This window comes from Rhipicephalus microplus, chromosome 8, assembly GCF_043290135.1.
Source record: "Rhipicephalus microplus isolate Deutch F79 chromosome 8, USDA_Rmic, whole genome shotgun sequence".
In the NCBI taxonomy this organism is placed as follows: Eukaryota; Metazoa; Arthropoda; class Arachnida; order Ixodida; family Ixodidae; genus Rhipicephalus; species Rhipicephalus microplus.
In genome coordinates, this window is record NC_134707.1 from 85,322,625 (window position 1) to 85,436,370 (window position 113,746).

At 46.3% G+C, this 113,746-nt stretch overlaps 1 protein-coding gene across 3 annotated transcripts; it reads left to right on the forward strand.

The window, feature by feature from the left end:
* The first annotated feature begins 21,817 nt into the window (after window positions 1–21,817).
* Window positions 21,818–87,815, forward strand: LOC119163893 (uncharacterized). 3 transcript variants are annotated; one of them, XM_075872242.1, is made up of 11 exons: window positions 21,818–21,966; window positions 27,569–27,694; window positions 56,809–57,010; window positions 65,864–65,967; window positions 68,060–68,206; window positions 70,623–70,819; window positions 72,192–72,360; window positions 75,056–75,328; window positions 77,104–77,248; window positions 84,468–84,710; window positions 87,633–87,815. In XM_075872242.1, the coding sequence occupies exons 2-11, from the start codon at window positions 27,569–27,571 to the stop codon at window positions 87,794–87,796; spliced, it is 1,770 nt and encodes a 589-aa protein (XP_075728357.1). In that variant the 5' UTR covers window positions 21,818–21,966; the 3' UTR covers window positions 87,797–87,815. The 3 variants fall into 3 exon arrangements, with proteins under 3 accessions (XP_075728357.1, XP_075728356.1, XP_075728358.1); XM_075872241.1 differs by lacking the exon at window positions 21,818–21,966 and adding an exon at window positions 25,331–25,460; XM_075872243.1 differs by lacking the exons at window positions 21,818–21,966; window positions 68,060–68,206 and adding an exon at window positions 25,331–25,460.
* Window positions 87,816–113,746: the final 25,931 nt, after the last annotated feature.

Sequence of the window (113,746 nt, forward strand, 5' to 3'; positions counted from 1 at the left end):
TAAAGGTGGAAAGGGGAGTACACGGGGGCTGTGCAGCAAGTACTGGAACGAATTGTCCGACTATGCCCTTTATTGAGGGTGCTATGGTCCAATTTTTAGAGATACTGCAGCCACATATTGGCTATGAACACTCCTGAAAGTGGCCGAAAATCATGCCTGGTCAGTATGAGACATTGGCGAAAACTTTGGCAGACCTCCGCGAAGGTGAAGGTGTAACTATTGTCCTTCCGGCTCCTACCGGCGAGCTATTTTAACAATATAGAGTCGTTTGTAACATCACCACTGCTATTAGAGAACAGAAGACTTTAATCGAAAAGGGTTGCTGCTATGGTGCATTGGCATGTATACCTTAAGCAGAGTTCATTCTAGACACTTTATATCAGGAATGCTCTCGCGTAGGAGACCAGAAGTCGCAGTGTGGGTGAAGATATCTTTACCTTGATAGGTGCTTTTTAATATTTTTGAAAATATGAGCTTTTTTAACCAATATAAAATGACTATTGTTGCTGTGTCTCAGTTACCACTTCGCTGTAGTGAGAGTAGAGGAAGAAGACGATGTGTTCGGGTGAAAGCATTAGGCGAATTCAGCTCCCTAGTAGTGAATCACTTAACCCACGTGCGATTAGCTTGGGTGCTGGGGCATAGAGGCATAACTCTAAATGAAACAGCTGATGCACTAGCGAAAGAGGCGTTAGACGGACGAGCTATCAATATTACCCCTACAACAGCCTTTATAGTAGCTTCTAGGTTTTTGAGGCAAATGATGATGCGAGAATTCTCTACACTATCTTTAAAAATTCTCTAGATTTCAAACATCTGATGACACCCTGGAAAACTTCCTCGTGTCATAACTGATGGAAGGAAGTTTTAATCACTCGATTTCGCTGTCGTATTCCTTCATTACAATTTTTTTTGTTTAAAGCAGGCTTGACTCCCTCTCAACTTGGTTCTTTTTGTGGAGAAGAGGAAACTGTGGAGCACTTTTTCATCTCTTGTAGAAAGTTTTCAACATTAAGAAAGGTATCACTAGAAATACCATTATGAATCCTTGGCTTAGCTTCGACAACGTCAAATTTACTATCATTAGGTGCACATACCCTAGGGCACAGCAACGGGAAAGTGTGCAAGGTCGTGCAAGGTTTTATTGTACATACGAAGAGATTTACCTAATAACCTCAATACCAAAATGTTCTCAGTTAACCCACGTAGGCTATTGAAAAAATTTTTTATATCAATCATTTATTGCACAGTCAGTAGGAAATAATTCATCAATAAATTTTTCTCAAGAATAAGTTACAAAAAACAATATTTCTGTTAATTTTAATTTGCCCAGTATTATATACATTCGTTTTTTTTTATAATCTACTCGATTTTTGGCCGATCCTCCAGAATTGGTGTGAGCCACGAGTGTAGGATCTACATCTACATCTACAAAGCGATCAACGCCAACACAAGTTCATGATCTACATCTACCATATCGACTGTTGGACTGTTTCCATGTGTGAATATATTGTAAATAACCTCGAAACAATTTAGTGAACGTGCTGGGTACCACGCTAGACGCAACTCCACAGCGTTCTTGTCATGGACAGCCCGACAATGCCAATGGAAAAAAAATTCTACCACTTCTACTTTGACTGCGGCTTCTGTCCAGCCGGTACAGCCGATCGTACTGATTCAGCCACGCGACCCGTGTAACTTCTACTCTAAGACAACGTTTACGTCGATGACTGGATTATAAAGTAAAAGTTTTTGCAGCGATTTATTGATGAGACCCGACAATGATGCTCGCCAACGTATAGGCTTCTATTTCTGCGGAACGGCAGGCGTGTGGTTTGAGGGCTCATGAAGCATATATAAGAAGTTGCGACGCGTAAGCAAAAGCTCCGTGACCTTTTTGGTAGACCAGCATGGTGGCAGCAAGACGCTTCGAAAGATCTCGCCAGTCGGTCTCAAACTTCGTTTCATTACTATGCGTCGTACATACTTGGTGTTCTCGCTCTTTGCCGTCATGTCGGCAACGACATGGCTGAAAAGTACGAAGTCAGCCATGTGCTCAAGGACATCGCAGATGATGCTCTCAATCTGCTGGTGTCCAAGGACTGCTCGACCATGGAGGACATCACCAAAGAGTGTCGGCGTTTTGAAGAAATCAAGAGTCTCTGCGTAGCACAGCATTTCATGCGGCTTCTGAATACTGCAGCTAAGTGATCCGGTGAGGACCTTCACCTGACATGCCGTCCACTACCCACAACCGAGAGTGTAGTCCGCACCATGCGTCGCAATATTGAGGAGGCGTCTACATCATCTTTCCTGACACGACCATCTGAAGATCCTCGATCAACGATCTCCCTGACTGAGAAGGTTGCGCAAGAAGAACTCGCGAATGTCGGACTGCAGCCCGTATCTTCGCTCACGCCACCTCGTCTAGGTGGCATGACGCCACCTTACACGTACTAGGCGTACATATATACCGAGCAGGTTTACACATACTTTATTTATAGTTGCGTGCCTTTTTGCCACGTCAAGTTCATTCTACTTCAAAAGCAAATATAAGATGAAATTAAAAAAAGATTAAGTTAAATTACAGAAATGGTCAGAACAATTAATAACCATGAATTTATCTATAATTATTCTCTAGCGAGAATATACATGCAGAAAGGTACTTTCACGCATTCGACAGCATACACACAGAGAATATTAAAGCTTCTGCGCATGCGCCGTCGACTATTAGAGGGGCTTGACGTCTGCGCCTACTATAGAATAGCATCAAATTTACCGGCTATAGGCAGCCAGTTTGCAGGGTAGCAAATCGGCTGCCTATAGGCTGGTTAACCTCCCTGTCGTTCTTTTCCTCCTATTTTCCTTCCTTACCGGCTATAGCAGCCATGAAATTTAGAGAAATGATACATGATTTTCGCCGAGTACTTTGTATTTTACTGTTTGCACATATAGCGTGTTTTTTAAAAAAGTGTGTCCGCTATTATTAAACATTATAGAAATGAGGTACCGGCGTTTTACCAGTGGCGTTCCCTTTACTGTGGCAGAAGACATCTTCAGATGCATACAAACATTAAATATGGCAGTAAATATAGGAACACAATTATTTTTTAACCAGTACAAGTGAGCGGTTGAGTCAAATGGGCGAATTTAAGTTCTTCTTGCAAAAAGTACATAGCTACTTCTGGATATATATATATATATATATATATATATATATATATATATATATATATATATATATATATATATATATATATATATATATATATATATATATATATATATATATATATAAGTTCACGTGATACGTGACGCCAAACAGGCTCATAGGAGTGTGACACACTCTCTGCTATGGCTACAGGTGGCGCTGACTGTCACTACCACGCTTAAATTCATGTGTAAACCCAATAAAGTGGCTGGGGGGATATCCGCCGTGGTAGCTCAGTGGGAGAGCATCGGACGCGTTATTGGAAGGTGGCAGGTTCGGTTCCTGCTCACGGCAAGTTATCTCTTCGCCCACTTTTACAATGAAATTGGGTATAATAACTTCTCCTTTACATTCTGTGGCATTATTGTCTGTTAGATCTCAATAATATTTCAATATATATATATATATATATATATATATATATATATATATATATATATATAAATATATATATATATATATATATATATATATATATATATATACTTCTCTTTCTGTTCACCTATATCAAGCAATGTATGTTGTGCCATTCAGTGCTATTTTAAGAATCTACTGGAAAGTGATATTCAGATTGTCATGTTGAAGCGTAAAGCACTGTAATTTTTTTGATACTGAGAGTAAATGACTGAGTCTGACTTAATGCTAGGTTATCATTTATCATTATGTATTTACCGGTGCATCATTAAGCAAAATAAATGTCGCTGCTTTACCTGCAAAAACAAATAGAAAGCCATCTACGTGGGGCTGTCCTCATTCACAGAGACGTCCTTATGCCAAATATTTCCGCGATAGGCAACGCCCAGCACTGGTAGTGCAGAAAACAATAGAAAATGTGGCAGCAAACTGAGAAACAGATATCACGATTTGACAGGTGCGAAAGTCAGTCATTCAATATTGAGCAAGTGGATACGGAGTTCGAACAGGCGTTCCTCAAATGCATTTAGGTTGGTGCTACTAAGCAGTATGAGGCGCTTCCTAGCAATAGAAAAAAAAGTTCTGATGACCTTCCTGCTCGCACAGTTTTCGTAATTGAATGGAAAATACCTGACGTAGTTGACAGGCAATTAAAGAAGGTGGCATGAATGCAGCGTCAAAAGTGGGCTATGTCCAATGCAGGTATGGTGTGTTGTATACAATAATAATTATCGCGGTTCTACGTTTCAAAACTACGATATCGTCACGATGAACTCCGTAGTGGAGGGCTCCAGGAATTTTACCATCGGTGTTTTTAAACGTCTACCTGAATATAGGTACAGGAAGCTCTGGAATTCCGCCTACATCGAATGCTGCCGCTGAATCCAGGCTTTCACCTGTAACCTTCCAGTCGGCAGGCGAGACCTATAACCACTAGACTACCCCGGTGGCTGTGTGTATGATAGATATTCGATAATTAGTACTCACTTTAAATAAGCATACGGAGGTATATTATACACAGTATAGAATACAGCATAGTAAACATACAGTATACAGCATACTGCATACCATACGGCATACTATACTGCAGAAAAATTCTTTCATAACGCTCAATTTTCATTTGCATCTATGTTTGTACTATTTGTACGACTTCCATGCGGTTTGCGGCAAAATATTAAGGAAGAATTAGAATGCAATGAGCTTTCCAATTAGCTATTAAGCAATGCCAAAAGTACAGATGAAAATTAACCACAACTATCACATTTCACGAAATTCCATACAAGAGAGACGGCATAACGTTGAATTCAGAACAGTTGAACGCAGAAAACCTGTCGTAGCCTAATTGGTTATAAACATTTATAATATTTACAACGTTCGCGAACAATTTTAGTCACGTTTGGCGGCCGCAAGGCAAACAGCGTTTTAACAACGAATTGTAACCGCAAGCTATCACTCTTTCTGTAAAACTGTATGTTCTTTTATTTTTGTATCTTCAGCGTGGGCGGTCTTAAGGTGGTAATCGCCACCATGCTCTTGGAAGGGAAGAACATAGCAGACGCGGTCGGAACAAACCAAACACGCATTTCTTAAACTGCTTTTTGATCAACGATATCGTCACCCGAATTATTATAACATCAACTATGATCGACACGCTAAACCACCTTACACATTTACACAACTATAAACAATATAACAAACGCAAGGTGGCGTCGCTAACGCCTGACTCACCACAGTGGCCCCGGATAGAAGGCCCACGGTGACGTGCACCGGGGACACACCACGAGAAGCAACCGTTCGCTCCAAACGCCACAAGAGAAAGAAACTCGCTCAATTATCTCGTGCCACCACTAAGGCTTGCCGCCAGGGGTTCCCGCCAACGCTCATACGGTTCTAACCATGATGATGATAGTGGCGATCAACGCCCGCGAACACAACGCCACCTGCCACTCAATAGTTGGGACCCCAAAAGACGGCTTACGTGAGAGACACAAACGCCACGCGGCACAAACAACCTTACAAGGAGGTGTCAGCACTATCACATCCTCTCAACATTTTTTCAAACCATATCCTGAAAAGAAAGAACATGAAAGAAATCAGCTACACAAGCTCCAACAAAATAATGACTACACATGCCCCTACATGATGTCCGTGCACCACGGCACCGCCACCGGTCCACACTGCTGCACTGTCCGGCTCGATGTCTTCACCTCAGTACGTCTTCCGGTTGCGACCAGCACTCATGAGAGCGCCGGACTGCAGGCAGTGGCACAGGTCCCAGGCATGTTCATCGCCCGATGACACGACCGCATTCCTGGCCAGCGGCGAAGACGATGTGCAGAAGACAGCCAGCCGCAGGTTACTTCATTACCGCTGCGTACATTCCAAAACACTCAACAGAATAATGCCATAGTACAGAGGGAAGGGAGCTTCGAGCTCCTCGCCCACGTGGTACGATGGTCAGTACTGGTAGCTAATACATCGGCGGTGGCCGAAACGCCTAGCTAAAAAAACAACAAAGCTCATTTTCCCAACTCGTGCATCGCAAGATAAAAAAAATATTAGAAAAGAGGGCACGCGTCCTTTTTCGCAACCTCTTTCAGCCTGCGGTAGTCTACACAAAGGCGATATGTATCATCTTCCTTTGGTACTAGAACTACCGGAAAACGCCATGGGCTGTTTGAGCTCTCAACTACGCCTGAGGCGATGAGTTCGTCCAAGGCGGCGTCAACTGCTTTCCGCTTGGCCAAGCTGATCGGTCGAGGATTGCATTTCTATGGTCGCGCATCACCCGTGTCAATCCTGTGCTTGACCAGCGTAGAGCGGCCGCGATGGTCAGTGAACACCGCGTCATACACGTACAACAGCGATGACAGCTATGCTCGTTCCCCTTCTGGCAGGCTCTGTGCCTCCACCAAAAGCGGGTGCACTGACCTTTCGTGCAAAGCAGCACATTATTCCGGCTCAGGATTTCGTGTTAAACGGTTGTGCCCCCGCGATCTCCGACGACAGTGCAGCTCTGGCCGACTGGCTCGCCTACGCCATCTCCTGCCGCCAACAAGAGCTCTCGCTGAGTGGTGCCCCGTCTTCGGCTCCTGCGACCATGTCCATCTTTCCTATCTTTTCCTTACTTCCGTCGTTTTCTGTCGTTCGCTGTTCCTGCGCCTCGCTCTCTCCTTCTTCTCTCTATCTATATACCTTTTACTCCTATTCTTTTAAACCCTCCTTACCCTACCCTTCATGAGCTACTGTTGATATGTCGCACTCTGATGCGGACAGCTACGGGGCTCACTTTTCTCTTCTTTTCTCTTTAAGAATCACGTAAGGGTGGTTACTCGCTTTCTCGGCGCGCTTTCTTTCTCGCGCCTTTCCCTGCGATTGGCCTGCTTGTCAATGTGGCGGCCTTCGAGAAAAGCCTGAGCGCATCTCTGTCCCGCTCTCAGTAACTGCCATTTGCAATGCCAATGAAAATACCCGACTTGGCGAGGAAGTCTCAGCCCAGGATTACAGATATTGACGGCCGAGGAAGATGCACGAAACGATGTCACCTCTCGCGTCTGTCCCAGCGGATCTCTCGCCTATCCACATCGCTCAATTTTGCTGTACCTTTGGCAAGGCGGAAAATGGTGCTGCTTTGTCTCAAGCGGACATTGCTCTCACGGAGATGGTGCAACACATCGGCACCGAATAAAGAAGTGCTTGCCCCAGCATCCAAAAGTACTACGAACCTCTTTTGAGCTATCATTAACTCGATGAGCGGTGCGGGTGCCGGCATCACTTGCGCGACAGACTGAGGGTGCCAGTGATCCGAATGCATCAGTAGAATTACTCATCGCTGCGCGAGGTCCAATGTGGATCACCGGCGGTGCCGTTCATTTCCCGAACCGCGCATCTGATGCTGACCCGGTCTGCGGTCGCATTCACGGGTGATGTGCCCCGGCACGCCGCACCATTGAAAGGACCGCGGAAACCATGCCAGCTCGATCGTAAGCCGCCTCGATCAGGTGGGCCTCACTCCGGGTTGTGCCGCTCGTTAGGCCTCTTGTCAACCGCGCACTCCTGCCGTGGAGTATCACGTGCGGGGGTGGCGTGGGCCGTACGGAGCTCGTAAGCGTAGGTGTCCAAAGCGCGGTCTGAGAGCTCCCCACCGCGTGGTACGTGCTCATCAGTGAACGATGCTGATGCGTTACACCTAAACGTTTTGATCCACCTACTTGTGTCACGTGCGACAGGCGGCTGCGCAGAGCCTTAGGCCTAATGAGTGACTCGACAACAACCGGCATCCACCCAGCACCCAGCCTAGGCGCAGAAGAGGCAGCCGCAAGGAGACATCCACTCTGTAAGGTGGCCCTATTGCTCGCTGCACAGAGCAGCTTACCGAGCGATCGGCGTTCACCATACCGGATGGTGTCATCACGCCCCGGCGTCGAGCCTCCATAAGGACAGCAATGACAGCCGGCTCCCTGAGCCCAATGAGATAGAAGAAGCTATCTACAGAAAATTGGACCACGCACGAGGCTTCCGTACTCACTCGCTTCGGGCCTGGCCTACAATCCACGAGCTCTAGGCTTTGCTCACGCCAGGATGCAGACCGCATGGCTCTTGTACCAACTGAACAACATTCTTGAAAACCAACTACAACAAAACTTTAAAAACACCTGCGAGCAGAAAAAAATACTCAACATACCGAAAAGTTCAAACACGTAACAATAACCGATCTGCTCACTCTCAACAAAGCACACCACTGACGCTATAGCAATGAAAAGTACCCTCCCCCCCCCCCCAGCCTACTCTACCTAAGTCGCCTTTGGCCTACCCCAGCTCAAACAAAAGGTTGTACCAAACCACAAAAACTGTCATTCGGTGCTCCAAGAGGTCCACATTGCGCAGCCAGTATGGGGTCTAAAGGTGATAATCGCCACCACGTTCTTGGAATGAACGAGTGCAGCAGACGCCGTCGGAACAAGCCAAACACATATTCATTTAACTACTTTTTGATCGACGATATCGGCACCCGAATTATTATAACATCCACACGCTAAACAACCTTACACATAATAGCACAACTCTCAACAACACAACAAACGCAAGGCGGCGTCGCGAACGCCTGGCTCACCACAGTGGCCCCCGGCAGCACCGGGGACACACCGCGAGAATCAACCATTCGCACCAAACGTCACCACAGAAAGAGACTCGCGCAAATCTTTCATGCCACCACTAAGGCTTGCCGCCAGGGGTCATCAACGGCGCTCATACCGATCTAGCCATGATGATGATAGTGGTGATCGTTGAATAGATGGATGGATGGATGGATGGATGGATGGATGGATGGATGGATGGATGGATGGATGGATGGATGGATGGATGGATGGATGGATGGATGGATGGATGGATGGATGGATGGGTGGATGGATGGATGGATGGATGGATGGATAGATGGATGGATGGATGGATGGATGGATGGACGCGGCTGCACCCTTTAGATCGGGCGGCGGCTAACACCACCTAGCCGTATACTTAGTGAGCTAACCACTAGATTTATCTTTTTTTCCCCTTTAAATAGTGAAGTTGAGAACTGGTACTTTGTGGTGAAGGATTTGATTTTCACTTGTGCCTTGCCTTTAGCCACCAATCAGAGAACCTTGTTGAAGCAATACTTTTTTGCAGACTAGTTGGTTCATACTTGAAAAATTGAATTGCTTCACAAACTTGAAGAAAAAAACAAGAAAGATAGGAAAGAGCGCAGTTTCAGGAAAGAGCGCAGGAAAGAGCGCACTGCGCTCTTTCCTGTCTCTCTTGTTTTTTTCTTCAAGTTTGTGCAGCAATTCAATTTTTCAAGCAGAGAACCTTCTTTTAGTTAATTCTACCCACTTAATGTCTATTTTCCCTCCTTGTCCCTAAACCCCAGTGCTTTGAAAAACTCTGCACCATCATCCTGAACTATAGAGTGAAACCCTTCACAGAACATTATCAAGTGTTTGACAGTTTCCTCCTCCTCTCCACATGCACTGCATATTGTGTCTACCCCTTCGTATTTGGCCCGATCTGTCTTGGTTCAAAATACTCCCGTCCTGGCCTCAAACAGTAGAAAACTACCCCGAGTATTTTCATAGATTCTTTCCTTGGCAATTTCCTGCTTAAAAGTTTGATAGATCTCCAGTGCGGATTTCTTAATCATGCCAATTCTCCACATGCCAGTCTCCGTTTCCTTCACTTTCTTCTTGACCGATAGTTCTTTTTGGTTTGGCCACCTGCTGTTTATTTAAGTATTTACCAGTCAATTTCCTAGTTCGCTTCCTCCATTTTGTATCGACATTCTTCATGTACAAGTAGCTGAAAACCTTCCTAGCCCAACGCTCTTCCTCCATTTTTCTCAATCACTTCTCAAATTATATCTTGCTGCTAGCTTCCCTGCCCTCAAATGATGTCCAACCCATATCACCTTGTGCTCCCTGATTTGGTGTATTCCCGTGAGCTCCTAAAGCAAGCCTACCTATTCCATGTTGCTTAATTTCTAATCTTGCTTGAACTTCTGATCTCATGCACAAGACCGCATTGCCGAACGTTAGGCCAGCACCCATGACTCCTTTCTATATTCCTCTCACAACATCATACTTATTGTAATTCCACAGTGCCCTATTTTTTATCACCGCTGCATTTCTGTTACCTTTAGTGTTCACGTATATTTCGTGTTCCCTTAGGGACTCGGCCCCATTGCTTTTCAATACGCCCAGATATTTGTATTTATCTGTTATCTATAGCGTGACTTCCTGCATCCTAAGCTCACAACCTTAATTATCATTAAAAATCATGACTGCTGATTTTTCTTTACTGAATCTGAAACCTAACCTATCTCCCTCACTACCGCAAATGTTCATCAATTTCTGCAAAACTTCCTTATTGTGTCGGCCATTAGCACTATATCATCTGCATACATTAATGCTGGTAGTGCCTGATCAATGAGTTTTCCTTGTTTGACGAAAGAGAGGTTGAAGCCAAATCCCCTTCCCTCTAATTTGGCCTCTAATTCTTGTAGGTACGTCATGAATAACAAGGGTGACAAAGGACACCCCTGTCTAAGCCCCCGTTTCACCTCTGGGGGCTTGGATACCTGTTTTTTTTCATTTTATAACTACCTTGTTACTTTTATAGATTTCCTTTAAAATATTAGAGTCTCCATCTTCCACACCTAGTGTGCGCATTATTCCCCACAAGTCCTCTTGAACCACGCTATCGTACGCTCCCTTGATATCCAAAAACGCTAGCCACAGCGGCCTGTGTTCCTTTTCTGTTATTTCGATGCACTGCGTCAGTGAGAACAGATTGTCTTCCAACATCCTGTGTTTTCGAAACCCATTCTGCAGTTCCCCCAGCACCCCCTCATCCTCTATTCATGCCTGCAGTCTTTTCTTTATAATCTACATAGCCAACCTGTAGACCACTGATGTCGCTGTTGTAGGACGGTAGTTGTTTATGTCAGCTTTGTCCCCCTTTCTTTTATAGATCATGCTCATCCTGCTAAGTTTCCATCCGTCGGGGACTTCACCGTCGATTATTGTTTTGTTCACTGCCTCTCACAAAGTTGGACTTCGGAACCAGTGTCTTTATTGGCACAATGGGAATGTCATTTGGGCCTGCTGATGTACTACTAGGAACACTCTTCTCAGCCCTTTCCCACTCTCGTTGTGAAAATGGAGCCATTGTGCCACTTGATCCATCCTTGTCTATTCTGGTGCATAAGGCACTTTGTTGAAATTTATCTGTCACCCTTGTTCTTATAAATTTAATAGCTTCACCCCCTTCTAGCCTAGCACCTTGAGCTGTAGTTATAAAACTCTTTTCTAGGCTTGTCAAATTTCTTAGGGAGTTTAGATCGTTCCAAAATTTCGCAGCTGCCTTTCTATCCTTTTTATGTACTTCTGCCAGCCACTGAGCCCATTTTCTTCTAATATTTTTGTTGATCAGGAGGGATGCTTCCCTTCTAGAGCTTAGAAAGATGTCCCATTTTCATTCAACATTGTCTGTCGGTTCACCCCGCTGCTTAGCATGTCTGTGTTCTCTAGAGGCTTCCTGACGTTTTGCTATGGCTCTCTTAACTTCCTCATCCCACCAACTCTTGGGCTTGTGTCTTCTTTTCCGGGGTGACTTGTCACGTTCCTTAGCAAGCTCTAGCTCAAACAGTCTATTTAGATTTGTGTATGTCCACACTGTTTTATTATCCTCAGTGATTACTTTCTCAATTCGTTTACTAGCAATCGCTATTTGCCTTTCTGAATGAAAATTTTCCTGTAGTTGCTCATCTTGTCTCCTTCCCACTTTCACTGCTCTTCCAAAACTTAGCTTGATACGTTTGTGATCACTGCCCAGACTTCTGGAGTCACCTTCATCTATGTGCACTCCCCTGAGCTTATCGTACATCCTATGTGACATCAGTGGGTAATCTATCGTCGACTGTAGCCTTCCTATCTTCCATGTTATTTGCCCTTCACACTTCTCAGTACTGTTGCAAATGATCGAATCATGTCTTTCACACATATCTATGATCATTTTGCCGGTTGAGTCAGTATACCCATTCATATCTTCTATGTGCGCATTCATATCTCCTTGTATATTTATCTCACACTCTCCTCCTAATTCCTCAACGTCCTTTGATATACACTAGACCATTGCCTGGTTTTCCTCTTTGGCCTTTGCCCCGTCCACAAGTACACCAAACCAAGGAGTGTCATTTGCCCTGCCATTTTTTCTTTTAGCCATAAATGTCCCTTGCACTCCTGCTTGACCCTTTACCAGTCTTTACTTTTATGAATGAATCCCCAATACCACCCCCCTTTCTGCTGCCTTTTGTTCTATTACAATATTCCCATACGTAGTCCGGATTGCAAGGTGGTTGCTTCATGTCCCGAAGATGAATCTCCACTACCCCATATAACATTAGTTCCTCCTGCCTCAACTGCTCTACTATCTCTTCCCACTTTAACCTATTCCTGCCACCCTGTATGTTAATATAGTCTATGCCTGACTTAGCTCGGCCCTTGTGCTTACGTCGATTTCTTCTCCCACGGGCTCCGTGTGGCTCAAATATTTGTACCCCTTTAGAACCGTCTTCAGCTACACTGTTGGCGTCAGAGCTGTGAGCCCCCCTAAAAAAGCTGTGGCTTGACGACCCATCCCATTACCAAACCTCCTGCCCATTGCACCACTATAATGAATGCCATCTTGTGCAAAGGGGCGAGCGCCGGGCTCGTACACGTATTGGTTCACCCCCATTACACTGTATCTGAGTTGCCGGCCAATACCCTTGATCACACAGTTGGCCTCCACTACCCTCCTTTTGATCCCACGAGTCTGCACCCAGGCCTCTGGGACTGTGCATATGGTCACATGCAGACTCCCAGAGGCTTCTCAGAGCTTACGCATCCCATCTTTTAAATGTCTTTGAAGGTTCTGAACCTTGCCCTTCAACACATCATTGAGCCCAGCATGAATAATGACGAGATTTTCGCCCTACATGCTGTCCTCTACAACCTCCTGAGCTTTGGCCAGTGGATCCACCATGCCCTTCCCTGACTGGGCCTCCACTCTCATTCTCCCATCTTCCTTCACTGTCTTGAAGACGCCATCCCTAACTCTGGCCATGTTAGAGTCCTCCACCACACGGACCTTTCTACAGTCCAATTGCTGGCTTCCTGTTTGCTTCACCTGTTTCTCTCTCTGTCGTTTGTCCTTTGTTCCTGCCCTGCTCGAAGCGGCAGCTTCTAACAGTTGTTGAGGTTTTCTGGTTCGCTTCCTCCATTTTGTATCGACATTCTTCATGTACAAGTAGCTGAATACCCTCTTAGCCCAATGCTCCTCCCCCACTTCTCTCAATCGTTTCTCAAATTTTATCTTCCTGCTAGCTTCCCTGCCCTCAAATAATGTCCATCCCATATCACCTTGTACTCCCTGATTTGGTGTATTCCCGTGAGCCCCTGAGGCAAGCCTACCTACTCCAATACCCGCGAACACAACGCCACCTGCCGCTCAATAGTTGTGACCCCGAAGTACGGCTTCTGTGCAAGACACAATCGCCACACGGCGCAATCAACTTTTCAGTAGGGGTGTCAGCATCATCACAAGCGTTACACATAAAAAAGGGGTTATGGCCATTACATTTTGATCCTTCTGAATCTTTTGCCACGAACCGCATTGAATGGGGTACTTTTTAACAAAGCCTCAATAAATTAGGAGAGTTCTCTAAAAATAACACTACATACGTTGAACTATAATATAAACGAACTATATATGTGATATAATATTGTCCAAAACATCTCCCACTTTTTAGCGCACAAAAGGGCAAGGTTGAAAAGCGACGTTGACACAGTGCTGTCGACGCGGACTCAGTGGTCATGGGCGAAGATTATGCAAGGTCTTGGTAATGCCTTAGGTCCGGCTTCACAGGGACATGCTTTACATGCCCGGCTTTACAGGGGCATGCTCCATGTACGAGTGTTCCTTCACCCTGCGGTCACAAAAACGATGGCGGGAATACGCAGCTCTTATTGACGACATGGTGGAAGATCTCTGGAGGCCTCTCCTAAGGGATCTGCGGTTCAAACGGGACAGGAGTAAAAGAATCCAGCTCAACGCATTGACATCGAGAGTGTGATATCGAGGGCTCATGACATCTTTGCATCAAGGGCTATGACACCAGAGGGTGACACCAGAGGAGTATGTAGGAATACATTGACGCCAGAAGGGTATGACACCAGAGGGGTATGTAGAAATACATTGGAAATTACACCAAAATTTGCTGCTGAGTAAAAAAACGTCTGCTCCGAAACTCTTGAACTTATTAAAAAGTTTCTGAAAATGCGCAGAAGAGAATCCAATTAGAACCTGTATTTCAGCAAGCGTTGATGCTGTCTCGCGAGAGAGGTCACGGAAGCTTACTTTATGCATGCCTTTGAAAGGTGTTAAAGAATTCTTCAGTGAAAATGGCCTGGCACTGCTTGCTGTCGACAAGGAGGAAGGTTTCGTTGTTATCAGTCACAAATCCTTGAAAACAAAGAGAGATAAAGCTTTGGACTTTGTATTTACTAGAATGAACAAACTTCCACTCAGCTATGTGAAGACCAAAGCTGAAAAAATGTGCTTAATTTCGGGACGGTGGGTTTTACAGATAAAAAGCTAAGATGTGTATGCCATTGAAAGGACATTTTTTTGCTGAAAATGCACAAACTTGACTGACCATTACACATTGCAGTTTTAGAACGTGACAACTGGCAAAAATCTGTAGGTCGATTCATAAAAGCGAAATGGAAATGACTAGCTGGGCGTGATCTCTTCGTGACCAAGAGCTCCGTAGCTGTCAGAGGTTTTTTGAAGTTCAATGCAGATAGTAAGTGAAATGCACTTTCTATTGATGTAACGGACCTTTGTTATTGCCTAAAAAATGGCAAGAACGGTAAGGTAGAAGCTTGCGATGTACAAGTCTGTGAACAGTCTGTGAACAGGGGTAAAAAATCTTGGCCCTACACTTGACCTAGAGATCGCGCTGGCGCTATTATTAGCACTCGCCCTTTGGACTCGTTGTGGAACAGGCGCGTATCATTCGCTTGGAGGAAGAAGAGCGGGAATTAAAGGAATGCCAAAGAGCACAAAAGCTCAATTGGGCAGAAAAATGTCGTGAAGCTGCTACCACAGATTGTGCCACCCCAATGGATAGCTCCAATCTTTACATTACGGAGCGTTCGATTGCGCGCGCAAAAGTATACCATTCGTTGTGGTCGCCTGCTATTTTTATTCCTTAACGGGGGACTCCTAGAAGAGAGTGAACTGCGCATACACGGTTGCGACAAATGATAACGCAAAGATTTTTTACGCTAGTGTAAAAGTGCCTGTTATTGAAGAAACCCCAAATCTTTTATAGGCAGGACGCCGAGCGAGTATACCAGTTAATTCGTTAAACGAATCGCACCGATGGTAGCTCCCTACTATGATATGAGAACCAACGTTACTGAAGGTTGCAAAACAAATATGGCTGATGCTGTTATATGTCAATGTCGCTAAATAATATGTCCCGGAATCTAGACTGACTTTTATAGATGAACAAACAATGGCAAAACAAGTTTTCGTGAAATCCTCACGGCAACAAATACGAGCCTTTAATAGCTGAATATAAAGAGTGATGAAAGTCATTGGTTTCATGACGAGAAGCTGGAATTATTCTTGCCTTTATTCTACTTGCTGGGTGCTACGATAATTTCGCAATGGCTTGAGCAACATGGCACAGTATTCGTTTTGAACTTAAACTAATTGAGGAACACTTTTGCGTTTGCTTAGTTAACTTGTCGACCTGGGTAGCCAGTTAGAATGAAGTCACTCTTGAATGGCATGTGCACGGTGGTAAGCGATAGTCGGAAATGACGTGTTTGATTCCTCCGTGAAAGGAATTGGCTGAACACTTAAGTAAAACGTGTCCTTGCAGAAGTAGCTCAATGTACTGTACATTGATACAAGCGAGCTTGAGAAATGTTCATTTATTTTAGACAGCTATAGCACCAAATAATGTAGATGCATCCACGTTGACCCTTAGCCATACATCTTCATCCCGACTACTGCTCTTCACCGTTAATGATTAAACAAGCCCTTGTAGTCAGAGATTCGTGTGGTAGCTGGAGTAGTTAACAGCGACAGCGGAACCAGAGAAAGTGATGGGACAGCCAGGAGCCTGAGCGTGAGTGATTAGACGCCAAACTTTGGCCAAGGTACACTGAAATATATTTAGGTCAATGTCACCTACTCGCGGCATGTAGGAGTTATTTAACATCACTGCCTGACCACAGGGAAAGAAAATGGTATCTTCCCTTTGGCCAGCTGTGAATATTCACGGGGCGTGCGTCGGTGGGGAACACGGAGTCTAAGACAGGCGAAGCCAGCGGGCGTCTCTGATCTACTTTTGGTATGGATGGATGCTATGGGCGATGCCAACGCTTGGTGTAAGGTCGCCACCTGTACGTGTGTAAAGACATTAACGCGCACCGAATGGGATGGACACCTAGCAAAGGCGTGCTGAAGGAACTAATCGCAGATGTCATGGTCGTGATGCACTGCTGCATTTTACCAAAAAAGCTCTGAACGGTCAGTAGTGTGTATAAAAGGCTATTTTTAAAAGCGTGAAAGTATGTGAGCATGGCGTTGTGGGTATCGTGCCCGACATCTGATGTGATGGAACCAAAAGTAATAGGATCGACTCCCGTTTACCAAAGTTTGTGTCTGTGGATTATGAGTATTTTTTGGCGTCAATTCCGTGACGGAAACACGTCATGGAAGGGTTCGTGGGTCATGACACAGAACACTTGCTTTTTAAAGATAAGCTTATTCAAACCCTATAACGAAGCGTTGTTCCTCACACAAAGTTCAAGTGACATGCGTAAACACATTCCGATAGCGACACATTTCTACGTGGAGACAGGAACAAGTGTTCTCCTTCATCATAGAGGATAACTAAGAGCCTCATTGTTTGAAGTATGTTGTACCACATGGCGTTGCAGATGTACAAGCCAAGAAAAAATGAAGTGAAATAGGAATTAACAAACTAAGCATATAGGCAAACAGTAAAAATAAGAATGGTGAATAAAACAAAACACGCAGACTTCTTTCGTTCATCTATTTCGGCTGTACATTAGGAATTTCTATATATATAGCACACGATAGCCTACTTAGTTATTTTCTTAAAACCGCACTGGCATTCACTAAGAGGGGCCACTGAAAAATGCGTGTGTAAATCATTCTAACATTTACTGTAACATAATTAACAAAAAAAATAAAACAAAATTAAGTGGATGTCACGCCGCCTATGTAGGTGAATACCTTTATGCGCAATGGCACTAAACAAGTGAATGTCACCCAGTTCACTGTTAGTCACACGTGCTACTGTGTATGTCCAGGGAGCATGGGGGTCAATGTTGCAAGCTGATTTGTCGCGACGAATGAGTCATGATTCCAAAACCTCCTCCCCCACCCTTTCCAATTTGTACTTGATAGAGCATCATTGCATGTTGAAGTCGAAGGAACCCCCTGTATTTCAACAGTGTTAAGTGAGCTCTATTAGAACTGGGGGGCATGGTTGAACTTATAGACATCCCCTTTGTGTTCCTTGGGTTTCGTGGACTTTTTTCTGCCTAGTTTCGCCGTTCCAAGTACGGTATCAACCCGATTTGTAAATGACATGACTTTGATCGTTAGCAGCTGGGTGGACTTGGGGTTTCGCGAACAGGTGTCCCAAGGTGTAATATGGTTTAAAAACAATTTTTATATAACTAAGACGCTCCAAACGCAGTCATATCTTGAACATAAGGAACAGACAGAACTGAACTCGTCTTTTCTTGTGGTGCATTCCTGGTTCCCTTTCTCGTTCCCTTTTGGGTGTCGTTAATAAAAGCTTTGGGATAACGCCATGCTCCCATGTGCACCAACCACGTTTTCTACTTTATGTAGCCTCAGCTGTTGACTAGAGCACAGCTAATCACAACGTCACAAGAAAGTCTTCACGAAACGCCATTTTTGTTCTTTCGGATGATGAGCATGACGGACCGGAGAAAACGGTTGCCACATTCCTTCCGGTGCATTGCCATTCGCTTCCACTCTGCAAATATCAGGCCTGCGTACAAACACATCCAGAAAAGACAAGACATGATATTTATTTCTTATGTAAATTGTGTCGCGTGGTGTACGCTCATTAGTACCTCGTGAAAAACACCCAGGTTGCCATTTCCAGGACAACAAAGTGTCCTCCATGTATCTACACTACAGTTTCACCTGTGGCGAAGCGCCTCTGTGATAGTTTGTGTAGCAAAATGTCTACAGTGAAATCTCTTTTTACTTTTGTGATACCTTGCTGTGTTAAGACGTAGTAGATGTTTGAGAATAATGAACTCATCCGACTTTAGCAACATTTTCGCATGCATCCATGCCCCCTGTAACATCACATATGATAATATAATACCTCAAAATATATAATACCTCAATAAAGCTGCCGAAACCTACTATCAGTGTCATGATATTACGATATTGCAGATTTCACATGTTATTAGTATATAGGTAAACTGTCTGACATATTGTACGATAGAGAAATGAAGTGATGTTTCATTTCCTTTCACACAAAGGGAGAAGCCGGGGCTAAAGGCTAAGAGCAATTATTATTTCCAGGTATTACTAATTAGGTAATGCCTCCAACTAAATTTCATTTATATTTTCTATGAAATGAACTGTACAAGAAGTGTAAAAACAGTCAGCGTTTTCTCACAATTGTTTTGAAGGCATAACTGTTCGTCGGCATTACAGGGTTCAGTAGCGCTTTGACTCGATTAATGAAGGCCGGAAAACATCACGACCGTGGTCCTATGTTATGATTGTCAAGTTGTAGTGGTGTTAGAGATGTTATTCGGGAGACTCACAGCCATGCCCGAGCGAGTGCGTTTTCAACAGTCGTGTTCGTTGAGACTGTACGGTCTCGCTCGTTCGCCACGACCGTCCTTGTCCTATTTGAGTCCTCGTCCTGATTTCATAGCATGTTTTGCTAAGGACATGGTATTGATGTGAGAGGCACGTGTAAACACAGTACAAAGACAAAGGCCTGCGTCGAATCTATAAAGAAAAATAGAGCACGACGCCAGCGCAACGTGTAATCGAAAGCGAAGGCACACAGAATAGGGCCTCCGAGATCCTCGCCTATAGTTTCGGATGCTACGACGCGTCACTGAAGGCTTGTTTGGACCACTGTGCCTGAGAAATGTTTTTTGGACCATGGTTCTGACGAAATGTCGGCGCGTGCTTGGCTCGGCTTGGTCCGCACGAACTTGGCCCGGCTTGACCCGAAAGTGCTTGGCCCGTCTTCTGCAACAGCGTGAACAGCCTGTGCGAACCTGTGCGATAGCGTACGTTCGGAACAAACCAATGCGGAGTGAAAATCTGTTCGCAACAACAGAAATCCATCACACTGCAGACCAATGGGGCTCGCCCGGGACCAAATAGGATTCCTATCACCCCGAAATTGATACGAGCAGTGATCGTATTAGCGAGGTTTCGCTTCAATAGTCGATTCTATGTATGCAACGTTTGATTTTTTATAGGTAACATATAAAACTAGCAGGCCGCCATAACCTAATTCTGGCCATATCATACCACACTCTAACTGTGAGTGTTTCATGGGCATTAAATTAAATTGTAATCAGACATTTTATGACCACTTTGCTTTCATTACACAATAACTGCTTTCGGTATAAGAGCACTAGTTAGGCCAAGGATACATTTCTCTAAAGACGCGTTATCAGCATTATACTTTGCCTTCATTGACAGTTCAATCCACTATGGCATTGTCTCTTCGGATAACACGTATCATTGGCTTGTGATCTATTGAGCAAATACAAAACCTTCCAGCATATCAGCATAGACACCAACGGGAATTCATGCACCACTGCGTCTCCATTGATTTGTGACAACCATATTTTACATACAATTGACTTACTAAGCTATATTCTAACGGTTATGGTCTCTATTCACAAACCAACCCAATACATTCCTCGTGTTTTCCTTATTGGTCTTAAACGTCATTTGTTACACATGATAAACAAATTAGACTTATATACGTGAACCAGTCTTGTCCTCAGCTTTCGCCCTGTTACCATTTCTGTGTCTTCATAACGCATGTAGAAAGTACAGGAAGTTGAGGAAAACTTGCGGTAAGGCCGAGGTTGGTTTGTGAATGCGGGATTATGTTCCACAAATCACCTAATAAACAGCTTTCACACTAGTATACAGATCTTAAAAATGACATTACTACTAGTTTAGCGCATCGCTCAAGCTTTCTTCTCCCTTTTGTACATTCTAACCATATACCGCGATATGAATTCGACATTCATTTCCTTAAAATGGTAGTAATATCTTCGGTTTTACTCCCTAAACCAAGATATCGTTGGGAGCAATCGCCCATGTGGAGGACTCTAAAAACAGATTCAACCAATCAGTGTTTTTAATGTGCATTCATATTGCACAGTGCATGGTATACTCATCTCGCTTCTATCACCTATGGCCGCGGCAGCAGAGATGCAACCCGTAATCTTCGGGTCAGCAACCGAGAAACGTAACCTCTACATAACCACAGTGGATTGTATTTGAAATTATTTACCCTTAACTACAAAATTTTTTCTTCTTTTGATGAAGGCAGTCGTGTGATAGTGCTGTTATTCACCCAGAAAACTTAATTGACTTACTTCAGCATATCGCCTCTTATATGTATACATAATCCATGCTATAATTTATTGTATTGCTGGTGCACAGAACTTTTACTTTGACACAGCGTCTCAATGTATGTATTTTATCAGTTATTATAATTTTCTCAAGTTTTCATCATTTTTGGTTCGCTTGCTCAGACTTTCTTTTTTTATGCTTCTTTGTTAGCTGTATTATCAATTGATTGTCCCACTGCAGTCCTCGAAAACAGGACTTAGTCTGTATACTTTCCTGGTTTTCATTTCGATGTGACCTAGAACAGTAAACTGAATTCGGCTTTTAAAAAAGCATAAAAATATATTAAAACAGTTTTTAAAGCAATCGGCTGCAGTGACCGCTTTTGCTTCGTTAAGGTGCTGTATAGACTCGTCATATTAATTAGGCATATTTTATTCTGAAATCCCCACCCCACACAAAAACTAGAACAGTCACGTACAAGCATCGCATAAAATGCACCTAAAAGTGCCATATGGTTTTTAGTTGAGCACAGTGATAAATCTCCAACAGACTTCGAACTTGAAAAAAGCTGAGGTTGTTTGACACGTGACTAGAAATAAAATGGCAGAAAATATGCGTTTTATTTTTTTTCCTCAAGTACTTCAGTCTCACAAGAACAATAAAATTAATTATGTTTGTTTGTATTAGTCACTTCTATTTTTCTATCCGGATTCTTTCTTATTGTTTTCTAACATTGTCTGGTGCGGCGCGTAATACGTATCCGCAAATTGCAACCCATGGGTGTAATATAAATAAGAACTTCTCTACCGCTGCTCAATCAAGCGCATCACGTGCGGTTGCCTAAATTTAGAAGAAACAAAGAAAAAAAGAAGCGGAAAATGAAGTACACAAAACGGACAAATTCTCATACAGGTGTTCCCGACCCAACGCATCCGCTGATGTAGCTCGCGGCATGACAGTGTGACTGTACCTCACGGTTTGATTGCTCTGCGGCTCCAGGAGAGCTCATTCGGACCCTGTCAGTCTAACTATCGCCATACCGAAGCCACGCCGAAGCTTTTAGGCGCCAGTGCTCGTCGTCAGATTGGAAGTATCCAGATCTTTGCGCCGTGGTAAGTACTTCAAGATTCCGTCGCCCTGCTTTTTCATGTCTTCTTTCCCGTACAGTATTTCTCAGTATGACTTTCAACAAGGGCGCTCATGTTCTCACGAGTTCAAATATTTCACAAGACTTCCACTAGCCCATATTTCGATTACTAAATGCGTTTTTCTCCCTTAGTTATGATCCCGAAGAAGATAATAATATTTAGTTATTGAAATAAAAACAAGTTAAAGCCATGCGAAACCTTTGAACTCGTCAGGCCACGGGCTCTCGTGTTGCAAGTCATATGGAGGACACCTCTACAGTAGGAAGAGTTTTCCTATTTGTTTAGATGGGAGAACGAGAATGTGGGGGGGGGAGGGGGGGTGCATGTGCTATAGCTTCGGCCTGTGCCCCGCCGCGGTGGTCTAGTGGCTAAGGTATACTCGGCTGCTGACACGCAGGTCGCGGGATCAAATCCCGGCTGCGCCGGCTGCATTTCCGATGAAGGTGGAAGTGTTGTGGGCCCATGTGCTCAGATTTGGGTGCACGTTAAAAAAACGCCATGTGTTGAAATTTTTCGGAGCCCTCCACTACGGTGTCTCTCATAATCATGGTGGTTTTGGGACGTTAAAACCCACATATCGATCAATAGCTTCTGTCTGTCTCCAAAAAACAGTCACACTGCCACACTCGCTTCTTTCGCCCCCCTTTTTTTTAAATGTAACTCGTTCCTTACTCGCATAACCACTAATTCCCGCAAATGGCTCTCATATTTCCGCGGGAACCTTCGAGGTTATGTCACACGATAGGCTTCAGCGTGTGAACACGAACAATGGAATCCCTTCTGAAGCCCACGCGACCACCAGCGATAAGGTTCAAATGTTTGATGCCGCATTTATAAATGCCCATGCACATTACCACAGATCACGTTATCGACGGCTGGCGCTCTGTTCACCGCTATCAGTGTACAACGTGCTGTAGTTTGAAGGAAGCAAGAGGTACAAGCTTCCAGCCCGAATGAATAGTTACATCTTTAAGATCACCGGTAGGTCATACACGTCCCAGTGATATTTGGTAATTTTAGGGTACCATTTTTTTCAGCGACCAAAAAAATATTCACACAATCTATGAATCATTTTCTTCCTAATTTGCTGTTTTTCCAACTAAAGCGGACATAGTAAATTCTGGATAATATTAGGCTTTTTTCAAATTTTTACCTGTAATACCTAACTTTTTAAGTTAATTGGCATTTATGAAAACTGGCAACACAAAACAATTGCGAGATTTCTAAGCTTCGCCTTTCACAGTTGAACGCGATAGCGATATCATGTCCCTTGTGCGTACTTCAAATACTTAGAGCATAAAATCTTTATTACCTTGCTTTGCACCGACGTGGTTTTAAGGATGCAGTAACATGTGTGCCTTGGGTGACCGGCTTTAAACTATAGTGTCGTCAAAATATTCCCATGTTCTTCGCATTATTACTGCTATATACATTTCGTGGTGTATCTTGAAGCATGTATACAAGATACGTGTGTTTGTAAAGTATGATAGTTAGTTTACCTGCGTTTTCAAACAGAGTGTGTGTACATATGACAGGAAAAGACCTTAATAAATTTGCAGCTTTGCCCCCATGGGCAAGAATATGCGCCATAGCACCGGTAACCGCTGACAGCTTACCGCAAAGATAATTGACGTGGGTATCCGAAAGTAAACCAGAAGAAGAGCATACTCGAAGAATTTTCAACTCTTCAACTAACCTAATACGTTAATACGTCAATTCTGAAAGTTAATATCATTATATCTACCACTGCCCTCTCGCAGTACTCTTGGTTAAGTTTAATGATACATCATATGAGGGTGAAATCGGCGATTACTTACTTCAACGCATCGTTTCTACGAGTCCGTCCTATTCGCTGTGCTTGCGATAAAAGAAGTGCAATTTTTTTCAACGCCTTAACACACTGCCGGATGATGACCCTACCAAAAGCGTCGGCATGGCTCATGGCCTACATCTATAGCGAAAATAGTTCTGCAACAATTAGAGCAACGCCCCTGCTTAACCTTCATTCTACTTCGCTTTACTTTGGCGTTCCCCGCTTACGCTCGCCATTCACGTAAAAAATCATGGCCGGCTAACAAAGAAGACACAGCGTGCGTTGGGTTTCCTCCTAATCGGCCAGTGTCGTTCAATAGTTCTGACATGCCGAGAGTAGGCAACCATAGCCCAAGTTTGGCGTACTATCAGTCAAGTTCTTCTGGATATCACATCGGTTTCCTTGGTTCCTCTCTGACCGCTATCCATTACAGCTGCCACAGGCATTCATGACCACAGAAGCATGTTTATTCAAGCACTGATCATGAACGCTAATCGTCGGGATGGAGATGTACCACTAGGTTCAACAACGGGGATACATTTACGAAAAACGGTACTTAAGCCGTATAACACTAAAAGACATTCTCTAAGCTCTCTTATGTCAATGTAGAGTAAGCACTTGACTACTTTTGTAAGGACACGCTCTATTTTTGTGTTATACTGATTCATATGACGAAGAGATCAACCATGTTTTCTTTTATTTTTACTTTAACTCTTTAACAAGTCGTACATCTGTCGCAATGCAACGTAGCCAACGTACACAGGCGGCCACACTTCTCATTCTTATCATCGTGATCGTCGCGTGTCGTAAATTAGGCAAAAAAAAATGTCTTTTTAACAGGCTTCTGCTGTTGCATAATAACTTTTTGGTCATTAAAAGGAAGAACTGAAATGCACAGCCTAATAACTGATTTTCATTCGGATGGACTATTTCTCTTGAAATTTTCTACTAATTGGGCCTTTTTTATTTTTACCACATTGTGCCCCACACGGAATATTGTCTAACTCCGCGCTAAGCCACCGAAGTGGTCTTGTAGTCCTTCACTGCTGAATGTGATTGCAGTAATTAAATCACAACTACGGCGGCCGCATTTGAATGGAAGCAAAATGCAGGAGGTGCGTGTGCTTATCATTCAGATGCACGTTGAAGAACACCGGGTAGTCGAAATTTTCGGACCCTCAGCTACGGCGTCTCGCTTAATCACGTTCTATCTTCACGCTCAAAATAAGATAAAAATCGTTGTATTTATTAATAATACTACGCTACCTTCGTGCTGCTGCTACTAGAGCCGATATCTAGACGACGTACGACACTATTACGGGAATCATGCAAATTATTATTGCTTGATTTTCTACGTAACAACTCGTTTGATCATGTCTAATTGATTAGCTCCTCACAAGAAACAAAAGCAACACTAAAAATTGGGAGAAGGTTTTTTTAGCGACGTTTGCGGCGCAGAACGCGACCGCTCTTTTATCTAGGGGTGGCTTGTCTGGCTGATTACATTGTCAAGGTGTCTCGGTGCTCGCCGCTCCGTCAGCGTCGTCTGTGTTACGCTGACTAGTCACCGCTCCAAGAACGTGCGGCACGCAGTGGACACCTGTTGTTCTTTGCTGGATAGTCGGTACCAGTGTTTCTTAGTGCCGTGAGTACTCCGCGAAGATTATCGCCTCTACATTAATCCTAAACGTGGGAGTGTTTCCGGTCTATACCAAAAGAAAGAAGCCGAAATCTTAAGGGTTTCTTTTACTTTGTTAGACGCGTTATTAACGAGAACTAAGAGACTCTAACGCCAAGGAAACTATATGGAGCGTTATTAGTACTAAACCTAATGTAAACGTGAGTGAAGAAATAAAAGTAGTCGAAAAGATAACTTGCTGTGGATAGAAACCGAACCTGTTTCCTTCGAATGACGCGTCCGATGCTTTGCCAACAGAGCTACCAGAGCAGCTATCCCCACACCCACTGTATGGAGCATATATGTTCACCTTCATCTCTGCGTAATCATAAAACCTGTTCAGCATAAACACCTTAGCGAGTGTCCTCGATGCCTCTAAAGTTAGTTTTATACCCTACCAGAAAATGTGAAACGTGTAGCGATCAAAAAAAAAAGGCAGTGCCTGTTGTTTTGATGACGAGCAAACTTTCAGAGAGAGAGAAAGTCCGAGATGTTAACCAAATATTAGCATCTGGCTTGTTACCGAGCACTAGGGTGTAGAAATAGGGTCAAAAATTATTGTTTAGAGAGACAAAGGTAAAAAGGAGAGTAAAAACACACTCAGGCGCTGGATGAAAATAACACACACAGGAATGGTGTTCGGCTAAAGTCGTTCAAAAAGGCCGGTCGATCGCAAAAAGAGCAGGGGCTAAGGCAGGCCCTTCTTTTACGACGTCACGTTCTGTCGATGGCGCAATATGCTTTTTTCCGACAAGGGTCCGTCCTTCAGCTTCTCAAGCACGTTGCTAAGAGTACAGTGCAACTCCTACAGTACAACTCCTACAGTACAACTCCTACAGTGCAACTCCTACAGTACAACTCCTACAGTGCAACTCCTACAGTGCAACTCCTACAGTGCAACTCCTACAGTGCAACTCCTACAGTGCAACTGTAGGATAAATGTACCTACAGTACAGTGCTACGCACTGTACTGTAGGAGTTGTTACACTGACCTTGAGGCAACCCAAATGTTCATCAAAACGGCGATGCGAGTCTGAATGGTTTTCAATTTATTAGTATATCATTATTGGCAGGCTTCCATACGGCGGGCTTTGATTCTAGACTGGGTTGAAAATTCGCTGTGCAACGCATAGTTTCTTTGTTCCAATGTTGTTTGCGGGACATTTGTTTCAGTAAAAGTTTAAATTCTACTGCCCGTCTTGATTGTACATTTATCTTACTGCTGTCGCGTTCTCTCTCAAAAAATTTCCTCCCAGATCCTTAATAGTTTCGAAACACAAAAAGAGCACTCTAAAAGCTCATATGTTTAGTAGCATCAGGCAACCTCTGCAGGGCAGACAGTTGCCAGCATCCGCAAAGTATTATCAGTTCCCGAGGAGTCGCAAAATCAAAGATCGCTTTAAAATACGTCATTATCTGGACCTTATCGAGGAATACGCAGTGTTTCTATCGTAAATAGTGGTTGAACCAGGTAAGCTACCGGCACGGATGCTTCATAAAGAGCGCATTTCATTTGATCTTGATAGAAGACGACGCCAGATGCAAGGGAGCATTGTCCAGAAAGTTTAACATCTTTGCAATTGCGAAGAAGGGACCAGTCTGATCGCTTGTTTCATTGCAAATTGATCTTAGCCCACCATGCAAAAGAGGAAATGGTGACACTGAACCACTTTTGAACTGACATGTATGCTTTACCTTTCTTGCAGGAGGTATACTGTTAGAAATCAGGCGTCAAAATCGAATGTCTGTCACCTGCTCCGGAATTTTTAGTTTTTAGATCAGTACAGATGATTTTTTCTCATGGGTCAAGCCCCAACCACAGAGAACACTGGATATTCAGCGACACGGCGCCATTAACACTATCGCGTGAGAAGCGCGCTACGTTATACTACAAATAGGTTTGAATAAATAAATAGGTTCCACTGGCATCATGATAGATACACAAACAAACCATATAGGCTAGCATAAATTGTTCGCAGCAGAATTGTGGCAAAAGCATATGTATGTACATATAAGTTTAAAACGCTTTCCTTTCCTATCTGCAGATGTAACTTACATATTAACTGTTATTTCAGATGCGAGCAAAAATAGTAGATGGAATTGTCTATTCGCCGTACCCTGACTTGGAAGACCTTAGAGATGTCTCCTTGTACGCCTTCTTGACGCAAAGACTGCAAAAATATGGACACAAAACGGCAATGGTGAGTGTAACTAGGCAATATTTTTTGCTTTTCTACTTATATGAGTCAGACATTGAATACGTCGCCCAATATGACCCGATAGATACGACTAGTGTGTTGTCACTGAAGGGGGACTTAACATGTTTGCTTCTTCTTCCCCATAAAATCAAACGACGTTTCTACAGCGCAACGCGCAGCAGTTTGACAAAAAACAATTGACGATCGCATTCACAGTGGTTGCATTTTGATGTAGCTGAAAAGCTACACGCCGATGTACTTAGATTTAGGTGCGCAATAAAGAATTCAAATGGGTCAGAAATTTGAGTGCTTCGTATGAGTCGCACCTAAAGAACGTTCTACTGTCAGAAACTAGTCGCGCTTAGAGGGGTAATAAGATTGTGTAGAGATAAAGTGTGATAGCCACTCATTTTAGTGCAAGTCAATAATAAGAAGGCGATGTTAAATTACACGAGTCTCATTTTTTACCATTTTCTTAACCGAGGCCCTCCACTAAAGCATGCATGTTCAAGTTGAGCTCCTTCAAGCAACTCATGTATTAACGAAAATTACGTGATGCGCAGAGCATGGACAATATGTGTAAGTGCAAGAAACCAATGTTTAATGTTTTAATGGGGTTCTATATTATAAATAACTAATCATATATCTGAAAATTATATAGGCGTAACAGTAAACACATATATACAAAATCTAAAATACATTTCTGACAAAAACGCAGCCATTACGCATTACTTGCGAACGTCTGCGACTAATCAGTTTAAGATTCGTTGTCGGGAAATTTCAATAACAACACGTGGGGCTTTACGTGACAGAACTGCCACATGATTTCAAGTGACATTGCCGTGGAGGCTCCGGAAATTTCTACCACTACGGGTTCCTTAACCTGCACCTAAATCTAAGCACACGGCCATCTAGCATTTTCGCTTCTATCGAAATGTCACTGGCGCAGCTGGGATTGCACCCGCAACCTTCTGTTCAGCAGGTGATCACCGTAGTCACTGTGTCCCCTCGGCGAATGAAAAAAGATGATAAGGGAGCTCCGCAACACTTTTTGAGCCTGGTGAGAAAACGCTTGGCGATCGGTAGTTGAGACTCCCGATAAAACGCGACCCAAATAATATAGCGTAGCCCGCTGCCTCTAATGCACAATAAATTCTCAAAGTCAGCTGAACATTGCTTTCCCTTTACTCAATAAATGACGATACAAGCTCAAATATCACTCGCTCCCAGCCATTGCGTCAGCCATTGGTTGATTTAAGCACGGCGCGCTTGGTTGTTACTCGGGACGCCGCGGGAGGCCGTGACTTGTCCATGTGTGCGCGCAATCAAACTGAAAAGCCATGTAATCGAAAAAGAAAAGACAGAAAAGGGCTTAAAGTCACGAGCCGTGATTGACGTATTTTCTTTCCCCGTGCCATCCCTCCCTGCTTAGCTTCAAGCGCTTTCATCGGGATGAGAGAAGAAAGAATGCAATTGCAACGTGCGACAAATATTCTCAACTGCGTTCTTACTACACGGATTATAAAAAAAGATGCGGTGGTGATTTTTGTGAGGCAGTCAGCTCTTTTAGTTAGTCCAATCCATGGCTACTTAAAGAGTGTTCCAAGACCCCTTTCGGCCTGCTGGAAAGAATGAAGAAAAAAAAGCGCAACCAGTAATAAAGGAATTGACTGGCACATGGGGCTTGAGTGCAAAAAGTTGGAATGTGTGACGGAATTGAACGCGGCAACGTAAAAGTGAGTAGTGAAAAGAGGGTGTCGTAACAGCGCAAAACAAAATCGAAGTCGCCTCCTGTTTCGCTCTCGGACACAGCTGCTACGTTCTGACTATACAAGTCACCCTGCCAATGAACTTAGCGGCATGCAGCAATCTCTCCTGACTTTCATACGCTGTTATTGCGTTTACAGTTAATGGAAACAATTGAGTGACACATGCGAGCGAAGTAGTAAGAGATGGAATCTGTGACAGAATTTTAGATGCGGAGCATCTAATACTCGAGGCTTGTAGTGCGGCGCCGTCCGCAAGCTTCCTCCTCCTTCTTCCACCATCTGTGCATCCCTTCCTCCTCTACACACCGCGCACGCTTCACTCCTCCACCATCTGTGCACCCTTCCTCCTCTACACACCGCGTGCGCTTCTCCTCTTCACGAACATTCGCTAGCTGTATAATGTAGCGTGCATGCGCCGTCACGCTTCGAGAACATCGGCAGCTGACGCGCGCGCATGCGCCGTCACGCTTCGAGAACATCGGCAGCTGACGCGCGCGCATGCGCCGTTGCGCTTCTCCCCATTCTCGAACATTCGACAGCTGACAGTGCATGCGCCGTCGCGCTGTATATATACTCAAGGTCGGTGCTCGCTCGCTCAGTTGCCGCTCGTCGGTTGGTTTGTACGGCGCGTCGACGTCCGAGGTCGCAACCCGATCCACTCACTCTTCACTTTACCGACCAAAAAGCCATCGTGCTCAAAGTTCGTCGCAATAAATAAACACCGCCCTTTCGCATACGTGTCGTACGTGTTCACTCATTTAACACCCTTCCTACAACCACGTTAACCAATTTAGCCAGCGACACAAGTAAGTCGCAATTCAACACCCCATTTCACAACCACGTTAACCAATTTAGCCATCGACCCAAGTAAGTCGCACTTTAACACCCCGTTAACCAATTATATGCTCCGCATCCTCCTCAGTGTTGCCCCGAGGGAAGCTGCGGGCAATTTTTTTTCTCCCACATGCTGCCCATGAGAAATGCCATGGCGACCGTCTCAGTCATGGGAGCAAAACACTTCACTGCTCGCTCAACCTTGTTTATGCAGTGTTGACGGTTACACGTTACGATTAATGCTGTCACTGGTACCTCGTTAAGATTTTTAAATGCGAATCATTTCTTAGCGAACTTGAGCGTATCTCTCTATCTATCTATCTATCTATCTATCTATCTATCTATCTATCTATCTATCTACCTATCTATCTATCTACCAGCCGCCAACGACATTTAGCTCTCCTAGCCGTTTCGATAATATTATCGATACCAAACTTGGTATAGTATAACATCACTGTATGAAGAACATATTTCACTAGCCATAACATGAAAATCATGATGTGTATGTCATGAATGTCATGATTTATACTTCATGGCCCTTCAGCTCTTGTGGTGGTTCTGTTCACATGGCACCTTGTAATACTGTTATGGAGTGACATGATTGCATGGCTAGCACAAGCGACAGACCCTAACATGAAAATCATGACATGCGTGTCATGCAACAACATGCATACATGCCCCACTCATGATGCGCTTGGGGCCGTTTCGCTAGCTTCACTTATACCAAATCTGGTATTACGGGACGGGAATGGAAGACGAAGGTATGTGACCTGCGCAAGCATGATAGTCATGAGATGCATGTCATGTAACAACATGACTACATGCTACGCTCATGATGCGCTCGTGGCTGTTTCGCTAGCTTCACATGGACTAAACTCGGTATTACGCAACGCGAACGGATGACATGCACTTTAAGCAAAATTTAACCGAGATGAGAGTTTCTCCAGCACATGAGCCCACAAAACTCCCCTGCTCCAATTATTTACTCCCTGGTAGGGAGTGAACTCGGCACATGTCATCGTAAAACGCCCCCTGGTGAATCACAGAGTTTAAGAACGACATGACTTTGTTAAACTCCCCAGGGAGTTTCAGGTCACGTGGTTACAAACTCCCTATAGGAGCTTTAAAAACCCTCTTTGGGCGTGACGTGTGTGTGTGTGTGTGTGAGTGTGTGTGTGTGTGCGTGAGTGTGTGTGCACGGGCATATGTTTGCACGTCGGTGTGAAACACATGTGCTTAGTGTGGCTAACCGTGTAAGCATCTGTCAACAGGCAACGAAATTATAAGTGCAGCGAAGAATAGCAATGACCAGTTGGTATTCACTGTGAACATTTCAATATATTTCGCACTGTTAAACCACGCTGCACATCGGTCCGATTCCTCAACGAAATGCCGTGAATGCCGAGCTTCAAAGAGGCGAGTAACAAAAAACTTCGAAGAATAAATTAATGGTAGCAAAAGTAAGCTGTTACGATCGTCAGCGGCTGCTCCTGGAGTTTCACCGTCAAAAACTTCGAAGCGGTCTGAAGTAGGCTTCGCTCGACTACGGCAGGCTGGCCGGCAACCGGTCCGAGAGTTGCACCGGCAACGCGCTCGCCCCGTCTCCGCCGATAGTGGCTTCTCGGAGTGTCACTGGTATTTCACCGACTGTAACATCTAAGTGGTAAGAAGGCCTCGCTATGCCGTCGGTATCAAGCCGGCATCGTGTCGAACTCGCACTGCGCGCCGGCCACCGCGGCAAGCGCTACGAGCTAGCACCGACCACCGGCGAGGCAAAGAATGTTTCACAAAAAATGAAGTCTGCTGGGATGTATAACAGTCTTCTGTGCCTTGCGACCGCAGCTGTCAATGACTAACTGCAAGGCGAGCGCCGAACGAGGCGGAGTACGATCGTCAGCGATTGCACCGTAAAACTTCGAAGCGGTTCGAAGTAGGCTTCACTCGACTACGGTAGGCTGGTCAGCAAGCGGTGCGAGAGTTGCGCCGGCGAAGCGCTCGCCCCGTCTCCGCCGATGGTGAGTTTTCGGAGTGTCACCGGTATTTCACCGGCTGCAACATCTAAGCGTTACGAAGGCCTCAATATGGCGTCGGTATCAAGTCGGCATCGTATCGAGCTCGCACTGCGCACCGGCCGCCGTGGCGAGCTCTGCGAGCTATACATGCAATGCATGCGAGCAACGGGAACAGCGACTGCGAACCGTCTCATTCGTTTAAGTCTATCGCTCCGTAGCTTAAACTGCGTGGATAGCGGGCACCTACTTCGGTGCATAGAAAAAACAACAAGACGTAAACTGCACATCAGCAAGCATTTTGTGATCGCCAGCTCTCATTCATCGAATCACCGTGCGTACTCGTGAGTGAGGCCTAGTTGTCGAATGCGGTAGCGGCGGCCTACCTCGCTTCATCGCTGGAGCTGCTAAATGTGCCTCTTTAATGTGTTCATTCAAGGCCGTGCGCACTTTGTGTATGATTCAGTGCATTTTACGGGTCCACATACAGTACTGCTAATGAAAATTCAGCCCGTACGACAGAGCGTCAACTGATAAACCTTTTCCGCTATAGTAAAAAAATATTAAATATTAGGCAGGCGTAAGATAAAAGGCATGTGTGTTGAATTGCTTAGATCAGACCACCGCAAGTTCATACTTACGCCGTGCGTATTTATTGCTTAATTATTAGCGAAAACAGGCTTTCACCGGGGCTACATGGGAGGTAAGAATGTGGTGCCTATATATACCCGGTGACTATATGGTAGGTGTGTACTGCTTGTGGCAAGCTGAGGTGTGTACTGCGTGTGGCACTCTGTGTTCGGCTTCGGTGGGAGACGGACGTGTGATGGCTCGCTCCGTGCGAGGTGCTTCGGCGGCCGCTGCTGGCCGCGGTGTTAGGTTCCCTTCTGCACCATCGGATTACCGGTTTTTGTTGCCTACATTGCCGTCGGGTGACAGTATGGAAGAGTGTGTGTTTCTGCACGGGGATTCGGAAAAAAGACCATACCGGTTGGAAGACTTTCGGGCCCCGTTGGAAGAAGTGGGACTCATCAAGGCGATCACTGGCATTGGAGCCTTCCAGATGAATCACATCTGGCTGGCGAAGATGCGAAGCAAGGATGACAAAGAAGCATTACTCAAAACAGGTGGACTCCGAGTCAAGGGTGGCTTCTGTGCTATCATCGACCCTATCCAACATGATGTAACCGTGAAACTCCACTGGGTTGACTTTGCGGTCTCGAATGAGAGCGTTCGACAAGCGTTGGGTGAGTTTGGTGAAGTTCTGGAGGTTTCCAATGACAACTGGACCGTCGCTGGCTTTGAACAGGCGATATCAACGACGAGGGTGGTGCGACTGAAACTGAAGGAAGGCGTGGTGCTAGAAGACTTGCCGCACCTTTTTAAGATTGGAGGGGGCACCGTCCTTCTTGTGGCCCCGGGTCGGGCACCGCTTTGCCTAAGGTGTCACATGCAAGGACATATACGACGAGACTGCCAGACGCCCCGCTGTGGTGTATGCCGAGCGTTTGGTCATGAAAGTCAAGATTGCGTCAGGAGTTATGCCAGAGTTACGAAGACCGTGCTGCCAACAGATGACGCCCAAGATAATCTAATGGACGCCGAAGAGGCTGAGAAGGTGGCCCCTGGCAGCAACGCCGTGGGACCCGACGCCGCGGTTCAGGCAACAACTGGAGAAGAGACAGCCGACGCGACAACGCAAGATGGCAAAGACTCAACGAAAGAATCCGAGGAGTTGGCCGCAACAGGCGGCCAGCAGGACATCCAAGAATCGATGGAGGAAGATATGGGTACCAGTGGCGAGATCGCTACGCCAGAAGCCGGCACAAAGTCTCCGGAAGCGACCACGGGACGCGGCAAGCGTTACTGAGTGGAGAGCACGGAACGCAACCTGAAACGCCCGGAGCGTCTGTGGCATCGCGTCACGGGCGCTAAGAGTAAAAAATATGCCCTCGAAACCCGGTCGGCGTCATCGTCGCCGGTTCGGGGACACGATCTAGACGCGTAAGATCCCGGTTTTCCCACTGCACGGTATACCAGACACGGTAAGCGCAGCATTGTAGTTTTCATCTTTGTCATCAACATGGCTAGCATGACTGCGCCTTTACGCATTGGTACGCTGAATGTACGTGGTCTAGGAACGCGACGCAAACAGTACCAGTTGAAACGCTTGATGCAAGAAAAAGACCTTGACTTGCTCGCGGTCCAGGAGACTAAAGTTAGTACTGAGGACGCGACTGATAGCTTGGTAGCAGAATTTTCATTGCGGTACAATGCGTGTGTGAGCTATGCAGTGGGAGCATCAGCCGGATGTATTATTTTTGTCAAGAACTCTCTTGGTATTGTAGTGGAAGAGGTCAAAAGTTGCCTACATGGGCGTTTTGTTTTGTGTGACTTTTGTTACGGGATCACTAAATTTAGAGTTATCTGTGTATACGCACCTACAAATTCGAGAGACAGATGTTTGTTTTTTCGGGAAATGCAAGCGTACTTTGAATGTCAGAAATGTGTGGTTCTGTTGGGTGACTTCAATTGTGTTTTGACCCAAGAAGATTGCACGTATACTGCTAAATTAGGTGATGAAAGCGTTGGGTTGCTTAGAGACAGCCTTATTAAGTACTTTTTACATGACGTAGCTCTGTTTGCGATGGGTGGCAGTCGCCAGCACTTCACACATTTTCAAGGTTCGAGTCACGCACGACTAGATCGAGCATATTTTTGTTCTGAGATAGTACCTTTATGTCAGAACTATGACGTTTATGCTGTTTCCTTCAGTGATCATTGCTTAGTTTTGTTTGAGATAGGTAGAAAGTGCAAAAAGAAGGTTGTATGGGAAACATGGAAACTGAATACTAAGATAATTACGCACGAAGGGTTTGTAGATAAGACAAAGAAGGAAATCGGGAATTTTTTCAAAAACGCAGAAAGGAGTGCCACGGAAAGATGGGAATTATTTAAGCAAAAGATAAAAATGAATGCAATAGAGTGTGGTTGCTACATGCAGCACCAAGCTCGAAAACAGGAACGTGAGCTACGGGCAGAGCTAAATGATTTGGTGAATATTGAAGCAGAAAACCCGGGCTTATTCACACATCAACTGCAGGTTGTCAAAAACAAAATTGAATGTCTTGAAGAAGATAAATATAAAGGCGCAATTATACGAGCAAGAGCTGAGAGATACCTCGTAGGTGAAGCCCCGACAAAGCGAGCCTTGTCAGATGAAAAGGCATATGCTCGAGCTCACGACATACTAGAGATAGAATGGAATGGTAAAATATTGAAAGAACATAAAGATATTATGAAAGCTTTTGAAAACTATTATCAGGACTTGTTTGCTTATCGCGAACCAAAGGAGCCGGATTTTGTAGATGAGTTCTTGATAGAAATGCCGACACTTAATGCTGAGGACACAAATTTATTGGAAATGTCTATTAGTATAGGGGAAATTGAGAAGGCTATCGATGATCTCGGCATGGGCAAATCACCTGGTCCAGATGGCATTAATGCCGCCTTTTCGAAGACGTTCAAGGAGGATATGGCCGCCGCATTGCATGAGGTTTTTTCAGAGTCTTTAGATCGCGGAGCTTTGCCTTCATCGTTTAATCGAGCGCACACCGTGCTGATTCCTAAAGGGAAAGAGCAACATGTTTTACGCAAAGTGACAGGATACAGGCCAATCACGCTAACAAACGTAGATTATAAGGTGTTTATGAAAGTTCTGGCTAGGAGGTTGCAAGGACTTATATACAAGTTGGTCGGGTCACATCAGACTTGTGGCATCAAGCGTAGGAGCATATTCACGAATATTCATGTTGCCAGGAGCATTTTGGAGTATTGTGACGCTGCGCTACTAAAAGTAGCTATGTTGCAAATTGATCTAGCCAAGGCTTTCGACATGGTTCCGCACAATATACTCTTCATGCTAGCTGAGTACGTTGGTCTTGGTGCGATCATATGTAAAGGTATTAAATTGGCATATAAAAATTCAACCACAAATTTAATTGTAAATATAGAACTCTCAGAGCGCATACAAGTACTTTCCTCCGTGCGCCAGGAGTGTCCTTTAAGTCCTTTGCTCTTCGCTCTATTTTTGGAACCATTGTGTCAGAAAGTGATTCACCATGCAGGGATTAATGGTTTCAGGTTGCAGTCATGTGAAGTGCGTGTTTTGGCATACGCCGACGATATTGCCTTTTTGCAGTTGATAGAGAGAGTGTCACTTCGTTATTAAAAATCACTCAAAGGTTTTGTGACACGAGTGGAAGTTTAATGAACAAAGAAAAAAGCATTGGTTTATGGCATGGTAATTGGGACCTTACGCCCAGTTCTTTTGGAAATATTCAGTGGCTCACGACGCCTAGTCGTTACCTTGGGGTACCATTGGACAGGTATCAAGACAGTGAAGCTTTTTGGCTTGAAAAGGCTGAAGAACTGCGCGCGACCGCCGAAGGATGGGGCGGTCGTGGCTTATCAATTTTCTCTCGGTCAGCTGTATGCAACGTTTTTCTGGCTGCTAAAATTATGTACCTTTTGCGAGTACTTAGTTGTAAGCGTAAAACCATTCACAAAGTCCACAGGATATTCGCCACGTTCATCTGGAGCTCTACGTGGGAGAGAACATCTAGAACGAACTTGTTTCGGCGAGTTAAGCAAGGAGGGCTGTCTCTTTGCCATCTGTTTCTTAACCAAGTAATATCACGTTTCCTGCTCATTAGAGACCAGAGAGACTCTTTTTTACGTTCTTTATTTCAAACAACGCTGTTACACCACATGCCTGACTTCTTTGTATCTTCAGACAGGCGAGAACGATACACCTTGTCACCGTTCTTGCGCGAAGTTGTGTTCTCATATCGTTTCTTAAGGGCGAGGTTTTCGATAGATTACCTAACTAATGTGAAAAGAAAGCGCCTTATGAAAGACCTAATACAGAATGTTTTTCCTGTGCCCCTGTACCGTTCAAGGTATGAAAAATCATATGGTCATGACGTATTAAAGCGAGTGAAAAACATGTGTATACCACCCAATGTGAAAACCTTCTTTTTTAAACTTCATACGGGAACCTTGCCAGTAAAAACGTGGCTTGAAGAGAGAGGGATGTATGTGCCATGGGGAAGCAGCTGTCTCCTGTGTAACCAACCTGAGACCATTGAACATGTGTTTATTGATTGTAAGAACGCTATTTTCTTTTGGGACATTTTACAGAGAACTTTAAAAAAAGATTTACCTCTTACTTCATATGGAATTCGTTTTTTGCCTTGTGATAGTTCTGTGCAAAATTTGGATGTTATATTTGTACTTGGTCTTCATTCGGTTTGGCGTAGTATGCTATCGTACAGACACTGTGATGTGAGAGTTCTATCCGTTAATGAGTGTTTCGTGGAAGCTGTTATAAAAGTGCGAGATGTGTATAAGACTACCGACTGTAATGAAGATGTAATATCTTTGTTTGACGCGTTGTCACGCATGAAACACGTGTAATAGTGATTGTCGTATTAGCTTGACCTGTAGTCAAGAAGGCAATAAAGAAAAAAAACTGCTTGTGGCAAGCTGTGGTGAGTGCGAGTGTTGTGATATTACGTGAACGTTGTGATAATGTTGGTGTACTGTAATCATTGTTGTGCGCATTAAATGTAAATTAATTGAAGTAACGCTTGCGCAAGGTACGGCTGCTGACGTAATTTTTTTTCTCAATCGATGCAAAAAATTTACTCCCATACTGACCTGAAAAAGTTCCCCAATGAATGTAAATAAAAACCCCCCTGGCACCATGCAAAAACCCCATCTCCCTCCGGACAGTGTTTATAAAACTCCCATCGGGGCGTGAGCTAGAGGACAAGGTCATTTACTCCCATCTCGGCTTATTTCTGTTTACAGAGTAGGTAAATGACACATCCAAACATGACAATCACAACATGAGTGTCATGTAATAACATGGCTACATGCCACACTCATGATGCGCTCGTGGCCGTTTCGCTAGATTCGCATGTACCAAATTTGGTATTCATCATCATCATCATCATTACCATCATCATCAGCCTGACTACGTCCACTGCAGGACAAAGGCCTCTCCCATGTTCCGCCAGTAAACCCGGTCCTGTGCTTGCTGCTGCCAATTTATACCCGCAAACTTCTTAATCTCATCTGCCCACCTAACCTTTTGTCTCCCCCTAACCCGCTTGCCTTCTCTGGGAATCCAGTTAGTTACCCTTAACGACCAGCGGTTATCCTGTCTACGTGCTACATGCCCGGCCCATGTCCATTTCTTCTTCTTGATTTCAGCTATGATATCCTTAACCCCCGTTTGTTCCCTAATCCACTCTGCTCTCTTCTTGTCTCTTAAGGTTACACCTGCCATTTTTCTTTCCATTGCTCGCTGCGTCATCCTCAATTTAAGCTGAACCCTCTTTGTAAGTCTCCAGGTTTCTGTTCCGTAGCTATGTACCGGCAAGATACAGCTATTATATACATTCCTCTTGAGGGATAGTGGCAATCTACCTGTCATAATTTGAGAGTGCTTGCCAAATGTGCTCTATCCCATTCTTATTCTTCGACTCACTTCAATCTCGTGGTTCGGCTCCGCGGTTATTACCTGCCCTAAGTAGACATAGTCTTTTACAACTTCAAGTGCACTATTACCTATCTCAAAGTGCTGCTCTTTTCCGAAGTTGTTGTACATTACTTTCGTTTTCTGCACATTCATTTTAAGACCCACCTTTCTGCTCTCCTTGTCTAACTCCGTAATCATGAGTTGCAATTCATCCCCTGAGTTACTCAGCAATGCAATGGCATCGGCGAAGCGCAGGTTACTAAGGTACTCTCCTTTACCTCTTATCCCTAACTGTTCCCGTTCTAGGCTTCTGAAAACCTCCTGTAAGCACGCGATAAATAGCATTGGGGAGATTGTGTCCCCCTGCCGTACACCCTTCTTGATTGGTATTCTGTTGCTTTCTTTATGAAGCACTATGGTAGCAGTTGATCCCCTGTAGATTTCTTCCAGAATGTTTATATATACTTCATCGACGCCCTGATAGCGCAGTGTCTGCATCACGGCTGATATTTCTACTGAATTAAACGCCTTCTCGCAATTTAGAAAGTTATGTATAGTGGTTGGTTATATTCTGAGCATTTCTCTGTTAACTGATTTATAGTGTGAATGTGGTCGATTGTTGAGTAGCCTGTTCGAAATCCTGCTTGTTCCTTTGGTTGACTGAATTCTAATGTTTTCTTTACTCTGTTAGCAATTACCTTTGTAAATGGCTTGTATACTACAGAGAGCAAGCTAATCGGCTTGTAATTCTTCAAGTTCTTTTCATCTGCTTTCTTATGTATTAAGATGATGTTAACGTTCTTCCAAGACTCTGGTACTCTTCCCGTCAGGAGACACCTCGTAAACAGGGTGGCTAGTTTTTCTAACACAATCTGTTCTCCATCTTTCAGCAGATCTAATGTTACCTGATCCTCAACAGCAGCTTTGCCTCTTTGCATGCTCTCCAAAGCTTTTCTGACTTCTTCTATCATTACTGGTGGGGTGTCATCTGGGTTACTTCTAGTTCTTATAGTATTAAAGTCGTGGTTGTCCTGACTACTGTATAGATCTCTGTAAAACTCCTCCGCTATTTTAACTATCGTATCCATATTGGTAGGTATTTTGCCTTCTTTGTCCCTTAGTGCATACATCCGATTTTTGCCTATCCCAAGTTTCCTCTTCACTGCTTTGAAGCTTCCTCCGCTTTTCAGAGCGCGTTCAATTCTCTCCATGTTATACCTTCTTTGGTATAACATGGAGAAATTTGGTATTACGTTTACGTCAATATATGACGAAGGTATGTGACTGGTGCGAACGTGATAATCATGAGATGCGTGTCATGTGAGGACATGACTATATGCCTCAGTCAAGGCGCCAATACATTTCGACGTGACGTGGTGCACGTGATCACCGGTGTTCATTTCATCGGGTCATGCCGGCGTTGCCATGCAGAGAGCCGGTCCTGCCATATACTCGCAGGCGCCTTTGACGCATGCGCGTTTCAGCGCATCCGGCGTCCCTCTGTCTCAAAAAGAGGGAGACGCAGTTTTGTCTGGGTAACGCATCGGCGCGAAATACAGCATGTCGCGATTCGCGCCTGTTATGAATTTTGCTCTGTCGCGATGGTAGCGGTGGCGAAAAGCGGCAAGCCGTCGAGCGGACTTCGCTGAAGCCTTAGCCCGAAGGCGAAACAGGGAGGCAATCCGTTTTGAAAACAGCAACAAAAGTAGCGTTTACTGTAGCAGGTTGTCGTTTGTATAGAGCCGGCCAGCACGACAACGTCGGCTGGGGCAAAAATCCCCTCTAACATGGGGCCGGCATGGCCTTAAATAGCGTTTTGGGACTCTTCTGCGAGACCAGTTCCCCGGAACAGCACAGTGGCTCGGCTGAGGAGACGCAGCCATACCCGGAACTGCAAAGTGGTTCGGCGGAGGAAGTGACGTTATCCCTGGAACTGCACGGTTCTTCTGCACGGAAGGCGGCGCTGGGAGGGGGGGAGACAGTTCGTCGGAACAGGGCTCGATCTCGTGAAACGTGCTCTCGAACGAGGAACATGTCTGTGGCACAACAGCACCCCCGCCGCGAGACAATGCATCCGGAGTTTTGAGCCGTCAGCGCGGCTCGGAAGGAGGGATGCTGGTTGACTGTCGGTAGCCGTTCCGCTCTCTCCGCCCGTTGAGACTTCCATAGGCCTGCAGAGGTTCACTGGAACGACGAAGTCGAACACAAAGCCGAACCACTTTGACCAAAGCAAGCACCCTCCAAATGCTGATCAAGTCACCAGACCAGCAGAACCCAAATGTTTCCTCGAAATTACGCTGGGCTAACAAATAGCATCACGAGCAACGAATCTCGGGAGGAATACACAATGTGGACACACCTTTAGCTAAGTGTCAGTGCATGACACCACTAAACCAAACAGATTTTTTTTTTGTTTTCAAGCGATTCTCAATTGTGATTTAGGCAGATTCTGGACGATCGAAGCTTCTGAGGATTGCTCAATTTAGCACCGAAACTACAATTTAGTACGCCGAGCAATCCTGAATCACGCACATTGGCGTCGCCTGCAAGCGTCATATTGTCAACTTAACAAAGTTCGTCCTCCTACAAGCTCGCTTTTCAATGCGCGCAGCCAATATGATCAAAACAAGATTAAACACGCTTGAAAAGTAAGACAATAAGAATGAAAATTATTAAATAAGAATGAAATAAGAACGAAAGAATGAAACTTGCGTGTGTTATACAAAACAAAGTTAACCTACACTGACGTGCGCACTAACACGTAATGCCAATCGCAGATGGTATTTTAGTCATGGGCTTTTACGCAACGTTCTACGCAAAATAAAACGCACTAACTGTTGCCTTTCGAAAAGTATGAAAACAAAATTAATCAAACAAGCATATCAATGCCTGCTTCTCCAATTGAAAGGAAAGGAAAACTTACAAAAATTTAGATGCACTCATAGCTCATAGGAGGGCAACCAAATTAGAAAAGGTTATTCTCAAAATTTAAGTACAAAAAATACCCTCTTGGTATCAGCAAGGTGGCACTCTCAGACGAACTCTGGGAAGTCGCGCACTCCATAGCTTTCGTGGGTTGTGGTCTGGACAAAAGGACGACGAATCAACTTGTTCGCCAAACTTAGCAGCACCGACTTTTGACCTACCCCCACTTAACTCGAAGAAAGAGGCATCTGCACTGCTTCGTTTACCCCTCCGGTTCGACCAGTGACCCTCTCGCCACGGTGGGGAATGACAGCCTTTGTTACAGCTCAGGCGTACGCGATGCTTCTCCACGTGGTTGCCTCTACGCGGCATCAAAAAAAATGAGACCACGCGATTATCTCGGCGTCCGAATTTCCCTGAAACTCGGTTTTTCTTGACGCGCTTCCCGCCTAATCTCGATCCTCGTGATGGTCTGAGCTTCAAACATTTCCCAGAGGGCCCTGTCACGATCCTACACCTAGCCGTGAACATGGCGTCTCGACGGATGATGTCATGGCACCTAACAGCAGCTTCAGCACGCTTGGCGCCCATCGTCTTTACCACGTTACGCTTACGCTGACGCCTCTTTCTGTCGGGACTTCTCGCGATACTGGCAGCCTCGACACACTTACTTCCAAGTGTGCTGCCTTTGACAAGTACTCCCGAAACTCCATACTGGTTATCTAGCTTATCATCAGGCCCATTGCTAGCTGCCTCTGCTTGGGACAGAACGGGAGTGCCGATGTCTTTAAATGCAACTAACGCGCCTAAAGAGCTTTCGATCGTTGGGGGTTTATCACTGTCGTGGTTAGTCCTTGTTCTCTGCACTTCTAAGTCAGCTTCGTGCTCTCTTTCAAGAGCTTTATTCTGTAGCGCTTTATCTCACGCATCCCGCTCAATATTTTGTCGACATGCGTCAACCTCTAGCGCCTTGCGATGCGACTCGTCTTCAAGCTCTTTTTCACGCGATGCATCTTGATCATGTGCGCTGCAAATCGGCTCCGTGTCTAGCGCTTTACGATGCGCTTCGGCGTCCTTAGCTGTGCGATGGGCCTCGGCCCCTAACTCCTCGCGATGTACCTCAGCGTCTGGCTCTGTCCGACGCACTTCGGCGTCCTGCATTTTGTGACGGGCCTCAACGTCAGGTACCTGGTGACTTTCCTCAGCGCCCCGTTTTCTCTGGGAGGCGCTGCGAGCGCTCGATGGTGACGGACGCACTCTACATCGCCTCCGTAGATTTTCTGCTATTTCTGCGGACATCCACCTTGGTACCCATGAAACTTGGATGTATCGTCACCGCCAAGTTCTCCGCTTCGCCTAGACAACACCTTCATCCAGGTGGGTCCAGTTTTGACAACTTGAGGGACATCCTTCACTCCCGGCTACAACGCCGCCTCGCTAAGGGCTCTCAGCCCGGCGATGGCGGCCGCCAACGTGGTTACGGGCTATGATCCTACCTCAAGCCAAGTGCTGTCCATGGAGATTTCATCCTCCGTAAATACTATGCCAACAGAAGATGAATACCTCGACGACATGGTGAGGCTGTGGCAACGCAAGCAAGCCAAATCAAAGTCTGCGTCTCAACAACAACGAGACGCCACAGCTGGCCGCCATTCCCCAGCCTTGCAAGGAACGCTGGCGTGCCATCCCTCCGGTGGTGTGCCTACCTCTGCTCCGTCCTCGCAGCCAGCGAAGCAACGCAAGTGGCGTCCGCGTCAGACTCCTCGCCTCTCTCGCAACGACTACATCGTAGTAGTTAAACCTCGCGTTCCCTGCGAGCTACGCACATTTGTCCCGGCCGATCGCGCGGGCGACGCCATCCGCAGCTAAATCGGCGACCGGACTACCACGCAAATTCAAGTGTGGCCAATTTGGGAACAGAACATCTTGGTCTGTAGCATCACCAATTTTCCTATGGCACAGCGACTCCTCGGGGACTTCCAGCTGCAAGTGGGGGATCAGCAGCTGCCCGTTCGAGGCCACGCCAAGGCACCAGGGGATACATGCAAGGGCGTCATCAACGTAAACCCTGCTGAAAGCCCGGAGCAGATAAAGTCTGAACTGTATTGGCCTCGAGGTACTATCCTTGCGGTCCGCAAACTCGGAGATTCCGCGGCGGCGGTGGTGACTTTCGAGGGCACGAAGTTACCCCGCTTCCTCTTCTACCACTGCGTGGCGACGTATATCCGCGCCTACAAGAAAACGGTCCCTGTTTGCACCAAGTGCGGTACCATCGGCCATCGACCACCTCAGTGTCCTCACCCCGCTCCAACGCAGTGTGCCAAATGTGGAACCCCCGCACCTGCAGGTCTCAATTCCCATGACTGCCACCCCAAGTGCCTCCTCTGCCACGGCGCCCATGAGACTGGGACCAGTGGCTGCATGGCAATATATCGAAAATATCGGAAACGCAAGCAGCCCCCAACATCTCCCCGAGGGACCACCTCATGTTCGTCACAGCCAGACAGCAGCACCAACCTGCATCATTCGGCTCCACCACTCCACGCCAACACTCAATCATTCCCACCGCTCGAAGCACCAGCGGCGGTACCTCAGGTGAGCAGTTGGGCAGGGAAAGCTGCTTCTAAGCCTCTCTCACCCCCTTCTGTCGATCCTCCTTCTCCCGAACTTGCGGCCCTTCGCCAGCAAGTTGCGGCACTTCAAAAGCGAAATTCTTTTTTAACTAAACAACTCGAACTCTTAAATAAGCGACTTCAACCCCAACAACAGTGTACTGCAAGGCCATCCGGTATTGCCTCCTCTGTCCAGGCGGCTGCGCCAGCTACGTCCAAGCTTAGTCCTCGCGCTCAGTCCACTCCGATTAAACCGCCGGTTCAAGCAGCCACGTGTACTCTGGCACTCGGAACCGGTGCCGCATCTACTCCAGAAGCTCTTGAGGCTCCTGGGGCACCCCAGGTTCTCTTGCCCGCTAACCAAACTCTCCCTATCGAAGAGCGCACCCCGCGCGTAGAGGAACGCCTCACGCGCGTCGAAGCTTCGAATAATCATCTCCTCACCAGCTTCTCGGTCCAACGCATAATAGTAGAGGTTACCCAGGCAATTCAAGCCTGGGCAATCACCCAGTTTCAACCCAAGGCATCGCGTTCCCGCTCCTGCTCGGTGAGCAGTGAGGGTACAGCTCCACGGCGTCGTCGTAAGGTGGCTACCACCACCCCGCCGTCGGAAAATCCGGCCTCCGTGCCCCTCCCTGCCTCTGAGGATTCCGAGCGGGACATGGAGAACCAAATATAAAACCTAGGACAGTCACGATGGCTACCAATCGTACGTCCCGTTCAATCATTGCGTCTAAATTCGAGATCATGCAGTGGAACCCTGGAAGCTTTGGGAACAGGCGAAAGCGTTCACATCTTTCTCTTTTCCTCAGCTCACTTGGCTCTCAGCCAGCCGTCTTGGCGCTCCAAGAATCTGGCTCTGCTTCATCCCTTTCTGGATACTGCTCCTATGTAGGCGGCACCACCACATGCCTCCTCGCGCATAAACCTTACACGGCGATACAGGTTGACCTCGATCTGGATCTTCCTTACGACTACTGCATGATATCAGTGCTGTCTCAGCAGAGGGGCCAACCATCAATACATATCTTAAACGTGTACTGTCCCCTCGCCTTGCGAGGGCTTCGTTTGCGCATCTCTTCCATGGGGCGCTGGGTATAGCGGCCCGACAACCACTGGTGATTGTCGGGGACTTTAATGCCCCCAGCCCTCACTGGGGTTACCACTACGAGAAGGCCCGGGGCAGAGAGCTCAAGGAGCTCATTTCATCACTGAGCCTGACGCTTTTACCGATCCGGCACAACCCACACGTTCCGGTAACTAGGTCACGCGAGACACATGCCCCGACCTCTCCCTCACCCGTCGCATCCGCGATGCTACATGGGAAAATTTAGGCGAAACCCTAGGCAGCGATCACTTTTTACTCCGCATTTCGTTCACACCGCGGCAGAAAATGCGCCAACACTGGGGCCAAGCCCGTCTCACCGATTGGACTCAGTTCAGAATGCAACAATTCCCCGCCGGCCTCTCCTCGACCGAATATGCAGCGTGGGCATCATACGCTCTACATATGAAACAAGCGAACACTCGCACCGTTGCAACCTCTAATTTGACTCCTGCAATCGATCCACACCTCCTACATCTTTGGCACGCTCGCCGCGGGCTCATAAGGCGCTGGAAACGCAACAAACTTAATCGGAAACTTCGCGCTCGCATTGAGGCGCTCACTGCAGAGGTGGCCGCATACTCCGCACAACTTTCCGATGCTAACTGGGCAGACACCTGTTCGAAGGCTGCAAACCAAATGAGCTCTAAGAGTCCGTGGCGACTCTTTAGAAGCCTTCTCGATCCCTCCACCACCAGGGGAGAAACGCAACGCCAGCTCCACCGTGTTCTGCATGCCTTTCAGGGCACTATGGATGAACTCGCGCGAGAACTTTGTGACTGCTACATCTGCCGCACAATTGATCCCGCAGGCCCAACATATACGTATTCCGGCGCCCCTAACACCGACCTCGACGCCCCGTACACGCTTTCTGATTTACGATTTGCACACACGAAAATGCGACGGGGCACGGCCCCTGGACGCGACGGAATCACAGTATCGCTCCTGGCAAATCTTCCCGACCAAGCACACCTCTCGCTACTCCACCTTATAAATTCGATATGGGACGGCTCTCCGCTTCCAACAGAATGGACCACATCGGTCGTGACATTCATTCCCAAATCGGCAGAGTCCGTTAGTATTGAGGCACTGAGACCCATCTCACTTACGTCTTGCGCAGGCAAACTCATGGAAACCATGGTTCGCGAACGCCTTTCCGCCTACTTGGAGGCCAGGAGGACCTTTGCCGACACGATGTTTGGCTTTCGCCCGCATCTGTCGGCGCAGGACGTCCTGCTCCAGCTTCAACACGATATTATAGAGCCGACTACTATGCGCCATAACGATAAAGCCGTGCTCGCTCTCGATCTCCGCGGGGCGTTCGACAACGTCAAACACAGCACTATACTCACTAACCTGTCTACCACAAACTGCGGGCAGAAGACTTTCAACTACATTAGCGCCTTTCTATCACATCGCACCGCCTTCATTCGCCTTAATTCTACCGAACACGGCCCGTACTTATTAGGCACGCGGGGTACACCTCAAGGGGCAGTCCTGTCTCCTCTGCTTTTTAACCTGGCGATGATGAACCTCCCCTCTCTTCTAAGCGAGGTCGAGGGAATACAACACGCACTATATGCGGACGATATCACAATCTGGACCAACACCGGCTCCTTTGCGCAAATCGAAGAACGCCTGCAAAAGGCTGCCCTTCTGGTGGACACCTACGCAGGTTCATGCGGCCTGGAGTGCTCTCCAGCTAAATCGGCTCTTCTTTCAGTCTCTCCGCTACCGCCGCCTCAAATTTTTTTTCCGTCCGGGCCCGTCCCGTCAGTGCAAAATATTCGGGTTCTTGGCCTACACCTCACATCGTCCTTGGATCCAAAGGGCACAATAGCAGGCATCAGACGCACCAGCGAACAGGTGAGCCGCATAATACGGCGAGTTTCTACCAAGCGCGGCGGCCTCCGCGGGTCTCAGTCCCTCCGATTGGCCCACGCGTTTGTGACCAGTCGCGTCCTCTACGCCTTGCCTTACCTTCGCCTGCGTCGTCGACACGAGCACCAGCTGGACGTCCTTCTTCGTTCAGTATACAAACGCGCTCTGGACCTACCCATTGCAACTTCCAACAGCCGATTCTTGGCTCTGGGGGTACACAACACCTTTGCAGAGATGCGCGAAGCTCATCGCGTTAACCAAATTAATCGACTGTCGCAGACGCCTTCAGGGCGCCGTCTTCTACACAGACTTGGCCTTAACCCGATATCTGACCAAGACCCTCTGCAGCCGGTACCAAAGCTCTGGCGTCAAAAGCTATGGGTGGAACCTTTACCCCGTAATATGAACCCCGACCTCCATCCTGGCCGTAGACTAGCACGCGCCGCGGCCCTTCATACGCGACACTCCGATCGTCCTGGTGTTTTCTACGTGGGCGTCTCGGGTCCCTCCCCTTCGGGTCACTTCACGGCTGCCGTGATTACAGAGAGCAAACACGTAGATGGCCTCTCCTTTCGAGCAGACACAGTAACGCACGCTGAAGAGGTTGCCATAGCTGTGGCCGCCTCTCACCCTGCCTCACGCACCATCCTGACGGACTCGCGCTCGGCCTGTTCTCAGTACCTTCAGGGTTCCATTGCCCCGCTGGCGGCTAGCCTACTACAGGCAGCCTCTTGGCGCTTTAACTCTCATCCCATTCGTATAGTCTGGACCCCAGGCCACTCGGGCCTGCCCGGCAACGAGGCGGCAAATGCCGCTGCCCGCGCTTCTCCTGTCCGGGCCATTGCCCCTCCATGTCCCGAGACGGAATCTGGCAATACGAACCTGACGCGCTTTCGCAAAATTTTGGCTTATTACCGGGCTTCGCGCCGCCTCTACCCGCACCCCGCACGCGGTCTGGAGAAAGCGGACGAACGACTGCTACGCCGCCTGCAGACGAACACCTTTATCAGTCCGGCGGTCGCCAGGCACTTTTTGCCGGAAATCAATGGCACCTGCTCGACCTGTCATGTCCTCGCCGACACATATCACGTCGTAGCATCGTGCCCAGTTAATCCCGTCCCTTTTTCATCCCCTTTTCCTATCCCAACTAGAGAGGCTTGGGAGGAGCACCTGCTCGGCTGCTCTACCTTGGCTGCACAACGCTCCTTGGTGGAGCGCGCACGGGCAGCTTCCAGCTCCACTGGCGTCCTGGAATAGGGTCTTGCCACTCTAGCACGCCGATGGGCCACGTCGGCACTCTCTAGTAGACTTTTTCTGAAATAAATGTTTTTTACCTACCCGCTTTCTCTGACGCACTTCAGCGGCTTGCGCATAGCAACGAGCCTCAGCGTCTTGCGCTTTGCTTCTGTCCTTTTCCTCCAATACTTTCCAGTGAGCGACATCATCAAGCGCCACGTGGCGGGCCTCAGCCTCCATTGTTTCACGCCGCGCCTCATTTTCACGCTCTTTTCGCCAGGCGTCTACCTTTAGCGCCCTTCAACGCGCTTCAGCGCTGTCTCTATCGCTCCGACTTTCCCAGTCAGCAGGACTCGAAAGAAAAAAAATATCTTATCAAGGCATATCTAGCATGACTGAACTCGCCTGCTTCCTCGAAGGGTAAGCAATTCAGAACATGCGCGATCTTGCGCGGCAACAGCGTGGCGAGCTTCTCCACCCAAAGGTCGCGGCTAACACCAACATTACAGCAGACAACTTCAAAATCATCAAGAAAATGCGCGATGTTCTCGCCTGTCTGAAAGTTGTGGAGCTGGTGTTTAGCTCGCTCCAATTTAAGTGCTTGAATTTGAAGATCAAGCTCTTTCATTCTGAGAGCATGCTCTCTCCTTTTTCGGCACTCCTCGGCCTTCCATTGTTCGTGCCTTTGAGCTTCGAGTTCTTCGGCCTTCTGCTGTTCGTGCCTTTGAGCTTCGAGCTCTATGCGGCTTTTCTCGGCCTTCTGCTTTTGCTCACAATTGAGCTCCCAAAACTCGTCAGCTTCCTCGTCCGTCACATTCTCTGCCCACATCACCTCGAGAATCGCTTCCCTTGTTTTAGCGGACCCGGCGAAAATCCCCATGGCTCCACAAATTTCAAGAAGGTCCTGCACCAGGTACTGCTCCATCGCAATCTCGTCCCTCGTGATGCTCTGCTATTGATATTCACCGTACTCTAAAGCTAATCTTCTGGTCTAGAGCACGTGAATAATAAATTACAACCAACAAAACACAAAACGCTCTCCTAACATCTGCCTGTGCTAGAGAGGTCTAGCGAAATGAACAGTAAACGTTGGGCACTCACGCAACCAAAGTAGCCGACGATGGTCCAACTCGTGGCTGCCGTCGAACAGTATCAGGCCTTCAGGGATCCGGTCCAACTTGCCAATGTTGAGATCCGGGGTTGCTTGTCCCAGCTTGCCGAACGATGGAAACAGGGTAGCGTATCGCAGCGTAGCCAAACGCTGATATCAGGTCGGTCGTGCTCGAGCTTCCAGGGGTCCGATCCGGCGTGCCAAACGTAGGATATCGTGTCCCACCGCTGCCACCACTGTTATGAATTTTGCTCTGTCGCAATGGTAGCGGTGGCGAAGAGCGGCAAGCCGTCGAGCGGACTTCGCTGAAGCCTTAGCCCGAAGGCGAAACAGGGAGGCAATCCGTTTTGAAAACAGCAACAAAAGTAGCGTTTACTGTAGCAGGTTGTCGTTTGTACAGAGCCGGCCAGCACGACAACGTCGGCTGGGGCGAAAATCCCCTCTAACATGCGGCCGGCACGGCCTTAAATAGCGTTTTGGGACTCTTCTGCGAGACCAGTTCCCCGGAACAGCACAGTGGCTCGGCTGAGGAGACGCAGCCATACCCGGAACTGCAAAGTGGTTCGGCGGAGGAAGCGACGTTATCCCCGGAACTGCACGGTTCTTCTGCACGCAAGGCGGCGCTGGGAGGGGGGAGACAGTTCGTCGGAACAGGGCTTGATCTCGTGAAACGTGCTCCCGAACGAGGAACATGTCTGTGGCACAACACGCCGCTGGCACTCGGGCCGCGCTGACGGTTGCTCCATGGTCGCGCCGGTCGCGCCGGTCGCGCCTGGCGTCAGACTATAGAGTGCCCGCGTTTTGTTACCGTAGCGTTGCAGTGCCCAGTGCGGAGTATTGGAATATATTTGGTCTTTAATTACGTGCTCGCGGTCGTTTTCCTAGCTTCACATATACCTAATTTGGTGTTACGTGACGTGATTAGATGACGGAATAATGACTGGTGCAAACATGATAATGCTGGCATGCGTGTCATATAAGAACATGACAACATACCACGCTCATAACGCACTCGCGGCCGTTGCGCTAGCTCCACATATACTAATTTTGGTACCACTTGACGTGAATGATTGACGAAGGTAAACGACACATCCAAACATAATAATCATGATACGGAAGTCATGTAAGGCATCGTGTACCTCCACCTCGTAACATTGGGCTGATTTTAAAGTGGCATATATCATGCTTCATCATTCGTGCTTTGCATATCATTTATATCCACTCTACGCGGTATCTGCCAACGTTTCGCCCAATCAGCAACGTACTCGTTACAACACCATAAGTGTAGTTGGTAACGTATTTACGTTGATATTTTGGCACCGAAGCTTGTTAGGACCTAGATATGTCTTCATTGGGGTCAAGCTTCAGAACCCTTGCCCTGGCGGAAACATATGAGCGACAAAAAAAGGGCTTTACGATAGACCTCAACGCAGACATAAGCTATTTATAAAATAAAAAAATCACTGTGCTGGCGATAGTAATATGTCGAGAAGAGTGTCAATGAGTTGATCTCCACTGAAATTTGCCTAGGTGTTGAGGCTTCTCAAGAGACACACATCGAGCCCTATATGTCCTAACAAATAACTTGCAGTAAAATATCGTCGGGTTGGAAAGGAGCACGACCCATACCTCAACCTCATACCTCAACTCCCTTCATTTCGGGCCGCCATAGGGGTCCCGCCTTCGAGAGCCTGGTCAAGTCGCTGGACTTAACAGCGCTGTCATCTACGCTATGAGATGAATCTTTCGACTGCCTCTGCCTCTGCGTTGAAGATGTTCTCCTTCACACCCGGCTGCCCATCGAAGAGAGCCTGACGACCTGCAGCCGGTGCCTTATCACGGTCCTTGCTTCCAAGCCGACCAGAGTGTGCTCGCCTCTCCCTGATACATTCTCCCGCGTACATCATCCCCTCTCTTCTGTCCTAATGGCGCATCTGTTCATAAAGAACCACTTCTTTTTCTCTTCTCGTGACCCTCGCGCCAGCTTTGCGAAGGAAACTGTGGTCAACATGCCACTGTATGCCGTGCTAGGGCGCGGACGCGCCGGACACTCTCCCGACATTCTTTCTGCGTTAGTTGGTGCTGGCCATTGGCAAGTTTGGTATAACCACGGGTGTCTACATGGGCCTAATCTCTTTTTTCTTGTTAAAATGAAAGTTTCGTGGGAGCGTTCAGCTAGACTTTAATGATGTCGCTTCCGTCATGCAAATGACGTAACTAAAGTGAAGACGAGCAGAAGCCAAAGAACAAACACAAAAGTGCCGAACGCCAAATGTCGGATGCCAGATGATTACGTGAATGAGCGTCGTCATAAGAGCATTTTGGTAGTCTTAGAGCAGCGGAGGTTAAGGTAGGCGGTGATTTGATGCTGTCACAACGCAGCTGAGTGCTTTGCATTTCGCGGAGTACTAGCGTGCGACGCCTCGTGGGCCTGCGTACTGCACCTTCAGCATCCTCCAATATTCACCAGCCTTCGCGTGTTTAAAGCCCATGCTGTGCACTGTCTCTCGCATGCGTGAAGCTGAATGCATTGTACCCAAGAGGTTGCCACAGTACGGTCGCACACATTGGCTGAAAGAACCTACCACCAAAACTTTTCGCGGTTTGTTAGCGAGCTATAAGCGTCCTCGTGACTAGACTCATGCCTATGTCACCGCTAAGAAACATTTGAGCGATCTTCTGGTTTCTGGCCACTCACTGTGGAAAAAAGTCAAGTCACCATGATGCGCACCCTATAATACCGTTGTGCATTTTCAGCCGCCGCACCGTTTGCATCTGTCATTTACTAAAAAATAAGGCAATAACCTGGTGCGAGAAATTTTCTGATGCAGTCCCATTGTTTTTTCAATGGCTGATAAATGCAACTGTGTAATTACCAGCTATCACTGGATAATAACCAATCAAGAGATGTTAGAATATCCTGGCTAGAGTGTGTTTTGAGGTCACACTAACGCAGAGCAATATTAGTTTGAAGGCAGTCTCGAAACCAAATACTTCAAATCATGTTTCCGACTGGAATGTTTACGTACGTGTAGTGTACGTCAGAAGGCCTGGAGTACACAAATACGACATTTTTGCAACTATGTACAGTGTAATTTGTTGGGAAACCAAACGTCGTTGAGTCATTCAAACAGCAACGACGCTAAAATAAAGGCTTGTTATAATAATTTTTGTACGCTATACCAGGCATTGTAAACTTCCTTCAAAAGGGCCGTGCTACGCTTTTGCTTTTTTTTTCGAATAGCCATAGATAGATACGCCAAAAAAGCTTATTGTCTAACGATGGGAACACGGGGTACCCCACAGGGAGCAGTGTGGTCACCACTCCTTTTCAACATTGCTATGATGCGCCTTCCAAGCGAATTGGCCAGGGTGGAAGGCACACAACACGCAGTATATGCCGACGATATTACAATCTGGACCACTGAAGGGAGCCTTGGTGAAATGCAGGAACGCCTTCAGCAGGCCGCATCCATAGTCGAGGCGTATGCCAACGATTGTGGACTCCAATGTGCTCCAAACAAATCAGAGCTTCTGCACGTTAGAGCGAAGCCAAGAGATAAGTCAGCCATACACATCTCCCTGTCTGGGGTTCCCATCAGAGAGGTGGAGGAGCTCCGGATTCTGGGCCTGTTCATTCACCACAGACTCAGACCGGACTCCACTATAGCGAAACTCAAGAGAATAGGCGAACAGGTAGGGCGCATGATCCACCGCGTTTCCAACAAGCGGGGTGGTCTGCGGGGCAGGGACGCGCTTCGGCTCGCGCATGCCTTCGTGACTAGCCGGATCCTCTACGCCGTCCCATACCTTCGCACTAACAAGCAAGAAGACGAAAGAATAGATGCCATCATTCGTAAGGCTACTAAACAAGCTCTGGATCTCCCGGTGGCCACTTCCAACGCCAAACTGAAGGCGTTAGGTGTGTTCAACTCCTACCAGGAGTTGCGGGAGGCCCACCTTATGAATCAATATACGCGGCTCGTGCAGACGGCTCCCGGGCGCCGCCTGCTAAACCGCTTACATATACAACACACTTGCACTGCAGAGGAGGCGGAGCGTATTCCGGAACTGTGGCGGCATATGCTCTCGGTCGCTCCACTCCCCAGTAACATGGATAAGCACACGCACGAAAGCAGAAGACAGGCGCGGACTCGGACGCTTGAGAGGCAACACGGCTCCCGACCTGGTGTATTCTACGTAGATATAGCAGGGCCTTCGCCCACGGGATTTTACACGGCCTCTGTAGTTCACCGGGAAAAGCATGTCAATGGGCTCTCGTTCCGAGCACAAAATCCAGAGCGCGCTGAGGAAGTCGCGATAGCGCTTGCTGCTGCGGACCCCAACTCGAAAGTTATCATCACGGACTCCAGGAAAGCATGTACTCATTACTTGGTAGGAGAGATATCCCCCCTAGCCAGCCAAATTCTAAAACGGGCTCTCGCTGATCCAGCCCCGAAACGCATCGTATGGGCTCCTGGCCATCAGGGCCTACGAGGTAATGAGGCCGCTGACGCGGCCGCCCGAGCGCTTACCCACCGGGCTCCTCACCTTGGCTCTTATGACTCGGAGGCCAATACACCGCTGCTGCGGTTCAAAGAAATTCTCACCTATTATCGTGACACTCACCGTCTTTACCCGGCTCCTGCAAAGGGGCTGAGTAAGGCGGAAGAGCGAACTCTAAGGCGCCTGCAGACAGGTACTCTACTCTGTCCTGCAATCCTGAAGCATTTCGATGCGAACACAGATGGGCGGTGCCCACACTGTGGGGAGACGTGTGATATCTTCCACATGGTATGGGCATGTACGAAAAATCCCCACCTACCCCCTTCCCCTACCCCTTCCCGAGAGGCATGGGAGACTGCCCTCCTCAACTGCTCATCACTAGAGTCTCAACGGGCTCTGGTGAGACGGGCGCGAGTAGGGGCCTCGTCATGCGGTGTCCCGGACTAAGGACGCCGACCATGTAGCAGGGTCATGCTTTGGCCCCGTACCTCTCTCTTTTGTATAAATGTTTTTCATCATCATCATCATCCAATATGAGCGGAGTTACATAGATTTCTCGCGCGCTGCAATCACTTTCTGTCTTCTCTCATCCAGACGAGAGCGCTGCAAGTAGAAGCACGAAGGGATGGCATGGGGAAAGAAAACACGTCACGCGCACCTCGTGACCTTGAGAATTTTTTCTCGTTTTTTTATTTCTTGGTTTTCGCAGCTCTTTGTTGCGATCACGCGTGCAGGCGTCGACTTGTCACTGCTTCCCGTGGCGGCCCTGCAGCAACGGCCGAGCGCGGCACACTTAAATCAGCCAATGGCTAATGCAATGACCGTGATGAGTAATTTTTGAGCTTTTACCGTCATTTGTGTAAGGAAAAAAAGGCAATTTTCAGCTACCATAAAAATTTATGGTGAATTCCAGGCCACGTGCTGAGGTTTAATAGTTGGCTCGCGTGTTCCCGTGAGCCTCGACTACGGACCAGCAGTGTTTTTTTACTAGACTTATATATAGTTGCAGGACCCATTGAGGGACTTATGATTCATCGTTCTTGTACATTATTGACGTTAATTTTCCCACCACCTGGATGCGTCGTTTATGAACCAGTTAAGACGAGTCAACTATTTGTTTCATGTATATGCTTCTGAGATAAATGTTTTTAATTCATTCAAGATTGAACTGGAAAGATTGTAAATATCACCTGGTTCTGCTTATTTCGTTTAATCATAGCAATGAGCTGTTATTCTAATTATGGCATCTTCGACTGAGTTTCGCTCACACCACGGCGGTGGAAGGGAAGTTGCGTCAAATATCGCCCGAGTTTCTCGCCTGGCTATGAGACAGGCAAGCGTGTGAGCTACAAAACTCAAATGCGCGACTGTGGCATCGTCTGTAGGGAGAATCCACTCAGCAGATGACAATTTTCACCGTCCTGTTTGTATTGGAAATTAATGCGCGAATGACAGAAAACCAAGCAATGAGAGACGCTTGCGTGACACTACGTGTCCATGGATGCGCGTCTGTTCTCCAGGCGGTGGTGCTGAATCAGTTTTCTGCTGTCTCGACGAGGGTTACGGTAGTTTTCGCATCGGATTTGGTGTCCAGTGACATCCTGGCAGCTAACGTAGCTTTGTGCGAGCACGACCGGAGGATGTAAGCTCACGCAACTTTTCTCTGCCGTCCGACAGTGTTCTGCGATAGCGGCAGCTGTAAATTACGCCGGCACTTGTGAAAGGTCACCGCGACGTATGCAGAGCTTGCACGGGCCGATAAGATTGCACCACACTCCACCGTTCGTCGCCACAGCGGCGTGGTGGCGTGCACTCGTGTCGAGGCCAGCCCGGCCGAACGTGCGACACCGCACGCGTGCACGGTACCCAAATGAACGCATGGCGCCGCTCGAGCACAGAAAAAAAAACAGCCGAAGGTGCCCTTATTTAGATGCACACGCTTGTCTATGTAAGTCCATGATAAGACTTGCTACACTTGAGAGCTTATAAACTAAAGCTTTAGAGGGCTCAAGAAATCCAAAGAGTTACCGTTGGCGGCGTCGACATAACACCAAGTGACGCAAGATATGTCATCGCATCGCCGTGACTTCACGTCGCTTGCTGTGTCGTAAAAAAATGACGTCCCCACGCGACATTCTCAGTTAGTCGAAGGCAGGCTAATCTCAGAGGCACTGCAAAACCACGTGAAGTGCCGAACACTCCAAACACCTTAAACCTCAGAGGCAACGCAAAACCACGCGGAGTGCAGAACGCTGCTAACATCTCCGATCTCGGAGGTAATGCAAAGTCATGTGGACTCCCGAACACTTCTAACGCCTAATGCAGGGTCTTGTTAGACAAAGAAGAGCGGGGAATGCACAAGGAGGGTACTGGGTGGGATAGCCAGAATCAAACCAAAGATAATGAGCAACAGGAAAAGAAAACTATGGCTTCCACATTCAAGTACTCATAGGCAAGCGCCCCCTCATGACATCACACAACAATTTTCCATATCTTTCTACCTGGAACATATTTCCTTTCTAGGGCATTGAACAGGACGCAGATCTGGAGTCACTCATCGTTACTTCGACATATTTACGCAGGTACATGGACAAGACAAAGTGAGTTACTCGGAGTTTCTGGAAAGGCTGAAGGTCATGGCCAGCGGGTTTCACTCGCACGGCATTGGTACGGGAGACAGAGTCCTAGTGCACGTGGAGAATGACATCGACAGTTTTGTAGCCGCCTGCAGTATTCCGCTCACTGGCGCCACACTGGTCACTTCGGACGTCACATTTAACGAAGGTAAGTCATGTGAAGTGCAGGCGGGTGGACAGTTCCTCGGATGATGCTGTCCAGTGGGTGCGCATTACTGGTGGATGGGGCTCGCACTTAGGATTCTGTTGGAAAGCCCATCATAGGCGCTGTGAAAGGGGTACTCACAACATTTTGCGGCCGAAACCACCAACGGGATCGATTTCTGTATGCATGCGTATATCGTCTACAAATTATTAACAAAGCATTAGCTTGGAAGGTATTTTACATGAAGCTTACATTTCGAAGGTATTGAACTATCACTTTTGGTACTATCGTTGGATCCTCTGTCTTCATTTAGCTGAAATTTCAACTTGTCCTAATTAATCTAGTTCTGTATTTAAGATCAATTTTGCGCCATTTAAAATATTTGACAAAATATTTTTGTGGTCTTTTTCAAACGATTTTTAAACCAGATGGCACTGAGTAATCAAAGCTAAGTTTATTTACTAATATTCGTTCCCTTTGGAGAAGTATAGCTTTTGAAATAAAGCGCGCGCGATATAGCAACCTAAATTGCGGTAACCAAACACTTTAAAAGGAATACCTCTGCATGTAGGTGTAAATACATGAATGGCCATATTTTTGAACCTAATTTCCACACGCAGCCCGTCATCACACAGCTTTAAATACTAGTCGATCTCGTTCTTTTGAAATCTCCCTAAAGGTACGTTTGTCGACATATCGTTAAAACGTACTATTTAAGAAAACTAATGCCAATGCTCTTACATTTAGCTCATTCTGCCATTTCTTTAGCAAATGTATTTGTTTAGTTGCCTGTTTTGATGCGAAGTGTTTGTTTGCATTATCTCGTCTACGAACTAAAATTTCGTAAGTCTGATGAGGTCATATAGTTTTCATTTATTTATTCATGAATTCTAGGGAAGACGAAGAAGTGTGTTTTGAATAGGAGCTGCATAAATGCATAAATCTCTCTAACATCTCACCTGATCAAAATTATAGAGAGAGTTCTCAATAATAGAATAAAAGTTTGGATGGCTGACAAGCTAATATTGAAACCATTTCAAATAGGTTTTCGTAGCGAATGCTCAATTTGGTGTGCTCATGCCGACTTAGAGAGCCGAATACAGCTTGCCCGAAAAAGACGACAATACGCGGTACTAGTAACACTAGACATAGCTAAAGCTTATGATAGCGTTGAGCACTCAATTTTATTGAATTCTTTACACGAATGTGACTTTCCGCGATATATTGTTGATTGGGTAGCAGAGTTTCTAAAATCGAGAGAATTTTATTGTGCAAAGGATGGATGTCACTCATCTAAATTCAAACAGCAACGTGGAGTACCTCAAGGGGCGGTCCTATCTCCGCTGTTATTCAATGTGTTGATGAGCTCAATTCCCATTGAACGAGATATCACTGTCTACATTTATGCAGACGACATTGCATTTTTCGTTGCAGACAGTGACATTTATTCTTTGCATCAAAAATTGCAAAAGTACATGTATTCTCTTGAAATTTGGCTGCATTCAATTTCATTGTCTCTAAACATCAGTAAAAGTGCGCTCCTGGTGTTCCCTATAGCAGATTCTATTCAAATTTCAGTACTTTATAATCAGGAACCGATTCCACAAGTAGAGTCTATAAAATATTTGGGCATTATTTATAACGAGAAACTTAACTGGAGCCCTCACATAGACTATAACGTGGCAAAGGCACAACGAGCTTCAGGCTTATTGCGAAGGTTGAGCAACAGAAAATATGGGTTACGTAGACACACCTTATTAATGATATATAAAATGTACATGCGCCCAATACTCGAATTTGGGTGTATATTATTTTCGGGTGGCCCTACGTACAAAATTAAACCGTTAGTTCTATTAGAGCGAGAAGCGTTACGGTTGTGTTTGCGACTCCCCAGGTATGTCGCTATTAATGTACTATATCAGGAAGCTCGCATACCAACTATTCTTTGCCGATTCCGTATCTTAACAGTACAAACATACTTGAAATTTTACGGCTTATCAGCGAGACGGTCTGCATATGCCTTTATTAGTGACCCCGACGCCTTCTTCCTCGCTCACTGGCCACGCTTTCGTACTCCCCAGATTATTTTTGTACAAAAGAAACTTGAAAGCATAAAGGTGGATATCAGATCGGTAATTGGAACCAAAGCATTAAATCACAATATTACGATAGAATGTGATGAAATTTTTCCCCCACTATCTAAGTTTCAATCTTCGAGTTACTTAAATGACAGGTTAGAAGACTACATAGCTCATGCGGAAATAAAGAACATAATAGCCACAGACGCTTCTGTGAATAAAGAAAAGGCAGCAGTAGGAATCGTCTCAGATTACCTCGGTTGGTCATTCTCGGTAAGACTACCAGACTTCACTCCGGTTTTCGAAGCTGAGCTCCTGGCTATTATTTTAGCGCTACGAAAACTTCCTTCAAACGAAGAGAGTGCAATGATAATTACTGATTCTCTTTCGCTGTGTACTACTCTCACAGCTTCAGAACAATCAAGAGCTCTAGCGACATTACAAACATTAGTTCCACCTCATGTGAAGTTCCTGAAGTTAGTCTGGGTCCCGGGACACTGTGGCATACGGTTGAATGAAATAGCCGATTCACTATCTCGAGCCACACTTGATGGCCCTGTGATCTCGGTACTACCAGAATCGGAACACATAGTGTCGATCAGATATAGAAAATGGGCTATTTATACGGATATTATGGAAAATATTACTAAATATACGGACTATCAGCACCTAACATACCCCTGGAAACCTCAGTGGAGTCAATCTAAAAAGTTAGAAGTTATTTTAACCAAATTTCGATGTCGTGTCCCTCCATTAAACCTTTACTTGCACAGAGCTGGTCTGGCGATATCCCCCCTGTGTCCATTCTGTGAAGAAACGGAAACAATAGAGCATTACTTTATAACATGTAAAAACTATTCATTAATTAGGAAAAGACTTTTAATTGTTCCGTTTCAAGCAGTAGGTTTAAATTTAACTGCAGATAATGTTCTAAGTTTCGGTGCCTTTAGCTTGGGACATTGCCACAGGAGCGTATTCGATGCTGTATGCAATTTCATTCGAGAATCAAAGCGCATGTCATAATAATGCCTGCTTAAATATATTTCTGAAGACACTTGTCTAATTTTGAATGAAATTTGCATATTCATTTGATTGTGACCGGGTGAGATAAGCTCGATTGTCTGGTCTACTCAAAATTTCTGTCTTCCACTGTAGTATTACCTCACCTTTTCTCTTCTTGATTCAATCTTCAATTATTTGTTTAGTTTAATATTCCTTTTTAGTTAATTATTATTTTCTATTACATCATTAGTTTTTTCATTAAGGATAAACCTTTTAATATATCTCATATAGGATACTTCTAGATTTCATGGCCAATCCCCCATAGTGGGTATGTGCCAGTGCGAAGGGGCAACAACAACAACAACATAGGAGCTGCTTCTGCTAACTCCGGCGTATTTCAGTTGTAACTTAAGTCTGTTGATCAGTTTCCGCTGCTCCTTTGGAGGGGATGGAAGTAGACCACCCCGGGCGCCTGCCGGCACCAGCGGCGTCAGCGGCGACCGCCTCCAGGAAGCGGATGGGACAAGCGAGCGACAGCGATAGTGAAGATACTCATGCTTACTATCTCAGCAGTGAGGACTTCTCAGATGACGGTTTCCAACCTGTGCTGAGCCGCAAGGCGAAGAGAAGGAACATCAGGACATCCTCATCCTCCACTATTCAAACTGTAAGTGAAGCGCCAAAATCGAACAATTATACCACCCTGTTTTTGCCTGCACTTCCTACCGTCAGCATAAAACGCCTTAACAGACAGTCTGTGTCGAGGTCTCTGGAAACGCTCGTGCCAAATGAGATCACGGACATAAGAGTGAACGCCAGAAAGAATATACTGGCTGTGGACGTTTTGCACGCAAGTGCGTTGGGCGTTCTGCGCAGTGTAACTGACTTGGACGGCAACCAGGTGCGCTCTCATGTTCCCTTGGGATGTGATGTAGTAACCGGCGTGATCTACGACATTGATGTCGCTATTTCCAATAAGGACTTACAACTTCTTGTCAAGTCAACAACTGATACTCCAATTGTTGATGTCACCCGGCTAGGCAAGTCTCGCTGTGTGAAGATTGCGTTTAAGAGCACATCACTCCCCTCTCATGTGAAGGTGGGGTACTTCAGACATGCTGTGCGGCCTTTCATTCCAAAGCCTCTCCAGTGCCGTAAATGCATGAAACTTGGACATGTGAGCAGCGTCTGCGAGAATTCGGTGGTATGCCACCGCTGCGCCGAGCACCATGAAGCGGATAAGTGCGTCGCAACTGTCAAGAAATGCTCTAATTGCTATGGATCCCATGAAGCCACATCGAAGGACTGCCCGCGGATTCAGAAGGAAATTGCCATCTTAAAGGAGATGGTGCGCGATTACTCATCTGATCGAGAAGCCGCAGCTAAAGTCAGAAGGCGTCGTTCACGTCGACGTCGGTCTTCGAGGACGCCCGCTACCTCCTCGACACGTTTGCATGATCCCTCATCAGTACCACCTCCTTTGCCTCCCAGACCACATGCCGTGGGAAAGGCTGTAAAGGACAAAGCCAATGAGCATACCCTAACTGCGACAGAGTGGCCTGCACTTCAAAGGGAAGCAGCATCAAGTGAACCGAAGGAGCTTCATGACGGCCAGTCCGCGCTCCCGGTTCGAGATCTTTCCAACCAAGACAGGCAAGTGACTGCAAGCGTCCCGGTTCGAGATCTTTCCAACCAAGACAGACAAGTGGCTGCAATCGTGCAATCATTAATTGCCATGATTCGCACGCTACTGAGCAGCATACAATCTCCGTCTGCTAAGAGTGCACTGCAAATACTGGATGCACTGAATCCAGTTCTTGCTAACTTCGTATAAGCACAATGGCTCAACAAAATCTCCACATCCGCACTGAAGTTAAAAGTGCGTCGATTTTTCAGTGAAATGCCAGAGGCATGAAGTCCCGTATCTCGGACTTTCGCCAATTTGTTCGGGCCAATCAATTCCCTATACTTGTCATATGTGAACCAAACGTATCAACGCCTTATAGATTGTCCGGTTATGAAGCTTTTTGTTCAGCCGCTTGCGAAGAACGAAGCAAAGTAATTGTTTACATTCGCACAGACTTGACTTATCTTTCGCACCCAATAAGTTCAAATGACGACAATCAGTACGTGTGTCTTCGTGTGAAGAAGAATGCAGTTTCGTTCACGCTTATTGGTGGATATATATTTCCGTCATCGCGATTTGACTGCGACAGATTAAAAGACATCCTAATGAGAACTGATGGGCCTTAGATCATCACCGGTGACTTCAACGCCCATCACATGCTTTGGGGGAGCACTAGGATGAATGCCTGGGGCCGGAACATTGTTACATTCGCTTCCGATTACGACCTTTCCATCATGAACGATGGTACCCCCACATATCTGCGGGGTCTCACGTATGGCAGTTGCCTTGACCTGACATTGGTGTCACGGTGCTTCTCTCACAAAGTTAAATGGTTTTGCGATATTGAGACTCATGGGAGTGATCACATACCCACCTACGTGACGATCGATGGTATTATAAAAAATTTCTCTTCCGGTGTTGCAATTGGCACTGACTGGTCGATGTTTACATCGCGTGTTTAGAACGCTTGCCAAGAAGGCCTCGCCTGCAGCCTGGAAAATACCATAGTGGAAGCTATGCAAGCGTCCAAATGTAAATTACCATTTTCGTCTAAAGTAACACAGTTTGACATCGAACTGGCAAAATTACGAGCTATACGAAGGCGTGCTGAACGACGATACAGACGCACAAGATCAATTTACGATCTGAGGGAAACAAGGCGGCTCCACAAAAAGATTCAACGACGCATTTACAAACTGGAGAGCGAACGCTGGAAAGCATTCTGCGAATCTCTAGACCCTCACAAACCGCTGTCATATATCTGGAGAACAGTTCGTGGTCTTCGCTCCTCTCCACAACAACGGCACCCTTTTAAAGCTTTGGCACTCCATCATCGAAAAACAGAACTCGAGGTGGCTGAAGAATTTCGCACGAGAGTTGCCGGGAATGTTATGAACGAGAGCATCGACTCCGTGATCGTTCCTGAGACGCGAATACCAGAAATGGATATTCCGTTCACCATGGAAGAACTGGAAGGTGCGTTAGTCGCTTCTAAGCGCATGTCATCGCCAGGTCCTGATGGTATTACTTATAGTGCGTTGGGACACCTTGGACAAAAAGCTAGAAAAGAACTTTTAACATGCTTCAACAACTCCTGGCTCAGCGGCAGTGTTCCCCGAGAATGCAAAATTAGTCGACTAATACCACTTTTGAAATCGGGAAAATCACCATTGGACTTGACAGCGTATCGCCCTATTGCCCTCGCAAGCTGCCTCGGAAAAGTGATGGAAAGAATGGTTCTATTTCGTCTCGAGTGGTACTTGGAACGATACACCAAATACCCTTCTTGCATGGCAAGCTTTCGTCGGGGCCGCTCCTCCATTGACTGTGTCCTTGATTTATCGACATTTGTTCAACCAGAAAAAAGTCGCAAGCGCATATCAGTGGCACTCTTTCTTGACGTGAAGGGTGCATATGATAATGTAGCTCACGATGCCATCCTCACTTCTCTCGCAGCAATGGGCATTGGTGGACGAATGTTTCAATGGATAAAAGATTATATAACTGGCAGGGGTTTCTTTGTACAAACATATGAGGGTACAACTGCCCAACATTACACCTACTGCGGAGTGCCTCAGGGAGGTGTCTTAAGCCCCACATTGTTCAATGTGGCCCTCATTGGTCTGGTGAAGGTTCTGCCAAAGTCGGTGTGCCTATCCATATACGCCGATGATATTTGCCTCTGGAGTGCTGCAGTTACTCGCCCTCAGGTGCGTGCACGAATACAGCAAGCAGCAACCCTCACAAGAGCCTACCTTCAGAAACAAGGCCTAAATATATCAACTGTGAAGTGCGCGTTGATGGCGTTTACACGCAAACCAATGACGCCATACCCTGTGTACATCAATGGGCAGAGTGTCAAATATGCACGGACGCATCGTTTCCTGGGCATAATAATCGACAGAAGTCTTTCGTGGAGCCCACATTGTGCGTTCTTGAAGAAGAGACTGCTATCTATTGTGCATATCATGAAATTCTTGTGCGGTAAAGCATGGGGAACTCCTGTGGCCTCCATGCTACAGCTGTACAGGGCCCTATTTTTGGGTCTATTGCGCTACAGCTTGCCGGTACTGACTAAAACTTGCAAATCGAATACTCATTCATTGGAGAGTTTGCAGGGTCAGGCACTGCGTATCTGCCTAGGACTGCCCCGATGCGCTTCTACTTACGCCACAATCATGCTTGCCAAAGACCATCCGGTCAGGACCTATATAGTTGTGGATTGCCTCAGAGCGCACATTCGAAATGCTAGCCGTGTCCCCGACCACCACTTGGCCCTTCTACCTTCCGGAAGACCACGTGCTACGTTTTCAGACGTGAGAGCCAAGCACCTAAACAGCATTCCATCAGGATATACGCCAGCTGCGAGAACGGCATGCCCTTTGTGGTGCCTCGACCAGCCGCAAGTACGTCTAGAAATTCCGGGAATCAAAAAGAAAAGCAGTCACTCCAGAGTAGCATTGAAGCAAGCAACACTGCTATTATTACATGAGTTGTACTTAGACCAAACGCAGATATACACTGATGGGTCTGTCTCATCCAGCAGCTCATCAGGTGCCGCTGTAATTCCGGCTGCAGAAATGACAATCTAGTTTAAGTTGTCGCATATGACTACATCTACGGCATCAGAGCTTGCTGCTATAAGGGCTGCTTTACAATATCTCGTTCAAGAACGTCCAGGAAAATGGGTCATATTCTGTGATTCGAAAGCAGCGCTTCAGAGTTTGCAGTCTGCCATGCGTAGGAGGAGCCATGACCAACTGGTACAAGAAATAAGACATTGCCATCATGAAGCTCTAGCACGAGGGCATGATATTATATATCAATGGCTGCCTGGACATATCGGTATTACCGGAAATCAATTAGCCGATGATGCAGCCCGCTCAGCCCATGAAGAAACCCGTAGTCCCGATTCCTCTATCAAGGAATGATGCAGCAAGACAACTTTACCTGCTGGCTCGAGATCTCACACGCACGTTCTGGTCGTCTACCAGCTTCCAAAGGTGTCAATTTTATGAACTGGATCCTTCGCTTAAGCTAAAGCTACCATCACAACTTTCCCGCTCCGATGCGACACTGTTATGCCGTCTTTGGTTGGGTGTTGCATTCACAAAGGTGTACTCCTTTCGCATTGGTATGGCAGACACTCCTACATGCGACTACTGCGGAGATGAAGAGACCATCGAACACGTCCTGTGCAGCTGCGCTTGCTACGACACACAGCGATGCCAGCTACGGATGGTTTTGAATCGGCTTGACCCCGGACCATTTTGTGTGCAGAAGATACTAGGACCTTGGGCATCTGCCTCAGTTGCGCAGAAAGCAACTAAAGCACTGCTACTTTACCTTAAGTCAACCAACCTGAGCGACCGCCTGTAAACTCTGTGTGCTCCCCGAGTGTGCTCGTGATTGTGTGTACCTTCTCATCTTTCTGCAACCTCTTTTCTCCCCTTTATCCCTTCCCCAGTGCAGGGTAGCAAACCGGATGTGCGTCTGGTTAACCTCCCTGCCTTTCCTTGTATCTTTATCTCTCTCTCTCTCTCTCTCTCTATTCATGAATTCATTCATTTAATAATTAGTGAAAGTGCTCTTGAGCATATTTCTAACAAAGACTGAACCATAGCATGATTCCTCTCTGTTGTTTCACAGAGGAACTTTTGGATCACACAAGAAGAACGGACGCGACTCACTTGCTCACAGGAAAAGCTTATGTCGACCTATTTGACAACTTATCAACGGTCGTAAATTTCAAGGTAATTGTCCTACTTTTTTGCCATATAGTCAAGCATCATAGTAGTTATCAAAGGGGTCATTTTTTCTGTATTCTATAGCTGCACACCACCGATACAAAAAATTGGTTTATTCATTTAGTTTATTATTTATTTACATATTTATTTATTCATTTATTTATTCGCATACACGGATACCCATGAGCACATAGGAAAGAGGGAAATTGCAGGCTGGCCGCTGCCACAACTTCTGCTTACTCTTTCCGGAGAACGGAAGAGACAGGGTAAAGGAAAGCAGGAGAAGAGAAAAAGAGAAGAGTAAGTGAAGTAAACAAAACAAAATGGTGAAGACTTACGCGAGGAGAAATAAACACACACAAAAACTTCTATAAATGGGCTGCCAGGTCTTGGCTGCCAGCTCAACGAAAAAACAAGCAAAGTTAACTATCATTACCACACTGCAAGCAGCCTTTCAGAGCAAGGCATGTCTAGATGTAAGAGAATATTTTGCAACCAACCCCGCCGCGGTGGTCTAGTGGCTAAGGTACTCGGCTGCTGACCCGCACGTCGCGGGTTCGTATCCCGGCTGCGGCGGCTGCATTTCCGATGGAGGCGGAAATGTTGTAGGCCCGTGTACTCAGGTTTGGGTGCACGTTAAAGAACCCCAGGTGGTCGAAATTTCCGGAGCCCTCCACTACGGCGTCTTTCATAATTAAATGGTGGTTTTGGGACGTTAAACCCCACATATCAATCAATATTTTGCAACCACAGGTGCAACAAATATATCTCGTTTTTGATAACCGTTCGAACGTCCGAACGTATTGTTATCGAACTGCTTGAAAGAGAGAGAAAACATCAAGAAGCGCAATTTTCAGGCAAAGGGCTGAACAAAGCTTTTGGATGGCGCGGTTTTCATGTAGCTTTCAAAGCGGGTGATCCTGTGAACACGCGGGCGTTCTCTTGTGTGTTTGTGCGTGTGCGTGCGTGCGTGCGTGTGTGTGTGCGTGTGTGCGTGTGTGTGTGTGCGTGCGTGCGTGTGTGCATGTGTGTGTGTGCGTGCGTGCGTGTGTGCATGTGTGTGGTGTGCGTGTGTGCGTGTAGTGCGTGTAGTGTGCATGTGTGCGTGTAGTGTGCGTGTGTGCGTGCGTGTGTGTGCGTGTGTGTGCGTGTGTTTGCGTGTGTGTGCGTGCGTGCGTGTGTGTGCGCGTGTGTGTGTGTGTGCGTGCGTGCGTGTGTGCATGTGTGTGTGTGCGTGCGTGCGTGCGTGTGTGTGCGCGTGTGTGTGTGTGTGCGCGTGCGTGCGTGTGTGTGCGTGCGTGTGTGCATGTGTGTGGTGTGCGTGTAGTGTGCGTGTGTGCGTGCGTGTGCGTGTGTTTGCGTGTGTGTGCGTGTGCGTGCGTGTGTGCGTCCCTGTGTGTGTGTGTGTGTGCGTGCGTGCGTGCGTGCGTGTGTGTGTGTGTGTGTGTGTGTGTGTGTGTGTGTGTGTGTGTGTGTGTGTGTGTGTGTGTGTGTGTGTGTGTGTGTGTGTGTGTGTGTGTGTGTGTGTGTGTGTGTGTGTGTGTGTGTGTGTGTGTGTGTCGCGTATCGCGTATCGCGGTGGCGTTCAACCTTGAAAGGCGAAGTTTAAGGGTCCCCCAATTGTTCGCAACTTAAGGCATACTTTTTTTTACATTCCATTCGTACTTGAGATTCTCTTTTATTGTAGATAAAGATATCTGCGAGAAAGAGAAAACTTATTGTACTTCCATTTCTTTCGAGATTTTCCGCAAATGTGGCACTGATTTTGCGGCATGCGTTTGTGTGTCTAAGATGCGAGTCAGGCAATTGTATATGCGTTGGCTGGCTATATCGAGTATAGAAAAACACCAAACGAGACCACCGTCTTGTGTGGCTGACCATTCTCGCTCGAGTAATTAAGGTTAAGCGTTTGCTAATGCATAAGCTAGAGCTTTTTCCTTCTCGTTTACCCACCCCTGGGAAACGTGCACCCAGACACATTGAACACCACCACCCTGAGAAATTCTACGCATATTTTAGACGCTCACACGGGCCACGGCAAAGAGTGTTCCACATTGACCGTCATGTCTGCGAGCGCTGCGCTCACGAACCCTCCCAGGGTTTTCCCAATGTGTACAGGGGGACGGCTGCCTCCCCACGAAGTGTACAAGGAGACGACCCACAAAGTGGATACCACAGAAAGTGCCCCATACTCCGCGTACCCCGCAAAGTGTACAAGGGGATGACCGCTCCCGAAGCTCTATTGGTAAGAGAATCAGCGCGTAATCAGAAGAACGCATGTTTGATCTCTGCCGGCAGCAAGCTGTCTTTTCATTCACTTTACTCTCTCGTAATATGATTAATATAAACAATACAATACGCCTAAACAGTGCAATTACGTTCTCATATACTTTTCTTGCATTCATTACCTGCTGGTTTTCATGAACGCTGGGCCGAACAAAAGAATGAGCGCTCAGAGTTTTCTTCGTTCAAACACGTACTCCGTCACAGGTGCCAAACCCCGGCAGCGGAAACAGAGTGCATCCCGTGCTTCGCTTACGACCCGTAGAAACCTGGCGATGATGACTCTGTGGTCCCTGCTGAATCGAGAAGGGAAAAGCATTTTTGCTCTCAGTTTTCAATTTCGACTCGGAGAGTAAATGAGAATTTCGACGAGAAAGCTTCATCGTGCCACGTGGAAAACAAAACTTCTTTCTTCTAATTTTTTTTCATTTTTTGTCGAAAAGAGGATGCTCTAGTCTAACAGCTGTGGTACATTTTATGTAGCACGCAGTAAACTTGAATGCGATAAAACCGAAACGCGCCAGTACTCAGTATTCTATGTATGTAAACCGCATCCCTTGAAAACTAGTTGAGGCGGATGTGAAGTGTTTTTTTTTGTTGTTGTTCATGGACAATGTAGAGTGCTTCTGCAGCTGAGCTTGATGGTTCTTCCATTACTTGCATTTTCCTCGTGTCTACTCGATGACATTGGGGATATCTTCCTTCGTTTATTGCATTAATAACGAGGTCAACCAATCGAAGAGCTGGCGCCACTGTCAGCGTGACGTACGTGGTACGTGTGCCTGGTCACGTGGTGAGAGCGGCCGCATAAGGAAGCTGCGGAGGAACCGAAGGTCTCTCCCTCACTTGTGTAGAGGGTTTTTTTTTTTTATTCCTGCTTTGATTCTGTATTCTACATCGATTGAAATCACTAAAAAGTGCAGTTGTTTTGTAGTACGCAGTTGCAAAACATACGCGCACACTATCTCCATCAAAATCACTAAAGACAGTTAACGAATAAACAGAGAGAAAACACGCTTATGGTCTTCTCGTATTGGTGCATCTGATGCGAGACAGAAGTGATACGTGAGGACCACTCCCATATGTAGCGCTATTGAGCGTGAATACTTTAAATGTTTCTGCTAGGTGCTTGTAAGTAATCTAAATATTTTTGATCCCGTTCTCTGCATATGCGTCAAACTTGTCTGCAATATAGATGCACACATGACCAAAGCAGCTTACGTAAGTCAGTGTATTTCGCTGTCTGGGATCATTATTGATTTACAATTCATTTTGTTCTTCCTAAATATAGAGACACAGAACAAAATTCTGCTTACGACACGGGCTCAGCTATAATTATTCATCTTACATGCATTATGATGCATTTTAATCAGCCTACGTCCCTTCCGTGAGAGCAGCCGATTGATTGATTGATTGTACGTTCTTTCAATGACAGCACCCGATTCATTGATTGATTGATTGATTGATTGATTGATTGATTGATTGATTGATTGATTGATTGATTGATATGTAGGGTTTAACGTGCCGAAACCACCATATATTTATGTGAGTCGCCATAGTGGAGGGCTCCTGAAATGGTAACTTCCTGGTAGTTTTCAACGTGCACCCACATCTGAGCACACGGGCTTACAGCATATTTGCCTACAGCATCAAAAAGCACCTATATTTCGACGTGTATTCAACACCAAAATCAGAGTTGCCCGTGCAGTTCTTTTTTTTTAATTAGTCGTCATGCAGATCACGCCAGAGCCTTTGTTATAGAAAAAAATTATGTTAAAACAGATCTCTATTGTCTTCGCCTGTGAACACTATCAATTATTAAAGTGAAATTTATTCAGTACTGTTGACTGGCAACCGAATAGCAGCAAAATTCTCCAGCTTCTAAACAATTTTAAAAAGAGAGAGCAATACAGAGAACTCTAGCTTCGCGATTTTCGCCAGATCTCGGCTGCGCTATTATGCTGGAGAAATCAGACACAACACCCGTATGCTAGGCTGGTTGTTCCATTTCTGACATCCTCTTTCTTTTCTGCTTCGAGCAAGCTGAGCTCGCGTTAGTGCCCGAGCGCCGTTCCTGCTTCTTCACATTCGGCCACGCTGCAGCGACATTGAAAGACCATGGATCTGCGAAATCACCTCTGGAGGGTGGCATTGACTGTTGCGCGCTGGTCTGTGTTGCCCACGCAGCGAGTTGGTCTGTTGAGGTGCCAACGATATCTCGAGTGGGCGGTACCGGCTGAGCATGGGTGGTCTTTCTTTGACACGCCACGACACCTTATGTCCCTGACACCATCATTCTCGTGTGCTGTGAAATCTTATGGGAGAAAAGTAAATAACAACAGTGCATATCGAAATTGCCTTTCTTGTTTCTTTTTCAGTCGCGGTTCTCTCTAACGGACGTGCCCGGATATATCAACGTCACAAATTTTGCGAATGACAGAAACCTGAAGCACACAGATTTTCCGAATAGCCAAGTGGGTGTCAAGTTTGTTTGCCACTCCACAGGAACAACTGGAATCTCGAAAATTATCGAAATCACAGAGGCAACGTTCCTGTCTCAAATATCCTGCCGAGAGTGAGTTGACGTTGATTTTATTCTTATTTTATACATGACAGACCAAGTAGATAGGTTAAGGTGAAACGGCAAGCTGGGTGAATGGGTAGACGGCTTTCAGGCATCTCCCTTACAGAGTGAAAAGTTTCAATGTGCAAGAGCACCTTCCGAAAAAACAAATCACTGAAACAAAACATCAAAAATGACACGTTTGCGCGCTACTCGCAGCACAGTCACAGTACAAGATAAAGGAGCGATTTTTACAGAGCGTTTTGCAAGCTCTCTTGCGAACACTACCAGTATACACTAGCATGGCGCCAGCGCACGAAACTGGGCATGACATAACAAACTAGCGCAAAAGACGACACCCAAAAGAAGGAGGCCACAGGACAAGCGCTAAACTTTTACAGTCATTCTTCATGGTAATGTGTTATCAGATTTGATTGATATGTGGAGTTTAACGTCCCAAAACCACTATATGATTATGAGAGACACCGTTGTGGAGAGCTCCGAAAATTTTAACCACCTGGGGTTCTTTAACGTGCACCCAAATCTGAGCACATGGGCCTACAACATTTCTGCCCTCATCGGAAATGCAGCCACCGCAGCCGGGATTCGATCCCGTGACCTGTGGGACAGCAGCCGAGTACCTCAGCCACTAGACCACCGCGGCGGGGCAATGTGTTATCAGACAGGCTCAAAATAAATCGCAAATAGTTTCAACGTTGACGTAGTGTTCTCCGCTCCCAGCAAGGTTGGAAGAGCATGCTCCGCTGAAGATAGAAAGTTGACAGGTTTTTCGCGTAAAAAAAGTGTGTCCCGTCAGCCATCATACTCGGTTTGTCGGACGCGTAATTGCTGTAGTATACATTATACCACAACAATTTGGGAAATTGTGTATAAATCAGACTGGCGCTTGCATTTTCAGACTACAGCCCATTTGAGATATTGCGGGGGGTGGGGGGGATCATATAATATTTTATCAATAGGGTGCTTGGGTGTGGAGCAGCCAAAGACAAAGAGGTCTGTTATTTTACTCTTTCTGCATATGCATTTTCAACAATGCAGTAGAACTATTTATGCTGAAAGAACAGCTTCGAGTGAAGATTCGCCAGCCGGTGCCACATGCCGTTTCCTATTCAGTTTCAGTTCATTATTATTTCAAATACAAAAGTTCCTGTTTAGTAGTATGCAGGCGAAGGCCTCAAGGTCGAGCGACTCACCTCGGTTAACGATAACATGAAAATAATAAATGACACAGTTTTAAATTGCAGTGCGCACTTTAAAACGAATGGTTTGCCGCTAAGTCACGACTAGAACATTAATTCATTTTTTAATTAAATGATGTGTTTCGTGAATGCGCTCCTGACTAATCCCCGTCTCATCCTTGCAGAAAGTTTCAGCTCGCGACACCCGAAGACGTATGCATTGGAGGTGGCAACATCTCCTTTTACGTTTGTTTTACGTACGTCTTTTTCATCATCTCGATCGGAGGCACCATTGTGCTACTCGACAAATACAGTCCTGTTCCCGACGTTTTCACAGCATTGCGAGATCACCAGGTGAAGTACACTGTTTTTTTAAGTATGTAGTAAACTTAACTAGTTCAACCGCAGCCAAAAAAAAGAAAAAGAAAAAGACACTGTTTTGCCATAATATGTTGTCATGTGAAGGCTTGTTTGTCATAGTAGCAATGGTATTAACTGATAATTTGCAAGCTATAGACAAAACGCAAAATATTTGTGTGTTCCAAGCTTGCCCTCTCAGACCAGCCTAATGAATTGCACGCCAACTGCATCATAAGCTCGCATGCATGCCAATGCTGCGACTATTGGGCGCATGTCCCTTTCCAGACATTTAAAAGAGCTTTGAACTTCCCATCAGCCTTGGTGTAAAACAACTTCTGTGAAGTACATGCACTACTGTGAGCCATTCAGCCAAATTGTGTGGTCCTGCGCGAAACGGAGTTTACAAGTGGAAGGCGGAGTTGCCATTCTCAAGTTACCTATCTTCATAAAAATACTCCTTCCTACCATCGGTAGGCGGTAAGTCAGCCGTAATGCCGTCGAGCAACATAGTGATGCTGCTGGCTGACATAAATTAGGAGTTCTGTTTGGATGAATCACACTTCTTCGCACCGGGTGTCGCCACGTACCGGTGCCGCGCTTCATAGTCTGCTGAAATTACACAGTAGCCAGACCATCGCGCCCCAGAATAAAACTGGGACGAGCGATAAGGTTCGATGACGTTGCCTAACGTCATGCCACGTGCTGACGTAGGTTCTGCTCCCGGTGTCACGTCTTCCAGTGTAGCCTTCAGCGGCCTCGTCGGGACTCGCGAAAAAATAGGCTTCATGGTAAAAATCTGCGTAACAACACTCGTTCTCAGTAAATTGGTAAAATCTTTCCTGCAATCGATTTGTGATGCGATAAACTTTGATGCAGAAGTCATATGACGATTACTTGAAAAAATTGGCTGATGACCTGTATAAATCTATCCCGCCCTTCTTTGTATTTATTTTTATTCCACATCCCACATAACTGTAAAGTGGTGAATCGTGGCAACGAAAATTTGGAGACGTAATTTGCCTTTGAAAAGTTTAATTCACGTATGCGTTTTAGTTCCGCATGGTTGGACTACGCTTAACCTTCAGAATAAAAAATCCTGAGAGTCACAGTTCTCCATAATGTAATAATCGTCGTCATATGCGTTCCTATCATATTTGTTTGCACAAAAGGAACGAAGTTGAGTGAAGTACAAGCTTGGGATGTTGTTGCCCAAAAGCTCACATTTGAGGGTGGCGTTTCTTTCATATATCTCAAAGGCAACACGAAAATGAACTGTGTAATTATTTTTCGCTAACGCTCTATCGAGTCTTCAACTCGTTATACACTGCAAAAAAAAATTGTCTTTGCAATGTTCTCATCACTGTACCTAAACAATTTGGCTAGCTTCTTTACACAGACCCAGTGAAAGCGCCGAAACTCTTCTCTTTTGTTTTCTCAGCTTGAAATCACAAAAGTTACATATTCAAAAACTCGTAATATCTGTTGGGATTTCGGGTCCCACAGCCACTATGAGACTACGCGGGATTAAACAACGGAGCATTCCCTCGATTTCAATTATCCAGCGTTATTCTACATGCACGTAAATTGAAGTAATCAGGCCTAAAGCACTGCGCCTCCACGGAAATAAGGCCACCAGGACTTGGATACGATCTCGCAACCTTCGGGAGGGCAGTCGAGCCCCATAACCCCAAGACCGTACGGGCAGGCGTATATTCAAACGTACACAAGTTCAAATATAGGTATGTGCGAGCTACCTTCCAACACATAATTTGGGAATGTCCGAGACTAATACACAGAAGTGAGAGCACGGCCTTCATCTATAGCACTCGCCATCCCCAGAAATTCTAGAGATAACATGTCGCGCCATCTCTCGGCGGCGGCCGGTCACCCTGCCGTAACGGGATGACAGGCGCACACTCACACAAAAAAAAATCATATCTCCCGAACTGGACACAATAATAAAAAATGCCTACTGGTTTGTTATACTAGGCAGCCACCAGACCATTTAAGGCCTAAATTCAATAACGTGCCAATAAGTGCCTTCCTTCCCAGATAATCTGAATATTTTTTCCACACAGCCTATGGGAGCGGCCATAATTTCGACATACTTTGGCGTATTTAAACACCAACTGCAAATCCTAACGAAGAGACTTCAAAAATGACTCCCGGTTTCAGATTCGCAGATAAACGATCTTTTGAATGATATAATGTGTTATTCTGTTGCTAAATTTATGTAGCTTCCTGAATCGTTTTTTTCAACCTTATAGACTTTTTTCCTGAACATAAAGCTAGCTTTTCTGCAATGCGCTTTGCATAACGGAGGAGCCGACTAATAATTAGTAAATAGCGTGTTGCCTTGTTTGCTTACGCTCTGACAAGGAAAACGCGTTCACGTGCAACTAGACCCTCATTTCCAGTTGATGGACAGCAGGTACCACCGTTAGTTGGGCGAATATGCAGTGCAGGGAAGTGAACTGCATATTCACCCAACTAACGGCAGCCCACCAACGCGCATGGCGTGCGCGTTGGTGGGCTGCACTGCTCAGCACAGCCCTTGAACGAGCAACAATTCTGTGCATGCCAGCGGACCGAGAAAAGCACTAGAAGTCTAGATATTTGGGCTTACACTTAGGTGGAAGTCCCGTCTACAAACACGCCAGATACTAAGTAAGGTTTTCCTTTATTTTAGGTAAACCTCGTGCACGGAACGCCCACGAAAATTCTGGAGATAGTTCACGAAGCCGAGAGACTCGGCCAGTCCTTTCCTCTCGTGAAGAAGTTCACCACCCTGGGAACGCCGATGACGGAAATGGCGAGGTCAGCCATCCTGGCGGCGTGTTCCCCATCTGAGCTGCGAAGCTGCTACGGCATGACCGAAGTAAGCGGCTACCTCGCAGCGCCACCCTGCGGCGAAATCACGGCGGGCGACGTGGGCTTCCCCGTGCCTGGAGCACGAATGAAGGTGAACCTTTTATAACGATAGCTCAGGTCCTTATGACCCAAACCTTGAACACGGCTGCAAGCACGAATCTCACCTTCAATCTGAGCCAAGGTCTACACCGGGGAAAAGCTGCGGGAAACGCTAGCGCAGCACATTCCTCCCCCTCCCCCTCCCCCCCCAAAAAAAAACTATCGGCTGAAGTGGACGTTTCGTGTAGCCACAGCCAGCGCTCATTAGCCAGGCTGTCTTCAAGCTCACAGAGCGCTCGAGCTTAGAGCGCCTACGGCATCGATTTGCGTCCTGTAGTTGAACACGTTGGTTCCCTTGTCGCGTAAACAACGCTGCAGGATATGAATCGCAATTAATCATATTGATCATTGAGAATATTTACAACATGTCGTTAACGTTGGGGTGAAATTTTACTTCGCACGTGCTCAAGCTCGGGTCAGACCGTTCTCGGAATTGTTTTGGCTCACTCCCAAAATGGACTTGGCCCACCACCCATGTCAAGTCTGGCCTATTCGACAGTCCACCTTCACGCGCTGTCGCCACATCATAGATGTTGTGAAATGTCTCTTCAACTCGCAGGCTTTCGTTCTGGAAATACCGGTTGTCCAGATCAGTAGCGTAGCCAGCAGGTGCGCAACGGCACCGTACCATTCCCCCGTGATTCTTTCAGCCATGACACAGAGAGTGCAAAATGCCTATTTGCCTGCACAGCCCCCTATTCAGATCAAGGAGTGCCCCCCCTAAAAAAAATTCCTGACTGCGCCCCTGGTCTCCACCCCTTTCAACGCCCTATTAAGATGGCAGAGGGCATCGCGGGGAAACGACAAAGGCGTATAGATTTTATCCGCTTTCCAAAGCACTCCGCAATTCTTTGTGGCATGTTCAAGACTATCAATGGCTTACTCCAGAATTGAACGGTTAATCAACGACACACCATTGCCTGGCATGCGTCTCGCACCTGATTATGTACAATACTACGTTGCTTGGCGAAGCTCAACCATTTTTCACCTGTTTTCTTTTTCTCCTCTTCACAAATACTACTTCGCTTACAAAGATGTTTCGACACTCACAACTTCCATACCTAAATTAATGTTAAAAATAAGGCTAAAATTCAGGGAAGATGAAAGCTTGAGCAGGGGAACTAAGTCACTCAGCAAAGAACAATAAAACCATCATTTTAACAAGGGAGCTTGTTCTGCATCGAAACACTTACATGGGTACCATTCCTTGTGGTTATCGGCATTTCTTTAGGATTAATTTTGGTCGACATTGCAAGTTTAGCTTGCTAACGCTTAAGTTATCGGCCCATCGACCACATTGGTTTTCTGGTGACCTTTGCAACTTCCTTTCTCGGGAATAAATGAGCATTAAACTGACTGGATCCCTCACGAGGCTTATAAGACTCCAAATTTCAAATTCTTATAGTCCTTCAGAACTTTGGAACATGCAATTTATATAAGCCAGCAATAACCAACCCAGTTTCACTCTTCTCTACGCGTAAGCCAAAACCAAGTCTTCTGTTAAATATAGGCCTTTCGTTTGATTTAACGTTGACTGGATATGTTTTCGAAAGATGGTGAAACAGAACGACTCGTCCCCACCGTCTATCGTGCCTTTTCCAATCAGCATATACTGAGAGGCAAAAGTGTACACAATGGATACATGCAAAGTGTCATCGCTGGTGTCCACTTTGTTGGTTTAAAAGGTCTACACTGGAGCTACCACGAGAAATAAGATTAACATAACACTGTCATTTAGCGGTTAAAGGAAACCCTTCGCATTTCCAGGTTGTGGATCCAGTGTCTGGGGCGGTCCTTTCACATAACCAGAAAGGGGAGGTGCTCTTTCACACACCTCACATTATGGTCGGATACTATAAGAATCCGGAAGAAACAGCGAGCTTCACCACTGATGACGGCTGGATACGCACGGGTAAGCGGATGGGATATATCAATGTGTTTTTGTGAATAATATTGAAGGTTTCTTACACTGTGACGCTACCGACTAAATGGCGAAAGACCTATAGTGTCGTTGCTCTAAGCGCTTAAACGTACCATCAGGATCAAATGAGCCGTTTGGCTCATCGGACCCCATTTTCTGTCATCGAGCCTCCTCTGGTGTTGCGTATATTCGGCTTACCACGCTATCCACCACTAGGCCCTTTCAATCACCCACGATTTCCGCGTTACTCTATAGCCCTCAGTATAGGCCGAGTCATGCTAACGCAGCTTTTCTTTTGGGCGAAGCATTTCAGAGTTTAGAGTCAGATAGAGTGATAAATATAGAAATAAACACAAACGAAATAAATTACACCACCTCCCACTAAATGAAGACATGTGCTGATGCAAAGCAGTGCTTGGTGTTCACTTGTGTTTCCATTTGTTGTTTGTATTTGTATGTTTCCGCGCATGTTTCATTTCTGTGCGAAGTTGTGTATATGTTGTGCACCACTTATGTTGTTCCCCTCCATTGGGTGCGTTGCCGTGTGTGCCACGTCCAACTGCAAGACGTCATGACAGCGAGCAAACTCTATTTGCAGCACGCCAACGGCGGCATTACGATGTTCTTTGTTCTCGATGCTGCCGACTCTGCTCGAGTTGTTGTCGACCCAAAGTCGGTCGCACACACTGCCGCTGAATCCGAACTGCCGTTCGGGAAAGTCTCGCTTGAATCGAGCGCTCACTCTGTCTGTTACAGATGATTCTAGTTGCCTGGAACGCCTCGATGTCATGGCCGCAGCCTCGCGTTACCTACTCGCTTCGGATTTGCGGCTCGGGGTTTCCGTTGCGTTTCGGCTTGGTGTCGCCTCACAGTTTCCGGGTCCTCGGCTGGGCGTTTCCGTTTCGCGTTGCCTCGCAGCCTCGAAAGCCTGCAGTTCGATGATTCCGTCGCACTTCAGTTTTACGTTGCCTGGCAGCTTCGAGATTCGCTTGCTAGCGTTGCCGTTTACGTTCAGCTTCGCGAGCTCGGCGTTGTGGATCCGCTTGCCAGCATTGCCGTTTACGTGGTGTGTCCCGAGCTCTCTTCTACTCAGCGGTGCTGCTGGCGCTGCTTAAGCTAATGCTTTCACAGCTTGCGTTACCTATGCTACTACTACAACTGGTGCCAACGTTGATGTCCACAGCGCCATTGCGAAGGAGAGTGCAACTGGAGCGAGCGTACGCCGCATTGTGAACGAGCACACAGCTGTGACGGAGAGAGAAGAACGGGAAAGGAGAAACGAAGCGTAGGCATCCCTGACACCACCTGGGCTGGAAGAGGAGGAGAGGGGAGAGTTGATACATCCGCAGTGGGCGAGCGGACACGTGAGGGAAAGACGACCCCCCCCCCCCCCCCGAGCAAAACATGCTTGACACCTATAAAAGAGCAAGGACAGCCATGTATGTTATAACAAGAGGTGCGAAAGACGCAGGTGAGACACAGCAAGGTTCCTCCTGCTCTCGCGCTCGCGTGTTTTTAAGGCACGACACCATATAGCGTCCCCCCGCCCGCATATAATGTGCCGTTCAAGGGGCTCAAACGAGAAAAAAAGCATGTGACGATCGACAGAGGTGGCCAGCATCACGTGGTTTCACTCTACCGCATAACACTAGGACTCGTGGACAGCAACAGTGCAAGGAATGCGGTCATGTGCGAAAGCGTCATTGACACGAAGCATTTTGAACTTTACAGATTACACTGCAGTAATTCATAATATAAACTTCTCTAGTGACGTCATGGAATTAAAAAAGCATGCACAAGGTGGTTAAAGTACGCACTAGGGACAGGATATCACTATCGCATTTAACTTTTAAACGCGAAACTTAAGAATGCCCCCCCCCCCTTTTTTTTTTCTTTTATGGGCTCCTTTTCATATCTTTATAGGCAGAATGAACCCTTTACTTGCCATTTTCACTGCAAACCACGAATATTTGGGTGACCATGTCACGGTTATATTAAGAAAAATTTGTAGAATGCTAAATCTTAATGGTTAAGCTTCTTACATTCTGGCTCGCCGTTTCTTTTCCCCTTCCTTGCATCGCAGAAATGCTTCGCCACAATACGTACGTACGCTTTGTTGCAAGACTAGTGCGTAGCGCGGCAAAACTACCAACTACGCAACGCATGTGAAATTATCGCCAGCATGTATTTAGACCAAACACACTTTTCGTACGCATTCATCTATGAGGAGTATATGAAGTACATCAGCCGTAATTATGAGGTTAGTTTTGAGTGTGCATTCTTAGTAATAACAATTATTGTTGTTGGGGTTCCCAAAAAAACTATGTGATTATGAGAGACGCCATAGTATTGGGCTCCGGAAATTTTGACCTCCACTGGGGTTCTTCAACGTGCACCTAATATAAGCTCACGGGCCTCAAGCATCCTCTTCTCCACCGAAAATGCGGCCGCTGTGGCAGGGATCCAATCCCATGGCCGGCCGGTCAGCAGCCGAGTGCCTTAGCCACTAGACCACCGTGACGGGTCTGTAGAACCGAAATTAAAGATGCCTTCCGAATGAATGGACCTGAGCTATGCATATGGCAAGGGGTACCGAGAGTTACATTGCAAGTTAAATACACAAACTATGTCACAATGCTACCAACGGGTTTGGCCAATACGTCATCCCCATTGTGCATAGCTCCGTTCGATACCCCTAAGGTTGCCATTCTCTTGTGTGAAACCGAATCAGTCGTACAGCCCATTATATCATACGTGTAAAGGAAGGCACAAGAGACATCACCCTTGCTGCGGGCCGGCTGTTTTTTTGTCTGCCTTCAATTTTCTTCTCATCCAGCCGAGTATACCCCGTGCCTGAGCGCCACTATTGACATCATTACATGCGTTACACCACTGGCATTGGCATTCCAAATGTTCTCTACCATTTCAAGTGACGAAAAACTGTATCTTTGATAACCAGAGTAATATTGCAACAGCGTTAAGTTGCACGTGTAGCAGAATTTTTGTGGTCGGCGTCCGTGTCTGCATTTATAACGGTAAGCGTAGAATCTCGGTGAATGTGAATAGGAAATATCGTGGGTATACTAGTCGTAAAACAAGAAACGTCAGACCGCACGCCTCATCCTCAGGATCAATGTAATGCAAAACAGCCAATGAGGAGAAAATTGTGCTGTACATAACATGCATGTCATAATAAATTTGTTAGGACCTTACACGTCATTTGTGCTCGTTATACAGCCACTTCATTTAATGCCATTTTTTGTGCATATCAAGCTAGCGAAACGGCCGTGAGCGAACCATGAGCGTGGCATGTAAATGATGTTGTACGTAACATAAATTTGATGAGTTTCATTTCACGATCTGTCATTTATGTTCGTCACAGAGACACATCTCGTAAAACCAAAATATAGCGTTTATATCAAGCAAGCGAATTGGCTGCGAGCGTGACGTGAGCGTGGCACGTACGTTATGCTGCAAATGACGTGATTTTTATATTCCGTTAATCATACAGTCACGGCACTCAGTGCCGAATTCAATGTATATGAAGCTAGCGAAATGGCCACAACTGTTCCATGAGCATTGCATGCAAGTAATGTTACACATTACATGTCATGAATTGCATATTATCACCTGACACTTATGTTTATCACTCAGTCACTTTACGATACACAGAATTCGGTGTAAATCAAGCTAGCGAAACAGCCGTTAGCGCACCATGAGCGTGGTGTGTAAATCATGCTGCGCATATATCCATTTTGATTTTCATAAATCCACATGCCGTTTTTGTTGATAATGCAGGAATATTTCATCATATCAATTTTTAGAGATATCATGTTAATTAAGAAAATGGCCGCAGGAGCCCCACGGCCATGGCGTGCAAACCATACCATTCATGACCAATTGGTCATGACATTCAAAAACTGACCAGTCAGTCATGTCCATCATACCGTTCGGTTATGTTGGGCTATATTTAGTATGAATGCCATTCACGATATGGTCTGGAGAGCACAAAGTCGTAGGTGGCTAGATAGACAGATCGGTTGAAACCAACGAAGTTTGCCAAGAAATGCTTCGAATTTTAAAAAACTACACATAGTACTCGCATGTGTTCTATGAGAGCGTGCACGCATATATTTGAAACTCTCTGGGAAACCAACTTATACAGGCGTCATGCAGTATGTACTAGGAGGTGCGTAAACACACGAAATATATAGTGAAATAGGCGCAGAATCACTTCACGCTCGACGCCATACGAATGACACAATTGATTGATTGAAATGTGGGGTTTAACGTCCCAAAACCACCATATGATTATCAGAGACGCCGTAGCGGAGGGCTCCGAAAATTTCGAGCACCAGAGGTTCTTTAACATGCACCCGAATCTGAGCACATGGGCCTACAACATTTCCGCCTCCATCGGAAATACAGCCGCCACCGCCGGGGTTCGATCCCGCGTCCTGCGGGTCAGCAGCCGAGTACCTTAGCCACTAGACCACCGCGGCGGGGCTGCAAATGGCACAATGAGCAGGTAGTTTAAATGTCTAAGTACCCTTTACAAAGCGTGCAGGCATAATGATCATCAATGTCATCAACGGCACTGATAAATCATGCAGTACCCGCCACAGTAGTTTAGAGATTGAAGCACTTGACTGCTGACCCACAGGTCGCCGGATCGAATCCTGGTCGCGGCGGGCACTCTTTCGACGGACGCTAAAAGGCCAGCAGGCCCGTGCTTTTGGGTTTAGGCGCAGGTTACAGAGCCCAGTAAGGTTGAAATCTGCGGAGCCCTCTTCGACGGTATCTCTCATAATCATGTCATGGTTTTGAGACGTCAAACCCGCACAATTATTACTAGCTCTCAGAGTAGCCACTGGAAATGCAAAGAACGGACGTGGTCTTCATTTCGAAATGTTTCCCGCATTTTCGGCAGCATTGATGACGCAGTAGTCTATTCACGTGACGTCACGAGAAACTAAGCTCTCCATTGGTTCGGCTGCATTTCCGATGGAGGCGGAAATGTTGTAGGCCCGTGTGCTCATATTTGGGCGCACGTTAAAGAATCCCAGGTGGTCGAAATTTCCGGAGCCCTTCACTACGGCGTCTCTCAATCATATAGTTGTTTTGGGACGTTAAACTATACAAATCAATCAATCTCCATTGGTTCACATATGAAGGATGATTCATTGCAAATTTTCTTCCATGCTGCTTTTTTTCATGCACTAGTACGCCCATTCCGCATTGTCTAGTATAACCATCACGTGCTATACCAATTTATTTCACTTCGTTCCGTGCGCCATCGATCGACTACTCATGTGGAGATGACAGCGTGTATTCGAAAAGCACAGAATCCTTACATGCAGGCTCGAAGATTAGTGCTTATATTGCCAACGTGTTTTATAAAGAAAATAGGCGGCCATATGAGCCGATAGCGTCTACGGGAATGGTAGTGAAGGCGTGAAATAAACAAATTTCTGAACTTGGTACATACGCACCACCTAAGCCTGCTGTCCCCATCATCACCCTCCATCGCTCCTTTTGTTTCTCTTCTGTCCCCTGTTTCGTGTGCAGAGTAGCAGGTGAAAGTGCATTATCTCACGCTGACCACTCTGCCTTTTAATAAATTTAACTCTTCTCTCTCTCTCTCTCTCTCTCTCTCTCTCTTTCTGTGTGGGTGGCTCTTTAAGGCAGATAGTTCGGGTCGTCGAGATCGGGCCAAGTGGCCCATAACATTTCGAGCGAAAACGGCGAGAATGAGAAGGCAGGACCAGCACGGTTCGCTGTTCTTTCTTCTGGTCATTCTTAACCATGCGCTAGAAACTGTGGCATATTTGTATGTTGCTTTCGCGGTCCCACTGGAGCGAACTCTTCTGGCGTGGGCACCGAGCCATGGACGTCCAAGAAAGAAAAGTAGGCTCCATGTCATTTGTGAACACAACACACGCACACGTGCACTTCTTTTTTTACAGGTGTGCAAACACGCACACACGCGTGCACCTGCACGTTCGGTCCCGTAAGTGTATTGACTCACCGTACGAGACGTGCGCGGGTCTTTGCACCTGCTGGCGGACCACGGTGTGTTCTTTGCGTTTAGGCAACAGGTTATTTTTATGCGAAACGGCTACTTCAAAGTTGTGAACCACATAACACAGCTTTTGGCGGGCCATATTTCGAGCAGAACTCTGCGCGAAGCGTCTCGCTTTAGAGGCATGGTCTCTTGGTAACTCTTTCCAGCATGGTGGTGGTTACCCCGGGTAACCACCTTTTGTTCATTTATTTTTTCTCTTGAAACACATAAGCCCTGCTTGCCCGAGTTTATGTGGCGCATATTTTAAAGCATTTGACAATCTCACAGAGATGACGCTACTTCGTTTGGGCTTAAATGTGACATGTTACGTTTGCTTTCTTGCGCCTGCCGTCGTTCTCAAGGCACATTAGATGGTGGCCCGAGACATTTTTATGAATATATAAGTATATGCTGTTCCTACTATGTCGACAGTGCAAGAAAGCATGTTGTATGTGTAGTTAACGCTAAGGACTACTAAGGAAAGGGGGCGGAAACTTCGCTAAGGATAAGGAATTGGGGGTGGGGGCTGAACCTTCTAAACCACCACCTCACCCTAGCCACGCCATTGGTTGAGTGAGACACGCGTTAGTTGCAAAACAGTAGTGCTAATGTTCTAAAAAGAGAGAGAGAGAGAGAGCATTATATAGCAGTAAAGGTAGGGAGATCCGCAGGTTGAGGTTAAATGGTCTGCTACCCTACGCGTGGAAGTGGGATGGGGGAGATTGAAAAAGGAGAGGATAGAGAGGAGAGAGACCGAAAAATGGCACATCACACAGCACATGCACAAGCACTTAGCCAGTAAGAGTCCATAAATGTGGCGCGGAATAGAGTTGCTAAAATATCGGAGTTCAGGCAAAAGTACGAAATGAAGGACTATATATGTTTCTGCTTAGAAAAAGTATTACAGGTACCGGCGACACGGAAATCCTAAGTACAAGGCTAAAAATGATATTAGTCTTGCATCATTTCGACTAAAGTTTCACAATTGATCAATTGATACCACATCGACTAGTCAATCTCTATTCAAAAAGCATGTCTCGAACTAAGGGTAGATTCATTAAACTACGTGCTACGTGCAATAAGTCATCTTTTCTTTTTGGTTCTGCGTTCTGAATCGCTATTATCCTTATATGCTCTTCGGATTAGGAGACCTTGGCTACTACAACGAGGACGGCAGGCTGTTCGTGCTGGGTCGAGTGAAGGCCGCTGTGTCAGCGAATAACGTTTGGGCCGGACTACCCCAGATGGAGGAGTGCCTCTCATTCCACCCCAGCGTCATCGAGGCCGCTGTAATGCCGAACCCCGAGTTTCCTGCCGCCATTATTGTCATTCGGAAAGACGAAATCCCGAGCGAACGTCTCGCCGAGGAGATTAAGACCTTCGTCAAAGGTGCGAAACTGGGCATAATTCAATGTTTTTATTCTGCTTTGTGATGAACTTCGGAGTTGCTTTCTTGCCTCGAATACTGTTCACAAGAAATATTACCTTGAGTAAAGGTAACAATTAACGTAGAGGATCAAATTAGAAGTTAGTGACATCACTTGTGGGAGTGGCACATTTCAGCGAATGAATTCAAAATATATTTAAGGCAAGAAAAGCACAGGTCTTTGTCGTGGCTGCTATCTCTAGTGTAGTAATTTGGACAGAAATGAGTTGAACTGAACAACATAAAAACGTCCTTTCCGCCGGTAGAGTCTCAACACACGTTCATCGGATAGGTTCAGGCCCCATCGACAGAAATGGCGGTTTTGTCCACTCTAAATGCTATCAACTAATGTCATAGTTGCAGAACTATAGTTAGAACAAACAACAAATGTCCTCCATGGATTCCGACACTAACTCATATCTTGAATCCATTCGGTCATGTGTTGCAAACAAATCAGTTCCTTTAACGATTTCTCTCCTTTCCTTCACTATAGCAAATACATTGATGACGCTACTTCATTTTCCATCCGACAGCAGGATAACAGTGCAGAATGTCTCTATCGCAGCTTCTCGGCTTTTAATTGCCAAGAAAACGACTTGCTGTTCAGGCACTCCAAATACGAGGGCTCGGGAGGACTCCGGATCAACTATGAGCCCATGGCATTCATTATCGTGTAACTAAATCTGTGAAATCTGGTTCTTTTACATTTAGCCCCCACAAAATTACAGCCGTCGCGGCCGGGAATCACACCTGCGTCCTCGGGCTCAGCAGCGCTATAATTTGCTTACAAATTTTATCTCATGTTATTCATTCGTACCTTAAAGGTCCCGAGAGACAATACATGAGAGGTTGGCGTTAGAAGTGAGAACAAAAAATAGAAAAACGAAAAAATACAATAAATAACAACAGACAAAATAGAAAATTACGAATTGCAAATACAAAAGAAAATTTATTAAAAACGTAAGTGCGCAGAAAGAAGTTCCACATGTTAGACTATGTGTTCCATAGTTAGACCGGAAGCTCGCTGGGTCACGGACAGGTGCAACATCTCCTGGAAGGCCATTCGAATCTAGGGCAGTTCGGACGAAGAACGACTGATGGAATGTAGTGGTGCGGGTAAGGGGTGTAATTACTGCGTTCAGGTGGCCTGTTTGGGACGTACTATGAGTCAGTTGAATCAACTGCCTGTCATGAGACATGGTGTGAAAGAATCTGTGGTAGAGGCATATGCACGAGATGCGACGATGAGAGGCAAGAGGTATACTATAGCTCCAGTTTAGACGTTGGAGACTAAACGCTTGTGTGATACGAGCACTCAGAAAGATTAAATCTAGCGGAGCGAATCTTAACCAATTAGAAAGATTTAGTGAGATATTATTGGTGGGGATCAAAGATAGCACAGGCATCTTCAAGTTTAGGCCACATGAATGTTATATAGGGAAGTAATCTTACGCATGACAGTGCCATGAGAAGATTATGGTGAAAGTAACCAAGCATTTTGTTCGCTGAATTGATACTGTGGGTTACATGATCAGTCCAAGAGAAATGTTGAAACAGGTGAGGTCCTAGGTACTTGAAGGAATTCACAACTGCTAATGTGGGTGCGGCTCATCTCAGAAACAAAGTGGTCATTGTTAACTATACAGCAAACGTTGCTACGTCGAATGATATACCCAAGGCACTCAGACGACAGTGATGCGCAGTTGACACAGCATTTCAACAATTAGATTGATTCGATGGACGAGTACAGGCAGGCTTAAGGGACGCGAGGTTTGCTGTTTCCAACTAGAATCTTTAAATGTGACACTTAGAACTGCCTCGTGGGTCGCATGCGGCCCATGGGGCAGTTTTATGTGGTGATCCGGACGATGTAGAGCCCCTCCACTTTTCCCCTCTCCTATATAAAATGCCAACATGAGAGTTTCGACATGAAATGACTTTTTCGTTAACTGTTAGCTAAGTTTTATTATAGGTCCGGGACAGGCGTGCTCAAAGTAAACGTGATTTTTAATGAATTTTTGTAGAATTGTGCCAATTTGTCATTTTTTCTTTGCACCTGCGAAGCCCCCTACCAACCCATCCTCCTCGATTCACCATCCGGCCCCCCACTCTGTGGGCTCATTGTCAATTGGCCCTCCACCTGAAAATGTTGCTGAGCCTTGGGCTCAGCAAGAATGAACAAACGTGCATTTTTATCAACGACTGTTACAACTGTTTTCCATTTCACCGTTGCACTAAGGCGTGACGTGCACGACGCCACTGCAACGCCAACCAATAGGAACTTGCATAGCGCATCCTTCATGTGAGACTTCGCGCAGATGTTCCTAATATCCACCACATTTCCTATGATTTCATCAGCATACCTCCTTTGGTTGCAGCCGCGCACTGTTAGTGTTCACCTTTTTTCATAGCGACCTCATCGGTACATTTAAAGAAGCGGATACAATCATGGTGCATCCCTCCAGCTATATGGAAAGAAAAGATTCCTAAGGCTTCAGGGTTTCACAGTCGGTCGCTCAGTAATGTTGCCTGTGGAACCCTGTACTGTGTGTGTTCATGTTGTGCAATGTATATCTCCTTCTCTCTCCCTCTTTTACCACCTTATTTTCCTCTCTCCACATGTAGGGTAGCTAACTGGACTTAGTATAGTTAACCTACCTGCATTCTCTATATTCATTCTCTTCCTTTCTTGGGCTTAGGCTTCTATTCCTTTTGGCCTCTTGAAAGCCGTACTATTAATCAGAAAACGCAACTTTAATTTGGGTGGCTGCGATGTAATTATTTTGAAGCACAAGTGTTGCAGCAGTTCTTTGCCGCGAATATTAATTAAGTGAGCTCAATGCCATTGTACACAGGAATAATGCCGTATCTTTTTTTTTTCGCAGAACGTCTTCCCACAGCTCAGCCACTAGATGGTGGTATTTTCTTCGTTGACGCCATTCCGAGGAGTGGATTCGGCAAGATCAAGCGACGGTTGCTGTCAGAAATTATACCCACACTCAGAAGAATGGATGCACCATGCTGCAAAAGCAATGCATGCGCGAAATAAAGGTTTTGTTTGTAGTCTACCACCTTCTTTCTGAAGTAATCACGCCTGAAGCCAGAGTTCACTACTCAGCAAAAAGTTGTGAAAATTGACTTTCGAAAAGTTGAACTTTCGTAGCGCGAGAATGGTTTCATGATGTGGGGCGAGCACACCTTATTGCACACGTAATATTTCAATTCATTCTGTTAGAAAGGTGTCCCAGTGACTTTAATCGTGTCATTTTGCGGCCTTAGCCATTCCGTGTTGATATGTACACCGATACGAAAATGTTTTAGGTGCTCGAGCTACTTGATGCACAAGGTAACATGATGCGATTATTGCGGTGGCTGATACAGGCCTAGCATATTGAGGTAGCCGCATATCGAGCAAAACGGTGTGGTATTTCTGTACATGCCTTATGGTATACCATCACTCCAAATTAACCAACAGTGCTGCAATAAAGTTTTGTACGTTCGTTAGTGTCTTTGGGTCTTGGGGCATATATCAACATGGCAACGGCATTTTAATGGGGCTGCATTTCTTTTCCGAAATATTTAGTGCTCTGTTTTACATTTTGTCTTCTTTAAGTTTTGTACCAAAGTTTAATGAATGTCCCTGATTATGTGAATATTTATCTGCCCTTCATAGCCTATCAAGCTCCGTTTATTTTTCCAATATCAACCTGATTTTGAACCATTTCTTCGTTTTCTACAATCCACACCTTATTTTTTTTATTGAAATGATGTATTGCAGACGTCGGTTCAGATCCAGAGGTCGGTTATTCCTTCTCGACTAGCAGACAAAGTATACAATTAAAAACATACAATCGAAAGAAATGTATGAAATATTGATTGATTTGATTGATATGTGGTGTTTAACGTTCCCAAAACCACCATATGATTACGAAAGACGCCGTAGTGGAGGGCTTCGAAAATTTTGTCTTCCTGTTGTTCTTCAACATGCACCCAAATTTGAGCACACAGGCCTACACCATATTCCCCTCCATCAAAAGTGCAGCCGCTGCAACCACGATTCGATCCCGCGACCTGCGGGCCAGCAGCCGAGTACTTTAGCCACTAGACCACCGTGGTGGGCAGGGTATGAAATGTTATGCAGCCTAACATAAGATGCAAAAATGTAGCACAATTGAACAGGAATATCAAATAGTCGAGCCTTCCCGCGTAGAGTTATAGATTTCTTTCCTTTCATCCATTCCGCGTTTCTCAAACACCTCTCAGGTCCCTTTAATAACACCCATATCTATTTCCCTCATGTTTGAACTACTTGAGCACTATGTTTCTGCATCTTTCTTTTCGTAGATTACAGCATGTAGCCGTCCTGATTTCGTAATGCCTGTTGTATGTGCTCCTATGCGCTTTCATTCTTTGTTGCCAACTCAAGCGAGCTATGTTGCAAATGGAACAATGTTGCAGACACTAACTTGAATAAACACCGGGATAATTCCCCATGGACAACAATCGATGGCTTGTACTGACGTCACTGAAACAGTCACGTTGGAGCACCAACAAGGCGGGACGCATAATTTTTCGTTGTCACGTTAGTGTCATCATTGTATCACATGCTTGTTCTTTCGCTATTCACGCACAGATGCCCAATAACGTTCCAGGTATGTCAGTATCACACTGAAGCTGATTAATTCCCCAGCGATGATACTGCCCGGATATCAGCTAAGTCACCATTTTGGATAGCTGCCATGACGTCACGGCAATTTTGCGTCTATGACGTCACCGCAAGAACCTTCATACGCTCGAAAAAAACCAAGACATTTCGACAATTACAACTATATTATATAGGGAAAAAAACCATCGAAAAACCGCACAAACACTCAGATCTGAGCCAAGCATGAATCAGATGGGTTTTTTAAGCATGCGCTGCTGTTTCATGGAATGGAGGTTGTGTGCGCGATTCTGCAATGAGCATTCACTTGTAAGTCCAGCACTTGTCATGCGCGGTTGTTCTTCAATGTCTACATGTGATTTTTCGCTGGTTTCTTCTCCGTGTTACTATGAACCAACTCGCCCAGAGATCTATGCTTTATGTATAACAACTTGTACTAAAAAGAAGTAAAAAAAGACGTCATAGCTTGAACGTTAGCGTAGCGTCTAATAATGAAATGTTTTCGTTTCGGGCGCACATAAAAGCGCAAGACAGTGAAATGTAACACCAAAGAACGTTCTGCGCGATCACTATCATCACTTATGATGAAAGTTTTGAAGAGTCCATCAAAAAATTATGAGCTCATTTGCTTGTCCGGCATAAACAACAATGAATGAGCACTTACGCATTCTACCATATATTTCGGAGTCCTGTGCTAGTTAGTGTTAGTGAAGCGCAGCGCGGCAGAAACGTTGAACGAGAAGTCATACTTGGGCACAGGCTTCCCCTTCGGGGTGGTGTGTGTGTGTTGGGGGGGGGGGGTAAAGCTTCGTCCTCTCTCTCTATTAAGTCAATGCATGGGGCAAACTCTGCATCCCCTTATAGGTTCCAGGGAGGGCGTGACCCCCCCCCTCCTGTGCGTACGCTTATGCGAAGAGTGTAAAACACAAGACAATTGTGGAGTTCCAGAGAATAGAGAGAAAATTTTAATGCGGAAAGGCAGGGAGGTTAACCAGAAAACATATCCGGTTTGCTACCCTGCACTGGGGAAAGGGTAAGGGGAGAGGGAGGAAGAGAAGCACAAACACACATACACACACTCGCACACAGTAGTGTCACAATCGTTCTACGAGGCGGGTCGCTCGCAGAAACTTCATCAGCGCCTTCGTTGCTTTCTGGCGTGAAGCTCGATCTTTCCGACATTCCAAGATTGACTGCTCAGAAAATGGCTGGTCGTCGAGGCGAGCAAACACTGCTGAGAGGGACTGTCGCTGAGAGCTGTACTGGGGGCACTGACATAAAATATGTTCAATTGTTTCGTCATTGTCGCAATGGTCGCATGTAGCGCTGTCTCTCATTCCGATGCGGCAGGCAAAAGCGTTCGTGAAAGACACCCCAAGCCACATACGGCAGAGAAGGGTCGTCTCGGATCGGGGTAGGCCAGATGGAATAGTAAGTCGTAGGCATGGGTCCAGGCGGTGAAGACGGGTGTGGAGAAAACCGGGCGTATTCCGCATAGACCTTGCGACATCCTGCGCAAGCGTATTAATCTTTGCTGCTGCGTCGCTTCTTGATAGTGGAATGGGTTCCATCACTCCATTTTCGTGAGCATTCTTAGCTGCATTGTCGGCATGCTCGTTACCGATGATGCCGCAATGGCCTGGTAACCACTGAAAAGATATGTCATGTCCTTCGTCTATTAGGTGATGGTACAGTTGTCGTATTTCGAGCGCCAATTGATCTTGAGGTCCACGACGTAGAGTATTGTGTAGACATTGGAGAGCTGGTTTCGAATCAGTAAAAATGCTCCATTTTTGTGGTGTCTCTTGGTCAATCCTGCGGAGTGCGCTGCGGAGTGCCGCGAGCTCTACGGCTGTCGATGTCGTCTTGTGTGACGTTCTGAACTGGATGGTTTCGGCTCTTGCTGGGAAGATCAAAGCTCCTGCAGATCCTCCAACAGTTGTCGAGCCATCCGTGTAAAGTTTGACATGATCTTTGTATTCTTCGTGTAGCATGAGTAGAATCATCTGCTTTAAAGCTGGCGCCGAGAGCTCCGCCTTCTTGCGAATCCCCGGCACTGTCAAGCGCAGTTTTGGTCGGTCCAAGCACCAAGGAGGTGCTGGTATCCGTTCCGGAGGTGTGTAGACTGTTGGAAGGCACTCACGGAAAGTCAATACTCTCTTACAGAAGGAGGCACTCGGTCGATCTTCTGGAAGCGAAGCTAGGTGGTGGGCAGGGGCGCGAGCAAGGTGTCTAATATGAGCTCTAAGCACCTCCAAAGTAATGTGCACTGTGGCCGGATGATCTTTGGCGATTGCGATGGTTTCCGCTGTTGATGTACAGCGTGGTAATCCAAGACAAACTCTGAGTGCCTGGCCCTGGGCGTTTTCTATTGTGCGTATACTGCTTTTGCAAGCGTTCGTCAGAACCGGCAAGCTATACCGCAGGTACCCCAGAAACAGCGTTTTGTACAAATGCAACATCGCGTGCACTGATGTGCCCCACGTTTTGCCTCCGAGGAACTTGAAAAGTTGTGCGATGGCCGTTAGGCGCTTCTTTAGAGTGGCCACATGGGGACTCCAGCAGAGATTTCGATCGATCGTGACCCCCAAAAACCTGTGGGTCCTGGCGTAGCAGACACTGTGTCCATTGATGGCGATGGGATATGACGTCATTGCCTTCCGCGTGAACGCGACCAGCGCCGATTTCTCAGGAGAAATCTCGAGGCCTTGTTCTCTAAGGTACGCCGATATTGAATTCGCTGCTTTCTGGAGTCTCGCACGTACCTGAGGACGTGTTACACCTGATGTCCAGGCACAAATATCATCTGCATAGAGAGATATCTGCACGGAATCTGGTATGCGTTCAACGAGACCGATCAGAACCAGGTTGAACAGTGTGGGGCTCAATACACCACCTTGAGGAACACCACGGTGTGTATAATGTTCAGAAGTCGGCCCATCATCAGTTTGCATAAACAATGATCTCATATGTAGGTAGCATTGGATCCAGCGGTACACTCGCCCACCCAAACCAACTGACTCGAGGGCGTCAAGTATGGCTTCGTGAGAAACATTGTCATATGCTCCTTTGACATCTAAAAATAGTGCGACAGATAACCGTCTGCTCATTTTCTGGTGTTGTACGTAGGTCACCAGGTCAATGACATTGTCAATGGAGCTCCGAAGACGACGAAAACCGGCCATGGCGTCTGGATATATTCTATGGCGTTCTAGGAACCACTCGAGTCTGGCAAGGATCATTCGCTCCATCAGCTTCCCTACGCAACTAGCCAGCGCTATTGGGCGGTATGATGTCAGCTCTAGAGGCGATTTTCCAGGTTTGAGAAGTGCAACCAACCGGCTTGTTTTCCACTCTCTGGGGACCGTTCCGTCTCTCCAAGACTCATTGAATACTTCCAGCAAAGCACTTCGTGCTCGATCACCGAGATTGCATAATAGGCGGTATGATATGCCATCCGGCCCAGGCGATGACAATCGATTGCATGAAGCAAGAGCCACATTCAGTTCTTCCATTGAAAAAGGCAGGTCCAGGTGCGGGTCAAGGGAATGTGGCGTGTAATGAGCAGTAAGGGCTTCTGTGCAATTTGGTGGGCCCGCAATCTTCCTACAAAAATCTTCCGCTACCTCGATATCCCTTCTATTTTGGAAAAGGGCCAAGGCTTTAAACGGAAAACGTTGTTGGGGAAATGTGCGTAGGCCTCGCACGGTTCGCCATATTTGAGAAAGCGGTTTGCGAGGGTCTAGACTCGCGCAAAATTTCGCCCACCGTTGAAACTCCAGTTTGTCTATACGACGCTGGATCTTCTTTTGCATGCGCCTGGCCATCCGTAGATCTTGAATGGATTTTGTGCGTCGATATCTACGCTCCGCACGCCGACGAGTCGCACGGAGTCGCTCTAACTCCATGTCCGTTTCTGAGGGCCTTGAAGAATATGCCAGCGTGCGCATCGCACTCTGCGCTGCTTGTTTGATCGCTTGCTCAATGTCAGAGGTTAAGCCTTTTTCACAAGCGTGTTCAATGTTGGTTTTGAATGCTGAAAGATCGATCTTCCGTACGGTTTTCGGCGGGTGGTCGCTAGCAAAGCCTTCGATGGTGAGATAACTTGGGATGTGATCGCTACCGTGTGTCTCGATGTCTAAAAACCACTTAACGCTTGTGGCGAAGCGACGTGACACGAACGTCAAGTCCAAACAGCTGCTGTACGTTGATCCTCGCAGAAATGCAGGGCTCCCATCATTAAGTAGAGACAGTTCATGAGTCGATACAAATGAAGCCAGCCTCCGGCCCGTGGTATTGACTTTTGAACTTCCCCAGATTGGGTGGTGGGCGTTGAAGTCTCCTATAATTATCCACGGATCCGGGACGCTCGAAAGAATGTCATCCAGTCTTTGGCAATCAAAACGGGCTGAGGGAGATAAGTAGACACCTATTAATGTGAAGGTGAGGGTTTTCTGCTTCACAGTCAGGCAAACATATTGGTTCTCATCATGAGGCGACACAGGTTGAATGATGTAGGTAAGCTCCCGACGAATATACACAATGACCTTGCTGCTTTCGTTTCGGGTTTTGGACGGGATTGATTCGTAGCCAGATAGCCTGATCGGGTTTGATAATTTCGGTTCACATATTACGATGATTGGGAAAAGGTTAGAAAACACGTACTGACGAAAATCGGAAATCCGTGATCTAAGTCCTCTTGCGTTCCACTGGATGACTGATGCTTCTCTGACGTCTTTGCGGAACGATTGTTGATCTCCTGCCATGACTCTACGCGAGGGAGGCGAGGACTGGACTCAGCGCGTCCAACACCTGTAACCCGCTTCGAGCGGTTGGAGTTCCCAGGCTTCTTAGTATGTCTGCCATGACAGCGACGAGGGATCGTAACATCGGGATGATCTGTCGATCGACCCTTGACACATCCTCAACGGAAGTAGACTCGGTGGAAGGTGTAGGGCGGCGAGGCCTCGCAGGAGGCTCCTTTGCAGGCTGTGTACGCGGAAGCGTAGGCCACTCATCCGCAGCTGTGAGCTTCTCCACTTCTTTTCGCTTCGTGCTTACTACTTCACTCGTGCTCGGAGGAAATGGGTTATGCGCAACACTCTGTCCTCCACGCCTCCGTCGGTGACTACGTCGCCGCCGTACCCTTTCAGCAGCCTCTCTGTGGGTTGAATTGTCCCTAACCATTTGTTTGATAATGGCGATTTCCTTCTTAATCCGAGGGCATTCCTTGGATGCAGCATCATGCGGACCATCACAGTTTCTGCACTTCAGACTTGTTGCCCGACATGCGTCTGCAGTGTGCGGCTCAGCGCATCGGGGGCATACTGTGGTGTTTGTACATACACTCTTGATGTGACCAATTTTCATGCAGTTATGGCACTGGAGTGGTTTAGGGACAAATGGTCGAACAGGATGTCGGAAGTGTCCCACTTTGACATGCGACGGAATGGAATCTCCTTTGAACATTATCTTTACACATCGGGTGTTTCCGAGGCGAAGTACATTCGCGATGAGAACTCCTTCGTTCGCTGGTTTTATGAGAGTTGGGAGGTCCGAGTTTGCTATGGCCAAATCAATGTCGTAGATTACTCGCGCCGTGCAGGCACCGTCCATTGGAATAACCGGTCGTACTTTGATGCCTCCCAAATCTGATACTCTGCGAAGCTTGTCTATGGCGCTGGCAGTCATTGTGTCCACAGCTAGAATATTCTTCCGCGTGTTTACCCGGATATCCTTAATGTCGTTTGGTGCTACCCCCTCAAAGTACATAGAGAGAGCTTGCCTGTTTACTGCTCGAAGGCTGATGGTGGAGTCCTCGGGCATGAAGAGGATGGTGTGCGGCCAGCATTCTCCTTTTGACTGAGACGTTAATGTCCCTGCTGGTGAAGACGACTTGATACTTCTTCTTTTGGCCTTCCTGCTTCTCACGGTCTCGAAGTCGTCATCCGACGAGTCGTCGCCAGTGGCCGAGTACAGTTCCGTGTCCTCGCTGGTGCTCGAACAGGTGCTTCGTTTCCGCGACGAGCTTGCCAAAAGTGGTCTATGGTCGGACATAGCCGCAGAAGGCTCCACGTCCACAGCCATGATGCAGTGACTATCACCGTTGGCCTCACTGGTTCTGGGCCAGGCGCGCTGATTTACCGAGGAGCTCGCCATAGCAGACCTCTGGCTGGGCGGACCAGTGGATGACTCCGCGTCCGTCGCCTTGGGGCAGGGAGCAGCGTCTCCCGTAGAAAGCGAAAAACTTGATAACAATGCTCGGAGCCGAAAGCAGAAGCGTTCTATGAAGAGACACTTCGTCCGTGGAGTTCCAAACGTTTCAATGATGTAATGTCGAGAACAATATGTGTTCCTCGAGCACAGTAATGACCAATGTACGGCGAAGTTCGACCCCCTTCCCACGCGCGTCTTCATCGTCAAGTTTTCCATTTAGCTATTTTACTATTTAGCAGCAGAGAAACCCACTTAGTATTAACGCCCCTCCTCCAAAAGCTGTTTAGTGTTTCTCACTTACAAACAAGCATCATTGTTATTCCGCAGCGCTAAAGCAGAATCGTACAGCTAGTAGTGGTTAGCCTGACACGCGCGTATTAACCGATGATGATGCCGTTTTGTCTGTAGTACAGAAAGATGTTATTCCTAAAGGTGTTCCAGGTGGACCCGATCAACTATAGACGCTAGGCACGAACTATACCTTGATGTCGAATATTTCATTCTTCGTTACGCGGTATTCTCTAAACAATCTCCACCACTAATGAGTGCTTGGGTATTGGACAGACGAAAATGGTTACTATAGAATTTCTATATATATATATATATATATATATATATATATATATATATATATATATATATATATATATATATATATATATATATAGAAATTGGCTTGAGCGGACAAACGTACGAAAACTGTTATTACTCCTACGTTTCGGCCGGGGTCAGGCCTTCGTCAGGGAAGGCCGGACTGACGATTCCCTGACGAAGGGCGGACCCCGGCCGAAACGTAGGAGTAATAAAAGTTTTCGTGCGTTTGTCCGCTGAAGCCGATTTCTATTTATCACTGGATTCACAGAAGACAAGACACTCGCTTGATATATAAATATATATATATATTTATATATAGAAATTGGCTTGAGCGGACAAACGTACGAAAACTTTTATTACTCCTACGTTTCGGCCGGGGTCAGGCCTTCGTCAGGGAAGGCCGGACTGACGATTCCCTGACGAAGGCCAGACCCCGGCCGAAACGTAGGAGTAATAAAAGTTTTCGTGCGTTTGTCCGCTGAAGCCGATTTCTATTTATCACTGGATTCACAGAAGACAAGACACTCGCTTGATATATATATATATATATATATATATATATATATATATATATATATATATATATATATATATATATATATATATATATGCAGTTATTTAATTATTTATGAAAAAGAAGTGTATATTTAAGGGCTCCTTTTTCTATGTTTGGCACAATATTAATGAGATCTAACATACAATAATGCCAAGAAAAGTATAGGGGAAGTTATAAGGCCTAATAGTAATGTAAATGAGAAAAAAGAAAAGTGGGTGCAAGGTAGGTAGGACCTGCCAGTTCATGGCTGCCGTGGCAGCCGTAAACTGGCAGGTCCCACTTACCTTGCACACAAGCTTCTACCAAGTGAGCAACACGCGTGTAGGAGGGAATGACGGCGTTCGAAGGAGTGGCTCGCGAGGACTACGTACTTTTGGTGATTTCAGAACTGCTGTGTTTCTTCCGTCTTTCAGCAGAAGCCTCACCGCTTCAATAGTCTAAACAGATATTTTTTGCACTGAAATTGTTACACCATGAAGGATACAGTGAACTCTGTTTTTTTTTCATTGTTATTTGACCTGAAGGAATTTCCAGGCGAGCTGCATCCAGAAGGAGCGATAATGCATAAACGTGTACATTAACAATTATTGGGGGTGAACGTTCCAAAACTACAGAAATTCAGAAATTCTGAAATTCTGAGGGAAACTACAGAGATTCTGAGCCCCTGTGGTGTCTTCAAAGTTCATCTGACTCTAAATAATTCAATCTAAACTTCAAGCATTTCAGCATTATTTGAAAATGCCGCCGCCACAGCCTAGAGTCACCGTGGCGGGTTGCAATTTATGAAGAGGTGAAACACAACATAGCACTAAAATGTTACCAAACGCGTGGGTATGAAGTTAAGTGCAACCTAGTTTGGGCAGGCGGGTAATAAGAAATATTGTTACAAAAAGATTCACGTAATATTTTCCCAATAAGGCTTAACAAGACTCAGACAACACAAACAAAACCTCAGGACATCCCCAGTGTTCCTCCGTGAGGACAATATCACGCCCTCAAAATGTTCTCTTAAGGTACTAGAATGGCACTAATCCCGTCCCCTTGTCCATACACATAACAACCTCAGTACATCCTCAAAACAACACTTCAGAACTTTTTCATTATCACTTCAAAACAACAACTGCATGGCCGGTTCAGTACTGTGGGCAGTGATACTACTTAGGATTTACTTGTTTTCATGATATTTTCATACATCAAAAGAAAAACACCTGCGAGGTCTCGTGTATATATACTGTGTCAATCAACACAAAAGTGACGAAACAAAGCTTGTTGACTGAAATTTATTTAACAGTAATTAATCACAACTACAGCTTTGTCAGGCCTTCGAGTCCACGTATAGTCTTAAAAAAGACAAGCAGTATCAAGGCAGTCAACACAGCTCAATCAACCACGTTTGTAATCTTCCTCAAAAGTTTGACAGTGTCCTCATCACCACGTGTATCATGCCCAATGCACTCTCTGGTGTTACAGGCTCCGCTGTGATGGCCTACCAGTACACACGATATGGGCTTTGACTTGACTTGCCCGAGGTTGGGTCATGCGTCAGTTGCAGAAGTCGATCCTTTCACGTTGGGACAAGGCTGCTTCAAAGCACAATTGATCGCGATTGGCTGGTGTTTCAGGCAACTTCGAAATACACCTCGCCGTTGTTGGCTGGTGACAATACATCCATGATCAGTCTGAACGTTGAGCAGCCCAGTGCACCCATAAACACGGTAATTTACCTCCCGTTGTCACCTACGACTTACACTCTCACACATATCTCACTTTTAACCATGCACACAAACAACAAAGGACACGAACCTTCACTAGTACACAGCACTATAGTGACATAACAGCACCTTCCCTGACAGACAGTGACAGAACCCATTTTGACAGTCAGTTGGCTTGTAATGGCTTGGCTACTTGACTATCCAGAATGGTGCCGCATGGTCCATGTTGCCAGCTGCTAGTTTCTTATTACGCGCTACAGCGGCGTATAATCACTAATTTAAGGCTGTGACATTTAAGAACACACTGTTTCAAATGGACATTTTGCAATACCAGGTTCTATACCCAAGCCAATTAGTTATACCTGGCTCATTAAGCAAAATGCGTAATTAGAAAATTTTCTGCCAAAAAAGAAACAAACGAGATGACAATATACAATAACTTTATCACTGTATGAAACGAACATACGGAGAAAGTTTTCACACATGAAATGCATCTACTTGGTGCGCAAAAGTTTTGAGGAATTATCTAAGTGCTCAGTGGAATGCTTTTGTCATCCCCAAAAGATCTTTGACAGGACTTTTTCTGGGCCAATTGTTGTCCTCAGAAAGCACTCAAAAGACGTTTCCGGATCAAACCAGCTTGCGTCGTCCTCAGTAAGTACTAAGGCCAATAAGAACTGTGCGAGGACGATTATACCATATGAGGACGACCTCAGGACATCGAGTGTTGTCTGGGGAGTAAGACCAGTACGCTACCGCCGAAAAAAAATTTTTTTTGCCTAAACTCCTCCGAAAACAACAGCAACCACTTGATTTAGGACAATAGGTACGCTCTTTCTTACCGTACGTTTAGGCTTTGCCGTATGTGTTGAGCGACACAGGCTATATAGAATATTTTGGACGTCCCGTGATATGAACAACTCTGTCATGAAGTTATCATGTAAATTGTCTCATTTTTATGCAAATTTGCTTATCGCAGTAATTTTACACGCTATTTTTCACCACGATTTATATCTATGATAAACACGTTTGAAAAGAAAAAGTATATAGACTCCGAATCTATTCCACGCAATCCATGGCCTTGACGACGACTTCAAGCAGTGCAGCGACCGATTCCAATGCTGTGGTCTCATCGTGTGGCATCGCTGCCCCTCCTACCTCTGCAGTCGCTCACAAACCTACATCACTGCTCTAGCGACGTCAAAACAGACAAAAAACAAACACGGCATGCACTGAGATAGAGAGATGGGCGTGCGGTGCAGCGGAAGGTGCGTGAATTCCGGACCCGCTTTGCGATGCTCACGCCACCGACGCTCCCTCGGGGTGAGTCATCCTCAAGACTTCCGGCTACAGTACGGCGAAGATCGGAAATTCTTTGCCGCAGACGGTTCTGCCCTGGCTCGATAGTTTGGAGGTCACCCTTCTTCCCCTCACTAGCGGGTTCACTCGAGCTCTGATCACGCCACCCGCAGTCGGTTGTCCTTTCAAAATAAATTGCGAAGGCACCGAGGGGCAGTTTATCTCGAATCACACTGCAGGATGCAACAGTTAACTCGTCCGGTTGGTGCTTGCATGACAATCCAGAACAATATCGTTTTGTGAAGTACGCCAGGACTGACAAGTGCCTACTCAGTTTGTGATGATTATTCCCACAAAAACTGTTGTTCGTGTCGTTATAATGTAGTAAATTGAAATGAAACGTGACGTTTCAGAAAACAAACGCTATTAAAGAAGAAGGGACGCTGTATCGAGGCCAAAACAATGTTGGGAAATGATAGTAAAATAGTTAAAACGGAACACGTTAGAGTGGCTTGTCGTAGTGGACATAAAAAACCTGAAACTTGCACGATTCAATAAGAACTTTAGGCGTGCGGGCATGTTCTTAAATACTTTATGGAACATTCACGTTATATGCATGTGGATCCAACGTTATTACCGCAGTTGTATTTCACGCAGATGGTTGTACAGCTAAATGACATTTATCAAAACCTACAGTTTCCCCGGGACTCGTATGCACTATTCATAAAATACACGGTTCTTATACCTTTTCAGAACACAGTGTTATTTAAAACCTCTTCCTCTGCAATTTGTGGAAGCAGCTCTGTGCATTTTGTTTGCCGTGTATGTACATTACGCACATTTGCAGTAAATACGGTGAAATAAGAAAGCAATAGCAGCTTTCTGGTATGGCACCTGGTCGCTAGCAGTAAGCTCTGGTTGGATTCTCGCTCCACTCAAACCTTTTATTATTCATTGATTGCCGCTCATCTCGAATTTTCACTCACAGACAACGTTGTCTTTTTTCAATCACAGTCAGCGACACCGACTTGATAACTTCTGCAAAAGAAGCTTTGTGACTACAATCGCGTTAATTATCTGTGCTCATGCAACAAGCATCCCGAACAGCATAGGAAGAAAGACGCTATAAACGCTACACCCATTCGAATGCGTGCACAAACACCAGATATTGTTTCTAAAAGTGGTCTAATAAGTGTTTTAGAGCTGCGGGACACCTAGAAAAATCACATTAGGCATGGGCTTTTTTTTTTCCTCCCGGGTGCGCTGCACGTTTCTTGTACTGAAAGAAGATGTTTGTCTCAGTCACTGGAGATTGACCATTGACGGATCCACAAGGGGGGGAGGGCGGTAGGAGAGTGATTGCCCCCCCCCCCCCCGAAATCTGTCAGCGCCCCTTCCGCACCTCTCCCATCCCCCAATTAAGTTCTCGTAGCCCAGCTCCTGTTCTGTTTGGTTCTGTTTGGTTCTGTTCTAACTGTTTGGCTGTGGAGAGGTTGAGGTCCGTATTGCCTCGGCTACCATATATCAAGAAGTGCTGCAGCGAAAAAAAAAAAGAATTATACTGAATGGTAACCAAAAATTACCAATCCGAAAAAAAAATACTATGCACACTGAAAGCACCTCAAATATCATGCCAACACACAGTTTTTTTTGTAGCAGTTCACATTATCATAAACTGTTCACACGCCCACCTTCGTTTTCTACTGTCAGTATATGCACTAACACACTTCATATATATCAATCCCTGGCTGTCTATCACAGGCGCTTATCCGGTCCGGTCTCCACTAAAAAGTCTGTCAGGAAGATGTTCGCCTTTTTCTGAAGATGCATCTCAGGCCATGATGGCCCGAGTAATTTCTTTAAAGCGACGGGCTGTCTATCGAAACTCGTTAATTCGTTCCCTAATTTTCTTTTTCGTTTCCGTATTTAACGCACTCCAAAAGCATATGGCAAACATTTCCTTCTGCATGACCACAATGACATTCCGGGGAGTTGGATCGATGTATCTTGTGCAGGAAGCTGTTTGTGTATGGTATACCTCCAATTCAAGTTTGTTGATTAATGTCTCTAGGTGTCGTGGAAGATCTGTCGCTATTAAAAAAGTTCTGTGTGGATCAACTTTATAAAGTATTGATCCATTTGATTTAGGACTATCAAACCACATTATCGAACAATGGTAAGCTCCTTGCGTTAGAAAATGTCGAATATCCGCCCCAGACATAGGCACTGCGCAATCCCGTCCTTCGGTTAATGCTTTCTTGACGAGGCTGTCAGCCTCTTCATTTCCCTTTATTCCATTGAGACTGGGTATCTAATGGAATACGATGTTTTGACCCTGCGCTGAGGCATATTCTACAGTTTCTGCCATACATTGTGCTATTTTACCATTTTCGTAAACTGATCTCGCATTTCCGATTAGCTGAAGGGCAGGTTTGCTATCCGCACATATCACCATCTTTCGTGGCTCCGAATTCTCCCACATAAACTTAACTGCTCAAAAGTAGCCACGAATTCTGCTGTCTCTAACGAAGATTTGTGGGATAATTTGTACATTCTATTTTTCTGAATTTCTGGTATAAAGACTGCACAGGCTGACGCTTCTTCAGTGCACGATCCATCTGTGTATATCTTTCGTTTTTCAATATCCATTATATAAAAATGATGAATTACCATCTGTGCCCCTACTGGAGGCGCCATGGCTGATTTCTTCCGAATGCCATCTATTTCACAGATAACGTTGAAAAGCGGCAGCGTCCAAGGTGGTTTTGAAAGTTTCCATCGTTTAAATCCGGGTACTACAGATTAAAATAATGATACACTTTCCTATACTCGCGTTGCCATCCTTTGTGTTAGTGTACCTGATAAAGGATAATTTTCATGTTGCGTGAAAATTCTAAATAAATTTCGAGATATTTCTTTAGCTCGGAGTACTGCCAAAGGTGGTTGTCGAGCCTCTGCGTACACTAAAGCACTGGAAGTTGACCGTGGCAACTCCGGACATATTCTCAAGCTCCTTGCCAATAATAAGTGAAGTCTCTTTTCGGTGGAGGCTGGAAGTCCGTGCAGCAGAGGCAGTGAGTAACTTACGATGGGGCGTGTCCACGCAACATGCAGGGCTAATAACTACTCTGTATATAGTACGCCTCATTTAGCCCCGCAGAGATGCCGGAGAATTCGAATGGCCTGATTCACTTTTCCAGCTCATATCACCAATTGGGACAAATTAGTAAACCACTGTGAGCACAGAATAACAGTGTTTGTGTTATGAAGGGGTTTTTCGGCGGCTAATAAAAACTAAAATGTCACGAACACGCCCCCCTATCCAGTGATACTTTAGGCGACCCCCCCCCCCCCCCCCCTAAAATGAGTGGCTGGATCCGCCCCTAAAACGAACTACAAGTTCTTCAAAAGAAAGTTTACCAAAAGGCACAACATCCATAAAGTACCTTTTGCATGATTTTTCTTTGTTTTTTAACCTGGTGTATATCTCCTTGGTTAAAATGATCAAGCTTGTAGTGGAGTTTGACTTGCTGGGACGAATCATTAATTGATTGATTGATATGTAGGGTTTTACGTCCCAAAACCACCATATGATTATGAGAGACGCCGTAGGGGAGTGCTCCGGATATTTCGACCACCTGGGGTTCTTCAACGTGCACCCAAATCTGAGCACATGGGCCTACAACATTTCTGCCTCCATCGGAACGCAGCCGGGATTCGATCCCGCGACCTGCGGGTCGGCAGCCGAGTACCTTAGCCACTAGAACACCGAGGCGGGGCAAGACGAATCATTAGAGGTGACGCACTTTACCTACGAATGGGCTCGGGTTGCTTAATTTGGCCGGTATTAAATGCGTTCTTTCTCTACAAAGCACTTAATATGGCAGTTATGACTACAGAACGACGAGGTACTACTCTGAATTAACCTATTGTCGTAAAGTGTAGATGGGCACTGCCGGAAAACGGTAACTGTGTCTGAAACAGTCACCACAATCGATAAATTGTTAGTTCCCGATAGTAGTGTTACTACCGGTAACTGCTCAGTGTAAGTGAATAGGCTATACCATGGAGGAAGGAAAAACACAAGGAGGAAGCATGACGTCACGCACACAGCATTGGCAAGCCAACCCGTTTTGAAGCCATCAAAGTCGGCCCAACACGTGACCCTTTGCGCAAAATCACGCCACCAGCGAGACTTCACGATACTTCGTAGTATAGGGCGCCCGGTAGCTTTTAATCGAAACGCGCTGGTTCGGCGTAGACCGGCCTGCTTACGCAGGTAGTTCAAAGGCGGAACAGTACCGAGAGTACTACAACCTATATCGCAAGCTCGTACGTTTTGATCACGTGTTGGGCAGACACAGTGGGCTTCACTCGTGTGACGTAATGCTCTCTCCTCTCTTTTTCCTCGTCCATGGGCTGTACCGTTTACCTGTAACTTACAATATAAGTACTAGCCTTCATAATGAAAGTCAGCCAATCTTTATTTCGACTGCACTGAAGCATAATTGTAGAAGAATATAAACATGACTTAGCTGCCTGTAACTTGTGTTTTCTATAACACTATACAGCACGTTTATTGTGCTCGAGCATAATACGAAACGGCAAATACCCGTTTACTGTGCGGATGTCAGAGCGCGTTAGAGAACATCGGATGCTCGGAACTTCCGCAGCCTTCCATTACGGCGTCCGTCATAACCACATCTTAGTTTTGGGACGTAGAAAACATATATTATTATTGTTATTACGTGTATTGCACTGTCATCTGCTGTTTAGTTGCTCCTAGATGCGTGAGTTTTGTGGCGAAAGTTGATATTTTGTGTTTGTGACCTATAGTTTTTAGAATACGAGACTGTGCTGGTAACCTCCACATAAACTTTTAAGCTAAAGCTCCTTATTTTTGCTCTAAATAATAAAAGCGTAGTTTTTCACCTCGGTTAACGATTGCGTGAAAAACGTGTCCTGGTTGATTTACCTCGTTCAGTAAACTTCCTTCTAAGAATCCTTTGAACGACGAGCAAATTTATACTCCGATATTATATATTGCCACATTGAATATGCAGCGCCAAGAGAACAACGAAGAACACGCGCAGTGAGAGAAGAAGACGAGGTTCTCTTCCGATCAGTTTGCCAGTGTTCTGGTACAATCAAAATGAGTTTCCTGGATTCGACTGCTGCTGTTTCTGCATTGTGACACTGGTGGAGGCGCTGGGTACATGTTCGGGACGCCTAACAGCCCCGCATCTGGTCAAGAAAGACTTCCGCGCATCGACACTCCAGTTCACCGCAGCAGCCGGCGCCTGTTAGGCCTCAGCCCGGAGTTTGGTCCATTGCCGGAAAGCGTGACTGTACCAGAAAGCATGACGGCGCCTGGAAGCACTGGCCCCAACATGTCCAGCCAAAGCACGACACAGGTGACTGTTTTGAACCCTCGACTTCCGCCTAACTTCCACGGAAACGCATATGAGGATGCACATGACTGGCTCGAGGAATTCGAGCACACAGCGAATGTTAACGGTTGGAACACCACACAGAAGTTGGGCTACGTTTATTTTCCGCTTCAAGACGGAGCCCGAACATGGTTCACGAATCGCGTGTGGTCGTCTTGGGACGAGTTCCGGCAGAAGTTCCTCGACACGTTCGCGAGCACTGAAAGACGAGAAATCGCACAGCGTCCTCTCGAGTCACGGATTCAGAAACCAAATGAATCCGTTACGATGTTTGTTGAGGACATGGCGCGGATATTTCGTCGAGTAGATCCTAATATGCCCGAAGCCAAAAGGTTAGCCACCTCATGCGGGGCATTAAGGAGCAGCTGTTCACTGGTCTCGTACGAAACCCGCCTACAAGTGTGGATTAATTCTCGAAGGAGGCGACATCTATCGAACGCGCACTGCATCTACGTAATCGCCAGTATAACCGCCCAACCCACAGTGCACCGATCAGCGTGGCAGCCACTACCACAGCAACAACACCCGACGAAGGTTTTTTGCGCCAACTAATACGAGAAATCGTACAAGAAGAGGTCAATAAACTCGTCGCCAAACCGAATGACTGCGCGATCGCCTCAGTAACGGAAGTTGTACGCCAGGAGATCAGGCAAGCGCTCTCGCTTCCTGAGCCGAACATGAGCACTCCCAGGGCAAGCTATGCAGACGTAGTCCACCGACAGCCAGCGAACGTGCCGACACCACATCAGTACCACCAGCAACATCCGCCGACAGCGCCTTGGTACTACAGAGAAACTTCGATGCCGAGGCGGCCACCACTTCGCAAAACTGACATCTGGCGTACCCCTGATCATAGGGCCCTGTGCTTTCACTGTGGGAAAGCAGGCCACATCGTTCGGTATTGCCCGTATCGCGCCGCAGGGTACCAAGGGTTTCCTTCTACGGTTCCTCGGCGCCATTTCAACGGAACACCTGACGTCGACACGAGTGTCATGACCCCGCGGGATGTTCCTCCTGGGTTTCGGTCACGCTCACCCTCTCCTGGGCGTTATTCTCCATCCTCTAGACGGAGCACCACTGACATGCCAAGAGGGAAATCTCCTAGTCCACGCCGGGGAAACTAAAAGCAGTGATCTCAGGGGGGAAGGTTGCGAATCGTCGAAGTGCTGAAAATCCCCCATTACTGCCGAGCGACGAGAGACACATTTTCAATGAATCGACGAAAGATGGGATTGTTACTGCTGAAGTTGCAATTACGATTGACGGATATGACGTCATGGCATTGGTCGACACTGTCGCGGACTTCTCAATAATAAGTGAGAGTCTGGCAGACACGCTCAGAAAGTTTAGGATGGAATGGACAGGACCGCAGATTAGAGGAGCTGGAGGGCAGCTACTCACACCTACCGGAAAGTGCACCGCAAGAATGAAGATAGGGGATACATCCTTCGTCGCAACTTTTGTTATCCTTTCTGAGTGTTGCAAACAGGCAATCTTGGGGATGGATTTCTTGCGTGAATATAGTGCCATCATCAATATTCCGGACGGTGTACTGATCTTTTCAGCGGATCAAAGCGCCGCACTACACCGAAAACCCCTACGAGTCATTGACGATGTGACCGTACCTCCGTTATCGTGCCGCCTTGTTTCAGTCACGTGCAGTGAGCAGAATACTGGAGAAGGAATTGCTGAACAAGTATTGACGCTCCTACTCTCTCGCGGTGTTGCAATTGCCAGAAGTATCGTCAATGTTGTGTGCGGTGAAGCAGAGGTTCTGTTGACGAATTTTATCAACGAGCGACGACACAATCCACAGGGCACTACAGTTGCCTACTTCGACGAGATCACCGAAATCCGCGAGTGCTGTGTAGTACAACAGGACGAGCCGCAAGCCACGTCAGCCCCACCACATATTGACGTAAGCTCGGATTTGTCACCAGCGCAGAGACAGCGTCTAGTAGATCTTCTTCACCAGTTCAAAGACTGTTTTTCATCGACCTCGAGGGTCAGTCAAACGCCACTGACGAAGCATCGGATAATAACGGAGGAGACGGCAAGGTCAATACGACAGAACCCATACCGCGTAGCACCAAAAGAGCGTGAAGCAATCCAGGAACAAGTGAAGAAAATGCGCGATGATGACGTCATCCAGCCGTCAAGAAGTCCTTGGGCATCGCCGGTAGTGCTGGTTAAAAAGAAAGACGGAAGCTTGCGATTTTGTGTCGACTACCGCAAGCTGAACCGTGTGACAAAGAAATACGTATACCCATTACCGCGCATCGATGATTCACTCGACAGGCTGAGGTATGCACGCTACTTTTCGTCAATGGACCTCAAAAGTGGTTATTTGCAATTTGAGGTCGACGAGCGAGATAGAGAAAAAACGGCTTTTCTAACGCCTGACGGGCTTTATGAATTTAAAGTCTTGCCATTGGGATTGTGCTCAGCCCCCGAAACATTTCAGAGACTGATGGATACCGTTCTGTCAGGCCTTAAGCGGCAGACATGTCTGGTCTATCTGGACGACGTCATTGTTTTTTCAAAAACATTTGAGAAACACCTCAGCAGGCTGCTATCGGTATTCAGGGCAATAAGATCTGCCGGCCTGACACTGAAACCCGAGAAGTGTCATTTCGGTTTCAAGGAGCTTCAATTTTTAGGCCATGTGGTGAGCCATGAAGGTGTTCGACCTGATCCCGATAAGATTGCGGCCGTCAGAAAATTTCCGGTACCAAAAGACAAGAAAGCAGTCAGGCGTTTCCTTGGCCTATGCGCATACTACTGAAGGTTTATTGCCAATTTCTCCCACATAGCCTCGCCGTTAACACGACTCACAAGAGAAGACGTTTCGTTCACATGGGGCGACGATCAACAGGTGGCATTTGACGATCTCCGACAACGCCTGCAGACTCCGCCTGTGCTTGCTCACTTTGATCAGGATGCTCCTACCATGGTCCATATAGATGCCAGCAACGTGGTTTTAGGCGCTGTACTCGTCCAGTGGCAAGACTCAGCTGAGCGTGTGATCGCATATGCTAGTAGGACGCTTTCCCGCGCCGAGTCCAACTACTCCACAACGGAAAAAGAGTGTCTTGCTGTCGTATGGGCGGTTATGAAGTTTCGTCCGTACCTCTATGGTCGTTCCTTCCACGTAGTCAGCGACCGTCATTCCCTATGCTGGCTGACCAACTTGAGAGACCCGTCTGGTCGGTTCGCACGGTGGAGCTTACGCCTTCAAGAGTTTGATATGACGGTCGTGTATAAGTCCGGACGGCAGCACGCCGACGCCGATTGCTTATCAAGGTCACCGATAAAGCGCGACGATGACACAGACGATGAGAGCATGGCGTTTGTAGGAGTCGTTGACACCACTACGATTTCGTGCAAGCAGAAAGAAGACAGTGAGTTGCTTCCTCTTATTGAATTTTTGAATGGCCGGACAACAACCGTCCCTAGAAGATTTGCAAGGAGCTTGCCGTCATTCTGCTTACGTAGTGGTGTTCTCTATAAGAAGAACTTTTCCCCCAGAGGAAGCACCCACCTACTTGTCGTTCCGACGTCACTTCGTGAGGAGATACTTTGTGCTTGCCACGATGAGCCAACGTCTGGTCATCTCGGATACACACGCACATTGGCCAGAATCCAACAGAAATACTACTGGCCAAGACTTCCAGCTATTGTGAAGCATTACGTGCGCACGTGCCTCTATTGCCAACGACGAAAATCGCCACCGTTAAAACCAGCCGGACTATTACAACCAATTCAAGTGCTCACGGTACCTTTTGCCCAAATTGGAATGGATCTCCTTGGACCATATCCGACTTCCCATGCTGGCAACAAGTGGGTAATAGTCACCACTGATTATCTTACGCGCTATGCGGAAACAAAGGCTTTGTCAAGTGGCACCGCCGTTGAAACCGCACGATTCTTCGCAGAATATCTCGTCCTGAGGCACGGTGCTCCAACAATCATAATAACGGATCGAGGTGCCGCTTTCACAGCCACGCTCCTGAAGACAGTGCTTGAGCTCAGTGGAACAGCTCATCGGAAAACCACTTCCTATAATCCACAAACCAACGGCTTAACAGAACGCCTCAACAAGACTCTTGCCGACATGTTGAGTATGTACGTTGACGTGGATCACAAGAAATGGGACGACATTCTACCGTACATCACGTTCGCCTATAATACAGCGCAGCAAGAAACTACACGAAGAACGCCGTTCAGTCTCCTTCATGGCCGTGAAGTGACGAAGGTGCTTGACGCCATGTTACTGCACGACTGCAATGACATCGATTTGCACGCTGCATCATTTACCCAACAAGCAGAAGAAGCGAGGCAGCTTGCACGCGTCCGAATCACCCAGCAGCAAAATTATGACGCCCAACGTTATAATCTGCGACACCGACATGTCGTCTATCGGGCCGGCGACAAAGTCTGGGTATGGAGTCCTATCCGCCGCCGGGGACTGTCCGAAAAATTGCTGAAGAAGTATTTTGGCCCCTACACAGTTTTACAACGCCTGAGCGACGTTAATTACGTGGTCGTTCCTGACAGCCCCTTGACAACTCGCCAGCAAAAACTAGAAATCGTGCACGTTGTGCGAATGAAGCCCTATCTTTTCGGGCTGATTTACACCATACATCTACTCCACCGTCTTTTGTAGAAGAGCATCGGGACGCTGCTCTCTGGAGGGGGGCAAATGCCACATTGAATATGCAGCGTGAAGAGGACAACGAAGAACACGCGCAGCGAGAGAAGACGAGGTTCTCTTCCGATCAGTTTGCCCGGTTGCAACGCGTGCCTGGAACGCTCGAACACGCAAGTAGCTGGTCGTGCTTGCTCTAGGGTTTTAGCCTAAGTTTGTGTAGTGGCTGAGGTTTCTTTGTCTTTATTAGGTGTTGCTATAGTGCTTTTACAGCTAAGTAAGCGCTTTTAGCGCTAGAAAGATCACTTAGATGCAGTTTTCTTCACCTGGACCAGGGGCTTGCCTCTGGTCTGCTTCACTTCCGCCACAGGAAATACCAGTGGATCAGTTTCTACGCAACGGCATTCCTGCAGTTCCTGTGGCCCTCGTCCCTAGCAATGACGGCTTCATTCGGATGAAGAATCCGAAAGTGATCGAGGCGGAGCTTAGAGCTGCGACGTCTCACTTTCACAGCATCACAGAGGTCCGCCAGTTCGGCAGAGGTGGTATTTTATGTTTTTCATCTGATCAGCTCTGTGTCCAAGACCTATTGAAGTGCTCAAGTTTCGCGACCAATCCGGTGAGCGCCTTTATTCCCCCGCATCTGGCATGTGTGAAAGGTATTGTTCGCGGTGTCGATGTTAACTTGACACCGTCTGAGGTATTAGAGATGTTTTCCGTGACTGGTGCTATTTCCGTTTATAGGTGTGCACGACTAGTAGAGAAGCAGAAGACGCCGACTGAGTCGGTAATTGTAACCTTTGCTGGAGCGAATCTCCCAAGCGAAATCAAGGCATGGCCACTAATATACAGAGTGGAACCGCTATCACCGCGACCACTCCAGTGTACGAAGTGCTGGCGATACGGTCACACTATTAAAGGATGCAGGTCAGAACTCAGATGCCGAGTGTGTGGTGACAACCACGAAACAAATTACTGCAAAGCTAAAGAAGAGAAATGTTGTCTCTGCAACGAACAACACTGTGCAGATAATCCTGATTGTTCAGCAAAGGCTCGAGAAATGCAAATTCTTGAAATTATAGGGCGTAGGCGCTGTTCTCGACGAGAAGCCCTAGCGGAAATACAGACTAGAACTCAGGGGTATGCCAGTGTTGCAGCACGACATCTCTCGGAAATAAATGGGCCGATTTCCCTGAATATAGCGGAGGCCATAGTAAAGGCTCTAGAAAAAGCCATGGAACGACTGACTTCTAACCTTTGCGATTCTCTATCTCAAATTTTGGCTAACCAGATGACTCGCATATTTGGTACAACGGGAAAGTCAGGCCTAGAATCCCAACATGTTGAGAGTTCACGACCAATAGCTGACGGTGAATCTGAAACTGCGCCATCGTATTATCCGCCCGCAGGAGCCTCTGCAATAGGCGTCCACAGCCAAAATGAGGAATTTGAAACCGCACCATCGTATTCTCCGTCTACAGCACACTCTGCAGTAGATATACAAAGTGTAAGTGAGGACAAAGCTGCATATACAATAGATTCCGATGACAGGGATTTGGACCCTAGGTCTCTGAAGAGATCTAGATCCCCTGTGTCAAGGAAAACTAACTCACCGAAACAAACAAAGAACAAAAAGTATCTGAAAGAAAAGGAGAGCCTTTCAAAGAGGGATTTCTTGAAAGAAAGCATTCTAGAAAAAGCTATAGCGGAAGCAGCTCTTTCGAAACCATAGGGTCGCTTAAGATTCTCCATTGGAATTGCCGATCAATCCATTCTGCATCTACGGATTTGGTATACTTGACTTTTAAATTCACTCCTGATATTATAGCATTACAAGAGACATGGCTATCTGTACATAATTTGTTCAATTTAAATAACTTCCAATCTTTTCGACTAGACCGTCCATCGAGAGGTGGGGGTCTAGCTCTTTTTATTAATAATAGAATTAGTATGAAAGTCAAATGCTCATACAAACATATGTCACCAGAATGCGAAATTTTGGCAGTAGACATTCCACTGCCCAACTGCACTCCTTTCACTTTAGTTAATATGTATTTTCCAGATGGAGTTCAAGACACACAAAGTTTGGATCTAGCTACAAAATCGTGGTGCAAATACAAAGTTTTCGTTGGAGACTTTAATTCCCACCACACGAGCTGGGGTTTTAGAACTGATCTTAGTGGGAAACGCTTGTGGGAGTGGACAATGGCTAAGGACCTGACGTGCCTCAACGTCAGAACCTCCACATTTATTCGTAATCACTCCAGGTCGGCCTCAGATTTAAGTTTTGTCAGTTTAGCCATTACTACTTCTTCTTGGAAAGCGCTGGACTGTGGCACCAACAGGGACCACTTACCGATAAGTTTTGAAATTTCTTGTCCGATAATTCCATCTTGTTCAAATGTAAGACTATTTGTATATTACACTAAATTTAGGAATGACCTGAAGTCAGCATTGGCTTTTCACTCGGAAGAGAGCGATGATAAAAAAGCACTGAAAATAAACGCAGCCATTAAAAGATCCTACAAAAGAGCCGAATTTACTGTTGAATCCACAAAAAGAGTATATCGCCGTTGGTGGAATGATGAATGTACAAGAGAGCACCGACGACGTCAGGCAGCTTGGAAGCAGCTCTTACATAATCAATCCCCCCAAAACTGGGCCGATTATAAATTCATTGCTGCGGGCTTTAAAAGAACGGTAGCTCAAGCTAAACAAGAATATGACAGAAGACATTATGAATACCTGTCGAAGCCTAAACATATGAAAGCACTGTTCCGATATATGAGAGCTCGGAAAATCTTGCCATCACCAGTTAATGTAGCTTGTGATAATCTGTCAGCACAAGAAATGACCACTACCTTAGAGGCAATCGGTAAAGGTCTTGAAAGCAGATTCACTTCAGTAGTGCCAAACAACTGGCACAAGTCTACGACAAAGTCTGACTTTGAAGAAGTGACACAGACTGAAGTATCCAACGTGATTAAACATTTACCCTGTGCATCTCCTGGCCCAGATGGAATCACAGTACCCATGATTAAAATTCTGTTCAATTTATTGCCTCGAGACGTCGCCAATGTTATTATCTACTCCTTAAAAAACTCATGGGTGCCGCAGGATTGGAGGATAGCAAAGGTGATTCCTATACTAAAAAAGCCAGGAGTAGGATTTACAGTCGATAATATCAGACCCATCTTCTAACATCTAGCATGGTCAAACTAGTACAGAGTACCCTACATGGCCGAATAAGTATCTGGATGGCAGACAATTTAGTACTAAAACCGAACCAAATCGGTTTTCGTAGTGATTTCTCTATTTGGTGTGCCCATGCTGATTTAGAGAGCCGAATACAGCTCGCGCGTAAAAGAAGGCAATACGCTGCTTTAGTAACGCTTGACATAGCCAAGGCGTATGACAGTGTGGAGCACTTCATATTGTTAAATACGCTAGAGATATTGAACTTCCCACAATATTTTATTGAGTGGGTGGCAGAATTCTTAAAATCAAGAGAATTCTACTGCGTCAAGGATGGATGTTCCTCATCTAGATTTAAACAAACGCGCGGAGTTCCCCAAGGAGCAGTCTTATCTCCAATATTATTTAATGCTTTAATGAGCACAATTCTAACAGATCAAGAAGTTACTGTCTACATTTATGCTGATGACATCGCACTCTTTGCTGCTGACTATGGTATTTACTCACTACAACCTCAATTACAAAGATATATTAACATGATAGAAATTTGGTTGCAGTCGATTTTGTTATCGTTAAATGTCAACAAAAGCGCGCTCATGGCGTTCCCGCTTGCAGAACCAATTTCAATTTCAATTCTATATAAACAGGAACCCATCCAGCAAGTAG

Bases quoted from the DNA above. Each gene is read 5' to 3' on its own strand.
- LOC119163893 (XM_075872242.1), top strand. From the start codon at position 27,569: ATGCGAGCAAAAATAGTAGATGGAATTGTCTATTCGCCGTACCCTGAC. The intron at 65,968-68,059 runs GTAATTGTCCTA...GAACCCTCCCAG, and splicing joins CAACGGTCGTAAATTTCAAG to GGTTTTCCCAATGTGTACAG. The intron at 70,820-72,191 runs GTGAGTTGACGT...TCATCCTTGCAG, and splicing joins TCTCAAATATCCTGCCGAGA to AAAGTTTCAGCTCGCGACAC.